The following is a 138225-nucleotide window of genomic DNA, read 5'->3' as shown; positions in this document are numbered from 1 at the left end:
TGGGGAAAGGATTTTGCACATGGGATGGAAAACAAAGATCCTTGGGAAAGGATTTTTCCAGACCTGGTAAGGGCCTGCTGGAAAAAGGAGTGATCAGGATGACTGTTAGCACAAGCAAGTTCCAGTCTGCTGCTTCAATCCATTTATTGGGCTGCTTGGATGCAAAGCCGAACTAATTTGCATTGATTTGTAATAACTTGCCCAAACTCACTCAGAAAATCCATATGGTGACCTAATATACCCCTATGGATGGAGAATGCCCCATTCTCTTCCTCCTCCCAGTTTCCAAGAGCCCTGTCCTGGGAAGAACAGAACTGTACTGCTTGAATTTCAGTGGGAGGCTTCTCAGACTGCAGCATCTGTGCAGATTTCAAAGGTTTCTGAATGAAAAGAATCAGGAGATAAATGAGAATGAACAAACTCATCAGCATAATCAAAATAATAATTTAGTCACATTACAACTCAGACAGAAACAACACCCCAAATGGGAAGCAGGATATAATTAGCCTCACTTTCAAGCAGTATTAATGAGCCTAACAATCTGGTTAATAGATCTGCTGAGTAATTGATGTATGCAAATTTAATGTTTCTATTGCCATTAATGGCAAGGAGAAGTTTGAGAGGAAATGACAGAATATGTTTGAATTAATGCTCTGCAAGGTGAAAGGCAGAGCACTGAGTGCTGTTTTAGCAGCCTGAATCCCAGGCACTGATTCATCAACTCCCACATCCCAGGGACAGCTGCAGGACCTGGCCTGACCTGGGGACTGGAGGGGGTTTGGGCCTCATTTCCACGGGGTGGTCTGAACTGTTATGAATAAAAAGTTACCTATTTTTTTTAGGTTGCAGAGTTAAAAACAAGTCAGACCACATGCTGTAAGTTAGTTTCACTGTTAAAGAGGAGTTCTTCAATTACCTGTTAATGACTGGTGATTAACCATTGTTCCCCTGATGCTGGCCGCTTGCCAGGGAGGGACAGGGACAGACCGAGGAGGATAGGAGTGACATCAGAGCCAGCATGCAGATGAGAAATGCATTGCGCCCCGAATTTTTACAGTTTTTACAAGAAAAACCCCTAAAATCACGAGCCAACAAGTGACCTAAGTGACGTCTAAGGATGGGAGCGTAGTCCCGTACCTGCTTGGATCCTTTTTGCTTCTCACCCTAACCTCAAAAGATGCTGATTAAAGAGACGCCCCGGGGTGTTAGACAAACAAGCCAGGAATCTGCGACTCTCCGGTGAGGACGGAATCCCCAGTTCTGTCTGCAGACCAGGACAAAGCTGCATCATCCTCCTCCTCCGTGCCACTCCTGGGAGCAACAGCGGCGTGGGCGCGACCTGTCGATTTCTCCCCACCTGAGCTGATTCTTCTTAATAAAGGCATTAAAAAGGAGAAAGATCTCCTGCCCATTTATTTCATGAACTACCTGGGAATGGTTCAAGATTCTGCTGAATCCTCAGCAGGGTCGGGATTTCACATCCAACACCCACTGCTGGTTTTTGGGAGAGATGGAATTAGATGTACAGAATCTGATGTTTACAAAGGGCGCTCTGAAAAAGCAATAAAAGCAATCCTGTGTTTTAAAGAGCAGGGTTGAATAGGGGGGAAATAAATTCATCAGACCACAAATGAATTTGTCACACAGATAAAATAAACTTCACTATCTGATCATCACATAAGATTCATCACAATGAAAAAAAAAAGCCAAACCCCAAGAATAATTAAGCCAATGTGCATATCAGAGTCTGAATTGAGCAAATTTGCTGCACTGAGCCTAGAATTTAAATGATCTTGTCTGTGGATGACTAAAGGTTACTGCTCTCACAGTTCAAATGGAAAAATGTGTTCATCAAAAACATATCTATTAGCCTCACAATAGTAAGCACTCTGTGAATACAAAGAAGTTTCTTAGGAATAGGTAATGCTGAAGGCTTACCCAGAAACGAGGGAGCTGCCAATTTTCAGAAACAATTACTCAATTTGCCAGCAAACATATTTTCCTTCCTAGCTCTGGAAGGAGAGGCCTGGTTGTACTCACACACTAATGCCCATGTTTGCAGCTCTATATACTTTGGTATTTTTAATTTTCTGGTAACTTGTCTTGATATAATTTTAGAGATTCTATTAAATATTTTATAGAGCAGCCCATTGTAAATCAATCTCTGACATAATGTACCATTATTTCCCATAGATCTTTTTCTGCAGCTCAAAAGCATTTCAATAAAGCTCTAAAAGCCCTGGCAATGACAACACCGTGTGTTGTGCATCACCATGGCAATGCTTCAGAAAATAGCTTTGATTTGGGGTCGGAAAGATCAAACATTAGATTAGATTGAAAGTACAGAGTTCATCTCGATACAACCTGAAACTATCATGGCCTAACTGTCTGTTCTCAGCTGCTGAGGTTGGAGGCAGGACTGAGGCAGGAGGAATCCTGCTGGGTGCTGAGGGGATCCAGACCTTCAACAGGACACAGAAAGTCTCGGAGCAGGGCTGAGGTCCAGTTTCCCAGAGCCAGGAATCCAAATTTTGAGCCAGTCTATGTCAAAAGGCAAGATTTCAAAAGAATTAATAAGAATTCAAAAGAAGAAATTGTTCTGGATCGTCTGTGGCTTTCTGTATCACTTAACCTTTCACTTAATCCTTCAATTATGCAGCTGGACTGCTCTAAGGTGTGAAATGCTGTTTTTGCCTTGTGGTACATCTGAAAGCTTTCCTGCTCAGTTGTCACCCCCAGAGCCCTCTCTGGATAACCCCTGGCTGTGACAAACAGCTGGATGTGGTTTGGGTTCCCTGAGTGCAGATTCCAGCCCCAGCTCTTCTGCAATTCATCCCTCCACACTCCCAAACCCCCCAGAGCTGCCCCAAGCTGGCAGCTCCATGGTTAATCTCTAGAAAAGCAAAACAGCAGGAAAGGAACTTTTTTACTAGAGAAGGTTGGTTGAGAGGTTTTTCTTGTTGTTTTGTTGTTTGGGTTGTTTGTTTGGTTGGGTTTTGTTTTTTTAACCACAGATACTTTTTCAAAGCACAAAAAACCATCCCTGTTTGTGGGGTCAAGGCGGGTGGAAGAAACCCACAGATTGTTTCTTCCTTCTTTCCTCCTCTCTTAGGGTAACTTCACAACTTAATTCGAAGAAACAGCCATTGTTTCAAGTCGAGTGAAATAACTTGCTGCCCTCTAAGACGGAATATTCTCTCTCCATGGGAAGGACCCCTCTTCAAAACCCCCTCTCACTCTGCCTGCAGAGCCAGGGCACTCAGCCTCGGGGTGCCCCAGCACTCAGAGGCTGCTGCTCTGTGCAGACAGAAAAGCAATCAAGGGCTCAGTGGCAGGAATTTCTCTTCAGTCACACAAAGGATTTTTAAGGACTCTTCCAGAACTGGTAACTTGCAGAGGTCAGTTCTGTCAGCCCAGGGTACAAAACCACAGGAGCACAGAAAATGGAAGAAGGGAACAAAGAACGGATGTGGAGGAGGCAGGGAGTTATCGCTGGGCAGTTCAATCCCAGCTCTGTGTGTGATACGGCTGCTTAAATTCAAAAATGGCAAAAATATGTGAAGGGAGAAAAATCTTGTGTTAGTTTGGAGGCCGGGGTAGCCACCCTGGAGAGCTCGTGCAAGGTTTCATCACTGCAAGATGAAAATCAAACACAAGAGACAAAGAAACAAATGACCTGTGAGTGATACAGGGGAGAATTCATCAGCAATACTTAACTGCAGGCTGAGGGTGACTCAGAGCCAGGATATAGGAAAGAGAGATGTCAAGGCATGGAAAAACAAAATAAAATTTAAAATATCCACTGGTTCTTCCAAAACCTTGTGTCATCCATGTACTCTTTTATAAATACAAAAGTAACTAAAATTGAAGGTGTTCCGTTGGACAGTAAAGCTGTGTTGAAGAGCACTTTCCAGGCTCCATTCTCATCCAGGGACATAAAATAAGACATGGAACTGCTCATGCAGTAATGTCAGCTTTGTAAAACCAAGAGATGACTTATTTACTGGTTAATACTCTGCCAGACGATGACTTCTTCAGGGGAAAGCCAGGATTTAATATGAGCTTTGCTGTCAGCAGAGCTGCAGGATGGGGCACTCAGCCTGTTCCCTCCCTGGGGATATTTCAGATGCACAGAGTATCCATGTGTGAGCCTCTTCTCTGCCTTACTCAGAACCCCAGAATCCCACAAAGTCCATCTAAAGCCACGGGAAATCAGATTTCCTTCAGCTTTGCTTCCACTGAGCAGGCCAAAGCAGGCAGAGCTTTTCAATTTTGGAAGTGTTCTGTTCAAATTCTTTGCTCATTTCTATGGGCAGCTCTCTGTTAAAGGATGAGGTTTTTGTCGTGAATTTAAATCACTTCAGCTAATTCAGATTACCTGATAATGGATGAATCACCTCTAGGTCATTAGAACTGCCCCTTCTGAAGCTGGCACTGAGCTCCGAGGGGAATTTAAAGGAATTGGATGTTTTTCTGCTTCACCTTCTGGGCCAAGAGAGTGACTGAGCTGAGCCAGGAGCTCAGGAGATAAAGCCAGTGTGGCAGTGGCAGCCAGGCTGCTGAGGCTCTGCCAGATCATCAATTAGTCCTTCATTAAGGTTCAGGATCTGCATGTTGGATTAATGCTGGGAAGCAGCTGGCCAGCAAGGAGCTGTCCCACACCCCCATGTGCAGCCAGCAGGAGACACAAGTCAGCACCACAACAGCCCACGGTGCTCGTTAAAAAGCACATTACAAAAGGATTTATTCTTCAGTAAAATAAAATTTCATGTGAAGGAGGAAGCAGCTGCATTCAAACTTTTCTGCAACAGAGGACAAGAGTTGTTTGGGCTTTTTATGGAGTCCCAAATGCAGCTTTGAAGTACTTGCTCAGCACCAGAATTCTTTTTATCTTATGTGCTTCAAGAAATGTTCAAAAAGCCACTAATTCTTCTGAGGTACAGTTAAACCTGAGCCTGAGAGCTCACAGTAGCCTTACACTGTGGTCTAAGAAAGAAAGTGAAGAAGAAATCGGAATTGTTTGCAAACCAGAGACAAATCTGTTAATCAGATGTTTTCCCTGTCCTCATACACCCCCAGAAACCCCAAAAAACCCCAAGTAGAACCAGTATTCATTACAGGTTATTCATCTGGGTTTGTTTTCTAGTTGCCAACCTCTGAGCATTCAAATGTGCAACCTTCACGTCCTTTCATATTGACAAAGAAATGGGAATGTCACAAACTCTGTAACCTTTACGAAATGCACAACTGCATGTTTAGAAGAAAATTGTATATTTAGAAGAGAAAAACAGTTGGTAATGTTCCGTGATCTTCAAAAACTGTCCAGAAAGTTGAATATTGGACATTCTTGACCTTTTTAAGACACAGATGCTCCAGCTACAGAAGAGAAATGTAAAGTTGGCCCCTGGTATTCTACAGCAGGAAATAAAAAGCTGGATGAGGTGAGGTTTTTAAGCTAACATTAGGAATTTTTTTTCCTAAAAATAATGGTTCCTCCATTCATTTGGAGCATTTGTGACAATGAAAATAAAAGCATGCAATATAGACCCTAATTTGTGAGCACCTATGACTGCTGCCTTAGAAATTCAATTCAGGTGTTGATACCAACCAGTTAAATATAATGTAGGTCCCCATGGAAATTATTCCAAATTTTATCTTCAGTCCACTCCATTTAAAGTTTGCAAGAAATTATTTTTGAGCATTTTTTGAAAGCTCCAGTGGCTTATCCAAGAACCCCTATTTTTAACCTAAATGGAAAACACTTTTCTAGCTGGCATTTTACATCATTTAAAAAAAAAAAATCTACTGCTGAGCGTGAATATACAGCTTAAAGTTTCAATTGGATTGGCATTGTCCACTGAAGTATTTCCTATGAACTAATTATCTCCTCATTCCTTCAACTAAAAATCTGAACAGTCCCAAGGTTTTTTAAGCATTTCTTGCTTACACCATGCTTTGCTACAAGCCAGGCTGTGTTTGGCAACGTGGGCAGAGGCAAATGTTGCCATGTGCTTCCAGGGTCACATTTTCTATCTGTTCCAGCCTGAAAGGGAAACTTGCTGAAAGGAGGGAAATTCCAGTTCCTGGGGCTGCTGCTGCTCAGTGCAGAGCAGCTCAGAGGAGCAGGCAGGAGTGGCACAGGGGGCAGGGCTGCCCCTCTGCATCTGGGGAGAACATCTGGTTCTGGAGAAACAGCTGGGGAGACACCTGGGGAGAAATCCTGCTCCAAGAAAAATGTGGGAGACACCTGGGGAGAAATCCTGCTCCAAGAGAAACCATGGGAGTCACTGGGGAGAACATTTGGTACAAGGAGAAATAGCTGTGGAGACACCTGGGGAGAAATCCTGCTCCAAGAGAAACCATGGGAGTCACTGGGGAGAACATTTGGTACAAGGAGAAATAGCTGTGGAGACACCTGGGGAGAAATCCTGCTCCAAGAGAAACCATGGGAGACACTGGGGAGAAATCCTGCTCCAAGAGAAAATGTGGGAGATACCTGAGGAGAAATCCTATTCCAAGAGAAACCATGGGAGACACTGGGGAGAAATCATGTTCCAAGAGAAAATGTGGGAGACATCTGGGGAGAACATCTGGTTCTGGAGAAACAGCTGGGGAGACACCTGGGGAGAAATCCTGCTCCAAGAGAAACTGTGGGAGATACCTGAGGAGAAATCCTGTTCCAAGAAAAATGTGGGAGACACCTGGGGAGAAATCCTGCTCCAAGAGAAAATGTGGGAGACTGGAGAAAAGAGCTGCACTGTGGCCCTCTCAATCTCCCCACTCTGTGATCCCAGAGCAGCACAAGCTCAAGACTATTTCTCCCCAATTTCACGTGTGTGCACTTGCTGGAGGTGACTCAGGAGCTGCTTTATGTAAGTTATTGATCCGGGGTCTATCAGCTGCTAAAAATTCCTGTCTGCCACTGGCGGGTGAGAAAATCTACTCAGCTATCACAGCTGGATGACACTGCCACTAAGAGCAGAGGACAGCTGACCTGGCTCTTAATTAACACGCCCAGTTTCTATTAATGTCATCATCTCCAGCCCTGGTGGTGATGTCACACTGGAGCAGCTCGCGACACTGCCCAGGCAGATCCAGTCCTGTTGCATTAATAGTGGACATTTTCTGTAGTCACCATCCCCTGGCAGCTGCTTCTCAAATCATTTCTGCCCCCACTCCCACCCTCTGCTGCTTCTCAAATCACCTCTGCCCCCATTCCCAGCCCGTTCTTTCCCTTCCCTGCTCCTGCAGTTACCAGGAAAGGCAGAGGTGCTGGTTTCCTCCTTTTTTCACTGCCTGTTTTCATGCCAGGTTATTATTCTGGGGTCTCTGTTTGTCACTTCAGTGCCATCTCCTCAACTTCAAAATGGACCAAAGAGTTCATCATTTCCTCCTAAATTCTTGAGTTTATTCTGAAAACTAAAAAGAAAGAATCTGAACTAAGCCCAAGCCCTTTCTGCTCACTGAGAATTAAATACTGATGTTAAATACTGGCTTACAAAAGACTGCCATGTTCATCAGGAGAGTAAAGTGAAGATAAAACAGAATTATAAATGCTCATGTAACTTCTGTCTGCACAGTATTTTCCTGTCACAAGTGTTTAGAAACACTTCACTTCTCACAAAACCAGAATTCAACAGCTCTGGGCCTCATTGCATCAGAGTGAACTGCTTCACACCAGCCTTTAGAATCAATTATTTTGGTGTAAAAATCCATAAAAGATGTGTACATTTTTCTTCCATTCTTTAAATAGCTTTTAATGTTATTTCCATGGAAACCACTTAGAAGCACATGCCTGATGTTTGTGGGTTCAAGCATCATCCAGGAGCTCCAAACCCCAAAGGCTGCATCAATAAGCTGAATTCCTAAGGTCCATTCCCTGCAATGGATACACACTGAAGTTTATTTGCTTCACAAGCCAGCAGAAAACAGAGCTGCTCAGCCCAGAGAAGTTTAAAGCAGACAATGTGTATTTTAGGCCTTTTTCTCCAGTACAATTACTTTTCCTGCAGTACTGTCAGAGGCAGCTGGAATAACAGTTTTAAATAACAGGCAAAAGTGGGTTTTGTAACACCAAAAATGAGGGATTCTTTCTTTTCAGGCCAGCAAAATTCGTTGCCACATTGGCAGCAGCAGAACTTCTCCCAGCTCTCCTAACTGCTTGCTTAGCTGTGGTGAATGTCACATCCATTAAAACCTGATTATTCCAAAAACAACTCAGAACAAAGCAGGCAGCACCAGAGAAAGCTGAGGGTTTCTTGTTATTAGCAAACTCTTCAGTTTCTCAAGGGTTTAATACATCTGACACCCAATTAGAAGCAAAATATTCTCCCAATTTATTATTTTTCTTAATTATCTTGAAAGCATTTCTAGAAGGCAAGTGACCAATTAGTCTGTGGGGTGAGACACCACAGAAACCACTTGGGGTTTCCACAGGACTGGGTCTGCTGTTCTGTCAGACTGGTAATTAAGGCACAGATCACTCTGATTTACATCCATTTTATAATTGCAACACTACTCATGTCACTGAGCTGCACCCAGCTAAACCAAGACTGTTTTCAGGTTGTTTCTTTAGGATCTTTTGGAATTGGGTTATTTTTAGGGCTTATCCAGGCTTCTGGCAAAAGAAGATCTGTTCACAGATGGCTTTTCTTCTTCTCAACCTTCCCTTCCACTTCTTCTGTTTCTTCTTTGCTTTGAATGCTTAATAACCTGTGTACAACATTCCAGGTTCTCAGAGCTTTCCATTTTTCAGCTCTCCTTTCTGATTCCCCTTTTAAATTCACATTACTCTATCTCCTTGCTCTTCTTTCCCATTTTACCAACTCTGGGATCACAACAGTGTAATTAAGAATTTGCCTCAGCAAGCTCAAGCGAGCAGTCTGTGACAAACCAATAAATTTGCTAAATCCATGAATAATAAGTGAATTCTCATGCACTATCCCACAGGATGACAAATAATGAAGAATATGTTACTCATTATTAATAAGAAATAATGAATAATGGGATATTGGGAACAAATTCCTGCCTGTGAGGGAGGTGAGGCCCTGGCACAGGTGCCCAGAGCAGCTGTGGCTGCCCCTGGATCCCTGGCAGTGCCCAAGGCCAGGCTGGGCAGGGCTGGGAGCACCTGGGACAGTGGGAGGTGTCCCTGCCATGGCAGGGGTGGCACTGGGTGGTCTTTAAGATCCCTCCAACCCAAACCATTCTATGATTCTCTGATGGGATTTCATGATATTCCCAGAGATCTGCTCATACTTGGCAGTGGCTCCGGGCTGAGCCCAAGCAGGTTGAGCTCCCAAAATGTTCTTGAAGCCTTCTCAGCAAGCAAGAGCCCCCTCTGGTCTGTGCACAGCCAGCTGAGGCACAGCAAGCCTGGCTGCCCACCAGAACTGGGGGTGAGGCTGCCTGGGGCCACTTCCCCCCTGGCAGAGCCCCAAGGCCTGTGCCCACCCCTGCTCCAGGAGCTGCACCCGGCTGCTGCAGGAGCCCGGTGCCAGCAGCTGGTCTCAAAGTGAGCAGTGAGTCATAAATGCACTTCAGAATTCAGCCCAGCTGAGAAAAGCCAGCAGTGCCATCCATTGACTGAAGGATGTAAGGCATGTGCCTGGCAGGGCAGAAATGCCAGCAGCAGCCTGGCAACACCCCTCCTCTCGTCCTCCCTGCTGGTGCAGGGAGTTTGGCACTGGTCTCCAGCAAGTTCCTGCAGTGCCTGTTCAGATGTGTTACAGGATATGTCGGCTGTCAGGTGTGTTACAGGATATGCCAGGTGTGTTACAGGATATGTCAGATGTGTTACAGGATATGTCGGCTGTCAGGTGTGTTACAGGATATGCCAGGTGTGTTACAGGATATGTCAGGTGTGTTACAGGATATGTCGGCTGTCAGGTGTGTTACAGGATATGCCAGGTGTGTTACAGGATATGTCAGGTGTGTTACAGGATATGTCGGCTGTCAGGTGTGTTACAGGATATGCCAGGTGTGTTACAGGATATGCCAGGTGTGTTACAGGATATGTCAGCTGTCAGGTGTGTTACAGGATATGCCAGGTGTGTGGTAAAGGATTTCACTGATACACACAGAACACCTCTGCTCACACCCAGCCTGAGGGATGGGCACCTGTGCCAGTGCCACAGAGCACACAGCGAGTCCCAGGGTGGGCACACTCCCAGAGGCACAGAACAGGCTCTCTCCTCCTCCTGAGGTCACACAATCAGCTCCACCATAAAGCAAGATCAGAACCAGGCACTCCTGGCACTACAACCCAGATTGGAACAGGGCACCACATGCCCAGAGCCCCAGAAAAAGTTCCTTATTTTGTAATATCTCAAAGCCAACAACCTCAGACACAATGACTCTATTTATAGTGGTGCTACTTCACCAATCCACACTTGAAAACATGGCATAAATCTTTTATAAATGATAGGTTAGATGCTTTAACAGAATGTTCCCCATTGTTAAATGTTAAGAAGATCAGCAGAATAAAAAAGTGCTTATAGCTGTGGCTGTAATTGACATTGTTCCCTAGCCACGGGCTCATTATAAACTACTCATATCTGTGAAGTGCCTGGATATTTGCAACATTATCACTATTTAAAGTTTGGCCACTCAAGTAGTTTCAATTTTTGGTGTGTCTCAAATTCTGGCTGAAAAGGAGAGCAGAAGAAGACACCAAAAGAAGGCACCTCTCCTGCTGGTGTCAGGACACTTAGAGAAACATGGAATGGTTTGGGTTGGAACTTGCCATGGACAAGGACACCTCGCACTGTCCCAGGCTGCTCCAAGCCCTGCCCAGCCTGGCCTTGGGCACTGCCAGGGATCCAGGGGCAGCCACAGCTGCTCTGGGCACCCTGTGCCAGGGCCTCACCTCCCTCACAGGCAGGAATTTTTTTCTAATATCCCATCTATCCCTCTGCCAGATGCAGGAACAGAGGTAAGGTGCAAGCATGGGCACCTCCCTTTGTGCAGAACTTGCTGTTTGCTCCTCTGCTGAGCCGGCAGGATTTGAGGACCCCTTGGTCCCTCTCTTGTAGCCATGATATTTTATGAAAAATCCTTTCCTAGGATTTTTCCCGTCCTGAGGAGCTGACAGCCTCAGGAAAGAAATGTAAACAATAACTGTGTGCTGCTGTGGAATGCACCAGGTGCATCTTCCATTGGTCCATGTGGATTGTTTTCAATTAGTGACCAATCACACTACCTGTGCCGAGGCTGTGAGCAGTCACAAGATTTTGTTATGCATTCTATTCTATTCTATTCTATTCTATTCTATTCTATTCTATTCTATTCTATTCTATTCTTGTTCTTTGTAGCCTTCTGATCTGTCTTCTCTCTCTGTTCCTTTAGTATAGTTTTAATGTAGTATTTTAATATAATATATAACATAATAAATCAGCCTTCTGAGGAAAATGGAGTCAAGCCTCGTGTGCCCACACTTGGAGCATCCACGGCAACACTCTCTCCTGCTCTAGGGCTGTTCACAGGTGGGTTTTTCCTCCTGCCAGTGCCAGCAGCACCTGCAGAGCAAAGCAAAGCTGTCTGTTCCAGACTGCAGGCGCTGTCCCTTCAGCACAGAGTGCGTCACTCCTCCCCAAGGCCGTGTCCCAGCACAGCAGCACAGCACCTGCAAGATGTGGTGACAATTTCCACTAACCTCGGACAAACAGGGGCTAATCACCGCGCCCAGCAATTCAGAGCAGCCTTTTCCGAGTACAGATTGAATATTGCATTGCACTGAACCGTTTGAGCAGAATCTCATTATGGCATTATGCAGTGAGAGGTGGAAAAGAGGGAATGTGGCCTTGGCTGATACTTGTTCCATCTAAGTGGACTGACAATTGGCTTCACAGCAAAATTGGTGAGGAGCAAAGGGCAGCAAAATCTGCCCTTGGGAACGCGAGTTATGAGCTGCTACAAGAGGATGTTATCAACTATTTACACAGCTTTCAGCCTGAAGGGGAAGAGGACAACTGGCTCTTGTACAGGGAAAACAATTTGAAATTGCTGAACATTTAGAAAAACAAATACAAACCACGTAGAACGTTTGGGTTGGAGGGGAGTTTCAAGATTATCCAGTCCCACCATGGGCAGGAACACCTCCTACTATCCCAGGCTGCCCCATCCAACCTGGCCTTGGACAATCTCTTCCCTAAAAGCCTGGAACATCTCTTGCTTATTTTTCTCAAGTTCTCATGAAGCTATCATCAGTAGTGAGAGGAATCAAAAATTAAATCTAAATAAGAAGCTTTTACATTTAAAGAAGAATCTCAGTGCAAATTTGAAAGTCCGTGGGAATGAGATGAGGTGTGACACACTTGAGGAGGCAAAGCAGTTTAAACACAGCTTCCAAATTTGGCCCCATCATTTTTCACTTCACAAAAAACCACTTTGCCCGTGCTAGTGGCAGCAGATGTTAGCCAGAACTCGGCACACAGCATCATTTGCAGCCTCTCTGTGTTTAGCAATCAGCACAAGACACTGCACTTTTGCTGGGCTACTCAAAGTTTGAAAGCTCTTTTCTAGAGGTGCAGGTCTGGAGCCGACACCTCACCTCGGAGTGGGCTGTACTGAATGACAAATAGAGTGGGCTGCACTGAATGGTAAATAAATAACCATCAAAAATCTTCTCCAAATGCCAAACCCCAGGTACAGCAGTGACTGTTTGCACTTCAGTGCAACATAAATATCAATCTAAGGGTAGAAGATGACAAATTCTTCACAGACGTGAGTTATGCAAACTTTGCTGGGCACCAAAAAAGATGAGTTTATGTTAAAGCCTGTGTTCCAGTGGGGAATGGCTCCGTGGCAAACACATCTCAAGGAGCCAGCAATGGGTGCAGCAGTTATTGCTCCTCACACGTCGCCCAGGTGGATGGATTCAGCAAGGTGAGAGCTGCAGTGCTTCTGTGAAGGGAGTTTTGTGTGGCCCGGGGCTCCCAGAGCCAGGGCACGGGAGCAGTTTGGGCATGGAGCTGAGCCACCCCGTCGGGGTGACACGGTGGGTGCCAAGGAAGAGTCTCCTGTCACTCCTGGGGTTCAGCAGCTCCGGGAGGAAATAACCTCCCTGCTCTGAGCTATCAATCCCACACCCCGCAGGATGCGATTCGCACTCACTCACATCCAAAAGGCTGCACATCACACCAGCCAAATGGAAAAACCTCTCATCAGAGGATCACTGGCGAGGATCTTGTGGAGAGGAGAATTAATGCTGCTGCCTTGTGTCAACCAAGGTGTTGGAAAATACACCAAGTTTAATTTTTTTTTTTTTTTTTAATAACTTTAGTCAGTTTTCACAGAATCACAGAATGAACTAGGTTGGAAAAGACTTTTGATACCATCAAATCCAAACTCTATTCTCCTTTGCCCCGGGAAGGGAATTAGAGTTTCTTTCCATGGGCATTGTCTCAGCAGACTGAGATAGCACACAAGACACTGGAAGGATAACATCCATCAGTGGCTATTAATGAACCATCAACTCCAAACAACAGCCCTGGGGTGCTCTGAGACACCTGGTCTGGGAAAAAGAAATAAGAATGAGACCAAATTAGCATCAGAAGAGATCTGTAACCAATAGGAAACCAAATGCTAAGAACTACATGACTTGCAACCAATGAACATTGAACCAGTGAATCTCTGTGGGTTTTGACTGCATAAAATTGGTGGAAAATCCAGTAAAATCCGTGTGTCACGGAATCATTTTCTCTGCGTACGCGGGCTGTGTGTAGATGAAATTATTTCTGTGATACATCCTGGCCAGAACAACATCCTGGCCAGAAATAAAGTAATGCCTTGAATCTTTAACACTACAAATATCATTGGAGGGTTTTTGCACTTCCCGCAGCTTCGGTGACAAAGGGACCAAGATGCTGAAAGAATTCTGCTTCCTCCCCAGGAAGGGAGCGAGCCTCACTGCTCAGCAGCACCAGTCTGCTCCCCCACAAATGAATCAGCAGCAAAACCCATCCACACGAGCAACGTGAATACCTTTATTTTCTACACTTCTATTTTCCTCTGTTTTTTTTTCTTTACATCTCTTTTTGCCCAGTTAGACTAAGGGGTTAAAGATCAAGACCAGCTCGGTACAGGAAATTCCCCCTTGTGCAGAGGATCCACATAAATTGCCGGATTAAGGAGGATTTGAGGTGAATCCACAGTTCCCCTTGCCTGGACAATCAGATTCCCACACATCTCCAGGACAGGCCCACACAGCCCCATTCTTCAAGGATTTCCAGGCAAAATAAACAAGTAATTCCTTCTTTGCTGTCCTGTTGAGAAATTTTTCTTCCTCTGAAGTCCTCTCAAGGATGAAAATGCCTGGGCTGGATTTCACTGGATTTCGCAATCCTAGTAGTGCAGTTTTCCCCCATTTGAGTAGAAGATACAGAGATTTAATGACTTTCTACTGGTTTTGCTTGAGAAGAAAGATGTCCCTGAAAGCTGATTGTATGTACTTGAGGATCCGTGACCCAGAACTTCACTAATAAATATGTTTATCAATTGCATATGGATATTCCTTTCCTGGTATCATTTTTATTCATATTCAGCTTATCAGCTAGCCCCATTATCTCACCTTCATGATTCAAACACTCTCGGAACATGATGTGAAAAAGCCAATGTACTAAAGAACAGGGCTACTTAAAACTAGTTCACATGCCATGCCCTTAATTTACTATAATATGAAAAAATTTACCTTAGCTTCTGTTCTAAATGAGGTTCATGATCAGTTCACAGCTCATCTCATTACATTTATATGCATGGCATTACTACATCTGTAACAATGCTAAATGACACAGCTTCCAGCACGAAGAAGAAATTGCCTCCCACTCTCACACAGGAACCACTTCCTACGTGTCCATTAGAAGGCATTAAATTTTGGTGCCAGCACATTCACAATCCCTGAATTATTTGTAGATTAAATAATTCTGACAACATGTAATGAATCTGCTCTCATGCAATTTAGAAAACTTAGCAGACTTCTAAGATTTCTTCATCATCAAAACATCCTTGTAGTTTTGCTAAGACACTCTCTTAAGCTGTTACTGAATTCCTGATCCCATTTATCCCTGCAAATGGATTTAACTCCTAAAGCAGCTCACTGCAGAGTCCCACAGGCAGCAGTGGTTATGTTTAGCTTGGACTCTCAGCAAAGCACAGACTGAACAACTCTGCATCCTGGATTTCTGCTCACAGAAACTGCACATTAGAGCACACTTCAGTTCTGTCACTGTTCCTACAGCACGGTCAAACCAAGAGAGATTTTGACTTCAGAAAGTCAAATTATGGGAGGGAAATTGTTATCTAAGAGGTTTATAATAGATACCTTGATAAAGAGTACCCCCAATGTTACTACATTATACACATTCTGATAAAAGCATGACAAACCTTTCTGACAAATTATAGAGAATGGTCATTATGGAAAAGTCCTTGCCTCACAGGAATTCAAATGCATCTCCTGGTGACATTATACCTACTGCCTCTTCAATAGCTCTCAGCTCAACTCCCAGCTTTCCTCTTACTGATGGTAAACAGTGACTGCAATAACACAAATAACACAAAACCAGAGCAGCACTCTCTGGCTGTAGGAAAATTGCAAATGGAAAATAAGAGTTTATCTGCATAGAGACAGGCTGAGAGATGGAACAGGGGTTCAGACAGAACAGGAATATGGTAGAGAAAGTGCGTCAGTAATTTAGGTTTGGTTTTAAATAACACATCCCTGAGCCAGCTGGAATTGGGGCTCACAGCTCCACACCCCACACTCGTGTTTCAGGACTGCAGAACACACTGTTGAGATCTGTGCATTTTTTAGCATTTTTCAGCATGCCTCTTTTCAGTTTATCTTATATTTAGTGTCGACACCAAAACATTTTGAGATGTTTGTAAATGTGTGTCTGTGCAGAAGCCTTTCCTTGAGCTGTTTCTGAAAGCTGTACCTTCTCCCCTTTGTTTTAGTCACAATGAGCAGGACAGAGCTAATGTCTTTTTCTTATAAACCATCTTCACATTAAGGTGTCTCCAGCCTGGCTGCTGGCTCCTTTTTCACTGAGCATTTATCACGGGGTGTTTATCATATTGTTCCTTCCTGCTTCCCAACAAAACCTCCCACTGAGCTCTGGAGGCAGCAGACAGCCAGGCTGTGCACGTACAGCTGCCAGCCCTAATGCTTTCATGCCTCATTAAGTCACCTCCTGCTCTCTTCTGCACTTGCCCAGGATTTTTGGATGTCCAGCAGCAGCCACACATCTGTCACAGGAGAGCAGCTCCGTGGTCTCTGTCCCACAGTGGCTCTGATGGATCTCCCAGACAAACGCAGAGTCCCTGAGCAGAGCCCAGAGCTGCCACTGACATCTCCTGTGCTGAGACCAGAATTAACTCCTGGGATTTTTTTATTATTCAGAAAGAAAATGGACAAAGTTGTAGTCAGAGCACTGCCATGCCAATATCACCTGTCTGCTTCGGTGGTGTTGGTGTGTAAAAGTCACAGAAAACACACAGCAAACTGCTTTGGAGCAGTAATAGACACTGAAATTGTGTTCTGAGAAACTATTCTTCTCCAAAGCACTCAGAGAGGGGCTGGATTTATGAAACAAGAGCTACTGGCAGTGTAAAGCCCTGGAACTGGCAGTGCTGTTGAGACAGAACAGATCATCTCAATAGAAGCAAAGCTCTCAGCCTCTCATCCCCGAGATCCTCCCTGGAACCCATCTGTTCTGTAGAGCCCTGCACTCGACAGCAGCACTGCACCACGCCGTGCTGTCCTGTGCAGCTCCACTCCAGGCTCCTGAAAGGAAAATTCTTCTTATTTATCGATACAGTTCTCCCATTGTCCTCAGGCCTGTGCGCTCACATGGAAACACAGCGTGCCTGAAGAGGAAAGGCTTTGCAGCTGGGGGAGAGCAGGATTTTATTGCTGGGGCTTGACCTGGGGATGCAGTTTCAGGGATATTCACCCTTCACCCTGCCGTGAGCAGCTTGGTGGCGCAGAAAAATGCTTTTTTTTCTGCATTTCAGAAAAATGCAGGGATGAAACCCTTGTGACCACAGTTATGAGGGCATCCTCTGCAAGGTGCTGGCAGCTCCCAGCTGTGTCGGGTGGGCATGCACTGGAGGAATGGGATGGCATCCAGAGGGACCTGGGCAAGCTTGAGGTGGGACTGTGCGAACCTGGTGAAGTTCATTCAGCAAGGCCATGTGCAAGGTGCTGCTCTTGTGACAGGACCCAGGGAAGAGCTGGAGCTGTGGAGGGAGGGTTAGGTTGGATATTGGGAAAGGTTCCTCCCCAGAGGTGCTGGGCACTGCCCAGGCTCCCCAGGGAATGGCTGCGCATTCAGACACCGGGATGCCAGGGTGGGATTGCTGAGGTGCCAATGTCCCCTCTCTACATTTGAAGCCATTCCCCCGTGCCCTGTCACTCCAGTTCCTGAGGAAGAATCCCTCTTGTTCGTTGGGGATTGTTGGGATGTCCAGTGCAGAGCTCGGAACTGGACTGGATCATCCCTGTGGGTCCAGCCCAACTCGGGATATTCTGTAGCTCTGTGACCACCTGGAGCGACATGACAAGGGAAATGACTTCAAAATGAAAGAGGGAAGGATTCGACTGAATATTAGGGTGAAATTCTCGGCAGTGAGGACGGGGAGCCCTGGCACAGCTCTGCCGAGAGGAGCCGTGGCTGCCACATCCCTGAGGCGTCCAGCGCCGGGCTGCACACCCGCGCCTCACGAACGCGAACGCTGCGGCTTTAAGGAGGCGGTCGGGGCGTGTGCCCGGCCCGTCATGCCGCTCGGGGGGCCGGGCCGCTGCCGTGTGCCGGCGGTGCCGCCATGTACCGCCTGTGCCGGCTGTCCCCGCGGCTGTCCCCGCTCCGCCTGCCCCGCTCCCCGTGCCCCGCCTGGGCCGCGCTGCCGCCGGGGCCGGGCCCGCGCCGCGCCAGCGCCAAGGTACGTGAGGGCTGAGGGGCCCAGCGTGAGGCGCCCCGTGCCCCGCTCTCACGGCGCTCCTCAGCTTTTTGGGGGTGCCTTTCAGGTTTTTTCACCTCCGTCCCACTCTTCCAGTCCCCATGGGGCAATAAATCGTGTTTGTCGCGGGTTTCTGGGCGAGCTGTGGGAGCTCTCTGCGGTTTAATGTCCACGGCGTAATTTGCAGCGTGGTTTCTGCTCCTCATTGCGGAGCATCACGGGGTGTTTTAGATGTGTTTTCATGCTTTAAATCGCCTGAATGGTGCGAATAAAATCGGCTTTTTAGCTGAAATATTGTCTCGGAGTGACATGGGAATAGGCAGCAGCTTTACTTGCTAAGCTGGATGTTATTCCCTACGTGACTGCCTTGGGTACTCCAAATAATATCAGTTGAAATATATTATTTTGTTTCAATACTACTCCTGGTGTGTGAGCCTGTGAATACAGGGGAATTGGAATGGGCTTGAAAGATCAGAACAAGCAATTTTTCAGTCCTTGTAATCCATCCTTAAGACCCAGAGCTCATAAGCCACAAAAGAAAAATCTAAAGTTTTAAAACTACAAGGATCAGGATAAGCCGAGCCACACAATTTCCTGTTTCTATATTTGACTTCCTGTCAAAATGAAATACAAAGTAACAGAAATAATTACAAAAGATAGAAACAGCAAACAAATGTGTGGTTAGGGTTTGGGCGGGTGGTGTGCTTACCTTGGGGGTTGTAAGACTGTCTTGTGTGCTAATTTACAATCTTAGCAAGTCCAATAATTAATCACGAATATTTTTCTTCGAACTTGTATGCCCTGAAACCACAGTGAGCCAGTGGTGGCAGGCACTTGGTGGCTCTACCTGTCCTGTGGTGGCTGTCACAGTGTCACAGCTGCTGCTGAGCTCAGCTGGAAGGAGAGGATCCTCTAATGTTTCCTGACAATTGCTGACTAATTAGACACAAATCCTGAGGTTTTTGTGGAAATGTTTTCTTCCTGTCAGTATTTCTTCTCTGGCGACCATGGGGAGTTTCCAAGGGCTGCCAGCACGGTTTCCCTCCTTTGATTTCTTTTCAGATGGCTTTGGGATATGGTTTTGTATGAACTTATGCACTTGAAATGTGCCGAAATGAAAATCTGTCAATGACTTCTGCTGTGACAAAGATTTTCAGTGCAGTTGGGCTGTTGACACCAGCCCTGGTGTGTCCCTGCAGTTGTTGTCTGCACTGTAGCAACAGTTGCTTGTTGCTGTCAACACTCAGTTCTTCCTTTGATCAGCTCAGCATTAAGGGTGATTTATAGGAACTTAAACTTTGCTTCTCTTCCATCAGGGAGCTGTTCTTAAGTGGTAACAGGTGGGCTTCCAGTGCCCCTGGCTGCTTACCCTGGAACAAAAAGGAGTCACTGGGTAAAGCTGAGCAGTGGGTGGAAGCAAATAGCTCTCACACCTCAGCCTCACGGCTCCAGCAGCTGTGTGGGTGTGCCTTGGCACATGCTGGGATCAAATAATCTGGTTTTAATTATGAAACCTGAATTGTGTAAGAATTTACACCAAGATCAGTGCATTCCTTTGGCAGGAATAGGTGGGAGAAGGGAGCTTCTCTGGGCTCTGCCACAGCATCTGATGTGGAAGAGCAGGAGTGAGTTTCTGTCTTCCCAAATCACTCTGTGTGCAAGACACTTCTTTCACCATTTCAGCTAACTGTAATATGATCTTGTGCTTAATACTAACAATACTTTTGTTTTCTTTTTAGGATGCAACTGAACCCCTCAAAAAGACAGCCACTGATCCCAGTGCTGAAAACAAGAAACTCAACAAATCCCAGCAGCTGAAACAAGTTTTTAAAGAATATGGTGCTGTAGGGGTTTCCTTCCATGTTGGAATTTCCTTAGTATCTCTGGGAATCTTCTACCTGGCTGTGTCAAGGTGAGGTTTGTACAGCTGTCTGTCACCTCTGGGTAGTGGTAAAATACATTTACCATTGTGCTTATCTCTGACAGGAGACAGGCACTTTGTGCCTACTGAACCTATAATTACCTCCTGAATTTTGAGTACAGATTGGTCCAAAAATGGACATTTTTGGTCCATCATGGACACATGGTCACTTTGCACGGGTTCATCAGCAGGGAAAACAGCAGGCACAGCACCACCATAACTGAGCAGGCAGAAAATGTGTTTGTTCTGCAGATATCTTTTGTTCTTGCTTGGTCTGGAGAGATAGAGCCATGCAAAAGTGCTCTGGGGCTTAGAGATAAAGGTATTTTTCTGGGTGTTCAACGCAGTTTGTGCAGTTGAACTGCAGAAAATAACAGCCACTAAAACAGGATTAGAGTGAAAATACAGGAGTCATGTGGGGAACTGTGTGTGTGGCTTTGTTGGAACACATGTTACACAAGGTATTCCAGCTGGGGAGACAAGGGAACGTGTTATTACCCCAAACATTCCCTGCTGCTTATTCCTGACTCCAGTGGGAATGTGTGAATGCCCCATTTCTCCTGTTTACTACATTGTGGCACAGGGTGACAACGTTTTTTTCCTCCAGGTGTGGTTGAATCCCTGATGTAATCTGCTATGTCTATATTAATAGAATTTGGTGGATAATGCCCATTTGAGCTCCTCAACACTTCCTTCACTTGCTAGATTTTAGATAATTTGTCATTTTCTAACACTAAGCCTAACAGCACATACCTCATTTGGTTTGTGCTTAGGTGATGAGTTTCCCCAAGACACAGAATAGCGTTTAATATAAATTTGTGAAGCTGAAACTCCAACACAAATTCACAGTAACTTTAAGAACCCCTTTGCAGAGAAACTTCATCTCTAAAAGAATCCCTTTGCAGAGAAAATTAATCTCTGAAGGCTGAGTAGAGCCGTGACAGGTGAAACTTTGCAACCAAAGTTTGCAGTCGGCAGTCGATGTTTCTAACCCTGACCTAAAGCGCTGTCTCCTCTCTGCGCAGCGGCGTGGACATGAGCGCGGTGCTGCTGAGGCTGGGCTTCAGCGAGGCCTCCCTGCAGTCGCGGATGGCAGCTGGCACGGGCACCTTCGTGCTGGCCTACGCCGTGCACAAGCTCTTCGCGCCCGTGCGCATCAGCATCACCGTGGTGGCCGTGCCCTTCCTGGTGCGCTACTGCCGCAAGGCCGGCCTCTTCAAACCCCCCGCCTCCAGCCCCTGAGCCTGCCTCCTCTGCTCGTCAGTGCAGCTCTGCAGGTGAAAGGGTTCTGTCAAACACTCGGCTGGGTTCAGGTCCATCTCATCTTGTGTTTCTTGTTCTTTTGGGTAAATGTCACTGTGAAAATGCTGTCCTTGTCTCCTTTCAGTTTTGCCGCTTGTTCGTAGGACGAACCTGTTCAAATGGGATCTGGTTTGCATTTCGAGTGGGAATATAAATGCTTGGCAATGACCACAGTTCTGGGTCTTTATAAGCCAGCTTTGAGCCTTTTTGTTTCCTTTTCAGATCAGAGTCATAGTTTTCATTTATTGCTGCATAGCTGAGAAACTGTGAGATTCTCCTTCTAGCCAAATAAACAATATCTCACTACATGGGTAGTTCTCTTGACAAGGGTATGTATTGGAATCTAAAGTGGCAGGTGGGTGTTTCTTTAGTTAGAAGAGGCTTTTGTTATAGCCCTTCTTGCAGTACAACACAGGCAATGAACTGCCTGCAGTAGGAGTACCCATATGATTAATTGTTGCAGTCACAATTGATTTAGTCACAATAGGTGAAGCACTGTTCTGGAACTATGTGTATTGCTTCCATAGTCCAAGATTGTATTGTTTGAAAATGTGCTGGCTGTGAGCCTGCCTTACTAAAGTCCCTTTGTTTTTAAATGTTTGTAAACTCAGAAGAAACCCTGAGCCTCTTGAAATCAGTGTAACCACAATTACCCATGTGAACATACTCAAACAGCATCAAGGCAGAGAGAAGCTGGGGGGTTTTAATAGTTTGGGAAAGACTCCGAAAACTAACCCCAGCTGCTTTCTGCTCCTGTGGTGAAACTCAAATCATCTGCAGCAGAAGTGCAAACATTCCAATTCCCAGCTTCCCAGGAAGAAGTCCTGTGCTTTGGGCTGAGACTGGTGAATGTAGCAATGAGGGGGCTTTGCCTTTCCTAATGGGGACACTGTGGTGTTAGAATGTAGTTGCAGGTGTGGATATCCACATTCCACCTTCCACTGAACCTGCAGGCTGATCCTAAACCAGATAAATTAGTGTCACACTGGGGTAAGCCTGGGTTTTGGGCTCAGCCTGTGCTGCTCTGAGCCTGAGCAAGAGCTGGGGCTGTGTGGGACCTGCTGCCTGCTCTTTTCTGAGTTCTCTTTGTGCTTGCACTTACCCCAGGGTGGCTCTGACAGATCTGTTCCTACAGAGCTCTGATTTAAGTAAAATAACAGGAAAATACCCTGGAATAGCTTTCTGGTTTTGCTAAAATTTAGTGAATAGAGAGGAAGAAAGGGTGGAGTTTTGATAAGAACTGGCTGAGGGAAGAAAGGAGGAGCAAATAACTTCTTGTTATGAGCAGCCTCTTGCCTCCCCTCAGCCAGAACATTAAACTGCACCTTAACTCCTTCCCCCCCAATAGACAGGCCCAGGTTTCATGTGGACCAAGGATAAGACTTCAAAATAACTCTGAGGCAGCTTTGTTTACTTCAATTAGAATAATTTCTGAGAAGGATGTTTTGTCTTAAATGTAATAAAGAAGGAATATTCAACATTTTTTTCAAAATCATATGTAAAATCATATTAAATAATTTAAAACCATAAAATCATTTAAAAGTCATTAGGAGGCACCAGCACTAAACTAGAGTTTTCTTGCTGTAAAGAAACAGCTTCCTATAAATTATGGCCAGAATTCTGATTATGTGGTTGTATAAACTACTGGCAGTTTGTTTAGATGAAGATTTTTGCAAAGTATATTTTAAATTAATTTGAGAATATATTTTGAATTCTGGAGTCCTTGCTTGTAGAAGGATCATTTTTTAAAACTGTTTGTAAAATAGCAAAGTCTTATTCTGAAAAGACAATAAAATTGCTTTCTCTTAGTTTGCTTTAAGTGTTTTCCTGGAAAAGAGTTGGCCTTGATTTTGGTGGCAAGGAGCCTGACCCTTGGTCCAGTTTAAGGAGTGTCTTATAAACATCTGGTGTTGTTGCTTGCTGAACATAATCTGAAAGCACTTCTGAGAGAAAGGGCTGGAAAATGCTTGAATAAATTCATTGGAAAAAGGACAGAGCAGGCCAAGCTCTCAATAAACCCAGCAGTTTAAGTAGCAACACATTTGGTACTTACCTTGCAATCCTAAATTGGGATTGTGGGATGGTGAATGACTGTGTGGTACCAGCACTTTGAGCTTCCTTTCTGACAGAGGTGGGAATTACACTTTAGGAATTCACCTCTGGGAGCAGTTCTGCTGAGCCAAGCAGCCACAAGGAACCTCACCACGCTGGGTGCAGTATAACAAGTCTTTATTTTACAAATTGAGTGCTCACATTTAAAACTAGAGACAAAACCAATCATTTGCCACATCATTTTTAGAACACTTGAAAAAGGCATTCACCTCGCTCAGTTTCAGGTTACACCACAGTAAGACACCCTGAGCAGCCCAGGGAGGGAGGAGCAGGCATCTCCAGGATATTGCACTGTTCCATAATTCAGAAAACTTCCTTGTGGTGGAACAACAAACCATTTTCAGCACAAGAGCTTCACACTTACACCAGCCAACCTGGCCCACATGGAACTGATTCAAGTACATTAAATATTCCACAAGCTCCAGCTAGAAGTCAAATAATTTTATGCTGCAATTCGAGTTTAAGACACCAGCCAACCCAAGGACTTGCATCCCAATTGCCACTAGATTCCCAGACCTGCTTTTCCATTGTAAGCATTACAGTAGTCACAGTACAAGCTCCTCTGTGCATCCCACGAGTCACCCTCCTGCAGCTATGTTTTGGATGGGGCAGCACCATCACTCTTCCTGCTGGTGGGAACCTTGGTCGAGTTTGCTGTGATCCAGGGATGGAGAAGGACATCCTTCAGGGGCAGGCGCTGGAAGGGGTTGTGCTTCAGGAGCTTGGAAATTAAATCCCTTGCACCTTCTGTTACAAATGGAGGAAACTTGTATTCCACCTAAGGGAAAAAGGACATTAAGAATCATGCAAATGTTCTTCAGCAATAACCAAAGGGCTGTACTCAACCTCCAAGTTACCCCCTGGAAGCTGTGCCAGCCTTGCAGGCTGTGCACCTTCTGCCTACTGAGATGAGATCAAATCCCTCCATTATAACCCTGAACAAGCTTCTCACTGCTTGTGAAAGTTTTGTATATTCTTGTGTTTGTTTTCATTATGCTTCAAACTTGCTGAAACCTTTCTAGAACTAAAGTCATGACCCAGCTAATCCAGATAAGCACAGGCACTTACCCTGGAAATAGCTCTGTAGGTTTCTTGATAGGTTTTTGTTTCAAAAGGTGGTTTCCCTACAAGGAACTCATAGCACAGAACTCCCAGGCTCCAAATATCCACCTTTTCATCGTGTGTCCTTCCCTCAATCATTTCAGGAGGCAGGTAGTCAAGTGTCCCACAGAGAGTTGTTCTCCTGAAGAAAAGTCCCAGTTAATCATTGATTAAGATAATTAGAGGATCTATTTCAAGAGCCAGATAAGATGCTGGCAATAACCTGTACCTCAGCACCACCAGAACAGCTGGGAAAGAAAAGCCAGCAGGGCATTTTCTACTTCTCCTGAAGGTCTCAGGAGCCAAGACATTGCAGGGACTTTCTTCACCCCACGTGCTAGAACAAACCTGTTCCTCCCTCCTCAGGCACAATTTCCCACCCTCTCAGAAATCACCAATTTCCAGAGTAATGTTTGAGTCCAAGTGCAGTTTGTCATCTCAGGGACCATAGTAACCCTACACCAACCTTTCTTGGAGGGTCAGCAAGGTCTGAACTAAAAACCAGGACAACAGCCCTCCTGTCACACCAGTTGCTGTCAGGCCCCTTGTTATAGCAGCATTTTCCCCAGAATTTCAAGAAGCTCCCACGTACCTCCCTTCCACAATGAGTGACAAAAACTGACACTACAGAAGGATTTCAGTGCACAAGAGACTGAAGTCTCACCTAGAAGATGGAGCATGCACAGACCACCCAAAGTCAGCAATTTTTAACTCTCCATTTGAGCCCAGCAGCAAGTTCTCTGGCTTGATGTCTCTGTGGATCACACGCTTGGAGTGACAGTACGAGAGGGCATCTGCGAGTTCTGTGATGTACTGGGTGCAAAAAGAACAACCTGTAAGCCACAATCTTTCAGATACTGTCACCTGAGTTTATCTGGCTGCAGCACAGCCTTTTTAAGCCATAATTATAGTTTTAAGTTAAAGCAATTATTTCTTAACCCTTGAAGCCTGGCAATAGGGGCTGTGCCTTGCAACATTAAGCAATTCTGAACACAAATTCCTGCACAGCCCTAAATCTTCCCAATGATTCCCTGCCCAGATGCCCACTGGCAGCTCAAGAATCTCAGTTTCCCCCAGCAGAGTACAGAACTTGATCTGAAGGGCTGGCTCTGTCCTGCAGATATCCCAGACACAGAGGACTGCAGAGGAATGGAAGCACCTACAGTAGCAGTTCTTTGCTCATCAAACTTGGTGAGCCTCTGAAGCTCCCTGTAGACCTCCCCACGAGGTGCATGCTCCAGGATCAGGTAGACTCTTGTCACATCATGGAAGTAGCCATATAATCTGAGGATGTTGGGGTGCCTGCAAAGAGATTTCAATGTTCTTCTGAACCAGGTGTTTCTCCAAAACCTTTTATTTCCCTGTCCTGCTCCCCCCACCTTTCAAGGCAAGCAGAGGAATTTCAGCTCGTCTGTGTTCCTTCAGCTCACAGAAAAGAAATCTTATGATGAAGAAACCTCATGATAAATCCAGGTAACTTCGTTTATTTGCATGCAAACAAAGCAGAGTAAATAGTCACTAAACTTTACCTAAGATGAGATTGTATTTCCACTTCTCTTCGTAGTTGATGTTCTACACCAGCCTCCTCAAGCTGTGTTTTAAAGAGCACTTTCAGTGCCAGAATAAATTTGCTCTGTTTTTCACGTGCCAGGTACACATTCCCAAATTTTCCTTTGCCCAGAGGACGACCAATTTCAAAATCATCAAGAGACCATTGCCTTCTGCAAGAGGAAAGTTAAAAGCTGGAGGTTTGTGTTGGCTTTGACTCAAATTTACAGTTTATAACATTCCTGTTCAAGAGATGTTTAGTGCTCTAAACTAGAGTTTAGTCTTTAAGAAAACATCAAGAGAATAAAGGCATTGAGATTTTTCAAAAGGAAGTTCTGAAATCTATTTTCTTTCCTCCTGAAGCTTTTGCAGACGCTACACCAACCACACTGCTACAAAATGAAGACTGGATTGGAGTATCTAAAGGAGCCCAGCTTGGTAAACATCACCAGGGCATGGCAAAACAATTTAAAGTTGCCATAAACAAATCCAACTTCATCCCAAGTTAGACTCCAGCCTCCTGCCCAGCTGAAGGAGGCTTTGTTTTCAGGAGTACATCTCGTGACTGGGGCAGCAGCTATCAGTGCTCTCCCATGGGAAGAGCTGCTCTGCATTTAGCCCAAAGTTTTCTTTAGATTACAGCAAGTCCTTGCTCCTGACAGTTACCAGGTCAAAGGCTGCTTTCCTGGTGTTGTTCTGCACTGTGTGGGGGTCACCAGGCTCACAGCCAAAGGAGCTCCAGCAGGGCTCAGATGTCTAGAATTCAGGCATAAAACTTACTTTTTAGTCTCTTCACTTTTCTTTTTGGTCTCTTCAGTTTTCTGTTTCGAGGTGCTTTCTGCTTCAGGGTTTTGTGCTGTGTACAGAGAAGGAAATCGATTTATGAACCAGGCCCATGGGAACACACACAGGAACAAATCTAACCCCTCTGCATCACCTGAAGCAGCTTTTAGAATCCATTCAGTGACATTTTAAGCAACATAGCATAGCTGACTGCTGGCAAAGAAACAGCACTGGCAAAATGCAATTTTAAAAGCTTTCTGAGCTTTCCCCCTCCCTAAAGAAAAGTATCCTTGTGCATGGATCTTGGAAAATCTGTGAGGTCTGAATCCCATTTACATTAACTCCCAGCTGGCTGCTGAGCACCTGGAAGTTTTTAACTTCATACTGGCTCGAATTAGAGATAAATTCACAAGGATACTGCAGTAACACACCACGTGCTGTTCTTCTGGTTGGGGACACAACCAAGAACTTCCCTCCAGGACCGTCCCTGGGTCAGCAGCAGCTTTGGGAGTATCCTGAGTGTGACAGTGACCACGCAAACCACCCTCACCGTTACCAGGTGCTGCAGCCTGGGGAGGCTTCTCACTGCTCTTGCTCGCAGCCTGAGGTCTCACAGCAGCCTGCTTGGGCCGGAGCTGCTGCGCTGCCTGGCTGCTGGGCACTTTTTGGGTGGACAGTGCAGGTTTTTGGGGCTGCACGGGCACTCGCTGGGCGAAGTTTGCAGGACACAGAACTCGGGCTGGAGCTCCGCTGGTCAGGGAGCGGCTCTGGGCCGAGTGCTGCGACACGGGGACACGCTTGGGGGCATCCCCGAGGGGGTTGGGGACCTGCAGAGAGAGGAGAAGGCGTTAATGGGGCAGCAGCACAGCGGAACCGTCACGGCCCCACTCAGGGTGGCAAAACCCCACAAAAGCACTTCAACAGAAACACTAAAAACCATGTATGTAGTTGATTAAAAAGAAATGTTGCTTATGCTGTTCCAAAAGCTTACCAGACCTATTTGGTTTTATATAAAATAGTGAGAAAGTGGCTGTATTTTGAAATAGAAAAAAATTCAATAAGCAGAGTGATCTTGAGCACTGCTGCACATATGTATCAATAGTAACGTTTGCACAGTGCTTGCTTTTAAAAATTACATCTAAAATAATTTGATTCTACACACTCACTTTCTCTTTAAGGGTTCTTAAATACTTGCAACATAAGGAGGGTTTATATTATCATTAAATATAAATATAATATTGCTTTATATTATTATATAATACATTTTATATTACATAATAATATGTATAATATATAGTATAAAATATTTATTATATATTATTATATTATCTTATATTATAAAATATGCTAATATTAACAATAATTCGAAAAATCAGCTCTGGGCTGTTTTCTCTAGTGAAAGCTACTTAAAGATAAATTACTAGCTTGAAACCTGTAGTTAATATGCGATAGGGAGAAACAAACCCAAAAAGTAAAAAATAAAAACTTCAACTCCGTAAACCGACCAGAATTGTAATGGCACACTCCCGGGCATCGCTAACAGTGATGCAGCAGAGACAACTGCTCAGGAAGAGGAGCACGAACCGCGCGTCTCACACCTTTACCTTGGCAGCGCGGCCTGGCAACGCGGCGTGGTTCTCCTTCATGTTCCTGTCCATAGCGCCAGAGCGGGAGCGGCCCGTGCGGCTCTGCCCGAGGGCGAGAGGGAGCCAGCGGGGCTCGGCGAGCGGAGCACAGGGGATGTGGGCTCCCTTATCAATGATCGCTCTTTATCGAAGCGGCCCCGTATCGATGGCCCCGCACCCCACACGCAGCCGGGCCCGCCGCCTCAGGGCCGCCGGAGCTGTTTGAATTCAAACCGCCGCGCCTTAAATACCCCTTTAAACCCCCGCCGCCCGCCATTGGCCGCCCTCCCGCGGCCCGCGCACGCTGATTGGCTCCTCCCGCGGGCGGCCCGCCCGCCCATTGGCTGCCGGGCGCGCTCCGCCGCGCCGCGAGGGGCGCACGCGCCGCGCCCGCCCCTCCGCCGGCGTTGTCGCCGCGCGGCGCGTTACGCACTTTGCGTAGCGCCGCGCCCCCCCCGCCGGCGCGCGCCGCCCGCGCACTTCCCGCCGGCCGAGCCGCCGCTTCCGCTACGCAAATCGCGTAACGCGCCGCGCTCCCACCTGTGGCCGCCGCCGCCTCCGCTCCGGTCCGCGCCCGGGAGCGCCGCCAGGTCAGTCCCGCCTCCGCCAGCCTCCCCCCGAGACACCCGCACCCGCCCCCGGGCCAGGCCGGCCAGCGGCGCTGCTGCCACCGCGCGCGGGGCCGAGCGCGAGCGGGGCCATTGTGTGCGTGCCCCCCCGGACGGGCCGAGCAGGGCCGGAGCCTCCCCGGTGCGTCCCGGCCGAGCGGCCCCGGGCAGCGCCGCGTGCCGCCAGCGCTTCAGGGCGAGCGCCAAGCGCCGAGGCACCGCCCGGCCCGGCCCGAGCGACGCGCGGACCCCTCGCAGCCCCCGGCAGCGCCCCGAGCCGCGCGGCCCCCAGGAGACGCCGGGACAGCGGGAGCGCGGCCGCTCGGCGAACGCGGCCCGCGGGGAGCGCGGCGTGAGGCGCGGCTGCCCCGGAGCCCGCGGGTCCCCGCGCAGCGAGGAAACTCCACTCGGCGCTTGGGGCTCGTGAAGAACTGCGATCCAAGGCAACTTTTCAGTGTCTCCGCGGTGCTGAAAACAAGAGCGAAGGGAGAGCCTGGTTGTGTGTGTCGGTGTTTACAAAGCGGTTCAGGATAGGTAAAAAGAAGATGTCGGGTCGCCGTGTGGCTGCAGCGTGTGACAGACGACAGCTGCCCCGGGGCATGGGCAGCATGGCAGCGCCGCTGCTCGACCCGCGCCCGCTCCGGCTGCCCTTTCTCGAGGCTGACGTGAGTAGCGCTCGGGGACGGGACGGTTCGCGCTGGGGACGGGGCCGCAGCGCCGGCCGCTCCGCTCCATGCCCAGCCCGCGCACGTCGCCGTGTTTGGGATCCGGGGTCTGGCGGAAGCGGCGCTCCGGAGCTTTGCGGCTGCGGCACAAAAGAACGGCCGGGCTCCCCCCGCGCCCGCCGGGGGCCGGGCCGGCGCCGCTCCCCCGCCCCTCCGCCGGGGCCCGCTGCCCCCGGAAGGGGAACGGGGATGGAGCCTGGGGATCCCCGGAAGGGGAGGAATGGGGAGAGCGGGCCCCGGGATCCCCGGAAGGGAGAACGGGAAGCGGGACCTCCGGAAGGGCTGGAACGGGGAGAGCGACCCCCGGGATCCCTGGAGAGGAGAATGGGGAGCGGGACCCCCGGAATGGAGAGGAATGGAGAGAGGGACCCCCGGAAGGGGGAACGGGGAGGAGGACCCCGGGATCCCTAGCGCCGGGGAGGGGGGATAGGGATCGGGACCCCCAGAGTGGGGCTGGGTATCGGGGTCCCGAAGCGGGGTCGGGGATCGGGACCCCCAGAGCAGGGATCGGTACTGCCAGATCGAGGATCGGGGTCCCCCAGAACGGGGTCGGGACCCCCAGATCAGGGGTTGGGACCCTCAGATCGGGGCCCCCAAATCGGTGATCGGGGACCCCCAGGTCGGGGTCGGGGTGCGGGGTCGGGCCCCCCGCCATCTCCCCTCACCGAGGGAGGGGCGGGGCTCCCCTCGCGTGACGCGGGGGGGCGGGGCGTGGCGCTCACGTGACGCCGCCCCGTTGTGTCGCCCCCCCTCCCCTAAGAGCCGCCTCCCATCGATGTGCGGGCGCTCGATGCAGCAGCCTTCGCGGAGGAGCGTCCTGCGGGCCCGGCCGCCCCCGCCGCTGCCGCCGCCGCCGCTCGATGCGCTCCGCGCTCCCGCCGCCATCTTAGGGGCAGAGCGCGGGCGGCAGAAGGAAGGCTCGGTACGTACCGGGGCCGCCCGCCCGCGGGGCTCCGCCACCGCCCCGAGCGGCGCCCCGCCGCGGCCGCGCCCGGCGGGAGGGCGGGGAGGGCGCGGGGCGGGCGGCGGGGCCGGCGCGGCGCTGTCGTGCGCGCCCCGTGCATCGCTCGGCGCAGCCCGGGCCGGCGGCGGCACCGGCGGCTCCGCGGGCACGCGCTGCCCCGGCGCCGCTCGGCGCGGCCCGGCCGGGCTGCTGGCCCGCCTTCTCATTGACACGGAAAACAGGCGCAACAGGTTTTTCCTCTGCTTTTCCTTCCCTGGCCGCCGCGCTTTTCCTGCCTCTTGCCTCCCCGTTTTCCTCCCTTTTTTCCCTCTCTTCTTCCTCTTTTTTCCTTCTCTTTTTTCCCGTTCTCCCTGTCTTCCTCCCCTTTTTCCTGTCATTTTCCTCCCCTTTCTCCTGCCTTTTCCTCTCCCTTCTCCCTCTTCCTTCCCTTTCCCCTGCCTTTTCCTTCCCTTTCCCCTGCCTCTTCCTTCCCTTTCCCCTGCCTCTTCCTTCCCTTTCCCCTGCCTCTTCCTTCCCTTTCCCCTGCCTCTTCCTTCCCTTTCCCCTGCCTCTTCCTTCCCTTTCCCCTGCCTCTTCCTTCCCTTTCCCCTGCCTCTTCCTTCCCTTTCCCCTGCCTCTTCCTTCCCTTTCCCCTGCCTCTTCCTTCCCTTTCCCCTGCCTCTTCCTTCCCTTTCCCCTGCCTCTTCCTTCCCTTTCCCCTGCCTCTTCCTTCCCTTTCCCCTGCCTCTTCCTTCCCTTTCCCCTGCCTCTTCCTTCCCTTTCCCCTGCCTCTTCCTTCCCTTTCCCCTGCCTCTTCCTTCCCTTTCCCCTGCCTTTTCCTTCCCTTTCCCCTGCCTTTTCCTTCCCTTTCCCCTGCCTCTTCCTTCCCTTTCTCTTGCCTTATTTTCACCCTTTCTTCTTCTTTCTCTCCCTTTTTCCTCCTCTTTCCCCCTCACTTTCCTCTCCCCACCTCTGCTTTCCACCAAAACCACAGCAGTATTTAGTGCCTGCCCTGAGGTTTGTTCCAAGGTTCTGGTGGTTTCATGCAACTCTTGTGTGTGATTTTTGTTCTTCATTCCAGGCCCCCCCAAGGCAGTCCCTGCTCACAATGTATAGGACAAAAGTCAGTTTGAAAGACCGGCAGCAACTTTACAAACTGATAATTAGCCAGCTGCTCTATGATGGATACATCAACATTGCCAATGGCTTGATAAATGAGATCAAACCACAGTCTGTCTGTGCACCCTCTGAACAACTGCTGCACCTAATTAAGTTAGGTAAGCTGGAATCAAAAGCTGACATAAAGGTCTAGTTCTAATTGCCCAGTGAATTAAGAGGTTGGTGTCACTGCAGAGACAGCTCTGATGCAGAGGTGGTGTCTGGCAATAGCACAGCACTTGGACCTCTGGCTGCAGCCTTTCCTCTCTGGGGTTTGGAAGGGCATTCCTGTTTCAGCACCAACAAACCAGATCCCTGAGTGCTGCCAGTGTTTGAACTCCCCTAAGGACACTCAGGGTGTGTTCTCAAAACATCCCAGTGAGCAGGATCACTGAGCCCCAGATCTGAGGGAAGATCCCACCCTCACAGTTGTGCTGGCTCCAGAAAGAAATCATTCCAATCTGGTTGTTCTGACAGCGTTGGAGAGGGAGCAGGTCCTTCATTGGCAATCTTTGCTGGCTTTGTAGATCAGTCCCAGGAAACAGCTGCACACTGTGGGGTCTCAGCAGGGCTGTCACCTGTTCTGTCCCTGTTCTGTCCCTCTGGGAGTGCCACAGTGTGGGGAGAGCAGGGAACCCTGAGCTGCTGTTGGAACGAGCTGGCCACCTCCTGGAAGGGCTCTGGCCATGGCACCACGTGGAACTCTGCTGGTTCTGCTGCCTGAGCTAGCTGAGTTCTGAGGGTATGAATCTGAGAAGCTTTGTGTCTGCTTGAAATGCAAATTCTAGACTTGAAATGAGCAGATGAAAGCGGCAGAGAGATCAGCACTGGCTGAAAACTCCTGTGTCTGCCCTGCTGCCACTGCCAGTGCTGAGCTCTGGTCTGCAGCTGCATCTTGGCAATGAAAGTCTGTGAAGTGGGCTTGGAGACCAGCAAGGTTTTTCCCTTGCAGTGCAGGGATAGTTCGGTTTCAGTGCAATAAAATAGGGAAAGAATCAGTGAATGCTTTGGATTTTATACTTTAAAACTCATGTAAGTGTTGGGGCTTGTTGCTCCTCTGTGAAAAGCTGAGGCCTGTGCATGGTCAGTGGCTGATTGTCAGTGAATTTATCAGCATTCCCAGTCCTCACTGGGGGAAATCCCAGGGCATTGATCAGCATTCCCAACCCTCACTGGGGGCATTCCCAGTCCTCACTGGGGGTATTCCTAGGGCATTGATCAGCATTCCCAATCCTCGGGGCATTCCCAGTCCTCACTGGGACATTCCCAGAGCACTAATCAGCATTCCCAATCTTCATTGAGGATATTCTCAGTGCATTTTTCAACATTCCCAGCCCTCACTGGGGTATTCCCAGAGCATTGATCAGCATTCCCAGTCCTCACTGGGGTACTCCCAGAGCATTGATCGGCATTCCCAGTCCTCACTGGGGCACTCCCAGAGCACTGATCAGCATTCCCAGTCCTCACTGGGGCACTCCCAGAGCACTGATCAGCATTCCCAACCCTCAGTGGGGCATTCCCAGAGCACTGATCAGCATTCCCAACCCTCACTGGGGCACTCCCATAGCTCCCGAGGCTCTGTGCCCGCTCCAGCACAGCCCAGCTCTCCCTCAGCCGAACCTGCTGTGCCAGCTCAGCTCTGCCCCCGGGGCTGCCCTTGCCCACCTTCCCCGGAGCCATGGTGGGCTCTGGGGAGGGGGCTGCCAGCGCTGAGTGTCCCCTGTGTGTCCCCAGGCATGGAGAACGACGACAGCGCCGTGCAGTACGCCATTGGCCGCTCGGACACCGTGGCGCCGGGCACCGGCATCGACCTGGAGTTCGACGCCGACGTGCAGACCATGTCCCCCGAGGCGTCCGAGTACGAGACCTGCTACGTGACGTCCCACAAGGGGCCCTGCCGCGTGGCCACCTACAGCAGGGACGGGCAGCTGATAGCCACGGGCTCGGCCGACGCCTCCATCAAAATCCTGGACACCGAGAGGATGCTGGCCAAGAGTGCCATGCCCATCGAGGTGAGGGACTGGGGGTTGTGTCTGTGCCATGCCCATCGAGGTGAGGGACTGGGGGTTGTGTCTGTGCCATGCCCATCGAGGTGAGGGACTGGGGGTTGTGTCTGTGCCATGCCCATCGAGGTGAGGGACTGGGGGTTGTGTCTGTGCCATGCCCATTGAGATGAGGGATTGGGCATTGTGTCTGTGCCATGCCCATTGAGATGAGGGATTGGGCGTTGTGTCTGTGCCATACCCATCGAGGTGAGGGATTGGGCATTGTGTCTGTGCCATGCCCATCGAGGTGAGGGATTGGGAGTTGTGTCTGTGCCATGCCCATCGAGGTGAGGGATTGGGAGTTGTGTCTGTGCCATGCCCATCGAGGTGAGGGATTGGGGGTTGTGTCTGTGCCATGCCCATCAAGATGAGGGATTGTAACCACTCAGAGAATCCTCTTCATGCCATACCCATTAAAATAATGAATTGTAATCAATTGGTATCCTGTCCATGCCGTGCCCATCAAGGTAAGGGATTGTAACCACTCTGGGAATTGTGTCCATGCCATACAATTAAAATAATCAATTGTAATCAGTTGGAATCCTGTCCATGCCATGCCCATTGGGACAATGCATTGTAATCACTTTTGGGATCCTGTCCATGCCATGCCCATTGGGATAACGGATTGTAACCCCTCTGGGAGTTCTCTCCTTGTCATATCTGTACCTTGTGGCTGCCTCAGTGGGTTGGACTAAATACCTGTCTCAACATATTCCCTACTCCAGCAGCTGCTCATAAAATCCCTTTGAAGGAAGGAGAACCAGGGCAAGGACACTGATGTCACCCCTGGCACCAGGAGTGGCTCCTGCTGGGTGCTGATGGTGGCTGCAGTGTCTGAGCACAGTTCATGTTAAACCCACCTGTGGCCTTGCAGCCCCTGTGGCCACCTGTGTTTTCACTGGGTATTTCAGAACTGTTTCACACATTGATTTGCTTTATCTTTCTCCAAGACAGTTATCAGGGGGCAATGAAAAGTGGGATTTTTTTGCACAGACGCCCACCAAATTCTCAGCAGAGAGCTGCAGTTTTAGTGCAGCTTCTCTCAGTTCGTCCCAGCAGTCAGTGTTTTGCTTTGGGCTGTTTATGAAGGTGATGTTTTCTTGCACCAGTTCTCTGCTACTGAAGTAGTTTGTCCTTGAGCCAAGTTGTTTTGACCTTCATGACACAGGGATCTTATTTGTTGACCTATAAAGGGCCTTCAAGGGAACAGATTGTGTGCCTGCTCGTGTCAGAGAGGAGCTGCTGTTCAGCCACTCTGGCAAGCCTAAAACCTACTTTTCTTGTCAAAAACCTGCTTTATTTTCCAAGAGCACAGCAACATGTTGAATGTTCTTTGTAGGTCATGATGAATGAGACGGCACAGCAGAACATGGAGAACCACCCAGTGATCCGGACTCTGTACGACCACGTGGACGAAGTGACGTGCTTGGCCTTCCACCCCACAGAACAGATCCTGGCTTCTGGCTCAAGGGACTACACACTGAAATTGTTTGATTATTCAAAACCTTCTGCCAAAAGAGCCTTCAAATACATCCAGGTGAGATAGTGCTCAGAGCAGGCAGAGCTCAGATGTCTGAGTGCTGAGGTGGTGTGAGCTGAGCTGTGCCTCAGGGGGTGCAGGAGCACACAGGTACAGCATGTGCAGACCTTTCAGAGATTGTGTCTTCGTTCTGTGCATCCTGGACACTTGTATTCAAGTCTAGAACCTGTCAGCTTTTTATTCATTAATCTGAATTAACTTGGAAGTCAGTTCTGTTATCTTTGAGCATTTGGGGTTAGGTGGTGGTGGGCTTGGGGGGTGTGATATCCTAAAATAAGGGGGCACTGCAGGCTGCTCTAGGACAAAAGCTACAACGCAGCCAGGGGCAGCCTGTAGTTTCAATCCCACAGGAGACATTTTCAACTTTGTGCTGATAACTCCAGTAGGTTTTTATCACTTTACCACCACCAGCACCAACCCTTCCAGTTGAGCTTTTCTCCTTCCTCACCCCGCCGCGTGTTTTTAATCCAACAGGAAGCAGAGATGTTACGCTCCATTTCCTTCCACCCTTCTGGGGATTTCATCCTGGTGGGGACCCAGCACCCAACCCTTCGTCTGTACGACATCAACACCTTCCAGTGCTTCGTGTCCTGCAACCCCCAGGACCAGCACACGGACGCCATCTGCTCCGTCAACTACAACGCCAGCGCCAACATGTACGTGACAGGCAGCAAGGATGGCTGCATCAAACTCTGGGATGGGGTCTCCAACCGCTGCATCACCACCTTTGAGAAGGCACACGATGGGGCTGAAGTCTGTTCTGCTATTTTTTCCAAAAATTCCAAGTATATTTTGTCCAGTGGGAAAGACTCTGTGGCTAAACTCTGGGAGATATCCACTGGCCGGACGCTGGTGAAATACACAGGTATGTGGCAGGTGACCTTCCAGACTCCTCCTTTTCCAGGTGCTGAGCTGTGGTGGGGCTGGAAATACTGTCAAAAATAAGAATTTCTGAAGGCAATGGAGAAGCTGCTGCTTTGAGGAAAAATTGCCCAATATTTTTGAAAATATTTCCATTAGAGCAATTGCGGAAGAGAAGCTGTGATTCTGTGTGTCCATGTTAAAATATTTTAGTCTGAGTAGATTTTGGAGAATTTTCTGACATCATTACTCACTCCATTGTTCTGGAGGGAAGTTATCACTGAATTGGGGAAAAGTAAGAAGAAACACTTCAGGGCAGTTGATTTAACCATTAACTCTGTGGCTCTGTAGCTGTGGAATACTCTGAAATGTACCTGCAGCTGGTTTGTTCCCTTTTTTGTGTATTTTTTCCCAAGGATGCAGTTGTGTGCAAGGTACTCATCCTTGGAGTGTGCTGACAGTGCCATGTTGGATCTCAGCAGGATTTAGGGAATAATGAAGGCTGTGGAAGCTTTGCATGTGACAGCAGCTGTGTGAGAGCCTCTGGGGTCAAGCACTGATGTGCTTAAGCAGTAGGAGCACAGAATATGCTGGCAGTGGTGTGTGGCAGCTTTTGGGGTTTTTGCAGTCCAGCTCTGCTGCTCGTGGCCAGCAGGGAGCAGCACCTTCCCGGGAAACCGTGCAGATCCCAGGGAGGATCTGTGCCCTGCCCTGGCTCTGTGGGAAACACGTTTTACCTGAGGGTATGGCCAGGGGAGCTCATGCAGCAGGAGCTGTGTGAGAAATACGCTGAAAAGTCCTCAAGGATTGTCACACTCTGTGGGTTCTCCTCTTGGGGTTCTTTCTCCTTGGTCACAGCTGAAAGCCTCATGCAAAAATACCAGGCAGAAATGCTCTTAGGTAAAGGATTGACCATGGCACAGCTGGAGCAGGTATTCCTTCTGTCCCCTAAGGAATTTTAGCTTACATACATGGACAGCAGGAGGAATTTCCCCATGGAAAGGTGCTCAGGCCTTGGCAGGGGCTGCCCAGGGAAGTTTGGAGGTGTCCAGGGAACACCCAGACATGGCACTCAGTGCTCTGGGCTGGTGACAGGGTGGGGAGGGGGCACAGGCTGGACTCAAACCTTTCTGGTCCTGTGATACAAAAGAATATTTGTTACTGCACCACCTGTTGCTTGTGGAAGTGGTTGAATGTCACTACAGGACACGAAACAACACAACACAGACTCTGCTACTCTTTCCAAGCTAAAAAGGGCAGTTTATTTTCTGACTCCAACATTTATAGATTTCTAAAAGTGACAGTGGATTGGAGGGTGAAAGTGCCATCTATCCAATGACACTGGACAAACAAACATCAGATTTCTTGTCCATAAAAAAATGCAAAACAGTAAGTTATTTGCAGAAAGTGTGTGAGAAAGTTTGTTACAAGAATGTAAATATCAGAAGGCTTAGAAAATCTTAAAAAATCAGGGTGACAGTTGAACAGCAAAGAAAATTGATAGAAAATTGATACTTGGAGGAAACGATTGATAGGTATGAAAACTTGTGGTTGTGCTGGCTGTGTTTAGGTGCTGGTCTGAGCGGCCGCCAGGTGCACAGGACCCAGGCTGTGTTCAACCACACGGAGGACTACGTGCTGCTGCCAGACGAGAGGACCATCAGCCTGTGCTGCTGGGACTCCAGGACTGCAGAGCGCAGGAACCTGCTGTCCCTGGGCCACAACAGCATCGTGCGCTGCATCGTGCACTCCCCCACCAACCCCGGCTTCATGACCTGCAGCGACGACTACAGGGCCAGGTTCTGGTACAGGAGATCCACCACAGACTGAGGAGACTCCCCAGGCAGGGATTTCCCAGCTCCTGCCCCCCCTGGGATGGTGCTGCCTCTGGGGAAGCCATGCTGGGTGCTTTGGATTCTGTCAGACCTGACAGGAAAATAACAAATATTGAGACTCTTCACCCCACACTAATTTTTTTTATTAGTGTGCGTGGTTTAATTTTTGTAAGTCATCTCTAATTGTACTGAAGGGAGGGGGTGGAGAATGAAATGATCCTGGCAGGAAGGGCTAAGCTTGTCCCCTGCCTGTGAATCACACAGAGATAAAGGGACTGTCCTGCTCACAAGGAGCCAGTTCTGCTCTGTGTTGTGTCTGTGCAATCCCACTGAACTCTGGCAGAGAATAGATCACACAGATCTGATATATCTGATAGATCACACAGCAGCAGAACTCTGTGTAGAAACTTTAACAAAGCCTTAAGCTGCCTTCAGCCACAATTCATTATTTGTAAAGCTCTGGTTTGTATCTTTCAGTCTGGGGTTTTGATGAATTCTTTGTGGTGTTTTTTGTTCATTGGCCAGGTAGGCCGTCAGTTCTGAGTTGTGCCATAAGAATTCAAACAGTATTTTAAATTGTTCAGATGAATTCAAGAAGTGGTCTTCTAGTTCTTGTGTTAAAGTCAGACTTCATCTCATCTTTTGAATTTATCTTAACAAGTGGGACCTCAAAACAATTCCTAATAGTTTTAAGGAATATCCACATTGCAATTGAAATGTGGCAGTGCTGCTGCAGGTGAAAATGAAAATAATTTTGCCTTAGAGACCTTTAATATCCTCTCAAAGAAAGAAACTTGTGCATCTGAATTTTTGTATGTGTACCTCAGAAATGTCACTGTTTCATTTGACTGAGAAATCTTCATCTATGTCTTACACAGCACTTCAATTACATTCTATTTTAATTGGTCACAAACCCGGTGCCCATCGTTGAGAAACTGTGCTTAAAATTTCTCTAAGTTGGAAAATTCACTACTTATTCTCCCAGAGATCTGCCTGAGCAGAGTCTTGGACTTGTTTTTTGAGGCCTCCTCGTGCAGAGCTCTCGGGCATCCCAGCTGGGAGGCTCCTTTGGTCAGAGCTCAGCACTTGCCTTTGGGAGGGTTTGTAAATGTGAGGTGGTTCTTGCTGCTGGATTAACTTCCATTACACTGAGGAATTGTCAAGGGCTGGTGAGGGTACAGGTTTTGTCTGTATTTAAATAAAGATTGCCTTTTAAAAAGCTCTTTGATACAGAAAGAAGGAATTGTATTTGTTTTCTGTATAAAAAAGGAGAAATTATCAGATATGGGAGGCTGGGGCTTGGGGACTTGGGAATGATGAATTTGTTGTGTTGCACCTGAATCAGGTACAACTACAGACTCAAAATGCAGAATGTGGGATATTTTTATTGAAATAATGAAATTTCATTCTCTCTTGAGAAGCTCCCTCAGTGCAGAGCATTTCTGAGGCTGAATCCTCTTTGCTGCTCCTGTGCCTGTGCATTGGGGACCCTCAGCAGCAGGGGTGCTCAGGATTGTGGTGCTGGGGAAACGAGGAGCAGCAGAGCTGGGGGCAGGGAAAAGGGAAGTCCTGGCACAGTCACTGGGGCGTGATGTGCCATGGGTGACAGCAGTGCCTTTTTATTTTTGGAGTGCCACCTTCTTTTAAATTCTGCTAAAGCACCTGTGTGTAATTCATCTTGTTGCTGGTGTTTGGGATCTGCTTTTAAGTGCCCTTTTTGTGGTTTCTGTGTTAAAGCACCGCTGTGGCTGTGGGCAGTGGGAGCTCTCACCTCAAGCTTCCATGGTTCTGGGGGCTTGAACTCACAGTGCATGAGCAAAAAGATACTTTTGAACACAAAACCATCCTGCCACTGGCACCCTGCTGCCTTGCCGTATCCTGGACATCCTGCTGAGGCCACAAAGTTGGTGGATTTCTGTTGGAGAAAGAAAGACTGGGAAAAACTGAACTCATCCTATTGAGGGAGAAAATGAACCTGGGGTGAAATTCAGTGTGCAGGGCCAGGCTGGACGGGCTTGGAACAGCCTGCTCTGCTGGAGGTGTCCCTGCCCATGGAATGAGATGGTCCCTAAGCCCCTTCCAACCCAATCCATTCCCTGACTCTGGGAACACCTTTCCTGTGGGAGTCTGGAGGTGCCTTGAATTCCTGACGGGCTCCTGTTCCTGCAGTGGGAGCTGAGACTGCCTGGGAAGCCGGGAGAAGCTGGCAGTGAAAGGCTGCCCTGCTGGGACTGGCAGGGCTGTCTTATCAAGGCTCTGCAGCTCCTGGTTGTGCCACAGCCCTGCTCTCACTGCTGCAAAAGAGGAAACAGGAGCACGGGCAGAGGGCTCAGACTTCCCACTGCTGAGCTGCGACAAGTTGGTGCAGGAAGACCAAGGAAAATCCCACTTGACGCGGCATTTTCTCACTTCCAGCGGCCAGAAGGGCTGATTTTGGGTTGTATTCTGCCCTCCTTTCATCTTCTGCTGTCTGAGATATTATCTTACCTTGTCTCCGAGTGCTGCTGGGGGCAGAGCTGTCAGATGGACTTGGCTGAGGGGAGTTCCCTGCCCGGCTGAGCTGTCCCCAGCCCTCCTGCGCCCCTGCACTGCTCCAAGGGCACCATGACAACGATGGCTGCAAGCCCCAGGAGCAGCACAGCTGCAAAGGTACGTCTGGATTTGGGATGGGAAGGGGTTGGTGTTTGAATCCACTGGGATTCCTGGTGATGCTGGAAGCAGCAGCGATGAGACCCCGCCGGTTGTGGCCCTTCGTGACCAGAGGGACACGAGGGGCTGGAGCGTGGCCAGGGAAGGGAATGGAGCTGGGAAGGGCTGGAGAATCCCTGAGGGAGCTGGGAAGGGAATGGAGAATTCCTGAAGGGAATAGAGAATTCCTGAGGGAGCTGGGAAGGGAATGGAGAATCCCTAAGGGGGCTGGGAAGGGAATGGAGAATCCCTGAAGGGAATGGAGAATTCCTGAGGGATCTGGGAAGGGAATGGAGAATTCCTGAGGAGCTGGGAAGGGGCTCAGCCTGGAGCACAGGAGCTCAGGGGCCCTTGTGGCTCTGCACAGCTCCACAGGAGGGGACAGGTCCCAGGGAACAGGGACAGGAGCAGAGGGAACGGCCCCAGGGGAGCTCAGGGGGCACCAGCAGGAATTTCCCCATGGAAAGGGGGGCAGGAATTGGAGCTGCCCAGGGAGGGTTGGAGTGCCCAAGGAACACCTGGAGGTGCCCAAGGAACACTCAGAGCTCTGGGGACAAGGTGAGGGTCAGGCACAGCCTGGACTCGTGCCCTCAGAGGTCTCTGCCAGCCTCAGGTCTGTGGCTCTGTGGAGTGTCTGGGTTCCTCATCTCGGGGGACATCTCTGATGTCCCCCTGTGCTTTTCATGGTGACAAAACCACTGACGGGGAGAAATGTCTTCTTGGTGAGGATCCTGGATAAAGCAGAATTGAAAACCAACAAGTACCTGGAAATAAGCACATTTGTGAAATTATAAAGATACAAAGTCAAGGTTCCACCTTACTGCAGTGACATTAGAGACACAGATCCTTTCTTTGCCAGCCCTGGTGCCCTCTTGCATGACATAATTTCTTTATGTTACATGTAAACCAGAAAACATTTTGAAACACTCTGTGTTCCTATTTTGAAAGACTGGACACAGGTTTGTTACACTTATTTCTGTTTCCATATTCCATCTAGATTAATTTTCTATAGATCAGAAGCTCTGAGCTGTAAGGGTTGGGGAATGCTGAAATCTCAATTCAAAGCCAATGCCTTGCTGTCCTGCTGTCTGCAAGTCTAATAAGTGTACTGGAATTAGGATTTTCATAGTGGATTATGATCTCAGTGTTTACTGTAAATAAACTGCCTCCTGGAAATTTAACACAAAATGTTATGGGGGGGAAAAGCTTAGTAGGAGCTCAATGAGTCATTTTTTTACACTCCAAATTTTCCATCAAGGCTTGTAAAGAGTCGGGGGCTGCGTTTCACATTGAGTCATCAGTGACTGAGGCAGGGCATTTCTCACTTCTAGATAATTTTCTATTTCTACATCTATTTCCAGTTCTCTTGAGTGGATTGTCAATAAATCAATGTAATGGTAGCAAACTGATTACCTGTTCTGCTGTGAGCATTTTAGACGTGGCCAGAGCCCACCCAGTCAACTTCAGCTGAGTAATAAAACACCAAAATTCTTTCTGAAACATCATTTATGAACTCTTTATAAATCCCCTACCACCCTGGCAGTACTATTCCAATACTGAAATTATTTTAATTTCTCTCTGCACTCCTGGAAGCACCAGCCCTGAGCAGCATTGCTGTGGCAGGAAATGCTCTGCAGTGATCCCTGTGCCCCAACTTTTGCACCTGCAGGGGAAAACCCCTGTGAGAGGAGTTCAGGGTGAGTTCAAACAGCAGGGCTGGTGTTTGTTTGAGCTCAGCCAGGGCTGGGGTTTGGTTGTTGTTTTTGTTGTTGTTGTTGCCAGGGGCAGCACAGGAAGCCTTGCAGCCCTTGCTGCAACCTCAAACCCCCTGAGCTCCAGGGGCTCCTGCAGTGGCACAGGAGGAGAAGGAGAATGAACCTCTCCTTTGGCTGAAGGAGAATGGAACAGTGTTTGGATGTGCTTGAAGTGGATCTGGAGTTTCTTTCTCCTGAAGTGCCCCGTTCACACCTCCCCACCTCGGTGCCAGAGGTTCTGTGCCCAGGTGGGAGCTCACCTGCAGGGCTGCCCCAGCCCTGGGTCTGCGAGGAGCTGGAGCTGCTGGAGAGGGGCCAGAGGAGGCCCCAGGGTGGGCAGGGGATGGGGCAGCTCTGCTGGCACTGCTGGCATTGCTCACTGGGCAGGAGAAGCTCTGGGGTGAGCTCAGTGTGGCCTGGAGGAGCCAAGAGCAAAGATGGAGAGAGGATTTCCAAGGGATGGAGGGACAGCACACAGGGAATGGCTTCACACTGACAGAGAGCAGGGTTAGGTTGGATATCAGGAAAAAATCCTTCCCTGGGAGGGTGGGCAGGCCCTGGCACAGGTGCCCAGAGCAGCTGTGGCTGTTCTGATCCCTGGCAGTGCCCAAGGCCAGGCTGGATGGAGCTGAGAACACCCTGGGGCAGTGGGAGGTGTCCCTGCCATGGCAGGAATTCCCTCTGGGTTTCATTCATGGGAACATTTAATTGTATTTGAAAGCAGTTCTGTGGCCACAAGCTGTGGGTTTGTAACTGATACTTCCCCATCATTTCAAATGCTGGAGCACCTGGAAAACTCCAGGGTAGCAAATGGATGGCTCCTGATCACAGCATGAAGTGTCTGTAGGGGTCAAACTGCTGCTCCTGATGTTTAAAAAATAAAAAAGAAAGAAGATAAAAACCACAAAGGCACTGAAATGGGCTGGCTTGTGCCAGCAGTTCTTTCTCCTCTGGACAGCAGCTGGTTTGCTCCCAGCCCAGAGGTGTAGATTTGGTTGATGAAGCTTTTCAATTCAGCATTTTCTATTCAAGATATTAAAGTCTTTTCTAGCTGCAGGATTGTGGCTTTAGGAGCCAGTGTCTAATTTGAAGCTACTGTGGAAAGAGGAAGGAAGAGGCTTTTACCAGAGAAAAGCCAGCGTGTACAAAGGCAAACCAGTAAAAATTTGCTAACCCCCAAGATATCCTGAGTCCAAAGTGGTAAAACCTGTGCACCAGCACGACCAGGACTCAGCTGTGGCCAAGCAAATAGCAACCATTAATAATTTTAATTAACATTATACCTTAACAATATTTAAGTCCAAGAAACAAAACCCTTCAGCTGCAGATCATGTTTAACTTTTCTCATTGGTTTTCTGCCCCTGCAGGGTGAGGTGGTTTTGCAGGGAATTTATAACCACAAAGGGGATCTGTTCAGTTTTCTAAAGACAGACTAAAAGTGTATCAAAACTCACACCACTTTGAAGTAAAAAAAAAAAAAAATAAACAAACAAACAACACAAACATAACAAAGCAGGAGTAAAAAATGCAGCAAGAATGCTTCCAAATCCAGCCCTTTTCCTGGTGCAGCCCTGCTGCCCTGGGTTGTGTGCTCAGAGCAGGGCAGGACTCCCTGCAGGGGAGTCTGTGTGTCCTGCACATCACCAGCTGCAGCCAGGGGCTCCCTGGAGAGAATTCTGCCACGTAACGAGCTCCCCCCGCTGCCAGAGCTGCTTTCCTGGGGCTCCCAGCGAGCAGGAGGGGACAGAGGCTGAGCTTTCCCTCTGCAGCTCCCAGCCAGAGCCTCCAGAGCTGCCTGAGCTGCTCACAGGGCTGGGGACACCCTCCTCCTCCTCCTCCTCAGGTGATGGACTAGCAGGGAAACGCAGCAAAATGAAGGTCAGTGGAAGCTCTGGGTTCTTTTTGTTCTGCTGCATTTGATTTGGTGACTTTCTGATTTTATTTGTAGTGGACAGAGGGTAAAATCTGCATCTGGCAGGGTCTCTTTGCAATGTGTGTGTTCAGCTGATTTGCACATTAATGGAGCACGTGGGCTTAATTTTTAAAATATAATCCAAATTAACTGTTTCCTAAGAGCATCAGCGTGGCAGAGGAGGGTGAGGTTTCGTTCTGTGTACGTTGAGTAATGACAAGTTTATTAGAAATGATCATGAGTGACTCAGACTGGTCACTTCCACATTCTTCTGGAAAAAACGAGGTTAAGAGTTGAGCAGTGTTATTACCTCAAAAGAGATGATGTTTTTGCATTGACCCCTAGAAAATGGGTAATGGAAATGTCTCAAGAATTGAGGTCACTGTGTGATGAGGAAAATGAAATTTCAGCCTGGGAAAGCCTTTGCACTCGAGGCTGAGGACTGGCCACATCTGCGAGGAGACCTGGGGCTCACAGGAGCAAAGCAGTGCTCAATTTTTGGGAAATACTCTTTTCTCCTGGTGTGGGGGGATGAGTGATGGACCAAATCCATTTTGCAGCCGTTTGTTGCAGTTTTCCCTGGCTGGGCTTTGTGCTGGGCTGTGACAAGGAGTGGCTCAGCTGGGCAGGGCTGTGCTGTCACCATGTGTCCCTGCTAATGACAGCCAAGAGTCCAGCTGCTGCCCGGAGCTGGGACCCACGGCGGGGATCAGCCCAGCTGGACACCCCGCTCTGCCCCAGAAGTGTGACAGTGTGACAATGCCAGTGACAGCCACCCACAACCATCCACTGCTCCGTTTGTTGATGTTCATCTGCTCGGGAACAGGAGCCCTGTGGGGCAGTGCAGAGGGTGGGGTGAGCACAACATTTGGGGGGTGAGGACAAGATTTTGGGGCTGAGCACAAAATTTTGGGGGGTGAGCACAAAATTTGGGGGGTGAGGACAAGATTTGGGGAGGTGAGGATAAGTTTGGGGGGGGTAAGGATAAGTTTTTTAGGGATGAGGACAAGATTTGGGGGGATGAGCACAAGATTTTAGAGGGATGAGGACAAGATTTGGGGGGATGAGCACAAGATTTTAGAGGAATGAGGACAAGATTTGGGGGGGTGAGGACAAAGTTTTGGGGGAGGAGCACAAAATTTGGGGGGTGAGGATAAGATTTTGTGGGGTGAGGATAAGATTTTGTGGGGTGAGCACAAGATTTGGAAGGTGACCACAAGATTTTGGGGGGTGAGCACAAAATTTGGGGGTGAGCACAAAATTTGAGGGGTGAGGACAAGATTTGGGGGGTGAGCACAAGATTTGGGGTGGTGAGGATAAGTTTTGGGGGGTGAGGATAAGATTTTGGGTGGTGAGGACAAGATTTGGGGGGTGAGGACAAGATTTGGGTGGTGAACACAAAATTTGGGAGGTGAGCACAAGATTTTGGAGGGGTGAGCACAAGATTTTGGGGGGTGAGCACAAGATTTTGGGGGTGATCCATGCAGCCAGAGAGCCCCAGGAAGCTGCGGCTGTGGGAGTTGTGCTGCTGCTGGTTCTGGGGGGATCAGAGCCCCCCCAGCCTGACCTCGGCCCCTCCACTGCTGCCACACCAGGGACAGCACCCTGGCACCTCCAGCAGCAGCAGTTCCTGAAAACTTCCAGTTTTTCACTGAAAAATGTTTTGGCTGATTCACAGGAGGGTGAGGACCCTGCTCTGAGGAGCACACTTGTACCCAGCAGAACTTCTCTCTCTGTAAAGCCACATTTAGAAATAAATACAGTCAGCTGCCATTAAGATACTAAAAGGTTTAAAAAAGTCAAAAAACCCTAAAGTGATTGGGTGCATATGGGAAAAAGAAAGGTCTGAGGACCCAAAGGCCAGGAATGCTCCCACAGGGAGTGCAGGGAGCAGCAGGAAGTTTTATTTTCCCTGGAACTCAGGCATGAGAGCACTCCTGTAAAAATGCTCTGAGTGGGGTGAAATCCTGGCTGCACTTGTCTCTTGTGGTGATTTTAACACACATAGGATTTGATTGACTTTATTTGTGGAGCAAAGAGAGTTTGGGGGAAATTAACAGAACTCCAGCTTGTAATTCCCACCCCTGCAGCAGTGCCTGTGTGAAGCTGCACGATTTTTAACCTTGATTTTTTAAAGTGTATTTTTTTTTCTGTAATTGATCAAATTTAGAATTCAAAACCTGCTGATCAGCACCTGCTTCCACCCCCACAAAATCAATTAAAGCCATAAAAGCAAGTCCTGATGTTCATTCCTCCTTGAGGCCCACACAAAACTTCTGTATGAGCTGAACATTTATTTTCCAAAATACAAACAAAAGAAATGCAGAAGGACCTTCTGCAGGTCACAGGAAATGCTGCACATGCAGGTGGAGAATGATCTGAGCTTTTAAGGTAAATTCTCCTCTTTTCCTGTGGATGTTGATGTGAACTCTCTGCAATGAACTGACCAAAATTTAAGTGACTCAACGTGGTCTGGGGTTTAAAAGGGAATTCTCAGGGAAGGCTGTTCCCAGCTAGGGGATGATGGAGAATGTTTATTTCTGCAGCTTTGCTGGGAGGTGAAGAGATTAACTGGAAGCTGCTCTGTAAACATGTCAGAGGTGTCTCTGATGCATGAGCAGAACTGTTTAGCAAACACAGCCCTCTATCTCTTCCTCCTCAAATATTTTAGTCCCACTTTCCTGCAGTAAAAGAGCTCACTCATGTATTGATGTGCAACATGAGAAATATTTCTCTTGATCCACAAAAACTCCCAGGATTAAACTGTCTCCTTATTTACATGATCCCAATAGGGGTTTTTAGGAAGCAAATTGAAGATAATGAATGAAAAATATCTTTTTTATCTGAAATGCTGTGAAATAGTGCAGTAGCTGTTCACATGAAATAATACAGGGTAGCAAACTGAGATTTCCAAATACAAACTGAGTGGGATGGGGGCAGAGAGAAATTATTTTGTGAGGCTCGTGAGCAAACTGAAATTATCACGTGCTCACTGTGTTCACTTGGATTTTTCCAGCAATGTTTGTATACATTTAATAATGATATTTCTTTCTGTTGCATGAAGATCAGGCTTGGGATAGGAGAGGCACCAGGAGACTTTGGTAACAGTGGGATGTTTCATCCTTAGCATAAATATCTATTGTGCACACAGAGCACAGATGTCACTCTGAGGGTACAACATTTTACATTATAGAACTGGGCACTGATCAGCTTTACTGCCCTTAATTACAACCTCTCCATTAATAAACATGAGGTGGCAGCTTTCATCCCCACGGCTCCCAGGGGCTGCCAAGGCTTTGTGGCTGGAAAAGGATCTGCCAACAACAAAGGTGGGAGAAGTGCACTTTGGGGGGGAATTGCTCTCCCCACGTCTGAGCCTCGCTCCAGCAAAGGAGATGCTCTTGCAGCCAGACGAGAACTTTGGGAGTGAAGCTGTTCACAAACCCTGCATTGTCAAACCCCTCCAGTTCCCTGCTTTGCCCTGGGGGGGCTCCGGGGGTCCCAGTGTCCCAGCAGGGGCTGCAGGGGACACTTTTCCCCTCTTTTCGGGTCTGTCCTTTGTCAGCAGCATGTTTAAACCCACCCAGAGAGAGCAGAGCCCCAGCACTGCCTCTCAAGGTGCTCTTGGTGGGGATTTTAGGATGTTCCTTGTCTTAGGAGAGGTTTCACAAGGCTGCTGATGGGGATGAGGCAGCAAGCAAAGAAGGAAAAGCACTTGGACCTCACCCGTGTTGCTTTAGTGCTTTTTACACGTTGGTTGTTTGAGGACACAACACACAGAGCACCAGAGAACCCTGCACAGCCAGAGCTCTGCTGGATAACTGCGGAAAAGCATCTCCCGGTGCCCCCAGCACAGCCCCTCCTCTCTGAGCATCCCGAGGCTCAGGATCCCGGGAATGCAGCGCTTGGTTAGAGTCAGGGCAGGGCAGGGATGCCTGGGAGCACAGGAGAGGAGGGGGGGCCACAGTGATGCCCCACACAGCTCCGGGGAGCTGGGGGGCAGGCAGGGCTGGGCTCTGGCACACAGATCACCCACCCATGGCCAGAGAGGGAGCGCTGAGCTCCTGCAGCTCTGCGGTGGTGCTGGAACACTCTGCACCTCCCTGAAACGCTCTGCACCCTCCTGAAACACTCTGCACCTCCCTGAAACACTCTGCACCCTCCTGAGACACTCTGCATCCTCCTGAAACACTCTGCACCTCCCTGAAACGCTCTGCACCCTCCTGAAATACTCTGCACCTCCCTGAAACGCTCTGCACCCTCCTGAAATACTCTGCATTCTCCTGAAACACTCTGCACCCTCCTGAAATGCTCTGCACCTCCCTGAAACACTCTGCATTCTCCTGAAACACTCTGTACCCTCCTGAAACACTCTGCATCTTGCTGAAATACTGAAATACCAACAGGGGATGGCAAAGATGTGCTCTCCAACTCCACAGTATTGAGGGTTTGTCCTGAAACCTGGAGTTTAATTAAGCCCTGCCTTAGCTGGAAAACCTTTAGGGTTTATTTTTTGGGGTTTTTTTTCTTTTTAATCTCTTTTTTTTTAAGAGCTCCACTGACCCTGCTTGTGTGAGGTCTGACAATCTCTCAGCTCAGTCGTGTTCTGCAGACTGGAGTTTAGGGCTTGTCTCCATCACTTCTCTGGTCCAAGTCTTCATTTTTCCATCCCAGCTCTCTGGATGGGAGATGATCCATGAACAGATCTGTTTTCCAGCTAGGTCAGGTTCCCCAGAGTGCCCTATGATTTCATTGATTCATTAATTAATCTCCTGCTTGGCTTGATTTGGGATGATTCTAGAGGTTCCTGGGTTTGTGTTGGTCACAGGTGTGAGCCCACATGCCCCAGTGTGAGCTCCAGAAATGCAAAATCTGAGCTCTGCCTCAGCCTGGCCTGGGGCTGGGGCTGCTGCCCTGGGATATTTGCACTTCTTTATTGGCCAAAGCAAGGGAACGTGTGCTGAGCCTTGAGCAGGGACCCCTCTGATGGCAAGGTTCGTGTCTCTGCTTATAAAATTAGGCTCAGCAGCATCTTGAGTGTGCTGTTTCCACAGGAAAAGGGAAACGTCAATATTTAGTTGCCTTTTAAAACCACAGTGTGAACCAAAGGCTCCTCTCAGCTGCGTGGGTGCAGTAGGAAGGGCAGCCTTGCTGTGCGTGCCAGGCTCAGATCCTGAGCCCAGCCTTCCTGCCCCTCACCATCTCCTGGTGTGCCTGGACAAGGCTCTTCACGTTGGAAAAGGGGCAGAGTTCTCCTCTGCCCACCCTCCTCGGGGCTGAAGAAGAGGATTTGTCCTTCAGAAGTGCAGCAGCCAGCCCAAGGAGCCAGCAGTGTTGATGAGTAACAGGAAAAGTTGGCTGTTCTCCTTTTTTTGTCAGCGTAGGGGGGATTCCTGGGGGCCTGACTCCAACATTTGGCTTTGTCCCAATCCAAAGAGGACTCCCATGTTCGAGGCAAAAGCCAGGCTGGACCATGAGGCCAAGGGGGCTGCTGTCCAGCGCTGGCAGCTGCCCTGGTGCCACAAAAAGCCATTGTTCACGAAATGCCTGCAGCCAACAGCGGGCCCTGGTCGCCAGCTGAGCTGACAAATTTGAGTTCTTGAGCTGCAGCTTCAGGCCAGCTGCTGCCTCGCAGCAAATGCTCTGCACAAAAATACAAGGCATCACGTTTCCTATTTGGGTGCTATCTCTCTGGACATTACTTGCACTTTCTGATAAGAAATTCTTGCTGAGGCACAGCCAGTGTCCCACGGACTGGGGAGCAGGCAGTCCATTTTAAAGCTGAAAGAAAAATCTATCTTGTACTGGAAAAAACCTAAAAAATTACATCCAAAACTTTATCTATCCTTTGTAAAAATGCCTCGGGTGTCTAAAGCTACCTGCTGGCTCTGGCTGCTCCATCCCTGGAAGTGTCCAAGGCCAGGCTGGACAGGGCTTGGAGCAACCTGGGGCAGTGGAAGGTGTCCCTGCCCATGGGAGGAGTGGGATGGGATGAGATTTAAGGTCCTTCCCCACCCAAAGCATTCCATAATTCTGTGATCTTGTAATGTGTAAGTATGAGATGAAGAATTCACAGAATTACAATGGGAAAACACCTGGTTTTCATAGGGGATCACAGAATAGATCCCTGTTTTTCATAGGGGATCACAGAATAGATCCCTATTTTTCACATTTCAGAATCATTAGGGTTGAAAAAGACCCCTGGAGATCACCAAGTCCAACCCCCAGCCAAGGCAGGGTCACCTGGACCAGGTGCAGGAATGCATCCAGGTGGGTTTGGGGTGTCTCCCCAGAGGGAGATCCACACCCTCCTGGGCAGCTGTTCCAGGGCTCTCATGGAAAGAGGTTCTTCCTCATTTTGGGGTGGAACTTCTCGTGTTTTAGCTTACAAGTCCAATATATGTAAGTCTAATATAATAAATCTAAATAATGAAGATTAGCAGTGCTCTTCAAAAGCCTCAAGCAGGAAAAGGTAATGATGAAATATATCACAATAATCTTATTATTATCTATTTCTTTATTGCACTGACCACAGCAGACACAAAGCATGAGAATAAATCACATGGACTCAATTTCCTTCATGGTGGAACAAGCCCCTTCTTTATTCACATAACTGGTTTTTGTACAGTTTTACAGACCTTGTGGGTCAGTAGCTTTCTTGCCAATCACTTTATGGGTCAGTAACAAGTTGTTATCCTGCATTGATTGGTCACTCAGACCCTGGTGTGTAGTGCAGGGAAAGTTGTTTGTGAGAGATAGTTTTCATTTTTCTACCTCACGGTGTAAAACCAGTTTACACAGGTGCAGGTTGTTTTCCACCCAGGAGTAATTGTTATGTTAACAACTGCTCACACCAGGATTGCTTCACATGGGAATTGCAAAGGACCAGCTTGCCTGAGAAGAAATGACAGGCCAGGCAGAGCAGGCTGATTTTATGGAGCCTTTCCTGATGATTTTCCTGCCTTATTGAAACCACAAAGTGCCACATTTAACTCTGGCACCAGTGCTCCAGAGAGGCTGCTCAGTGTGAAACGGGGTGGGGGAATCAAACCGAGATCCGGGTGGGAAGGGATCGCAGCAGGGTGAGATCCAGGTGGGAAGCAGATCCCAGGAGGGTGGGAAGGGGATCCCAGCGGAGTTAGATCCAGGTGGAACACAGATGCCAGAAGGGTGAGATCCAGGTGGAAAGCAGATCCCAGAAGGGTGAGATCCAGGTGGGAAGCAGATTCCATCAGGGTAGGAACCAGGTGGAAGGGATCCCAGCAATGTGAGATCCAGGTGGGAACATGATCCCAGCAGGGTGGGAACCAGGTGAGAAGGGGATTCTAGCAGGGTGAGATCCAGATGGGAAGCAGATCCCAGCCGGGTGGGAACACCAAGCTGGAATTGAGGAGCCAGGCGTGGGTGCGACACTGTGGCACTGTGACACTGTGACAAGGTGGGTGTTCTCCCTGTCCCCAGCACAGCCTGGCCAAGGCTCTCTACGACAACAAGGCGGAGTGCTCGGACGAGCTGGCGTTCCGCAGAGGCGACATCGTGACGGTGCTGGAGCAGCACGTGGCGGGCAGCGAGGGCTGGTGGCGGTGCTCCCTGCACGGCCACCACGGGCTGGCCCCCGCCAACCGCCTGCAGCTCCTGCCCCCCTCTGCAGCCCACGGCCCCGCCGAGCCGCCAGCCACGCTCAGCATCTACCAGGTGCCCTCCGTGCCCAAGGCCTCGGCAGCCTCGGCCACCTACGAGAGGATGGAGGGCTGGGTGCAGCCCCACGCCGTGTACCAGGTGCCGGCCCTGGCGGCGCAGCTGCTCAGCGAGAGGACCAAGCGCTCCACGCAGCAGGTGAGCTCTGGAAAACCAGGTGGTGTTGTTAAAAGGATGGCTGGGAGGGGGGAAGCGAGGAAGAGTGAGGTTTTCGGTGGAGTTTGCAGCAGAAGAATGATGGTGTTTAGGAAACTCGCATCAATTTATGGATTAATGTGGGAAATGCTGCTCTGGGCGACAGATGAGAGTCTCTTCTCTCTGTAGAGTAGAGACTCTCCATTCTGTGCTCCCTCACCTTTCTGACAGTTTAAGACAGCTGTAAAACAGGGCAGGAAGTAAAGAATATACCATTTGTTTGGGAGAATCTATAAATGATTCACAAAGTTAAAATAACAAGACACAGAACTTTCTCCAGCAGCCCTCTGGGCACATGTGGAGTCTCGGCATCCATCTGCACAGGAACACGATTCATCATTTTTAGAAAATCACCCTTTGGTGTGGGATTGCTGGGTTTGGCCTGGTTGTTGCTGTCTCCAGCAGCTCAGCAAGCTCAGCGTGCTGCTGCCTCTCTCTTGTGCTGTCACAGGGCTTGCACAAGCTGCAGCCCCTGCCAGACGCAGAAAAACACAAAGTTTTGTTGTGTGCCCTCCACCAGTTTCTCTCCCAGCCCATTTTTGCTGAGACACTGACCAAGGTGTACAGGAGAGGAGCTGCCACCAGTTGCCCCAGTCACAGAGGAGAACAAACTGGTTTTCCAGGGTTTCATTACAGCTCCCTGGCCTGGCTCTTCTTTCTCCCAGCTCCTCAAACATACATGGAACATGCAATTTGATTACATCTCACTGCTTTTTAACATCAAAACTTTGTAATTTCTTCAGGAAAAAATGAGTGGGGAATGTTTCATAATGAAAGGGAAATGGAGCAGGTGGGGACAGAGTTCAAGAGCGAGGTTTTGTTCAGTTCTGTGAGCTCTGCAGCTCTGGCTGGCTCTTTATTCTATGTATGGAAATCACACTTGAAATTCTAATTGAAAAAGAAAAGGAAGAAAATTCAGCTATATAGTGTTTTAGGCTGATTTAATGTCGTTTGATTTATGGGGCTCATTCAGCTGTGTGGAAGGCCAGCCATGGAAACCATGCTGCTTCCTGCTGGGTGGCAGGTGGGTGCTGGAAAACAGCAAACTCAGGGCATCCCTGCTGACCAAAACCTCATTTTCAGCTCTGCAGCTGCACTGCACAACCATAACTCAAACTGAGTACAGCTACAAGAGACTCTTCTGCACTTGCTGTCACTGATTTCTCCACATTCCTGACCCTAAAGGAGCCATTTGCAAACTGAACCAGAGATTGGCATCAATTTTCCATGTTGTGCCAGCAAATCAGGTGGAAAATGTCATCTATTGATGATGTGGATGAATGGCCTGGCAGAGCAGCTCCTTGGCTCTCCCTGCCTCATTTCATTAATTTATCCACCTAAGCTGTGCCTAGTCTAAGAATGAAAAAGAGTGAAGGAGGAAAAAGCAATGTCCCAGCCTCTGATGATTATCCAGAGGCTGGGAGTGGGGCTGCCTGTGGCACAGTGTCCCAGCTGTCCCCACAGCAGCTGCACCCTGGTGGTCACAAGCTGTCCCCAAGGCAGGGGAGCTCAGGGAGCACAGAACAATCCTGGCCATCCCTCAGAGATCCCGTGGCACAGCTGGCAAAGCTCCTGCCATACTCAGCTGTCCTCTGAGCAGCTGGGAAAAGCCACTGTGAGTTTTTGAGGAGCTGGTTGAGAGCAGGGAAACAAGAATAAATCCCTCAGAGCCTCGGTGTTTTCACCCCACAGAGAAACCTCCTTGCTTCTGCCTCACACCCAGGGCACCTCCTGGTTCTGCTGCCACTGACAGGACTTCCAAAAGTACCAAGATGTGATATCCAGTGAGTTTCCTTTCTGCTGGGTTCTCAGATTTGCCCATCTGGAAGCAGACCTGGCCTAAGGATGGCTTTTATCTTTTACCCTTCCCCTCAGAGAAGTTGTGCCTCTGTTTGTAAGGAAGATGCTCATATTCAGGCACAGGTTGGCCAGGATTCCCCATCCCTGAGCAGTTCCAGGCCACACTGGAGGGGGTTTGGAGCAGCCTGGGATGGTGGAAGGTGTCCCTGCCCTCTGCAGGGGATGGAAGAGATGGTCCTGTAGATCCCTCCCAACCCAGAGCATTTTGTGACTCTGTGATTCTCTGTCACAGCACCAAGGGGATTTGTGTTCACTCCTCATTCCGTTTCCAGGTGAGAGCTGAGCCAGGCACAGTGAAGCTGCACTCTTCTTCCTCCACCATATTTCTCCTACATTTATCTGCTGTAGGACTTGCATGATGGGAATCACTCCCTCCAGTTTAAAACCAGTTTAAAATTTCCTGTAGTATCTCACCCCAGCAGTATTTCTGGAGGTCAGTGGCTTGCAAGGGCCCATTTATAAATTAGCTGAGGGCAGGCAGGCTGGATGAACAAAATTCCATCTTTTGGTGGTTGATTTTAAAAAAAGAAAAGTCCTAACCCAGCATTCATATTTTGTGACATGATTTGTCCCACAGATCTGGTCATGGCTGCTCAAATTATGATTTAATCAAAGAGGAGAATCTGACTGCAAAGATATAATTCCCTGTTTATGGAGCTGGACAGGACATCAAGGTTTAATCCTTCCAAATGAGTCATTAGTTCATAACTACAGAATAATGCTCAGCCTGCCTTTTGTGCTGCTCTGACATTAAATTGGCTTGACCCAATGACTGTGGGCTTGGGGAAGTCAAAATTTCCCCACTTCCTTTTTTAAGTGGTTCTGCTTTTGGGCAGTTTAAAGGTTTAAGTGATAACTGCAGCTGGATTTTCTCCAAATCTTTTCTGCCCTGTGGTTAGTAAGGCAGATTGTCTTTGTGCCAGTTCAGATCTTATCTAAAATGTACCAGAAATGCTGGTAAAGGAGAATTATTTGACAATAAGCATGCTGTTGCTCCTAAGTCAGTTCCTGTCTCTCACCTTCAGTGAAGAGCTGAAGGTTTTTATTGCTTAACAGTGATTACTCCAACAGTGCCTTTTTCAGCTAAATGACTTTTCAAAGCTTCCTGCTGATGCACTTTTATTATTTTTATTATTTTTTCTCCCCTCCAAGCACCTGTTTACCCTCCCCAGAGCCTGCAGGGCCTCAGCCCCAAACATCAGGGGTGAGGTGTACGACGTCCCCTCCTCGCAGCACCGCTCCCTGCTCCCACAGGTGAGTCCTGCCCCTCCCTCCCTGGAGCACCTCAGAGCAGATCTGCAGCCAATTCCACTGTCACCCTGCTTGCTTTTTGCAAAATTGGGAAGAAATCATTTATTTTTAGCTCAAAACCTCAGTTCTCCAGAGTTTCTTAGGAATTCAGAGCAATGTGTTTTAAATCTGGTGCATTTCTAATAAATACTTCCATTTTTTCTATCAGTAACTCTGATAAAAAAACACTGATAGATATCAGTGACACTGATACAGAAAATTCAAAAAGATATCTCTGGTGTCACCCTCTCTACCTTTGAATCCATGGGGAAATGCCTTGCTGACAGAAAAAACGTGTTTATTAGAAATACACCAGATTTAAAACACATTGCTCTGAATTCCTAAGAAAGTCTAGAGAACTGAGATTTGGAGCTAAAAATAGATATTATTTTCTTCCCAATTTGACAAAAAGCAATCGGGTGACAGTAGAACTGACCTGTCACCCTCTCTGCCTCAGAATCCGTGAGGAAATGTGGGGGTGTCATTTGGTGGGGGGTATTTAGAGAAGAGTCACAAGCGCATGCCCAGCCAGAAATGAAATGTCACCTCCCCACCCTCCTCGTGGGAATAACACACCCTGGCTTTGGTCACATCACCGTGATGTGTCCTGTTACACAATCCTGTCCCCGGTGCTGTCCCACCCCCCTGGGCTCAGTGAATGCCACATTTCCTCCACCTCTGAGGAGGGGACAGCCCCCAGCCTGTCCTGTCCCCTCCCACACCAAGGTGTGAGTGGCACTGGAGCACATCCAGGGGTCTCCTCCAGGGCAGGCTGGAGCCCAGTCCATCATTATCCACAGATTTCCTGGGTGACGCTGCTCACACCCAGACCTACTCGTGCGTGGCCCAAAGCCTTTGACCCAGTGGGCTCTAAAAAGGATCAAAATAAACCAATTTTCTTCCCTTTGAGCAGAGTGGTGCCACTCCCCCCAGCGCACGGAAGGGCTCCATGCTGGGCAGATCCACTGAGAGCTTCCAGGCAGAGCAGAAGCAGCTTTACAACATCCCCTCCAAGCCAGAAAAAGCCGGAGCTGGCAGCCAGGACTCAGCAGCAGGCAATGTGAGTAAGGCTTGGTGGGCACGGAAGAATCTGTCACTCCTGGCATGCCTGGCGTGGAGCAGGGACAGGTTTCCCATCTCCTCCCCACTGTTTCTTACACAACAAATGGTCCTGAATGTCCCTTTTCCAGCTTGGACTCCAGCTGTACACACAGATATCTGTATCAAACAAAATTTAAAGTCCTTGAAGATGTCTGGGCAGAGTCAGTGGTGTCTGTTGGTGAGTTATTGCTTGAAAGGGTGTACATGTGAAAAATCAAGTGTCTACAGATTTCACTGGCTGGGGACTCTGCTGTAGGATCTAATCACCTGTGCTCTAAATATTTTACCTTTGATACATGCAGCTTGTGCATGTTAGAAAATGAAAAATACAGGCAGCCCTTCTGTGGTGCTGTTCCATTGACATCAGTGAGTTGCACACATTTGTGTGCTCTGCAAATTCAGTTCTGCTTCTCATTCTTGTCCAAAAAGATGGTTTATGAGCCCTCTGTGCTCTGTTGCAGTTATATGATGTCCCTCCCAAGAGAGAGCTCGATGACTCAGAAAATAAATCTCAGAAGAAGTGCTGGGGCCATTACAACACCTTGCCAAACCCTCGCAAGTCCGAATGGATTTACGACATCCCAGTATCCCCCGAAAATTCCGCGTTCAAAGCCAGCCCTCCCGGGCAGCCTGTGGAGAAGCAGGTGCTGTATGACATTCCCCCAGCCAGGTACAAGGCTGCAGCCACGGCCGCCGAAGCCAGGGCTGGGACTCCACAGCTGTACGACATTCCACCGGCCCAGCGGAAATTAACGCTTCCAGCAATCCCCCTTTACGACGTTCCGCCCTCGCGGGACGCGCTCCTCCTGCCACAGAACAGCAGCTCTGAGCTGCCCCCGAGGCTCCTGGCTGCCAAGGCTGACAGTCAGAGCTCTGAGGAGAATGTTTATGATATTCCCAAAGGTTTGCCCAGTGCTGGGCACTCCAAGAAAGAGATGGAAGACAACAGTGAAGGCTCTGGAGACCAAGCACGCGGTGCTTCTCCACAGCTCTCCATGGATGCCAAGTCAGAAAATGACACTTTGTGTGTCTCTAGCACTCTCTCCTCATCCTCCACCTCTTCTGCTGAGTCGTTTCCTACGCTGTCACCATCACCAGAGCCTGTCCAAGAAATCAAGCTGGAGCTGGAAGCAGCCATCGAGACCCTGACTCGGCTGCAGCACGGCGTGTCCAGCTCCATCGCCAGCTTAATGATCTTTGTGAGCAGCAAGTGGAGACTGCAGGAGCACCTGGAGAAAAGCCTGGAGGAGATCCACAGAGCAGTGGACCACATAAAGGTGTCACTGGGAGAGTTCCTGGCCTTTGCTCAAGCCCTGAAGGGAAACGCCTCCAACCTCACGGATAACAACCTGCAGGCCCGAATTAAAAAGCAGCTGGAAATCCTCATGAATTCCTACAAAATATTGACAGAAACGAGGGAAGCTCTCAACAGCTGCAGCTGGTCCCTGGAGGCTTTGGTGCTCAGGAAGCCCCAGAACAACCCTGATGACCTGGATCGCTTCGTTATGGTGGCCAGGACAATTCCAGACGACATCAAGAGGTTTGTGTCCATCATCATCGCCAACGGGAAGCTGCTCTTCAGGAAGAACGAGAAGGAGCAAGAAAAGAAGCAACCAGAAGTGAGCCTGGAATGCAAAATGGCAAAGCAAATCCCAGTGCCAAGAAGAGTAGAAATTGAGTCACTCCAGAGAAATGCTCCTCAGAAATGCAGCCAAAGCCAGGTCCCTGTGGAGAAACCAGAGGAAAATTGCAGCGAGGATTGTGATTATGTCCAGCTACAGGTCAGTGACACCGGGGTTTATTCTCTGAACTCCTCACCCTTTGCAGGTGCTGGGCTGTTAATATCAGCACTATTTCACCTCTGCAGTGCCACATTCAGTTTGCTCTATGTCCCACTTCCCAGGCTTTACGTAGATCCAGGATTTTGTGACAGTGCTGGATGGCGCGTGTACAGTGAGCAGTAATTTTAATCAACAGAGAAAATCAAACATTTTTATCGTTCCTGCCAGCTTAAATTCATTTGGGAAGTAGGTTTCATTGGAAGTTAGCAATGCCTTACTTCTCTTTTCTCTCACAGTTCTCTTCCTGCCACTACATTGTGTTTTGCACGTCAAGAGATGTTCCTTCCTAACTTGGTGTGTCATGGAAATCCTGTTTGCATAGAAATTAAACACATTTATTTGTTGGAGTCATTCTGGATGATTGTAAGAATCTCCTTAGAATCACTAAAGTATCTACTAAGAATATCTCCCTTAATTTTCCAAAGAAATGCTGATTGTCCTTAATATTTAGGGAATGTTACATTGAAACATTTTGTTGATGTTGGTTTCAGTCTCAGATTTTGCAGGACCAGGTACTACATTTTTAGGAGGAAAAAACCCTACAGCTCCTTCTAATAAATCTCCCATTTCTATTTGCAACATGAAGGCTGCAGAACAAGTAGTTGTTTCCCCATGAAATAAGCGAAAACCACATTTTTATTTAAATACTTTATGTAGTTGTTTCAACTTTGCTTTCATTTCAATTTGTAACAGGCTCAGAAAGTCATTTCAGGTAAAGAAGTAGCAAAGAAGAGTACAGAGTCAAACCCAAAGGTATTTCTGACTTTGAAAATATTATTTATGAGGGCTTTTAGTCCCTGACTTCTGTGCTTGCTAAAACTCATGGTAATTTGCATTCAGACACACATCTCTATACACAGAGACCTGTTGCTTCTCAGAGATCATTTTCCCAGAATTACTGCTGAAAACCTGTGAAGAACACTTACTTACCTCAATCAAACAACTCCAGTTTGAAGTCATACCATTTATTTTATTGCCTTTCAGCATCATTTGAGATAAGGCTGTGAGAATCAGTATTTCAAAGTATCTTGTCATGTACTAGCACAAAATTGCCTCTTGTTTTGTGCATTTTAATCATTCATAACCCTGATTAAGTCCATTAAAGATCAATGTTTTGTATTAGTTGAAAGCTTCAAGGCCAGGCTGCGTAAAGGACTGATGTTCAGCTGCAGCACTTTGTGCGCTATCCAATATTAAAATTGTATTTAGGGGGGGAAAAAGCAATCAGGAGAATTCCCAACACTTTATGAAAAGAGAAATTACTGTAAAGGCTGCGGGGTGTGGCCACTTGGACACCACAAAAATTCAGGGCAGAGCAACCACAGAAACAACCAGCGTGTGACACCAGGCTGAACCTATTTCTATTTCAACCCTTTCTCCAGGTTTTGCCGTGTGCAAAAAAGACTGAGAACGCCAGCAGGAAAACCCCCCTCCCCGAGCACTGCAGGCTGTGCTTCGCTGCCCTGCACAAGGCCATCGGCGTGTTCACCGCCAGCCTCAGCAGCCAGCAGCCCCCCGAAATCTTCATCTCCCACAGCAAGCTCATCATCATGGTGGGCCAGCGGCTGGTGGATTCCCTGTGCCAGGAGAGCCAGGAGAGGGAGGCCCGCAGCGACATCCTGCAGGGCAGCAGCCGCTTCTGCAGCCTGCTCAAGAAGCTGGCGCTGGCCACCAAGGGCGCAGCCCTGACGTTCCCCAACGCCCAGGCCAGCCGCGAGCTGCGGGAGCACGCCGAGGAGCTGGCCAAGTACGCGCAGCAGCTCCGAGCCACGCTGGACTGAGCACTGCTGCTCCGGGGCACCGCTCGCACACACGGCTCCCTCCAGGGACTCACTGCCCACGGGAATTCCCACCAGGAGTTCCCTGGTAGCAGGTGAAGATCTCCTCACTAGAATTCCCTCCAGGAACTCACTGCTGGCAGGTGAAGAGCCCCACGCTCAGAACTCCCACCAGGAATTCACTGGTAGCAGGTGAAGATCCTCCCATTCAGAATTCTCTCCAGGAATTCCCTGGGTGCCAGTGTAGATGAAGATTCCCCCACTCAGAATTCCTTCCAGGAATTTCCTGGTAGCAGGTAAAGATCCCCTCACTCAGAATTCCCTCCCGGAACTCACTGCCGGCAGGTGAAGAGCTCCACACTCAGAACTCTCTCCAGGAATTCCCTGGGTGTCAGTGCACTGGAAGATTCCCCCACTCAGAATTCCCTGGTAGCAGGTGAAGATCCTCCCATTCAGAATTCTCTCCAGGAATTCCCTGGGTACCAGTGTAGGTGAAGATTCCCCCACTCAGAATTCCCTCCAGGGACTCACTGCCGGCAGGTGAAGGGCCCCACGCTCGGGATTCCCACCAGGAACTCACTGGTAGCAGGTGAAGATCTCCTCACTCAGAACTCCCTCCAGGAACTCACTGGAGGCAGGTGAAGGGCCCCACACGCAGAACTCCCACCAGGAATTCCCTGGGTGCCAGTGCAAGTGAAGATTCCCCCACTCAGAATTCCCACCAGGAGTTCCCTGGTAGCAGGTGAAGAGCCCCATGCTCAGAATTCCCTCCAGGAATTCACTGGTAGCAGGTGAAGATCTCCTCACTAGAATTCCCTCCAGGGACTCACTGCCGGCAGGTGAGGAGCCCCACACTCAGAATTCTCTCCAGGAATTCTCTGGGTGTCAGTGGAGAGGAAGATTCCCCCACTCAGAATTCCTTCCAGAAATTCCTTGGTAGCAGGTGAAGAGCCCCACACTCAGAATTCTCTCCAGGAATTCCCTGGGTACCAGTGCAGGTGAAGATTCCCCCACTCAGAATTCCCTCCAGGAACTCACTGCCGGCAGGTGAAGAGCCCCCCACGCAGAACTCCCACCAGGAATTCCCTGGGTGCCAGTGCAAGTGAAGATTCCCCCACTCAGAATTCCCACCAGGAGTTCCCTGGTAGCAGGTGAAGAGCCCCATGCTCAGAATTCCCACCAGGAATTCACTGGTAGCAGGTGAAGATCTCCTCACTAGAATTCCCTCCAGGAACTCACTGCCGGCAGGTGAAGAGCCCCACACTCTGAATTCTCTCCAGGAATTCCCTGGGTGCCAGTGGAGAAGAAGATTCCCCCACTCAGAATTCCCTCCAGGGACTCACTGCCGGCAGGTGAAGAGCCCTACACTCTGAATTCTCTCCAGGAATTCCCTGGGTGTACTGTTGGCGGGTGAAGATCCCACTCACAATTCCCATCAGGAATTCACTGGTGCTAGTTCAGGTGAAGATTCCCCCCACAAAAAATTCCCACCAGGAATTCCCTGGTAGCAGGTGAAGACCCTCCCATTCAGAATTCCCACCAGGAATTTCCTGGTGCTGGTTCAGGTGAAGATTCCCCCACTCAGAATTCCCTCCAGGAATTCCCTGGCTGCACTGGTAGCCGGGGAAGATCCCCACAGCAGCTGATGCAGAAGAATTAAATCTGCACTTTCCTCTCCACCCTTCACACCCTGCCTGGAAATGTCATTGTCACAGCGGCTGGGTGGGAATGTTTGCTGTGTATCGGAGCAAAATTTGTTGATTATTGGACTGATTTCTTATTTTTTATTCTCTATGTATGTCTGATAAATGTATTTTCCTTTTTAATTGTTTTTTTTCTATTCCTGTAAAGTCTGTCTTTAAATGTAGCTGCACAATGTTCTGTAACTTATGATATTCCAATATCAATTGTTTCCTGAGTTTACTCAAAATTTGTAACGACAGGGTTGGTTTGGTTTTGTTATTGTTTTTTTAAAACAGCTGCAAAGCTAATTTTTGGTTTGAACAAATGCAACACAGCACAAAATCTGGTGGGTAGGAAACGCACCAGGCTGGTACTTGAGCACAGAAAAAAACTTTGGGAGAAGTCCTGACTCCTGATAAATCCCCAGGGAGCACAACATCCTCTGTCACAGCCCAGAGCTCTCAGAGCACTTTTCCAGCTGGGGAAAAAAAACATTTATTTCAGTCCCTAAAGGTGCAGAGCTTTGGGCAGCTGCACAGGTGATGTTATTCCTTGATGGAATTCCATTTATTCCAGTCCCTAAAGAGGCACAGGTGATGTTATTCCCTGTTGGAATCCCTGGGCTCCAGCCCGGCCCTCAGAGCTTCGGCCTGCGCAGCTTTTTGACTTTATCCCCCAATTTTCTGGACATAAAAACTCCTGGGTGTGACAAAGACACTACGCTACTAATTGCAGTTCTGCTAATTAATTTATTTTAGGGCTGCGAGGCCCGGCTTTGCTGGGTGTCCCTCACAAGGGACAACCGCGGCGGGAGCAGCCCCGGGGCCGCCGCCCCCTCAGCGTCGTTCTCCTTGTCCCCCCCGTGTTTTCGGGGTGATTTATCGTTCTCCTTGTCCCCCGGTGTTTTCGGGTGATTTATCCCGACATGGGTCACTGTCACTGCGATATCACACTCGGGGCAGCGCCCGCATCCCGCCGGGAATTCCTGTGGAGCAAACTCGCTCCTGCGCCGGCCGTGACAGGGCTGAGGGCGGGACGCGCCTCCGCAGCGCCCCCGCCAGCCCGCACCGCCTCGTTCGGCCGGAAATCCTCCCAAAATGGGTGTCCTGAGGGATTTCCTCGTAAAAAACAGGGATAAACCTGAGGGAAAGGGGCGGGAATGGCGCTGGGAACACCCCCCCACTCCTGACTTGGTACGTTCCTCGCGCCCCCGATCCCGGCGCGATGGGCTCGCCCGCCCCGCCCCGCCCGAGCGCCATGGCCACGCCCTCAGCCGCAGGTTGCTAAGCAACAGCGATGGCTGCTAGGCGATCGTTGCTAGGCAACAGCGTCATTGGCGTGAGCCGGAAGCGGCTCGGCGTACCCGGAAGTGCGCGGGGAAGGAGAACCCGGAAGCGCCATGGGATGCGATGGCGGCACCATCCCCAAGCGGCACGAGCTGGTCAAGGGGCCCCGCAAAGTCGAGAAGGTCCGGGGGCAGGATCCGGCATGGCCGGGGGGCTGCGGGCACGGGGAGCCCGGGGCCGGGGGCCCGGTGTTAGCGTGGCGCTGGCGGCGGCTCGGGGCGGGGCGGGGCCTGCCCTGGGGTCACGGCGGCACCGGGAGCGCTGGGAACGGGGCTGGGAGGGGATGGGGAATCCCTGAGGGGAATGGAGAATCCCTGAGGGGATGAAGAATCCCTGAGGGGCTGGGAAGGGGATGGAGAATCCCTGAGGGGATGGGAAGGGGATGGAGAATCCCTGAGGGGATGGAGAATCCCTGAGGGGCTGGGAAGGGAATGGAGAATTCCTGAGGGGATCTGGGAAGGGAATGGAGAATTCCTGAGGGGCTGGGAAGGGGCTCAGCCTGGAGCACAGGAGCTCAGGGGCCCTTGTGGCTCTGCACAGCTCCACAGGAGGGGACAGGTCCCAGGGAGCAGGGACAGGAGCAGAGGGAACGGCCCCAGGGGAGCTCAGGGGGCACCAGCAGGAATTTCCCCATGGAAAGGGGGGCAGGAATTGGAGCTGCAGAATGCATCAGGAATTGTACCCAGATCTCTGGCTGGAGTTGCTTTGTGAATTATCCCAGTGCACAAGGCAGGTTTGGTTAAAGCCTGAGTGCTTCAGGTGTGAGCTGGCTTTAGGCGTAAATGATTTACAGATTTTTTAACTAATGAGGGTTTTTTTCCCCTGCAGGTGGACAAAGTGGCTGAGCTGGTGGCCAGGTGGTTCTACTGTGCCCTGAGCCAGGAGAAGCTGCGCCCACCCATCGTGGCCTGTGAGCTGGGCAGGTATATTTATTATATATTTCTATTTAAATATATATCTATTTATATATATTTATTATATATATATTCATATATAAATATTTATATTTTTATATATTTATATTTTATATATTTATATATATTTATATTTTTATATATTTATATTTATTATATATTTATATTTATTTTTTAGCTCCTGGAGTGCTGCCAGGAACTAAAAAATAAATATAAATATAAATTATTAATACAAAATTTAAAAATACACAATTATTTATTATGTATCTATGCAATATATTAAATTAGTTCTGTATAAAAATATGAAATCAATTTAAATTGTACATATAAAATTATAAATACAAAATTTAAAAATACAAAATTATTTAACATATTCAAATAATTCAGTATAAAAAAATTAAATAAATTAAAGTTATAGATATAAAATTATAGATACATACTTAAAATTATAGTTTAAAATTAAAATTATTTATAAATTTATAAATTTAAAATTATAGATATAAAATATATCTATAATATTAATTAAGATTAAATTTTAATTAATATTATAGATACGTATTAATTAAAATATATTAAGATCAAATTTAATGTAGCATATTGCATATCAATAATACAATGTATTATATTATAACATTATATTAGTATATTAAAATTGATTAAATAGAGAAATATATACTCAGTTAAACCCATAAGCATAAAATAATATATATAATATAATAATACAATATATAAATAATTATTTATACAAATAAATAATATAAATACAGAATATATTTAAATGAATTTAATATATTAACTGTATCATATATTGTAATACATTCATATATTAAATTTATTGATTATAAGCTATAAAATCAATTAAAATTATAAATATAGAATTATAAATACAAAACACTATGGCAAGCCAATATCCCCACTGGGTTTTTCTGTTACAGGCTGTACAACAAAGATGCCATCATTGAGTATTTGCTGGACAAATCCCCTGATAAAACCCCCATGGAATCTGCATCCCACATCAAGAGCATTAAGGTAAACACGCTGTGTTTGACGTGAGAAGTTCCAATGAAACGTGAAATTCCTGAGTCAGGCTGTAAAATCTCCAGTGCTTGTGCTCCCGCTATGGATTGAAGTGTTTAAACAGCAAAACACAGTGGCAGAAACATGAAGGGTTGTTATCATGGGGGAAAAGCTTAAGGTGTCACAGAATTCATGGAATCACTGGGCTGGGAGAAACTTCCAGATCACAGAGTCCAGCCCAGCCCCAACAGCTCAGCCAGACCCAGTGCCACATCCAGGCTTTGTTAAACACACCCAGGGGTGGGGACTGCACCACCTCCCCGGGCAGAACATTCCAGAACTTTCTATAAAAACCTTTTCCTGATATCCAGCCTGAATTCCCCTTGGCTCAGCTCGGGGCTGTGTGCTCTGGCTGTGTCAGTGCCCAGAGACAGAGCCCAGCCCAGCTGAGCACAGGCACCTTCCAGGAGCTGTGCACAGTGAGGAGGGCACCCCTGAGTCTCCTTCTCTCCAGGGGAGCACCCCCAGCTCCCTCAGGGGCTCCTCTCAGGGTTTGTGTTCCCTCTGGACACTTTCCAGCCCCTCCATGTCCTTCCTAAACTGGGGGAGCCAGAGCTGCACTGGAGCTGTGCCCTCAGCAGTGCCCTCCCTGCCCCGGGGCCTCTCCTGATGCAGGTTTGTGTTTTTCCTTTGCAGAACGTGACAGAGCTGCAGCTGGTGGACAACCCAGCCTGGTGTGGGGACAAGGAGAGCATCAAGGGGGACAAGTATGATGACGTGCAGGCTGCACGCTTCATCTGCCCCGTGGTGGGGCTGGAGATGAACGGCAGGCACAGGTCAGGGCTGGGGCTGCACTGCACACAGCAGGGAAACTGCCTGCGAGGTGGAAATCATGGCTAACCAGGGCTTGGGGGGAGTATCTGTCTGGCTGTCAGCTTTTAAGCTGGAACTTTCAGAGTTCAAGAGGCTTCTGGGTGTCCTTTTGTGGTATATTGAAGAGGAAAGATAAAAGTTAGCCTTTTCCTGTATAAATTGAGATGTGTGATGAAGGAGTAGGGGGAAATGTTGGCAGGAAAAAATGCCTAAAGGTTGTTTGGGGGGTGAAGCACAGGAGATGGGATGTGACCTCCCTTGGAGTCACATGAAGCAGTTGGAATCATGGATTGATTTGGGTTGGGAGGGACCTTAAAGCCCCTCCAGTGCCACCCCTGCCATGGGCAAGGACACAGTCCCAGGGGGCTCCAAGCTTCATCCCCCCTGGCCGTGGGCACTGCCAGGGATCCAGGGGCAGCCCCAGCTGCTCTGGGCAAGGGTATTCCTCCCCAATATCCCACCCATGCCTGCCCTCTGGCAGTTTGGAGCCATTCCCTGTGTGCTGTCCCTCCATCCCTGTCCAAACTCTCTCTCCATCTTTCCTGCAGCTCCTGCAAGGCCACTCTGAGCTCCCCCCAAAGCTGCTCCTGCCCAGTGAACAATCCCAGCTCTGCCAGCCTTCCCTCACCTTCTGTCTCTCCCTGTGTTGGGACAGACTGGAGATGGATTCTCTGTCCCAGCCCTCAGTAAATCTGTATTTTACTGCTCTGGGGCAGGGGATTTCCTCACAGCCTGGTTTGGGCAGAGCAGCAACTTCTTTGTCACCTGAGGGATGAGAAGAGGAGGAGTTCACAGCTTAATGGCTGCAAAGAATTTCTTCCTCCAGAGAGGGATTAGCCAGGAGATACTCAAGATAAAAAAACAAAATACCTGTTGTGGTTTAATGTAGCCAATACTTTTCATTCATTTTTTGCATTGTGCAAATTAATAATAAATTAATTAGCCACTTAACTATGCTGATAGTTTGATTAGGTGCAAGAACTTGTAAAGCACATGGGCTGTGACCTGCCAGCACTGCACAGAGCTCTCCTAGATTTGTTAAAATTATTGTGTGTTTTTTTTCTTGGAAGGTTTTGCTTCCTGAGAAACTGTGGCTGTGTGTTCTCTGAGCGTGCTCTCAAGGAAATTAAAGCAGAAGTTTGTCACAAGGTGAGTTTTGCCAGCTGTGGAAGCAGCTGGGCTGTGTGTGTGTGTTTATCCAGTTCCATTCACTGCTCTAAAAAGGGAGGTTTTAATCTCAGCATGCAAATTGAAACTGAACTTGTGAAAGTTCTGTTCCGTGATGGCCTCAAGTATTTCTTAATGGCTTTTTAATTTAAAAAAATATTCTAAATAATTATAAAAATGAGTATTTTTGTTCTCAGAGTGTGATTTGGCAGTAACTGCTTTTTTCCCAATATTTGGTACTAATTTCAGTTTTTTGAAGGGTGTTGGTTTGGTTTTGGGGTTTTGTTTGACTGGTAATTTTTTCTTCCTGAATGCACATGGCTTGTTTTATCAGTACCTGTCTATGGTTAAACTGGTTGTAAGTTCAGGTTATGTTTTGTATTTTTGAAGGACATTGGGTATTGCTTTTTTCTTTATTTTTGGGTGGGGCCAACTTTGTAGAATTCTCAGCAGTTCTATAAATTATTGTAGAAAATTCTGACAATTTCTCATAGCTGATCTCATTGTACAGGGTTTTTTGTAGCTAGGGACAATGATAAAATGAGCAAATACCCTTTTTTCCTATCACTGCTTTCATTATCAGTAAGATTTGTGGTGAGAGTTGCCCCACTTGGGCAGTTATTTAATTTCTCTGAACACCCTGATATTGGACAAAACATGGAGTATATTTACATTAAACAAGACCTGGGAAGAAAACACTTTTGTCTTGGTAAATTGTTGAATATTGTAAGGTTTAATCTCATGTTGCTGCTTTCAGTGCTCATTTTGTTCTGTCCTAATGGCTTTGTTTCCTCTTGGCAGACAATCATTTATTTTTAATGAGGTTTTTTTTGTTTGCATCTAAATTTTTGTTGATGGATGAGTGTAACCAGAGCATAAAATGCAGGAATGAGATGGTTTCGCCAGTCTGATAATTTTACAAAAACAAAATGAATCTCACCTATTTTTCCCTGGCTTTTTTTTTCAGTAATGAGTATTTAGCATGCAGCTGGAAATTCGTCATAATATTCAGAAAGATTCTTTTAGAAATAATGAAATGGATATAATATTTAATCTCTCATCCCCTCATGGCTGGGATTTGATGCACAAAGACAATGGTGACCAGCTGAGAGAACACATTAAGTAAGGTCAGATCAAATTTGGCAGATTTTGGGTGTGTTCTGATGCCCTTCTCCTTCAGAACCAAGAAGGGGAGTAAAACCCTTCTGAACAGGAGCAGAGGGAAGAGGTTGCTGTGCTTTGTGGTATTTATATTTCTTTATGTCCAAAGCACTAATTAGCAGCATTTAAATGATGCTTTAATTTGGAAGCTCTCTGAGAAGTTCCTATGGATGTAAAATATCCTAGGAGTGTGTGGGGACAGGACAGAGGTTATGGGATTGGTGCTGGAAATCCTTCTGGGGTCACTTTGAAAGTTAAGGACAAGATTACATTTAAAATGTACTTTCTTGGATCACTTCAAAGTTTATTTTGGACCTGTTTTCAGAGTCAGTAAACACAGACTTGAACCAGTGCCCTAAGTGTGCAGCTCTGTGCCATATCAAGCACTCAACCCCAGGTTTCATTTAGATATGGAGCTTCCTGAAGCAGATTTTATGCCTGTGGCTGGCAGGTCCAGAGCTGGGTGTGCAGCACTGGCTCCAGGGCCACTTTGGCACTTTCTGCTCTTAGGGCACCAAATTAGCAAATATTTGCTGAGGTGTGAAAGTTGTGATTGATCAACTCTTTAACATAACAACACAGAATTCATGAAGGCTTTTCATGTGTGTTTCAAGGTGATATGGTAATCACAGTATTGAGTTGAATACTGTTTATTACTTGAGAATGGTTTAATGATGATTTTCCTAAAATTTTGTTTCAAATCCAAAATCCTTTAAGCAAAGAAAGTCATGCTGCAAAGATATCCTAGGCTGACATGGCTCAAGTCATACCAAAATTGTATTTGCAGAGGCCTTTTTGTGCAGGTTTTTTTCCTGATTCAATTTCTACAAAAGGAGCCCATGATATACAGTGCCTGCCTATTGAACTTTTCATTTTAATTCAATTTGGAAATGATGTACAACAACTGTTCTGCGTGGTGGTGCCAGGGCTGGAAGCTGGAGACTGGATTTGCTGCAGTGATGGCAATAAGGAATCTTCCATTCCCCTTTTAAAAGACATCATGGAGTGGATAAATGCTGGCAGTGCCCCACAGTGGACTGGAGAGAAATTAATTATGAATATTGCTGTGATTAGTACTTGCCAGACACCCATTAGCTTCAGTAATGGTTTGGAGAGAGACTCTCAACAAGCTCAGCATGAACACGTGCCTGGCTTTTATTTTCCTTTTCTTTTTTAGCTTTTATTTCCCTCCATAAAAAAAAAGGATCTCCAGCAATATTTAGCCACAGGATAAATCCTGGATTATCCATGAAACCAAGCACAGGCCTTGGGGTTGAGTTTGTAAATAAATAGGGAGCAGATGGCCTTTCTTCAGGTTAAAGTTCATTTGCAAGAAATGATGTTTCCAATAAACATTTGTGGGAAAATGAGGAGGAAAGTTCCAGCAACCTGGGAATAAGTTTGGAACAAGGAACTTTCATGTCCTGGTTTTGGGTCATTTGATTTTTTTGGGAATAGGCTCAATCTGTAGCAAATTTTCTTGTAAAAACTCAGGGATGTTTAGGGTACATATTGAAGATTGCATGGAAATTGCTCATTTTAAAATTAATTTCCTTTTATTTATTTAATTTCTATTTATAATCTGCAGTTTTTAATCGAGTTGTCCAGGTGTTACTGCACTTGCTGCAGGCTCTTTGCTTCTCTCAGTCAGGGATGGAAAAATGTCTGAAAAATGGCTTTTTGCTCAGATTACAGGAAAACTGAGCCTCAAATCTTCCCTGTCTCCTTGCCCTAAACTCCTGCAGAGACTCAGAACAGAGACCTGGAGATAAATAATGTGTTCCAGGATCCTTCTGTTATTAGGAGCAAAGCCTGGGAAGGGCAGCAGTGATGTTGCCATGCTACAAAATGAAATTAGGGATGTGGCTGGCCCTGGGAAACAAAAACAACCCCTCACCCCCCAGTGGCATGGGCTGTGTCATAAACTGGTTGTCACTTATGTACAAGCTCTGAAATTTTAGCATCAACTCAATTATTCAAAACATTTTATGAGACATTCACTGGCCATGACTTTAATTTGTTATTTCTGCATATTTTATCTTCGTTCAGTCACTGCTCCCATTTTATTATTTTCATGCTTTGGCTGTGGACATGAGGAATATTGACTTTCCAGCTAAATAAGTCACTTGATGGATGATGAACTTCTCCCCTTGAATTCAGACATTTTTTGGGAATGAACCCATTACCACCGGAATAAATAAAAATTCAGGGCTTGCAGGACCGCGCTTTCCCCTCGCGCGCAGAGCGAAGCCGTGCCTGTAAACACCCCCATGTCCTGCTGTTCCTGCTGCCCAGCTGCAGGGCAGGGGCTGAGCTCACACGTCCAGCTGCATGTTGAAGTGGCTGTGCTCCTGCAGGCGCCAGTGCTGCTCGATGGGCACGCGAGCCTGGCGCAGCGCCTTGAGCCGCAGCCGGCGCTCCAGGCACTGCAGCCCCAGCGGGTCCCTGGCAGCCTCGAACTTGTTGGCAAACAGATGGGGGGACTCGATGATCCACTGCAGATCCCCCAGGCCGTAAATGCAGATGTCTCTGACGTAATGACCTGCAGAGATAAATTGGAGAGGCGTGGCAGCAGCGGGAAGATGAACAAAAGCGTTTTTAAAAATAAGTTTTTCACTTTGGATTGCTGCATAGAAATCAAGCTGGAGGATAATGGCACAATATTATAAAGACATTTAAAATATTTATATTTTACATAAATAGGTGTTTGTTATAGCTGCTTCCCTGCCATGTTGCTCTGCTTAATAAAATCTTGTAGTTGGGCATCAGATGTTCTGAGCTCCTGCTGGGATTCCCTGCTCAATCACACCCAGGCTCAGCCTGCACACTTGGGGATTTTAATTATTTCTGCAGGCTTGCCATGTGGCCAGCACTATTCTTTCCTATTGTTGTTCAAACTGAAGGGATTTAAGCCAATGCTGATGTAAGTTCCTGACAAACATCCTTGTCAGGTAAAGCCCCTCCATTGAGAACTGATCAGACAAATTAGTGCATTGGTAATTAGGGGCTGAAAGAAGGGTTGTCAGTGTGTGGATACTGTGCTCATCTCAAAATATATCAAATATGTAACTAATAAATTAATATAACACATATCTCAAAATCTCTTCAATTGGATATAGTGCAGTAATTTATAGGGTGCCTTGTTTTATTTAATACTTCCAAAATTATATATGACCACTGAGGCACATTTAATAGCTGGTTTAAATAATATGCAATCACCAATTAATGCTCACTAGTGAATAAAATTTAAGTTCATGATCAAAATTCACGTTACCTTTGCAGCCTTTGTGTGAGAGCCCTTCTTGATCTTTCCATTTAATGGCTCTCAGGTCTCCTTGCCAGCCTGCATTGGGTGTAGCCCCTGGAGCATCTTTAAAAACAAAAGGCTCTGATAAGATTCTTTTCTACTTATTACAGGGAAAATTTTCACTGTTGGACACTTAATAACTGCAGTCACATTATTTGCAGCTATTTATGTCATAAGAACAGATATCATTCTCAGTATTATCACTTTTTAAAATTTCTTCAGAGCAAAAGCTTTCATGCAACAAAAAACTTCTTTTTAACCAGAATTTTTCCAACTCCTGGTCTACACTGAAGCAGTAATTTCCTGCAATCAAGCTTTGTTTCTCAGCCACCAGATGTGACTTTTTAAAGGGCAGCAGCAAAAGAAATGACTTTTATTTCTGCAGTTCAGAGCTGTTCATCTCCGAGCTCACGGCCTCTCCCTGCCCTGCTGGGGTTAGCTGTGGCAGAAATGCCAAACTCTTACCAGGTAAACGATTGAGGGTGACCCAGTAGTGCTCATCAGGGCTGTAGGTGTCCCTGGACCACTCCAGCAGAGCTTTAGCCCGGGCGTCGCTCAGGGTGAACTCCACAAAGGCCTTGCTGAGGATGTAATAGGCACTGCCAAAATAGATGGTCAGGTTGTGGGGGGGCTGAGCTTTCCTGACCTTGGCTGGGTACACGTAGGGCACTCCAGAGTGCACGTACTCCCTGTAGCTGACCTCTGTCCTGTGCTTCACGTGCAGGGGCTGCACGATCCCAGGGGTGATGTTCTTACCATTCCATTTACTTTTGATGTATTCGATGATTTCTTTATTTGTTTTCAAGGGGTAATCCTGACCACAAAGATTAATAACATAATTCCACTGAACTTTGGAGTTCACGAGGTCTCTCATGCAATTAATATCAGCTTGTAATCTTGAAAACCCTGCATAAACAACGTGTTCTCTTTTGGAGGAAATAAAAACATTTTCAAAGCAGTTAACGATGTTCTGTACAGCAGTTTTATAATCTCTGGGTGACTTCTCATCAATGTGGATGCAGTAAATATTCTGAGGCATATAAATAGCTCTTAGCAGCCTCACAAACATTTCCAGCTCCTTGTGAATTGTAATAATGTACGCCAAGGAGAAATTTCCTTCTTCCTCTGACAGTGGTGTGGTGATAAAATGCAAAGTCTTCAGGACTGTGGAGCAGCTGCAGGAAGTCTGAATGCAGCTGAGGGCTTTGGGCTGGTAGGACTTCTGACAAAAGTTTCCAATTTTAAAGGCCGCAGGTTTCCCCACAAAAAGAGCAGAGCAAAGTTCATCTGGGTAAAAACCACACTCTGCTCTTTTGACACGGAATTTTTGCTCATCTGACTCGTCATAAAGTGGAACCTTGAGGTAAATGAAGGTGTAGATGAACATACAGACAGCAACACACACTAAAAATCTTGATTTCTTTGCATGAAGTGGGTTCATCTTTTACTTCCAGATCCTGTCTTCTTCTCATAGTCCAGTTAAACATTCAGATCATCTGAAAGGAAAAGTGAGATAGAGGGAAAGAAACTTTCTGTTTATTTTTTAAATAAATGCCCTGTTAGTGCTGCACTTATAAATGTTGGGATTACTACCAGGAGGAACTGTGTGTGCCCACACTGAGTGCATCAGCCCTGGGAATGCAGAGCCACGAGGCAGCAATTTTGTCTTTCCAGCACAAAATGATCTCGGAATGATACAAAAGGACCCAAAATGGCTTTGAATTCTTCACTGCTTGAGCAGGGGGTCTCAGCCCCTCAGGTGGGAGATGCCTGTGCTCAGAGGTGAGCCCAGGGAAGAAGTGAGCTCTGAGTGCTCAGGAGCAGCTGCTGCTGAGATTTCCTCAAGGCCTGGGAAACTTGAAGTTCTGCCAGAGGATCAGAATTCAGTAAATTAAATCAACAGAAAATTTATTAAATAAACAGAAGGAAGAGGCTAAAACGTAATCCACGAAATACACTGGGTTTTATCCTTATAAAGTCAGCTAATGTTTCTGACTCTGAGATTATTTTTTTTCCTCTGGCATCTTTGTATTTGAGCTTTGGAAAACTGAACAAGGGGACAAAACCCATTTCTTATTTTTGCTATTTGTGCATACCCTGAGATAAGCACACAACTGCCAGTACTGGCATTCTGAGATAACCAATTTACAGCAGTATTAGCACAGGAGTTTTTCCATTGTGGTCTTTTCCTTACCTTTGCCTTGTGGAACAGTCAGAAGAATGAGAGTGCAGCAGTGTGAATCCCACAGCAATTACATGAAGTCTTTATCCTTGAAGCACTTGGGATCAAAATTCTAGAGAAAAATACCAATGAGAAGGTGCATCAACTGCCATTAAGCTTAATAGTTAATTTTAAAAATATTTTAATTTTATTTTAAAGGTAATTCATTTTCTCTTCTTTCATTCAATTATATTTTTAAACAGAATTTGCATTTCACTTTGAAATATTTTACATTTTGCAGCTGTCAAAATCATGAAGTATTTAGCTTTACATAGAAACAGATAAAAACAGATTTTTATAAAGCTAGTTTCATTAGAAGAATGCTGCTGTGGTTAGAAGGCTCGAGGTTTTCATGAGAAAGAAGTGGAAAATACTTCTTTTTAATAAAAAAAAATCAGTATCTCCCTTAAAAGCTTGAAAATAAAGAGAGCATTGTAGTTAAAGCAGCAACGAGACATAAAATTCAAAAAGCATTAAGAAAACAAATTGAACCGAGGGGAAGGGATCCTCCATATTCCCACATTTTTGAGATCTCATTAGTCTGTTGGGAAGGAATGTATTTATCTTCTGGTCCTTACTGGTATGCACTGGATTTCGTGCTGGAATGGTGCCTCCTTCCCACTGAGCATTCCAGAAAGCAGAGCTGGCTCTTAGGTGCAGGGCTCCTCCATCTTCCTGGGATGTTCTTCAGGCAGCTCAAAGAAAAACAGGAGGGAATCAGCTCCCAGGAGAACCTTCTCGCCCTGCAGCTCCTCAGGGATCCATTTAGTGGGTAAACAACCTTGGTGGGAGCCTTCCATCCATCTGAGCAAAAAGCTGCAGCAAATCAAGTCCTGTCAGCCTTTGGGTGCTGTGCAAAGAGCAGGAGAGCAGGGCTGCCACTGCAAGGTGAAAAAGCAGGATTTCTGCATTAAAAATGAAATTAAATCCCTCCTGTGCCAGAGCCCAGAGGGGTTTCTGTGAGGACCATGATGCACATACCCAGGGGCTGGAATTGGGGGAACACTGATTTCTGTGGAGCCCTAATTAACCTAATTACACATTACTACTTAAACTTGTAAAGAAGAAGGACTAGCTTCTGCTCTAAAACTTCTATTTTCCTTTATATATATATATATATATATATTACTATATTCTAAAACTTTAAATTTAAAGTTTTCTACTATGTGAGATTACACACTTCTATTCAAACTACACACTTAGAATCTCAGTTCTATTGTTTAATTTTGGAAGCTTTCTTTATGGCTTCAGGTTAAATGTAGTGTTCTCTTGGGGTTAGTGTCTGATAGTACAGAAAGTTTAAAATTCTTAGCAACTAGGGTTCTATCAGAGCTGGACTTGGACAAACTCTTTATTCTGAGGGAATTATTGGCAGGAGGAACATTGAGATTCCTCTGAGTTAGTGAGCATCACGAGATCTCTGCCGTGTCACAGGGAAGATTCATTCTGAATATAAGAATTACACTAAAAACAGCAGGCAGCTGTAAAACATATTTAGAATTTTATACCTGATTAAATATAAAACATCTTAGCACCAAGATTGGGGGTTTAGTCCCTGAACAGATCATTTACCTGGGGGTTGAACTCAGTGATCCTTGTGGGTCCCTTCCAACCTGGAATATTCTCTGAGCCTGTCCAGAATGAGGGTGCTTGGCAGGTTTTTTTCTTTAAATACATTTTGGACAGGTTGCAAAGTGTAATTCTAGGGAGCCAAGCTGTAAGCTGCATGTTTCATACACCCGAATTTTTATTACCCTTCAAGTAATAGCTTCTGGGGCTGTTTCAGGCTGTTAAGTGCTTACCATGGATTTTTTCCTACTGGACTGCGTGACATCTAGAAATTGTATTTTTATGGCAGCATAAAAGTGCACAAACACCCCATAATCAGGTAAGAGGCAGCAATTCCTCTCCAGTGTTAACATGTTTATGGGGAACTGCAAGAACGGAATTTGACATCTTTCAGCCTCATGAGGACATTATGGAATGAAAGCTTTTTGGTACCAGATTTAGAGCTGGAATTGCAGCTGTCAGTGCCACTGGATATGAAATCTGTTGTTTAACAGGATCCTGTCAGCTGTTTCTGCTGGAAAGATCATTATCCCAAATTTCCAGCTGCCCTTGAGGAGCAAAAGATCCCATTGGGAATGTCCATAATGATCCTGCTGGGACTGTCTTGCCCTTGAGTTTTATTATGTAAGAGTGCCATGACAAGTATTTTCTGTTAGCACAATGTCTCTGAAACTCAGCATTTCGTACGTTATGCACAGGTTTTCTAAATCTGGAGGATGAAGTTGTATGAATTTTTAAAACTCCTGTGAGTAGTGTGTGGCATTCTGGGAAAGAAAAAAGAAAAAAAAAAGCAGGGATTTTCAGGCACCTCTGTGGATGCTTTTAAGGACATTGCTTAACAGAAAATTGTTGTAAGCCTAAGATGCTCCATCTCAATTAACAAAGTAAACTCCAGAGGAAAGGGGAATGATGATGATGCCTGGAAAAAGCCTGTGAAAGTCAGCTCAGCTCATGGGGACCCCATTAGCACACACTGTGTTGTGCAGTAACAACTCCTTTTGCTTTTTTCTGCTTCTCCTGCCATTGCATTTAGGACTGCACCTCGAAACATTCTGTTTTCTCTGTGCTCTTTGCTTTTGCCTAATATTAAAGTTTAGATCTAGTTTGCTTCTTATGACCTCATAATTTAGTGAGACAAATGACTTGGGAATGCTTCATCTTCTAATGAAATGCTGGAAAAGCATTAAATACTTATTTCAACTTTTTTATAGCTGATTTTTTCTGTTTGAAAGGTATTTATGCAGGCATTAATGTAGACATTTTATAAACAAGAGAAGACAAATTCAATCCTTTAAAAAATGTTAAAATCAGTCCTTTTAAATGCTTTTTCCATTGCTTTGTATTTTGTTTAAAAGGGGGTCAGGACATGGAGTCTGCTTCTGGACTTTGACATGCATTGAGTAAAAACATTTCGCCATCAAACCCAGTTATTTAAATCATTATTTAAAAACACTGCGTAATTTGCATATACAGCAAATTTATGAAGTTTTAACGTTCATCTTTGCTCATAGTAATTTAAAACAAAAACAATGAAAGCTATTTAAAACAAAAACAATGAAAGCTATCTAAACCCTTAAATTCTAGAGCTGTAAAAAAATAAGTTGTGATTTTTATAAGATAATTAGTACTAATGACCTCCATCCTTCTGTACATCCATCACAACATAAAGAAGGAGGAAAAAAATTAACGTGACTGCAATTTGCGTGTTTTCTCAGCAAAATGACCAGTTGGCATAAGGAAAAAGGAGGAACCTGCGTGCTGTGATGTGAGCGAGGCAGCCTTACCTGGTACAGGCTCAGCCAGGGGACGGCAGCTGTGATTTTTATAAGATAATTAATACTAATGACCTCCATCCTTCTGTACATCCATCAGAACGTAAAGAAGGGGGGAAAATTTAACCTGAGTGCAGATTTGCGTGTTTCCTCAGCAAAATGACCAGCTGGCATAAGGAAAAAGCAAGAACCTGCGTGCTGCGATGCAGCCTTACCTTGTACAGGCTCAGCCGGGGGACGGCAGCTGATTTTTTAACAAAATTAGTATTAATGACCTCCATCCTTCTGTGCACCGTCACAACATAAAGAAGGAGGGAAAAAAATTAACATGACTGCAATTTGCCTGTTTTCTTAGCAAAATGACCAGCTGGCATAAGGCAAAAGCAAGAACCTGCACGCTGCGATGTGAGCGCTGCAGCCTTACCTGGTGCAGACCCAGCCAGGGCACGGCAGCTGTGATTTTATAAGACAATTAGTACCAATTAATGACCTCCATCCTTCTGCATCCGTCACAACATAAAGAAGGAGGAAAAAAAATTAACGCGACTGCAATTTGCGTGTTTTGTCAGTAAAATGACCAAAAGAGCAAGCAGCTGCGTGCTGCGATGTGAGCGCTGCAGCCTTACCTGGTGCAGACCCAGCCAGGGCACGGCAGCTGATTTTTATAATACAATTACTACTAATGACCTCCATCCAAAGAAGGGGGAAAAAAATTAACCTGAGTGCAGATTTGCGTGTTTCCTCAGCAAAATGACCAGTTGACATAAAGAAAAAGGAGGAAGCTGCGTGCTGCGGTGTGAGCGCTGCCGCCTTACCTGGTGCAGGGCCGGCCGGGGCTCGGCGGCGCGGGGAGGGCGAGCGGAGCCGAGCGCGGGGCTCATTGTCCTTCAGCGGGGCCGGAGGCGCTGCCGCCGCCGTTAACCATTAACGGGAGCCCCGCATCCCGCCCGCATTGCTGTCCCGGGAATGCCGCTCCTGCCTTCCCTGCCGAGGTTTCGGCAGCCGGGGGTGTCAGGGGGTATTGGCGAGGAGCGGGAGCAGCAGCGCTGTGTCCCCTCACGCCTCGGCTGAGCCCCCGAGCTGCGCTGGAGCACTGGGAGCACTGGGACCTGCCCCCTCCTCTTCCTCCTCCTCCTCCTCCACCCCCTGCCCTTAACTGTTCGCCTGCCGAAACTTTCCAGTTCCGGCAGGGAATTGCTGCTGCCGGGCATTTCCCGTGGCTGAAAAGAGAATAAATGAGAGATCAGTTTGAGGCGCAGAGCTCACTTGGGAGAAGCAGCGTAGCGGAAGTTAGGAAGAATGAAGGCGTAAGTTAGCAAAATAATTAAATGTGAGTGCCTGTTATAAATGTAACCAGCTCTGCACAACGGGGATCAAGCCCTGAGTAGGCCGAGGAGATAAGAAAAAAAAGGGTTTGAATGGAACTGCTGGCATTTCTGCAAAACAGGGTCTGGCCCTGGTGGGTACGGAGATAAAGAAGAGGTTTGAGTGTGGCTGCTCTGTCTGAATGCTTCTGTAAGAAAAGGACCAGCCCTGCTGGGCCAGGAAAACAAGAGCTGATACAAAAGGCTAGAAAAACATACTGGCAATGGATAGGAAACAGAAGGACATAATAATAACAATAAATCACAGCTGTAAACAGAGTGGAAGTCTTGTAGCAGTAAGCGAGGTGTGTGTGATGAATGCGTGTGGTGGAGCCGTGTGCCGTGTTTGGAGCCCTGAGATAAAGAAACCACAATTCTGTTAGACCCCAGCCCTTCAAACTCCAGCTTTTAGATAAGCAAACAAACAAGGGCAGACGCCAGAATTTAAAATTGTAAAAGTGTGTGTGAAATGAACCCCCGGCAGAAATGGACAAGTTAACCCTATGTTCTCTGGTGCCAGAAAAGTGCTTTAGTTTACAGTACCTGCTGTGGAGCAGATTGAACCATCCTTCACACACACAGTGTTTGCTGTTACAGCCTGTTAAAGGTTCTTTAATAAGTGGAAAGTTCAGCTAAAATGTGCTGGGATTAGGAGGAAACATCCTGATAAAAATACCATGTTGGTCAGAAATAAACAGAGAAAATCTCAAAGTAAGTTAAGGCAGCTGCAGGTGTGACAGGTACAAAATTATGGCTGATTTTAAGAGAAACTCTCTCAGTTGAGGCTTTTTCTTGAACTGGTTTGGAAGTAGATGCTGCAGCTCCTGAGTGGAAGTACACATTCTGTGAATCACTAGGTGGGGAATTTCCACTGCTCCCAAGTTGTCCTTTACTCCCTGACCCATTGCATGTCTGGGTTGGCTGACAGTGTGAAAAAACATGTTCAGCAAATCTTGCACTCCTGAACTTTTAATGGCTAAACCTCTGGAAAATTCTCTCTTAAAATGAGTTTTACTTAACTGTGGCAAGCAAGGATAATCTTGAATACATGAGCTTGTGTGGCTGGGAGATGAGCAGTGAGATGGGTGTTTAATCCTCCTCCTGAATGTCCCTGTGTGAAGAGGGACACTCAGGTTGTGGCCATCCATGTCTCATATCCTGTTGGCAATTGTGCATTTCCTGGCAATGGTCACGTTCAGGAGAACTGCAGGAATTCACTGTTAAAATGTGAGAAAGAGCCTTCAGACTGTAACACTGGTGTACATATTTAGATATGAAAACATATTTGCCTGTTGTTTATTTGTATTACATTAAGACTGGAATCTTAATGTAATACAAGTAAACTGGACAGAACTACATTTTAGATGCCATAAAAAGAAATAAATGTGTCCTTGTAGTTTACAGCAGGAAATAATGTACAACTCTTGTCTTAGGCAGCTGAAACTGTAAACTCTAGAATTCAGGAAGTCAAATTAAGAGTTCATTACTACTTTAAAAATCCTGTATTTTATACTTTAAGAAAGATAAAAACGATGTCATTTAGGAATGTCCTCTACTCAAGGTGCTAAGAACTACAGCAGGTACCTTCATCTATATTTAAAGGCCCAAGAAACAAGGTACAGCAGAGGAGACCCTGTGATATCATAAAACAAACATCTGCCCCAAGACCTTAATTAATCTGAAGGAAGAAACGTCTGAATTTGCAGAACTGAAACTTCTTTCTGCTTTTTATCTCATTAAGATGTTTGGAAGGGTATAGTCTCTGACATAATCCCATGTTGTCATGGCAAAATTTTTTTTTTTTCGGGGAATGGAAAGAACACTGTCTTAATTTCCTTGGTTCTTGTAAATACTTCTCAGTTTTGAACAATTCTGCCTGTGTTTTCCAGATGGGAACCTGGATTTGCTTGCTCTTCTAAAATGCAACATTTAATGAAATTAGAGTCTGCTGACAAAATAAGTTTGAAAAATGCTGTATTAGGAACTACCCTAGAAAAGAAATTGTGGGGCTTCTGGAAATGCATCTGTGGGGCTGCTTTAGAACCAAGCCAGCTCCTGCCTCAGAATGGAGACTGAAATTCTTGATTTTGGAGCCTTCTCACTCCCAAGTGTGAGGTCACACCAGGCTGGGATCTCTGATTGAGTAGAAATGGAAAAATATGGGTTACTGCCCCATTTCTTGGGTGTGACTTACACTCTTCCTGCCTGCTGTGCCTCTCTCCAAGCCCTGTTTCTCCTCTCAGTCTCAGGTTCTTTTCTGAAGCTGTGCTCAGCACTTGAGCAAAGTCCTGCCCATATGTCCTTTCATTTATTTAATTTCCACTGCAAATACAGGAGTAACCTTTCTAAACCTTTGTTTAAAAAAAGAAGAGTAATGGCAGAGGCAGGATTATAAATTAATCTTGCAGATTAATAGAAAGCTTCTGCATTTAACAAGATAACAAAAAAAAACCCAAAACCAACCAAATAAAAAACAAAACAAACAACCCGAAAACAACAACAAAAACCACCCAAAACCAAAACAAATAAAGAAAAAAAAAAAGCAAATTGAGATCTTAGACAAGAAAACATCATGGTCAATGGGCTGGTACATCAAATGATTGCAAATGTGCACAGGAAAACATCTGTGCCTTCAACCATGAAACAAATGTGGAGGTACACAGAGCACATTACAGCCATTATCCAGATTAATTTCTGAAAGTAGTTGGAAACTTGGGAGTGTTTGATAAATCAGATAAGGGTATGGTCTCTGTGATACAATCCAGTGAGGCAGCAAGGCAAGGGTAATGAATTATTCTGCTTTTATGACTCCTTTTTATTCCCACAGTTAAATTAAAACAAACAAACAAACCAAAAACCCCCTTCATGTTTTCCTGTGTTCCAGTTGAAGGGAAAAATTTGCTGTCTGTTCCACATGTGGAGGAATAACACCTTTGCTCCCATCACTTGTTGTTTCTTATCTCACTGAGGTGAAAGACAAATTCAAGAGCAGAATGGCATCCAGGTCTTAATCAGCTGCACTCATGACTAAAAATCAGAAATACTTTTGGGTTTTAGCCGTGGGGTTCAGTAAATTGAGTCGATTCTAATTAGGAATACTTTCAAGTACATTTGTGCCAGTAAAACAAGGGAACCATGAACAGAAAATACACAAATAAAAGAATTCCTTCAGAGTGTTGCTTGTAGGAGACAGAAAAAGAAATATGCAATTTTGTCCTTCCTTTTTTTTTCATGAAGTGTGGCGTTCCCTTTCAAGAGGAAGATGTGATTGTCCTTAATGGGAATAAAGAGGATGTGGAAATTCTGAAGAAAAGGATGGAGGAAAGAAGACTTAAAAGTAAATTAGAAAAGGTAAGATTTTTATACATTATTTATTATAAAATTAGAAGAATTCTTGTCTGCAAGGAATCTGCTCTTAGATTTGCTGACCTTTATAAAGATGGAGGAATTTCCTCCATGAGCTGTGCTGTATTTAAACACTACCTTGAAAAGCAGTGGAGTTTTTTGGGGGTATTTGGCCAATAAAATCTTGAAGTTGTACATCCTCCTGACCTTGTGCACTCAAAATGGGTAAAATCGACTCTTGCAGCAATATTTCAGGGTTTTCTTGTAATGAATTAATTCTACTAATGAGCTACATCATCCCTCTGTTTCTTGTGGCAGTTCCTGATGACGGCATCAGTTTTTTTGATCTTATAAAATAAAATGTCTTTTATTGGCCTCTGTCAGAAACAGGATGTTGGGATCTGTGCATTCCTGGGCTGTAAGAGTGTGGAAATTCATCCTGTTTTGTGCTTCTCCCAGTCCTCAGCAATCCCTGCTCCCCTAATTCCCACCATGCTCTTCAGGCTTTTTGCATTTCTATGTGTGCCCAGGTAAAATGCAGTGGGAATGAAATCCTTGCAGCTCTGCCCTGTGAGCTGGGAGCTGTTCTGTGCTGCTGAGCTGTCAAATGACACTTCTGCATTTGGGATTTTGTCAGCACTGCTGTTTTGCCCTCAGTTCCCTGGAGAATGCCAAGGCAAGCAAACCTTTAGTGCTGACTCAGTTCAGGGTGCTCAGGCTTAGCCGCATCTCAGGAGCATAAATCACAAGTCATAAATCATAAATCTGATGCTTTCAGCCTCTGAGACTTGAGATGGAGGTTTCATCCCTTGATTTTGCCATGCAAATATTTCCCTGGTTTGTTTTCCAGCTAATGCTTGTTTACTTGCTGGGAAGCATATGATTCCTTCTCATCACAGGGGCTTTATTCATCTGTGCCAGTGCAGCACCACTGGGCCTGGGCAATACATCAAAAGGATGCTTTTCCATAAAAATCCTGCTGCTCTGTTTCCTGTTTCTCATAGTCTCTGCATCTCATGTCTGATGGCTTCTGGCATGAGAGTGATAATCTCATGGTGTCTATTCAGAAGGTTTTTTTCTTTTTTTTCCCCTCAGTACTTGGTAGTTAAAAGCTGGGGGGAAAAAGTAAATTTATAATTTGTTGCTAGACTGTTGCAGATCTCAGCAGATGAGTGAGTGGTTGCATTGGTTTTCTTTAGAAAAGGGCCCTAACAAAGCACCTGTAGCTTTGGAGCAAATAATTTTGGATAATCTGGAAGGTGCTGGTGCCCACAATTTCTGCACAGCAAAGTGCCTGAGTGTGCAGGGCAGTTAGGTGACAGTGGCTTTAGGTGACAGCACTAAAGGACACCGGGGCTCTGTGCCCTGGGGGAAGATGCAAATGGGATTTGTTTGGTTAGTGGAGAGTTACAGGATAGGATTTGCAAATCTCTCAGCCTCAGGTGGTGACCTTGGTGCCCCAGCTGGTCCCTGCAGCTGGAACCAGCTCTGCTGTCCCTGCACTTCTGAGCCTGGGAGCCCAGTCCCAGGGGCAGCACAATTCCCATTTCTGTTATCCAGATTCCTTTTCCCTTTCCTTTTCCCTTTCCTTTTCCCTTTCCTTTTCCCTTTCCTTTTCCCTTTCCTTTTCCCTTTCCTTTTCCCTTTCCTTTTCCCTTTCCTTTTCCCTTTCCTTTTCCCTTTCCTTTTCCCTTTCCTTTTCCCTTTCCTTTTCCCTTTCCTTTTCCCTTTCCTTTTCCCTTTCCTTTTCCCTTTCCTTTTCCCTTTCCTTTTCCCTTTCCTTTTCCCTTTCCTTTTCCCTTTCCTTTTCCCTTTCCTTTTCCCTTTCCTTTTCCCTTTCCTTTTCCCTTTCCTTTTCCCTTTCCTTTTCCCTTTCCTTTTCCCTTTCCTTTTCCCTTTCCTTTTCCCTTTCCTTTTTCCTTTCCTTTCCTTTCCTTTCCTTTCCTTTCCTTTCCTTTCCTTTCCTTTCCTTTCCTTTCCTTTCCTTTCCTTTCCTTTCCTTTCCTTTCCTTTCCTTTCCTTTCCTTTCCTTTCCTTTCCTTTCCTTTCCTTTCCTTTCCTTTCCTTTCCTTTCCTTTCCCTTTCCCTTTCCCTTTCCCTTTCCCTTTCCCTTTCCCTTTCCCCTTCCCTTCCCCTTCCCTCCTTCCCAAACCCCTTTTATTTATCCCCATGACACAAAACATCAGGAAGATGCAGCTGGGACAGGATAAAAATGGTTCAAGCTCAGCTGTCGCTGTGCCCATACTGAAATCTCTCCAGTCTGTATTCTGCTGAGTGAATTTATGCATCCGTGGAGTTACAAACATCTGGGAAATGACTTTGCTTTGGAAATCCACCTGCAGCAAAAGGTGGGAATCCCCTGCACTGGGGTTTTCCAGGTGCCTGAAGGACAGAAGGACAGAATTCGGGCTGTGCCAGGTTGGATGGGCTGAGCTTTGATGGTTTAACTCCAGCAGAGGCAGCTTTGCAGGCAGAGCCCTGATCCTCTGCCACCCCCTCCTGGGTCAGCCTTGCAGCAGCATTTGCTGTGGCATTTTTAACTCTGTTCCACAGCAGGGGTTCTCCTGAGCTTTAGAGCGGAGTTAAATGTATTTATTTTCTGGAGTTTGTGCAGATGTCTTAGAACATGTCCACAATTCAGAATGTATCCAGGGAGAATAATGCTAATGACTGTTCTAATGCATCTTGCTTTTTATGTAATCAAAGCCAGTAATGGGATTCTTCTTGTTTTTTCTGTTTCTTAATCTGTACAAACATAAATTAATTTGGAAAATCTGCTGCACAGATGCTTTTTTAAAAGTTATATTAACTATTTGCATCTTTTCTTCCCAAGCAATCCTGCTGCAGAGGGTCCAGTTATTGGCAGGTGCCCAGGAGGGATTTTTAAGGGACTAAACAAAATTAAGTGGATACAAGATTCCACATTCTTCTAACATTTTAATCGAAATACATCTTTATTTATTACAATTAATTGAGTGTTATTAATGTTGTGCAATTTACTGTCCTGCTGGGTGGATTCAGATGATCAGTTAATAACACACCCCCTTTCAAAGTGTGCAAACCAAAATATTAAATCCAGACAAATCCAATTCTGTCCTGCATAGTTGTCTTTAATAAAATGCTGGGTTCTTAAGATTATTCTTTTTTCCATGTAGAAATAATCCAAAAAATGTGTAAAAAATTAAGAGTTCTAATGGGTAAGAAATAAAAATGTTCTGAATTCAATTGTGTGTCTATCAAATATGAGCTGGGAGTTTTATCTCCTTTCAGTCTGTTACAGATTTCTGCTTGTGTTGTTTCAGAAATCAAAGAAAGGCAAGACTGCAGCAGCAGCAGCTGCTCAGCAAGAGCCCTCTGCAGGTAATATTCTCCAAATTCTGTGTCACCTTCTGAGTCTTGAAACTGTCAGGATTTCATTTTTCTGGGTGGTTTTTTATTATTATTTTTTAGATTCTCCAGGTCCTTCGAAAGCTAAGAGTGGAAAGGATTGTGTCAGTTCCAGCTCTGGGGAGAACAGGCAGATAATCTTCACCAAAAGTTCAGGTTGGTGGTTAATCCTGATGTGAAAAGGGGACCAGATTTGCTTTTTTATGTCATTCTAATATTGCTTTAAATTGGGTTAATGAGATTAGAGATTCTTATTTGCACACTCATGGGTTTGCTGTGTGTTTTCCTGGCTGTGATATAGTGGAGGAGAATTTGCAGTTTCTTGATCAAAAACTATGTTATGGCACTTTATTTGGATGAATTTTGTTAAAAACCCTGATTATTTAACTTTCAATCCTCTGTTTTACCTGCTGATTTGCTGTGTGTCCTTGGGAACACTGGAATAGAACTTTAGGATGAACTGATGAACCTACAGCAGCCCTTAAACCCAAAGAATGGTGCCTTCTCTTTAATATTTAATCAGCTATTTAATGTCCCAGACTGATATTTTCAAACAGAATGGGTACATTTTTAAGGTCAGTCTGAAGTTTCTGTGGGAAGAATTAAACCCTGTACCTTAAAAAATCAGAATAATTTGAAGAATCTGAGAATGATGATCTGTAGATAAACTGGGAGAAGCTGAAATTCCATCAGCAGTGCCTGACCTGCCCTCTACTGTCTGCTTTTATACAGGAGAAACTTTTAAAAATATTTCATCCCAGATGGTGAGAATTGCTCCTGGATGTTGAGCAACCTCATAATTCTATTTATATTAATGATTTTTTTATTTTCTGAGGGTGAAAAAAAAGTACCTTTTGAAACTGTTTCTGTAGGGGTTGCACACACGATTCTGTGAGGATTTTGGATAGCACTCACAAAACTGAAAATTTGGAGTTGCACACACAATTCTGTGAGGATTTGGGTTTGCACACACAATTCTGTGAGGATTTGGGTTTGCACACACAATTCTGTGAGGATTTGGGGTGGCACACCCAATTCTGTGAGGATTTGGGATAACACACACAATTCTGTGAGGATTTGGGGTGGCACACCCAATTCTGTGAGGATTTGGGTTTGCACACCCAATTCTATGAGGATTTGGGTTTGCACACACAATTCTATGAGGATTTGGGTTTGCACACACAATTCTATGAGGATTTGGGGTGGCACACCCAATTCTTGGGAACCCCTGTGCCTGAGCTTGACTCAGGATGTTGAATTTCTGCATTCATTTCTCTGCATCAGAGACTTGGCTTTTTCAAACACCATCCTGAAACTTAGGAGATGAAATAGTAAAAAAAAAAAGGGATTTTTATGTAGCAGTAGATAAAATACCCTGATAAAAATGGTATCAGGAACAGAGGATGGGCATTTCCCCACTCCAGACATCAGATGATGCAGAGCATTGTTGTTGGTCATAACTTTGCACAGGATGAAGGGAGCAGAGGGATTCCCTGGGGAAAGGTGTGGCACAAGTTCAGTTTTTGGCATTTGAGAGCTGATTTCCAAACAATACTGCAGCCTGCTGGGGGCTTTCATGCTGCTAAGGAGAGCTCAGCCATTTTTCACTTGGAGGAATAAATGTTGTCAGTACTGAATTGCAGTGCAAGAGATTTGCAGAATTCCTCTCTCAGGATTTCTAAATGTATTTTGAGTGTGAATTCTAAAAGTTATGGGAGATATTTATGAGGGAGCTGAAAAATGCATATATTTTAATGTTCAAACACCGTTTTTAATCTTTATTTAAATACCTATATCCACTGTAAGCTGTCATGCCTCATTCTGTTCCTTTTTCCCCTCAGAGAATGGAAACCCATCAGTCCCAGGAAAAGTCAACAAAGCTTCCACCACCACCAAGAGATCCATTGCAGACAGCGAGGACAAGTCTGAGGCTTACAAATCTATTTTTACAACTCACAGCTCAGCAAAACGCTCCAAGGAGGAGTGTTCCAACTGGGTTACTCACACAGCTTACTATTTCTGAAGCAATGAGGAGCAGCCGTGGCTCCTCTCCTCCCCCTGCTCTCTGTGTCCTGCTCTGCTCCTGGCTGCAGTTCCTGTTCTTAGCTGGGGAGCCTCTGTCAGCTGCAGGTTCTGGTGAATCAGAAGCAGATCAGCAGAATCCATGTTGTAGCACAGATTTCATTCTGAAATGGTGGAGTTTTTGCACAAAAATTCTCCTTTTCTCCTCGCAGTTGGATGTTACCCTCAGTCACAGTGTCCTCAGGAGAAGTTCCTGTTCTCCTCCTCTTGTGCCACAAAATAATTGTGTAATTACAGCTTTCAGTGTATTACTACAGAATTCAAACCCTCTGTAACTTTCTGACAGCAAAAATAGAAATAATGCCTTTTTATGTCAAGCTAACTGGGCCCTCAGCAGAACTCTGTATTTCTAAAAGATTCTGCAGGTATTTTCAAATAATTTACCTTTGACAGAGTAGATGAGAGCACAGTCAAGAAAATGTTTGTGCAACATCCTTGTCCATATTGTTGTAGCAGAATATTCCCTTGTTAATGTCTGAATCCCTTAATACCCACATGGAATGACCAGAGGGAAGACCTGAAGTTTTTCACTTTCCTCTCTCCCTCTTTTAAAATTGAAATCTGCTTTTCTAATCTTGGCACAAACCAACCACAATGGAAATGCAGAAAGTAGGAGGCTTTAAAAACCACTGCGTGATGTTACCTTGTTACCTCTGTGTGTGAAAATGATTAATTATCCTTGTAATATAATTTTAAAAGTGTCCCCATTTATAATTGGCAGTAGTTACCTGGAGATTCAAATGCTGTGTTGATATTTGCATAGGTGATCTCCATGATTCAAACAGCTTGAATGAAACTGCTGGGCTTTTATTATTATTTTGATAGGTATAATTAAAAATTGGTTTGCTGTAGGATTTATATGGTGGTAAGAATTTTTTGTTTTCCCAGAGATGTGAGCACATCAAACAGTTTGAGGTTTGCTGCAGCTTCCAGGAAGCACTCAGGCACATTTGGTATGCATGGCTGGGGATCAGCTTTGTTCTCCTTCTTCTGTATTCTTTTCATTTTGGTCCTTTATTATTTGTTGCTTACAGATAATGACATTTCTGCACTAAAGGTGTCCCATAGTAGAGCTCTTATTTGCAGTTTAATTCTGTTTGACAATACATGTTAAATGTTTTATAGGACTGCACTTTCCTTCTACTTCCAGCAGTTATAAATCCTAAAGGGAATTAATTTAATGCTTTTGATTTAGCTAATACTTTGTTAAAAATACACAGAGAAGCACAATATTCAGTGTACTTCTCTTTGTTAGTGATAAATCAGAGAGAGCCCAAGCTGTGGTCCCAGGTTTTCCTGCCCACTGGGCCATCATAGTGACTCCTTTTTTCTTCTGCTCTTCTCATCTATTAAAACAAATTCCTGCCTGATTCTTCCTGTACCCCTGGGTTCACCAGCTCATGCTCTCCTCCCTGCCAGGGTGGTGCCCAATATTCCACCATCCCCACCTTGAAACATTTGTGGTTTGTGGAAGTGTTTGCAGTGAGGGCCATCCTTCCCTTTGCAGAGCTCCAGCTGGGAAGGAAGGTGAGATACTGTTGGCATGTGGAATATGAAATGTGGTTGGAACATGAAATATTTCTTCCTGTTCTTGCCACAGTGGTGGCAGAGAGGAGCCCAAAGTGCCACTTGTGCTGTTGGCAGCCCGGGAGGGGCAGCGGGCACTGCAGCGTTGACTTGGCACTTTTTAATGGATTCAAGGGAATAGTTTGCTGCAGGATGTTTGCTTTGTTGTGGTTTGCTTTTTGTTGGAGAGGGCAATTTAATTTTCTTTTAATGTAGGTGAATTTGAATGCTGGTGAAAGTTGAAAACTGCAGAAGCCTTGGAATCTGAAATCTGTGTTTTTGGAGATGCCACGTGAGTCTCTGGCAGCACTGCATCCAGGGGTGTTCTGGGGAATTCATGGGACAGTTTGGTTTCCGTGCTGTCCAAGCCTTGGCCTCTCTTCTGAAAAGCTCAAAAAAGAATCCAGTTAGTGCCAGTTGTATCATTGGGGGCTGTTTTTTAGTGTGGAATTTGGGGATTGGATCTGAATGTAGCAAATTCCTTCCCACAGTGGTGGTGAAACTGCCCAGGTGTGCACAAGGGAAGGTTCTGTGTCCTGAATCCCCATCCTGGAGCTGCCCTGCTGGCACGGGACAGCCTCAGTCCTTTCCTCTGCCTCTCAATCCCAAAACCTGAGGGAGTTCCCACACCCAGCCCATCCTCCCTGCTCAGAGCTGCAGCTCCAGCTGCCACACCATGAGATCATCACATGCCACTCAAATTGGCCAAAAAAGCTGAAAATTCCCTTCAAAACATGATGCCTGTTAGATTAAAATGTTTCTTACTAATGTCCTATTCTTAGCTGAAGTGAACAAACAGAGTTGTCTGAGTGTCCTGCCTTGCTGTGAGCCCAGACCCCAGTGCACTTGGGATTTTCCTTCAGATTCAGACCCTGCCAAATAGTTTCTTGGTTGCATTTAAAAATAAAAAGGCTGTTTAGACATTACAATCCACAGAGGGTCTGAAATCAGCGTGTCCTAAGCTGAATACAAATCACAGACAAAAAGGGTTTTGTTGGGAGGGTCACAAATGGAACTGATTACTGCTAGACAGTGTGGGTTTCCTTCTGGAGGATGGAGCTGATAGAATTCCTTCCTGACAGCTAGAAATTATAATTGAGTTGGGTTTTTTTCTGGGCTTCAAACTTAACCAAGCTTCAAAATGAGTAAGAGGGATGGAATCCAAATCCATCTGCAGCTCTGCCTGTAAACCAGGGTTTCAATCTAAATCCCATCCAAGGGCCCAGATCCTGGGGAGGTGCTGCTGCCAACGTCAGAGCTGTGGCTTTGTCAGGCTCTGAACTTCGTGTGGATTCAAGGATCTCTTCCAGGTCAGTGACAGAATTCAATTTACAGACTGACCACAGATCTCATTTGGGAGAGAACCGGTTTCATTATGGCTTTGAGTAAAATGAAATTCTCTTTTGCAAATGTTTCCCTGCCAGCTCTTTGTGACACATCCAGCAGAACCCAACCTTTGTGTGGGATCTCTGAGAGGTTTTCTCAAAAGTCAGGGGCTCACTGTGGAGAAACCCTTTTCCCTTGCAGAAGTGTTCAGCTCTGACTGCTCTGCTGCTTTTTCTACCCAGTTTTTCCTTTTTTTTTCTCTCATTTTCCTCTCTTTCTGCTGCCTTCAGAAATTTCCTCAGTGATAGAGGAGAGCAGGGATTGAGGAGGGTGATGATGCTCTGGTTTTTCAGCCCCTTTTGCTCTCTTGGAGCTGATCTGCATTTGTCCTGCAGCCAACACTGGGTAAATTTTCTCCTTCTTCCAGGTCATGTCCTAAATGACACAGCAGCTGGAGTCAGGATACACCTGGAGAGTCACTCCTCCACCAGTAGAAATTTGGAATTTCCCCATGGGAAGGGTGCTCAGGCCTTGGAGCTGCCCAGGGAGGGTTGCAGTGCCCATCCTGGAGGTGCCCAAGGGGTTCCTGGAGGTGGCACTCAGAGCTCTGGGCTGGGGACAGGGTGGGGACCAGGCACAGCCTGGACTGGATGATCCTGGAGTTCTTTTCCAGCCATAATAATTCCATGAAAGGCTGACCTGACTCTAAATTCTATGCTGTTAGCCTAAAATAGAAACAATTTGACAGTGTAAGTTTTCCTAGCAGTCATGAATATCACATTTTTGTGCTATGAGTTTCCTCTTCTGATTTTTGTTTTGCCTCTTTTTTTTTTTTTAATTAAGAGCAATTTCTTTTAATTAAAGCTAATTCCAAGGAATGCCTTGGTCTCAGTGATAAGTGAGGTTTGCCCTGCCTTGGAAGGGCTGCTGTGCTGGCCGGGATGGGTGCAGCTTTCTCAACTTGCCTACAAAGCTAAAGAAATGCAAAGCAGCTTATTGCTCAATTCTGCTGACTTTAGCAACTGGGGAGGACAAATTAAAAAAAGAAAAAGAAGAATATCTAGTCTCAACCTGGGCATTTAATGGGTCCCAAAATGTGCTGAACTCTTTAGTCTAAATGGGCTCTTTAGTGTGGTGTCAAATAAGTTAAAAAGCGAGGGAGCTTTACAAAGCTGCCTTCATTGTTTAAACTTGTTTCACTCATGTTAAGGCTAATGTACATTTATTCAGACTGACAAAGTGCTGAATTTACACAACAGGGATAGTAATAATTAGGTCAGATACTTTTCAAATGGCAGCAGGGGGGTGGGAATACTTGACTCTTTCATGCTTATGAATGGCAATGATTACTAGCGCTGGCCAGGCCAGCCACAAGACCTGCGGATGCTCCTCTCCTCGCCCTGCACGGCCGGTGCCAGCTGCCAGCTGCTCCCCGCCTGCCCCACTGCAGGCAGCCCTGGCATTCCCAATGGCAGCACATGGAATTTTAGCGAGCCCAGAGCCGAGCCTTCAATCCGAGCTCCTCTTCACCTGCGACCAATAAATTACATGAACAAAATTGAACATTAGGCCATTAAAACGGCATTTTCTGCTGGATTGGATGGAGCTGAGCTCTGATCTTTCACTTTAAATTACACATTTATGGAGTTGCCCTTAACCATCCCCTGTGTCCACACCTGGCACCTTCCTCAGGTATTTGGTGCTGCTCACTCCCGGCCAGAGCCTGGATTAGTCAGCCCGTGGAGCTCATCCAGCACAGCAGGGTTTGTTTCTCCAAGAGCTTTTTTTCCTTGTCTTTGCTGATATTTGAACATGGCTGTTGTTGAATTCGGTGCCGCCCAACCTGCTCGCATTTGAATTGTCGGGATCTCTTAAGCTGCAGCCATTCCCTCCCCCCCTGGGATTTCAGCTACTCATTTGGTTTGCATGTTCCCATTCCTTCAGGAACCATTCAACCTTCCCCGCGCTCCGGTCCCAAGGGATGCAAAGGGGAGGCTCCATGGGCACCGCCAGCCGGGGCTCCAGTGGGCAAAATCCGCAAAAAAAGCTGGAATTTCACTGAATAGGCCAAGCTTCGGCGCCCCACACACCTTTTCTCCCAGCTGCCTGCGAGCGAGCACCTGTAAATGAGTGAGGCGCTCCTGGGGATGCACCGGGGGATGCAGCCCGGGGAATGCGGGATCCGCAGCCCAGGGAGTGCGGGATCCACATCCCGGGCAATGCGGGATCCACAGCCCTGGAAATACGGAATGATCCGCAGCGGGGAGCGGGCGCCTGGAGCATCCCGGAATGCTGGGGAACACACCGATCCCGAAGGGAAGGGCCGGGCCGGAGCCGCCGCGGCACGGGGCTGGGCTGAGCCTCTTGAAGAGTTTTTGGGTTTATTTTGTTTCATTTGAGGAGTTTGGAGCCGAATTCAGCCCGCGGGCCGGGGCCGGGCTGCGCTGCCCGCCCGCGGCCACCAGGGGGCGGCAGCGGCTCGGGCACGGCAGCGCGGGGACAGAGGGACGGACAGAGGGACGGACAGGGGGACAGAGAGGGGACAGGGGGACAGAGCGGGACAGAGAGAGGGGACAGAGGGACGGACAGGGGGACGGACAGGGGATAGAGGGGACAGAGAGGGGACAGGGGGACATAGAGGGACAGAGAGAGGGGACAGAGGGACAGGGGACAGAGAGAGGGACAGAGGGGACAGGGGGGATTGAGGGGAGAGACAGAGAGAGGAGACAGGGACAGAGGGGATAGAGAGGGACAGAGAGGAGACTGTGGGGACAGAGGGAGAATAACGAGGGACAGGAGGGGACAGAAAGGGGATAGAGGGTGGATAGAGGGGACAGAGAGGGACAGAGGGGGGACAGGAGAGGATAGAAGGGACAGAAGGGGACAGAGAGGGAAAGAGAGAGAGGGTAGAGGGGACAAAGACGGTATAGAGGGGACAGGAGGAGATAGAGAGGGATAGAGCGGGGCCAGAGGGGGAATAGAGGGGACAGAGGAGAGACAGTGGGGACAGAGGGGATAGAGAGGGACAGAGAGGGGAGAGGAGGGGACGAGGTGGCACAGAAGGGGACGGGAGACAGAGAGGGACAGAGCGGGACAGGAGGGGACGGGGATGACAGGAGGGGGACAGAGAGGGGACAGAGCGGGACAGGAGGGGACAGGGATGACAGGAGGGGGACAGAGAGGGACAGAGCGGGACAGGAGGGGACAGGGATGACAGGAGGGGGACAGAGAGGGGACAGAGCGGTCCCTCCGCACGCCCCGAGCCCTGCCAGAGCAGCCTTTGCTGTGCCATCCCCGCCCCGGGCACCCCGAGCGTGGCACGGCTCCCCTGTGCCACCCCGGCTGTGCCAGTGGCGCTGGTGACAGCTGCTCTGTCCCTGGCACTGGGAAATCCGGGATTTCGGGATAAATCCATCCCCTCCGCCGTCCTCTGCTGCTCTCGGCTGGTCGCACCTGCGAGGTCTGGGTACATTTAATATCGAGGAGCTCGTTAATGTGATAAAGAGCGAGAGGCAGAGCCCGACTTTTCAGGGCACGGCTCCCGAGTGACAGCAGCAGGATTTATTTCGCTGCTTCGTGCGCTGATTTTTCAAAGCGACTCGGTCAGAAAATAAAGTTTGTGACACAGAAAATTCCAGTCTTTCAGAGCTTGTTTCCATCCCAGATCAGAATGAAAAGCACAAACTGCTCCCCCAAGAAATGTTCTGTAAGATGATGATTTGGGAGAGTTGTTCCAGCCATGTTCAAATATTTTCTTAATAAAAACAAGTTACTCAGAGAATTAACATTGCATATATTTTAATTTGAAATGAAATCAAACATTTCGCTCTGTCACCTCCTAAAAACAGTGTAAATAGCTGCATGCTTAGGATTTAAATCCTATTTTCTGGCATCTGTATTAATTTGAAACATTTTCTCCTTGCAGTGTTTAGTGTTTCACATTTGATTTGGAGAGATCCTGGAGTCAAGTTGGAATTTCAGAAACAAAAGAGGGAAAGAAAAACTTGTCTTCTATTTCAGGGTCTTGCAGTACTGGAAATGCAAAGGCTGCAGAGTGAATATTTAATGAGTGCATGAGAACCCAAAAAAGCGTAAAGCAAATGCCATGCAGCAGTCGCCTTGCCTCGTTCAACTAGAGCAGCATTAAGGCATTAAAAATAGATTTACAGATTTCATAACGCGATTGCAACATTCACACAGGTTGGGATTTTTAATTTAACTTTGAACTGGATCATGCAGATTGCAGGGAGACCAGAATGGACTTTATTCTAATGGGAGAATTTGCCTTATGCAGGATTAACATATCAAAGGCAGGGCAGGATTTTGGGAGAAGATGGCACAAGGATCTGATCTGGCTGCTGTGGGCTCGGCACCCAGGGAAGCTTTTGGCACTGGGGGAGAGTTTCAGACCATGAATTTGTGTGGCACTTGCTCTGCTCTTGCCACGTTCCTTGTGTTGCCCCCTGGGCTTGGTACAGGCTGCAGAATTGGTGTTTCAGTTCTTCCCTCGGTGTTTGAGGTGTGGGCAAACAGAGGTGGCACCATCCTGATTTCAAACAATGACTGAAGCACTGAGGTTGGCACTGCTGGGTGAGTTAATGCCATCCCCTGCTGCTCCTCCCTCACAGGTGCCAGCACAGGGGGCTTGGTGATGTTGGCTTCAACATCAGCTGAAGAATTCTTGCTAGGAAAGGAGCTCAGGGCAGGCAGGGACTGCAGAGTTTGTGTCCCTAGCAGGGCTGGGGAGCTGCAGCTTTTGGAGGTGGGACAGGTGATGAGCAGGAAGGACAGGGCAGTCCTGACTCCAGGATGGGGCAGGGCATCCTTGCTCTGTTTTCCCTTGCTCTGGATGCTCCCCTTGGGAACACACTGGGACAGCTGCTGCCCTTCAAACACCCCAGCAATGGAATCCTGTGCTGTTCCACTCCAGCAGGACCAAACCAGCCCTGCCACCCACACCCAGAGGGGCAGGACACCCCTCTGAGCCCCCTGCACCCACCAAGAGCTCATTTTGTGTCTGTCAGGCTGTGCTGTGCACCCCAACACGAGGACATCAGGTGGCACCACGCCACCTGCCACCTCCCAGGGGGGGATATCCATCAGCCAGGGGCAGTCTGGTGTGAAAATGTGAAAATCCACCTCTTTGAGCAGAGGCTCTCCTCAACAGCTGGATTCCCAGTGCCACATGAGTGAGCTTTTCCTGGCAGGGTGGAAGGAAACACTCTGCTTCCACTCATTCCTCAGCTGTGGAGAATTCTGAGTGCTCGGCAGGGCTGGGGTCTTGTGTTTGTGGGGTTTCCAGATGAAGGAAGGAAATGATGAACCTGACTCCATGTTCTCAGAAGGCTAATTTATTATTTTATGATCTATATTATATTAAATAAACTATACTAAACTATACTAAAGAATACAGCAAGGATACTCACAGAAGGCTAAAAAGATCATAATGAAAACTTGTGACTCTCTTCAGAACCCAAACCCAGCTTGGCACTGATTGGCCAAAGAGTGAAAACAATTCACACCAGAATCCAATGAAACAATCACCTGTGGGTAAACAATCTCCAAACACATTCCCAAGCAGCAAAACACAGGAGAAGCAAATTAGATAATATTGTTTTCCTTTTTCTCTGAGGCTTCTCAGCTTCCCAGGAGAGAAATCCTGGGCAAAGGGATTTTTCCAGAAAATATGACTGCCACACTGGTGGCATGTCACCACACAGGGATTCTCCCTGTTTCCCAGTCAGAAAATGGCTCATATGAAAACAACCCAGCGATGGCATGAACAAAAGGAATGATCAAAACTCTCTAATTTTGTCTGAGAGCTCTGGAGCCTTCTGGGAAGCATCACAAAACCTCCAGCACAGAACAGCCACGGACAGCACAGGCACGGAGCAGGGTTGAGCAAGAGCCTTGACCAGAGCAACCATTACTGATTTCAAAACATCCCAGGGCTGCGTGGCCACAACAATCCAGGGCAAAACTGGAGCAGTCCGAGCGGAGCAGAGCAGGGCAGGCTTGCTGCTCACACGCTGCTGGAGATGCCTTCACGCAGATATGCAGCAGCTGCAGGGCTTCGTGCAGGGACTTGCCCTTGTGTTGAGCTGGAGTGTGGGCACGGGCTCCCAGAGGGGAAGGAATGCTGGCTGCAAGGAGCAGGGAGCTTCTGCATCTGCAGTGAGAATTCCTGCTGGATTGGAGCTCCTGAGGGAGAGCTGCCCAGCTCTGGTGCAGCACCTTGGGCTGGGGATTGGCTGTAGCTGGGCTATTTCTTTCTATCTTCAGAGATGGAAAATGAGGTGGTTTGTGAGCTCCTGGTGCTGCTGGGTGAGAGCTGTCCTGAGGATGAGGATGCTCTGTTTTGCCAGAGCACAAATTAAGCTCTTGCTTTAACACTTGGCCTTTTTCGAAATCTCCACTTTCCAGCCAGCCACAGCAGCTTCATGGGCCTTTTCCAAACAGCCTGTGCATGATAGCAGAGAAAAATAAACTCATATTCACTGTGTGCTGATCCCTCACATGCACTGGGAAGAGGCTGAGGAGTCACCAAAGTGAGCGTGCTGAGAGCTGGCCTCTGTTAGCAGCTGGTCAGAAACAGCAAACCCAGCAAATCCCTGCGCTTGGAGGGCACAGACACTGCCCAGAGTGGCCATTTTTTACACCAAAATGTTGCATTTTGATGGTGCAGCAAAACTGCCAAGAAGGAGATTACGCCACAAAAGACACCCAAAGTGTCACAGTTTTTTAATGTGATCTTTTCACATGATCTCTTTGCCTTGATCTTCTAAAGCAGAAATCAGCTGCCTGAGGAACCTGGGCTGCCTCAGAGGTTGAGATCCATCCAGAGTGCTGGGTAAAATTCATGGCAGCATTTGCAACTGTATTTGCTGATTTTATCTGTTCTCCTTTTCAGGTTATCCTGTATTTAATGAGGGGGGAGTTTTTTTTCTGAGATAAAATTTCGGATTTATCTGAAGCAAAGAAGCAAGTGCTTGTGAAATGGGTTCATTCCTCCCCATCAGAGCTGGGTTCAAGACTTAGAGATTATTGAAAGTGTTTTCACTCATTCAGCTTGGAGCATTCCCATAGGATTTTTAACCTCTGAGCATGTTTCCTTTCATCAGCAGGGATTGCAGAAGTCTGCAATGACTTTTTCTCCTTTGGTGCAAAAGTGAAATCTGAATTTATAGCGTGATTGCATTGATATTTCAGAACTGTGCTGCAAAAATCGAAGTTGCTGTGATCTTACCTGCCTGGAGATTACAGGCAAATGACACTTGCTAAACACCCCATACCTTAGATGATATATTGAGCTCCAGAGTATTTTTATTAAGCTGCTCTGAAATTATTCCCAAAGGATGCAAACCTCGGCTTAGCTAAAACTGCTACCCACAGTCTTTAAAGAACATTCTGAAACCTTTTTGCTAAACAATCTGCTCAGCTGTTACCAGGTTTTACCCAATATTCAAATTACACTTCTTCCTTTTCAACCCTTGCCAAGCTGAGGTTATTAAGAAAGAGATACAAATTAAAAGGATTAAAAATGCAACTCTAATTAAACACATATGAGCAGTTAAAAGTCAGCTCTGCCTTGGTTATCTGTGCACACAGAAATATCACACACAACTTGAAGCAGCCAAAGTCTCCATTGGGAGCTTGCTGAAGGCACCACCAGTGGAACAACACACTGTGCCTCCTCTGCAGCTTCTTCTGGGTAGGTCTTGAAGTATTTTTTAGAATGAGGGGAGCCATTGCTCTCCCCACTTGCGAAGAAGAAGAAGCTGAGGGTGAGAGGAAGGAGAGGAGAGGAGAATTCTCCCCTTGCATCTCCACGAATTTGAACTATGTGACCTCATCTCTTGTATTTGTTGGAGGAAATGATGAATCTGACTCCATGTCCTCAGAAGGATAATTTATTATTTTGTGATCTATAAAATATTAAAGAATACAGAAAGGATACAGACAGAGGCTAAAAGGCACTAAAGAAAACTCGTGACTCCTTCCAGGGTCCCGACACAGCCTGGCACTGACTGGTCATTAAATTAAAACAATTCACATGAAACCAATGAAACAATCACCTGTGGGTAAACAATCTCCAAATGCATTCCAAAGCAGCAAAACACAGGAGAAGCAAATCAGATAATTATTGATTTCCTTTTTCTCTGAGGTTTCTCAGCCTCCCACCAGAAGAATCCTGGGCAAGGGGATTTTTCAGGAAATGTGACAGTGACACTCATCCATGCAGCAGAGCTCTGTTTGTCCCCAAAAGCTGTAGGGGTGGCACGGGGTGGGGGTGGCTGGCCTTTCCCAGCAGACCTGGGGTTTCTTTTCAGAAGAATGTGCAACAAAAACACATCAAGCCACGCTGAATCTCTATGACGAAAGTGAGTTGGTATCTCTTAAATAAGTATCCAAACAAGCCCTTGAAGACACATAATCACCAAACAGCCTCTGTGATCACAGCTCGGTGTTTTAAAGGATTAGGGGGGGATTAGGACGTTTGTAAATTCCTCACCAACCTTTTGTACAGGCAGGATGGAATATTTTTTAAAGAATTCACAGACTGTCTGTTAAAAGCCTTTATTCCCCTGATTTGTGCTGGGTGTGGACTGCTTTGGGATTTTTTAAAAGGTAGCATAACATCATCAATCTAGGCTGCATATAAATCCTGCTTTGTATGATTCCTAATAGGTTCCTGCTCCTCATGAAGAATGGGAAAACCTCCTTGCACTGGAGAATAACAGGTCCTTTCATTCTGCCACTGGTGCTGCTGGTTTAACACCCCACCCAAGGAAGGATATCACCTGGGGGAAAAAAGTGAGCAGGGTTTGATCCCCAAAAAGTCTTCCAGAAAAGCCTCTGGTGCTCTGGTTCTTGTGGGCCCATCATGATTGGCTTGAACATTCACAGGAAATAATCAGGGCTCACCAGACAGGATAACAGGACTTTCCTGCTTTTTTGGGGAATGGGAGAAGCTGGACAGGGAGGGAGAGGAACACCCTGCATCCAGGTGAGGTGAGCTGGCATCATTTGGATGCAGTGAGGAATAGACAGGGATGTTCAGAGCATCCCTTGGGCCAAGGGAATAGGAAATACTACATTTTAAAAAATCTGATTGCTTGAATGGTTCATTTTTCCATATTCCTTTTGGCTGCTGAGGGTGGAATTCCTGTGCTGCCCAGCTCTGCCAGCTCCCACCAAGGTGCAGCAATCCTTGCCTGTCTGCAGGTATCCTAAGGACAAGGCAACCTAAACAGCTAAAAACGGAGTTTTTAGATAATTTTTGTTTTCAAAAAAAGTCTGAATGTTTAAAGCTCTGCAACTGACATTTCCTCTGTAATTTTATCACTTCTTCTTTAGCCAAAAGCTAATCTTGACCATGAAATCTGCTTTTTGTGTATGATCTCCTGCTTGTCTGGAGACAGAGCTGTGATCCTGGAGGTCTTCAGGGACTGGAGAACATTTCTGGACACCTCCTTAGGTGAGCAAAATCTGCCTTTGACAGTTCTGCACCTTCCCATCTGCATTTTCTGATTATTTTTTTTACAGTTTTTACTAAGGTACAGCTATAAGGAATTGGAAAGAAATATAGATAGATAGATAGATAGATAGATAGATAGATAGATAGATAGATAGATAGATAGATAGATAATCCCTGGAAGTGTCCAAGGCCAGCTTGGAGCAGCCTGGTGTGGTGGAAGGTGTCCCTGCCCATGGCAGGGATGAAATGAGATCAGCTTTAAGGTCCCTTCCAACCAAACCTTCTGTGGTTCCATGATTTAGAGGGGTGAGGGAGGCTCCCCTCAGTCCCCTCCATGTCAGCCTTCTGACCCTTTGCTGTTGTCTGAGCTGGGGACTTGGGTGAAAATTGGGTTTTTGGTAAAAATCCAAGCACCAGCATCCTCCCTGCCAAGAAAAGAGAGGAATCCCATCCCATGTCTGTTTGACAGGTCCTGTGCTCCCTTCTGGCTCTCCTTTGTGTGTATTTAGAGCAGGGCTCATTTGCCAGGTCCTGAGTGGGGAATCAGGGCACAGGGATGTGATTTTTGTCACTGCCTGTCCCTCAGAGGTGGCCCCGGGGCCAGGCTGAAGAGGTCCAGGAGCTCTGCATGTCTCTAACCCCCTGCAGAAACAAAACCACAGCCAAGGCAGTAATTCCCAGCAGTTTAATGAACCTGTGAGCCGCTGAAATGCTCACCTGCCGGGGAGAGCAGAGCCAGCCCCGCTGTGAAATGGGAGAAATGTCCCGGTCTGAAAGCAGAGTAGGTGTAAACCTTCCCCTTAGAAGTGGGGAGGGATCAGTACACACAGGCCCGGCAGCAGCAGCCCATCATTGCTAATTGCAGCTTCACCTTTTAGCTAGATATTAAAAAATGAGCTAATCCTTGAATATTTAATGTCCTGTTTCTTCATGAGCACGGGGATTAATTGGGAAATGGGAGTAACTGGGAGAGAGGGGCAGGAAGCTGGGGTGCCTGCCCTCTCTCCCTGCTGGCCAGGGCAGTGGAGGAACACCTTAAAAATTAGGGTTTTTCTCTGTTTGGTCTGCTTCTCTCCTCCTTTAGTAATTCCTGGGTGACTGATAGCGACCTTCCAGGTCGGGAGTCTCCAGTTAACAGCCGGGAAATGCCCTTCCCATTGGTCATTACTGCCTAATTAGCAACTTGCAATACTTTACAAGGATGACAATGACACCAGGTGTCCTTTGCAGGGCTGGGGGCTGCAGAGCACTTGGCAGCATTTTCCTGGGACACTGGGCAGGGAAATGCAGAGCTGAGGACGTGGCCAGCCCAGGAGAGGTGCCTCCAGTCCCAGGAGGAAATTTGTATTTTCCCAAATACAGAGCCTAGGAATGGCCTCAATCTCTACCTGCCAGGGAGAGTGGTGGGAGAGCAAAGTGAATTTTAATGTCCGGGGTGCTGACCTGGAAAAGCAAAGCAGAAACTGCCAAGGAGGCTTTGGAGGCTCAGCTCCCTGCTGGGCACCTGGTCCCCATGGGAGTCCCCTGGAGCCACATCAATTCTCTGATCCAGCAGAACATGCACACAGCAGAGGCAATGCATGGAGTGACCCAGGGTCCTGCTGCTGAGATTGCTCACAAAAAAAAAAGGAAAATAAGTCCCCCACTCCCTTTTTGGGCCTGCTGGTGCTCCAGAAAAGGGCAGCCTGAGGCCACGTGCAGTGCCAGTGAGTGCAGGCACTGCTGCCCCATCCAGCACCCCGGGAGAGCAGGGGCACGTGGGTCCATCCCTGCTGAGATGTGACACGCTGTGACACGCTGTGACACGCTGTGCACACCCCCACCACCACCCCAGCCAGCTGGCCCCTCAAAAACCATCACAACACTGAACCAGGCTGCTTCAACGTGGGCATGGAATTGCTCATCTGGCCCCTGGATGCCTCCAGACAGGATTTGGCACCTCCTGGCAGCTCAGGGAGTTACTGTGGGGCAGCCAAATCCATGTCACTAATTAAAGTGAGCTTCTTCTGCAGGCCCTGGGTGCTTGGTGGGGCACAGGGCTGTCCCAGGGCCTGTGGAATGAATGAATGCAGAGTGCCCAGCTGCTCCTGGGGAGGCTGTCCTGGAGGGCCTGAGAGCTCCTTTCCTGTCAGCATCCTTGCAGGGAAGGATCACGAGGTGTGGAAATGCTCTCCTGGGTTAAATCACCAAATGAAAGGTGTCGAGCCAAACAGGAGTACACCTGAAATAGTATTTACTGCTATAAATGGTGCAGAAAATGAATGTGGGTGGAATTTTGCTGAGCCATTTGAAATGCACTTTGCAGGCTGCAGTTGTTCACTGGAGATCCCTGGGCTGCAGCCAACGTCTCTGTTTGCTTTGGAGAAGCAGAGTCCTTTTATTTGTGCTAATAGTCCACCTGTGATAAGAGAGGAAAATAATAGATAAAACCAGCCTGTCACTGCAGCATTGCTGAGGGTGGAAGAACATGGCAAAGAAACTGGAGGTTCTCTGTTGAGAATGAATTTTTAGAGGGTCACAGGTGATGATCAGTGAGGAGCACAGCTCCTGCTCCACTCATCACCAGGTACCCAAACCCTGGATAAATCCCTGGCTAGTCCTGGGCCGTGTTTGCTTTTTCTCAGACCAGTTTCCCAGCTAATGCTTTTCCGAGACAGGTCTGAAATTAAAATTTCCATATTTATGTGCCCATTAACATAGATACATGAAAAAACTTAACGAGCTTATGTAACAAATTGCTGTGTGACATTGTAAACGAGCGGGGAGAGGATCTGTACTTAGGGAGATAAGGATGGCATTTGCAATGGCACCAGCTGGGGAAAATTACAAGGAGCAGCAATTGCATGGTGCAGGGAGAGACTGTCCTGAGACTGCAGCCTCCAGGGGCTGTCCCAGCCAGGCTGAGCTTGGGGAGCCTGCCCAGAGCCTCCTGCTCAGCTCCCAGGGTTTTCCATGTCCCAGGGATGGGATGAGGCCGTGCTGGGGGTCAGCATCCCCTCGGTGCTGTCACAGCCCCCCCGTGCTGGGCAAGGTGCCCTGGGCAGGTCTGCAGGGAGCAGGGCTGTCCCCTGGAGCTGGCTGGATGTGTCAGGGGTTGGGAGGCCTCCAGCCACTGCTCTGTGCCTGCTCCAGAGGGAATTGGTGTCCCAGGCATGCCGAGGGCTCCTGGGTCACCTCTGGGCAGCTTGGGGCAGGGGCAGGGTGAGCTGGAGGTTTGTAGCTTGTAGATATGCTTCAGATGTGCCTGCTTCCTGCTTCCCCACTCCAAACAGGGAAACACCTCAGCCCAAAACAGGAGGACAGGGTGCTGCCTGCGTGTGTGGTAGTGCAGGGCTGCTGAAGACAAGCAGAGCGTGGCAGATTTTCAGTCTGGGGCTGCTGGAGATGGAAATTCTCCTCCCCTGCTTGGGTGCAAAAGGATCCTCAGCACAGACCATGGGCACAGCACGGTCTCCTGAGATCCTGAGGGAGGTTTTTAGGGAGGGAGGGCTCAGGATTTAAAAAGGAGAGTGCTCAAACTCTTCCCCTCTCAGTTAGTGCAGTTTTATACAGATAGTCAACAGCGTGGGGCTCTTCCACTCATCATCCCAGGAAGCCACCACTGGGCACAAGCTGTGGCAGCAGAAGTGAGCTCATCCCTCCCTCCATGCACTGGGAAGCCTCCCTGTGACCATCCACACCCCTCTGTCGTTAACCAGGGCCAGCTTGGGGCTCCAGAAGGCTCAGAGGGGTTTGGCACAGGGGGCAGAGGCTGGTGCCCTGGGCATGGACAAGAGCCTGGGCACTGCTGGGGCTCTGGAGGAGCCTCACACATGGCCCGATTTCCCTGGCCACCGTGGTGGATTTGTTGGTGTCTGGGACAGAGCAGAGGATCCCTGTTCCCACCAGGGACCAGTTTGGGAACAGGGAATAACCTCAGCTCCCTGTCCCCAGCAGGGAGCACCGCGGGGATTTGGGAGCAGGGAACACTGCAGGGATTCGGGAGCAGGGAGAACTGCAGGAATTTGGGAGCAGGAGCACTGCAGGGATTTGGGAGCACGGCAGGGATTTGGGAGCAGGAGCACCACGGGGATTTGGGAGCATGGAGCACTGCAGGGATTCGGGAGCATGGAGCACTGCAGGGATTCGGGAGCAGGGAACACCACGGGGATTTGGGAGCAGGAGCACTGCAGTGATTTGGGAGCAGGGAACACTGCAGGGATTTGGGAACAGGAGCACAGCAAGGATTCGGGAGCAGGGAACACTGCAGGGATTTGGGAGCAGGGAACACTGCAGGGATTTGGGAACAGGAGCACAGCAAGGATTCGGGAGCAGGGAACACCGCAGGGATTTGGGAGCATGAAGCACTGCAGGGATTTGGGAGCAGGGAGCACCGCGGTGATTTGGGAGCAGGAGCATCGCAGGGATTCGGGAGCACCGCAGGGTTTTGGGAGCATAGAGCACCGCAGGGATTCGGGAGCATGGAGCACTGCAGGGATGTGGGATCACTTCAGGGATTTGGGAGCATGGAGCACCGCAGGGATTCGGGATTCGGGAGCACCGCGGGGATCCGGGAGCAGGAGCAGCCCTGGCCCACGCTCGGTGCTGTGTGAGCAGCCCCAGGCGCAGCAGGTTCCCGGCGCGGGGAAAGCAGCGCGGATGCTCTGGCGGAGCAGCGCTGCCCCCGCTGCCACCAGAGCGCTGCAGCGGGGTGCTCTGTCTGCAGGAGCAGCGCTCCTCCCTCTGCGGGCACCGCTCCCTCGGGCTGCAGGGAAAGCATCCATCCCGGGGGGCTCGGGTCCCTGGGCAGCCCCCTGTGACCCTCGGGGCTCCTGGGCTGCTCTGGGCTCCCCCAGCATTTGCATGGGCGCAGCCTGACCTGCTTCCAGCCGTGTCTGCCGCTGGATTTGCATCTGTAGAGCTGAGCTGGTTTTGTTTCGCTGCTGTGATTGTTTTCAATTCTAATGCACGAGGAAGTGGTGACCTCGTTCCTCGCCCGGCATCGGGGCTGGCTCCCAAAGGCACCATCCATCCTGCACCCGGGCACTGTAAAAACCACCTTCCCTGCCCCCCGAATTCCCTCTCATTCCAAAGCAGAGCCCCCCGTGCCCCCCCAGCTCTTCTCACATCCCCCAAGGCTTCCTTCCCTCAGCTGCTGTCCGAGGCTCCCAGCGTTGTCAATCCCAGCTCACCCAACAACCCAAATCCGGATCAGGGGGGCACCCAGGGCTGCCGTCCTGCTGAGCCAGCCAGAGCACGGGGCTGGGGTCAGCTCTGGAACTGGTGTTGGGGACAGGATGACAGACCAGGTCAGGCTGCAATGGTGTGGGCAAAAGGCATCTTACACAGCAGAAAACTGCTGCAAGTTAATGCCAGCTGCATTTTCAATACAATTGCATTGGTAGAGTGAATTTAAACTTAGTGCTTTCCAGCGTTGGATTTTTGTAGGAGGAGGAGGAAGAGATTTAAAGCTGCTTTCCTGTGTTGCCTGGTGGTGGCTGGACTGGGGCTCCTAAATCCCAGGGAACCCAGAAATGGAGATGCCTGAAATGCTGCCTGAATCCCCATTTGAACTGAAGCACCCTGAGTCACCTTGCCTCTGTTTTGTGGGTTTTTAATGGAAGAAAAATCACCTGGACATCCCAAACCTGTGTCCCTCTGCAACCCCACCTGCATGAAATCACCTGAAAGAGGCTTCAAACCAGGGTGAATTCTTTCACCTCAGAGTATCTCCTCTGTGCCTCTGCAGCACTAGTGCCACAGGATTTTTCACAGATAATTTTACATGGAAAAAATAAATCTGTTTAAAAAACCACTTGGCCCCTGCATGTGTTCGCTAGAGTAACCAAAACCAAGTCCTTGAGAGAGCTTTCCCCCCATTCGTGATGCAGTTCAGATTTTGTCCAGCTGAGTTTGATGGAGAGCTCCAGGAAAAAATGGCTATTTAGAGGGATTAGGAGTTTTCAAGAAACTGGACCATGGAAGTAAGAGAGTAACTGAATATTTACTTAAATTGCCTACACGGAAAATCCTCAGCTTCAACTCACATGACCCAGTGTCCTGACATTGAGGTCAGTTTACTTATTTCATCACGCCTGAGGAGTGAAAGGTAACTAGAAATAAGGGAACTGACCACTGCTTTGGGATTCCTTCCCTCCTGCCCAGGGACTGTCTGCATCTCTGCTTTATACTGTGCCCAAAATCACCTTGGAAGGCGTTTAGATGATTTTCCTCTCATGGCTGTGTGTGTATCTGTGGGTGTACATGGAGAATGAGTGTTTTTAAAAAGACATTTTACACACTTGATTGCTACCCTGACTGCAGGGTTTTGAGGGCTGCAGGACCCCTCAAAACCAGGGGTGGAAAAGACCCTTTGTAGCTGGTGCCCATCTCTGTCCACAGAGGAACCTTCCCCAGCCATCAGCATTGTGCCCTAGCAGTTGTTTGCATGGAACATCATCACCAGCCTTTATTTTTTACAATATTTTGTAAAATTTTTGTAGAATTGTGTCTATTGAGCCAAGAGCCTGTTTATGTTTTTACTTACAGGAAATAGCCTAAGTAAATATATGAATCCTGATTTCACTTTTAGCATTGTGGTGTTTTGGCTGTTTGGGGGTTTTGATCTTTTATTTTGATCCTCTTCCCTGCAAGGTGGACCTGGATTTGGTTACACACAGCCCAGCAATGACAGCCTTTGCAGCAATACTGGCTAACAGCTCCTGATGGACATAAAAAGGAGGGAATTTTAAAAAGTCAGAGCATCTCTCCAGAATGGAAGGATCATTCCACTGCAGGCAGAATGTCAGAGCCCTGAGGAGGCACCTCGGGGTCACTGGGCAGAGATGGGATCAGGGAGCACAGCTCCCACTCCTCTCCTGCTTCCACAAGAACTGAATCCAGCTCTGGCCTCTGCTGGGATCCTTATCCTTGTTCTATGAATGAGCAGACCAGGGTAAATGCAGCTGCTGTCACATTTGTGGCCATCCCCTGCCTCAAGGACAGGGGCAGGCAGGGAATCTGGGAGTTCCTGTGCCCTGTCCCGTGCTGTGGCTGCAGGCAGGCTCCTGTGAACTCTCTCTCTCCCAGGTATCCATCTCCTGCCTCAAACCATCCAGCCTGAGAGAGCTTCTCATGCACCAAAGCCAGAGAAACTCCTCTGCAGGAGCCCCAGGCAGCTGCACTTCGCTGCTGAACCTCTGCCACATGCCATGGAGCATCTCACCCAGGGCCCAAAAGTGCCTGCTGCCACAGCCTGTCACTTCTGCCCAGGAATTGCCAAACACCCTCTGTGCTGCAGGCTCACGGCACACCATGGCCGGGGGACTCTGCTCCTCCAGCTCCAGAGGGAAGGAGCAGGAAGAGAACACAGCTGGGATGGTGTTTATTAAGCAAATTAATGGGCTGGGGGAAAATAAGAAAGGGCACTTCTTGCTTCCTGCAGAGGTGAGGAGTGGCAGCTGAGGCAGGGGTTCAGTCCTGCCAGTGCAGCCCCTCTCTGCTCCCCATCACCTTCACTTTTGGGGGGCCCAGCACCGTCACAGCCCCGATGGGTGCAGACTGCACCTCCCACCCTGGGGTGGAATCACAGAACGGCGTGGGCTGGGAGGGACCTTAAAGACGATCCAGTTCCACCCCCTGCCGTGGGCAGGGACACCTCCCGCTGGCCCCGGCGGCTCCAAGCCCGGTCCAGCCTTGGGCACCCCTGCCAGCGGGGCAGGTGCCCGGAGCCCCCGGCGCTGCCAGCCCCGGGCTGCGGGAGCCCCGGGGGAGCTGCCCGGGGCTCTGCGGCTCCCGAGCGGCCGCTGCCCCGCCGGGGGGGCACAAGGCGGCCGGGAAAGGCTCCCGTCAGGCAGGGATTCCAGGGGTGCTCCCGGTGCCGGCGGCCGCGGGGAAACGCGCACGGATACGCACCGCCCCCCGCATCCCCGGGGGCGCCCTGAGGGGAGGAGAAACGGCGGAACAGCGGGGAAAAAAACCCTTAAAACGCGCCGGCCGTGCCGCGGCGGTGCGAGCCGGGCTGGGCTGTGTCTCGCTGCCTTCCCGGGGCGGGTTTGGGGAGGGGATGCGGGGGGATGCTCCGCGCCCCTCCGCGGGGGCGCTGCCCACGGCCGTGCTGCGGAGCATCGCCTGGCACGTACGTACCGCGGCACCGGGACCCCCGGAGCCCCCCGGCAGCCGGCCCGGCCCCGCCGCTCTGCCCCCCGGCTGCGGGCGGGGGTCCTGCCCTCGGGGATGGGGGGACAGGGGGGACAGCCCGCTCTCCACCCCTCCCCGCTGGGGAGGTTCCGCGGAGTCCCCCGGGGCCGCGGGGCAGCAGCTGCCTTTGTGGAGCTCGGCAGGAGCCCAGGCGACAATCCGGACAGGTTGCTGCAGCCTCATTAACAATACAGATATGTGTGCGTTTAAATAATTTTTAGAGGAAGAAGGATGTAACTAATTAGCATCCCCACGCTCTCTTTTAATTGCTGCCAAATAGGAAAACTAGTGCGTGTGACAGAGGCGCAGCAGTGGGCTCTGGCTCCCCTCCCGAAGCGTGTTCACGCCTGGGGGTGCTTCGTGCTCCCCACGGGAAACTGCAGCCTCCTCAAAAAGGGAACTAATCCCCCTCGAAGCAAGGCGCCTCTTCTGCTTGGAATCAGGGGATATCCCGGCAGTAAGAGCACAAATTTAATTTTTTTTTTTTTAATAAGTATAAAAGCCGCCACCTGTCAGGAGCCACCTCCTTGCCCGGCTGCTGATGGGACCCTGCTCTGCCCCGTGTCCGGGGAGGTTCGGTGTCCCTGCAGCAGCCCTGGCTGCCTGCGCACCCCCCCGTGCCCCGCAGTGTGCTGGGAGCGGAGCGTGTGTCTGAGCTCCCGCGGCCCGCCCGCTCTGAGCGGAGCGCTGCGGAGCGCCACGCTGCCGAGAGGGAGCGGCTCCAGGAGCGGCTCCAGGAGCGCTATCCCCTCCCGAGCCCTCGGAGAACATCGGGGCAGCTGAGCCGCCCGTGCGCCCGGCCGCACCACGGCATCCCTCGGCAGCGGCACCCGGCAGGGCCCGCATCCATCACCTGCCGGGCACCCGATGGAGGGCACGGGCGGTGCTTCCCTTCCCTTCCCTTCCCTTCCCTTCCCTTCCCTTCCCTTCCCTTCCCTTCCCTTCCCTTCCCTTCCCTTCCCTTCCCTTCCCTTCCCTTCCCTTCCCTTCCCTTCCCTTCCCTCGTGCTCCCCTGGCAGCGGCTGCGAGCACAGAGCGAGGAGCAAGTGGATCTACGGGAAAGTTTCTCTCAAACTTGGTGGTGTTCAGCCTCCTCTCTGCTCTCTTGGCTTGCTGTTTAGGAAGCCAAGTGTTTATTTCGGTCGCCTTGTTTAGGTGATTTTTTTATACATCCCGCATTCTCTTCCACACTTCTATTTATGAATATTATTCCTAGATACACAATAAATAACGCGAATTTATCTTCGTGATTTTGGCCACCAAAACGAAGGTGTTTAGGCTCTGACAATCCCAAAGGATTATAAAATCGCGTTCGTTTCTCAGTGTGACATTTCTGAGCAGAAACAAAATCTGGCTTCTGAGGTCATAATAAAAATAACCAACGTTGTTACAATTCTCCTTGGGAAGGAAGAAGAGCTGATCCCAAACCCGGGAGGCTCGACGGTTCCCTTCCTCGTTTCTTTCTAAATCCATCTTGTCCCTTTAATACAAATGAACTTCAAGCTCCCCCTGTATTTTATTATTTAGATTCCTAGTCTTAATGACGCCAGGAGCAGCGCAAGCACACTCGCTAATAATCGTCGCGAACTGCATTTCAAAGAAACATCCCTGGAAGAAAAACACCGTCGTTAAAAAAAATAAAAATAAATAGAGACTCCACCAAAAATGATAATGTGGAGTCGCTGATGATGATGGGCTTAATGCAACTGCTGCAAATCAGCACCTGCGTGGTAGATAAGGCAGATAACACCTCCAACAGTTACTTCCAGCACCCCCGTCCTCCTCGCGTTTATTTTTAGATCATTCATTTAGTCTGATGGAGGGGTTCATAGTGTTTAGATTTTTTTTTAAGTTTTAATTAGAGTTCTTGTTATTTTTCTCCCCTGATCTTTAGAGCGGGGGGGAAAGCGAGTGAAGTGTGAGCTGGTTCAATCTGGAGACGTGGGTCTATCTCGGGCCTTTAATAGCAGCTCCCAGGCTCGTCCCCGGGCGCTGATCGCCCAGATCTCCGCAGCCAGCACTGTCCAGGGTCAGCTTTTGTCTGTGCCACAATAAACAAACACCCGCTCCTCTCATGTAAATGAGCAGCGATCCGGATGCACCTTAAAACACTGGGAGAAGTCGCTGCTTTTGAAAACGATGTTCATTTTGTCTGACACACATAACTGCATAGATCAAATGCCTGAAGAAAGGTAGCAATTTGGCAGGGAAGTATTTTCTAAGCTTAGATGAAAGTGTGCTCACGGCGTCCGAAAATGCCTGTCTCACCTCCCACCTGCTTCCCCAGCCCCGAGTATGAGCGAAAAGATTAGACAGGAGGGATTTTCGTTAAACAAAAAGTTTTAAAAAATTAAAATAAAAAGAAACCGATGCGAGGAACCAGTGGCACAATTCTCAGAGCCCCGGATCGGGGACGCTGAATCAGGGCTGCTTTACCTACCGGGGCTTCGACACCACTGCAATAATCTTGTCGGATCATTAAGTAAATTATACCTTAAACATTGGTAGCTTACAAGTTGTAATCAGTAATTCAAACTCTTGACAATTATGCAAATGAAACCCCGGCTGCGCTCGGACTTTCTCGCTTTCGCTACGACGATTTTCCCGAGTTTATTTCTCCCAAAAAAAAAAAAAAAAAAAAAGCAAAAAAAACCTGTCGGGCGCGGGGGGCGGCGCACTGTGGGGTTTAGCAGAGTTCTTCCACGCGTGGAGGAGCGGGGAACGCGCGGCACGGCTCCCAAAGACTTTGCGGGACGGGGGGAGCTGCGGGCTCCCGGCTGCAGCGGGGGTGCCCACGCGTGCCCCCATCCCCGCGGGGCGGCACCCACGGCCCCCGCACCCCGAGGGGGCGGCGGAGGGGGGCCCCGGCTCCGCGCTGCCCGCCCGCCCTCCGCGGCCGCGGAAGGAGTGGCTTGGGGCTGCGCGCTCCCTCCTGAGTGGCTGGCGGCCGCGGCGCCCGAGCCATCCCTGGGGAGGAGTTAGGATAATCCTATTGCCATTAAGGGCGTCTGGGCAGGGAAAAAAAGCCCGAGTGACCACAGGAGCGGAGGGTTAGTCCGTCAGCTGCCTTCATGCCTGCCAACTGAGCTCCGTCCGGGGGGCCGCTGCTCTTCCCCAGCGCCGGCGAGGATTTACCGCCCGTGGCGGGGCCGAGCCGTTCCGTTCGCCGCACCGCGCACCTGGTCCGGACGCTGGACGCCATGTTGTGGAAACTAGCAGATAATGTCAAGTACGAAGAGGACTGCGAGGTGAGGGGCTGCGGGGAGGGGTCGCCGCTGGGGGACGGGGGTGCTGCGCGGGGCAGCGCGGGGCTCCGCCGCCCCCGGGCCCCGCTCGCTGCCAGCCCCGCCGGGGGAGCAGCGGTCCCTGCCCCGAGAGCCCGCTTGGCTTTTTGGTTTTTTCCTTTTTTTTTATTTTTTTTTTTAATTTTTTTTTTCCTTTGGAGTTGCGAATTTTTATTTTCGTATTTTTTAGTATTTTTTGTATTTTTTCTTTACCGAGTCTTCTGAGCTCTTGAATTAAATGGGCTCCAGCTGGGAGAAGGGAGCTCGCATCCCGCACGGAGCAGCGCCGTGCGGGCGCGGGGGGAGCGCGGGGTGTCGGAGCGCACCGCACCGCAGCGGGATGCGGAGGGGCCGGCAGGTAGCAGCTGCTGAGCCGGGCAGGGCGAACCCTTCCTTCCCACGTTTTTCCTCCCCGGGAGCAGCTCCCAGCCGCCGCGAGGTGCTCCCGGGTTTTGATCTCTCCGAACTCCCGTCTGTGCCCCCCGTGCCCCCCCGGCTCCGCCGGTCCGCCTGCTCGGCTCCTACAGATTAGTGCAGTCCCCGCTTCACGCTCCATTGGGACCCCATTCACCTCTTATTAACTAGCCCTGTTATTTTAATGACCGTGAAGCCAGAAGCTGCTAAATCCCTGGATCAGCTCGATGTAGACATTTCAGCTTTGAGCGCCGGGGTTGGAAATCGGGGCAGAAGCAGCGATGGCACGGCCGGAGGCAGCACCGCGCTCCCTCCCCGTCGGGCAGAGCCGGCAGCCCCGGCCCGGGCGCCCCTCGGGGCTGGGAAGGATGGCAGCACCGGGGGTCCCCGCCGCCTCCTCCCCAGCCCAGGCAGCGCGGCGGAAACGCGGCTGCGCCTCTGATTTGAAATTTTTCTGATTTTAATGCTTCTTCTGCTGACTTGCACAAGCGGGAGAAGTGTTGGTTTGGTGAGGAGAGCAGCGAGAACTGGTCCGTAACCAGCTCTCTCCCTGGGAGCGGGGCTGATTTCTTCGCGAAGTGCCTTAAAAACACCAAACTCCCTGGGCAGGAGCGGCGCGGCTCTCGCTCCCCTCTCTCCATCCCAAGGCTCTCCTCCTTCTCCGACCCTCCGCGGCCACCGTGTCCCCCGACCCCTCTGACGGCCCCCCCGCTGTTCCCCACCCCTGTGTGCTTTCCAGGACCGGCACGATGGCAGCAGCAACGGGAACCCGCGGCTGCCGCACCTCTCCGCCGTCAGCCAGCACCTGTACAGCCCGGCCCCGCCGCTCTCGCACTCGGGCGCCTCCGACTTCCAGCCGCCCTACTTCCCCCCTCCGTACCAGCCGCTGCCTTACTCCCAGTCCAGCGACCCCTACTCGCACCTCGGGGACCCCTTCTCCATCAACCCTCTGCACCAGCCGCCGCCGCCGCCGCCCAGCCAGCAGCAGAGCGCCTGGCCGAACCGGCAGAGCCAGGAGCCGGCGGGGCTGGCCCCGCACGGCCGCCCCGGGCTGGTGCCGCACCTCTCGGCGCTGGAGAGCGGCTCTGCCGGCAGCCGCCGGGAGACTTTCCGGCGCTCCGAGCTGCTGCTGCCCCACGGGCACGGGCTGGACGCCTCGGCGCTGGCCGATAACCTGGGCCTGCACGACATGGCCCACCAGATGGAGGAGGTGCAGGTAAGGGACCCCCGGACCCCCCCCCATTCGCACATCCCATCCCCGTCCATGCTGAGAATTCCTCATTTTCTCCCCTTCGCCCCTCAGGGTGCGGGTGTGCGGGGAGGGGGTGGGTTTCCCAAAAGCCGCCGGCTTTTTCTCCCCCTCTCGGCTCTTCCAGGTGCGAAACTTTCTCCCCCTTTCTCTTTGCAGAATGTGGAGGATCAACACTTACTAATGCATGACCAGACAGTCATTAGAAAAGGTCAGTAAGGTGGCACGGCAGTTTTACTTTCCCTTGTCAATAGTTAAAAGTTTCGTGACGCACCGGTGAAGTGACGCCCTATTATTTTTATAAAGAGCGATCCTTTGGGATCGGGAGGGCGGAGGAGTTTTTATTCCACTCTTTGTCGCTGGATTTTGCTAATGCGGTCCGAGGGAAGGTGGCGGCGGGGACAAACTGCCCTGGGGTGTGAGACTCCTCCGGGGACACGACTGTCCCCCTCCTGTGCTCTTGTGTTATGGCTTTAATCGGAAGCAGGACCTTGAACCGATTTTAATCTTTCCTGAAGTACGTGTGTGTAAAGTGACACGGGGCTTTTCTTTTGTTTGTTTGGTTTTGGTGGTTTTTTCTTTTTTTTTTTTCTTTTTGTTTTGGTTTTTTGTTTTGTTTTTGTTGCTGATAGCACTCGAAGATAGTTTTCTTTCCTTTTTCCCCCCCCATTTTTTTAACCTGTTTTGAGAAAAGACTGAGTTCGCTGGCAGAAGACTGTTTGGCTTTATCTTAATCGAAATTGGTTTGTAGCTGAGGTTTTGAGGAAGGAGGAAGACGTATTGACTCAATTTACAGTAATTTAGGTTTTTTTCCTTGCTTTTGTTTTTAAACAAATTTGTGCTTAAAAAAAATCAGAAAGTTTCCTCTGAAGACTTCAAACAAATACCTAACTGAGGAAAAGCAGAAGTGTGTGTCAGAGCGCTGATTGCTGCCTTTAGCTCATGGGAGAATAATTTTGCTGTCAGATGCACCACTGACAAATCTTCCCCCTCCGGGAGTGGGGCCGACCTCGGCTGTTTAACCCTTTCAGCAGCAGCACTGGGTGAACTGGGCGGATTCGCGAGGGGATGGAAAAGCCGGATCTGTGGTTTGCTCCTTCCACAGCCTTTGTTGTCCCTCCTCACCTAAAGGCTGCAGCTCTTAACGAGGAGCAGCTCCTTACTTTCGGTTCTCCCCTGGGCTGCTCTCTGCTTGTGCTGCTGTCTGGTTGGAATTTGTTGGGATTAAATTCCAAAGGCGGTTTTTTAAATCTGCGTGTGCGAGGTGGAAGATGAAGCCCAGCAGGAGCCGGGAGGTTTCTCCCTGCCCTGGCTTGGGAAGAGTTTTGGCAGTACTGGAGGATGCTAATTCGGATCTGTCGTAGTACAGAGATTTTGTGAGCACGGCTTTGCTGCCCCGCAGCCTGCCGCTCCCGAGCAGTGGGGTTTGAGTGCCTTGAGAAGCATTCTTGGTTGTGTTTGGCAGCTCCTTGCCATCCAGTGGTAAAATCCAACTGGCCAGGAATAGTTTTGGAGCCTGTGGGTCCGTGTGCTGCAGAGGGGTGCTGGGGATGGGGACCAGTGGCGTGAGCATTTAACACAAAATTTAACAAACAAAATCCTCTCTCCCGGCTTGTTTTTATAGAAAGAAAACTCGCTTGCCACTTCCTATTTATTTTCCCCTTTCATAAAATCCCTGCTTTCCCTCCTCCACCCTCAGGTCCCATCTCCCTAACGAAAAACAGCGCTCTGAGCCTGCCCTGCCAGAAGGATGGGTTAATTGGGGTGGTGATCAACCCCAACGAGGTGTTCTGCTCCGTCCCGGGGAGGCTGTCCCTGCTCAGCTCCACGTCCAAGTACAAAGTGACAGTGGCGGAGGTGCAGAGGCGGCTCTCGCCCCCGGAGTGCCTCAATGCCTCCCTGCTAGGAGGAGTCCTGCGAAGGTAGGACGGACCCTCCCTGCCCTGCCAGCCTCCCCTCATGTTTGTTTCCCTCGTTTTGCTGTGTGTGGAAGGAAGGATGGAGCCTCCCTGCCCTGCCAGCCTCCCCCCATGCCCGTGTCTGTATTTTTGTGTTTTGCTGTGTGTGGAAGGTAGGATGGACCCTCTCTGCCCTTCCAGCCTCCCCCTGTGCCCGTGTTTGTATTTTCCTCGTTTTGCTGTGTGTGGAAGGTAGGATGGAGCCTCCCTGCCCTGCCAGCCTCCCCCCATGCCCCTCTTTTTGTCTTTTCCTCGTTTTGCTGTGTGTGAGCAGCCACACCAGCACAGCCACAGAGCCTCTCAGCCAGCTCCTGAGTTTTGAGCAGCCCAACGACACTGAATCCTAAAAGGCTTTGGAAATAAAACTTCTTTGCACTTCTGCTGCCTCTGGAGAAGTGCTATTAACAGCTCTGACAGCAATTCTCATTCCCTGTTTAGAGCTGAAGTTTTTTGTCTCAAAACCAGCACGTGGAGCTGTCTCCGATTCCCAAGACCCTCTGGAATGATTTTTTTATTTAATCTAATGGTCTGGATTAATCATTGCAAGGACATTTTCCACATCCTTTTTTGCATATAATTAATTCGGCTTGTGATCATTCTACAACTGTTGGTTTCAGTGATGCAGTTTGAAATATTTTGATTTTGACCTGCTGTGTTTCATCCTGGCTGGATTGAAGTAGAGCATTTAAAAAGTAGGTCACTTGAAAAGAGCCTGTTTTTTATCTTCTCCCCACCCCTGTAGAACCCTATTGAATGTCAGTAACTGGAATTTCTCATCTTAAAAAGAAGTGCTCCCTGAAGATAAATAAGGCCATTTTTTTCTCTTTAATTATAGAGCCAAATCTAAAAATGGTGGCAGATCATTAAGGGAAAAACTGGATAAAATTGGCTTGAATCTTCCTGCTGGCAGAAGGAAAGCTGCAAATGTGACACTATTGACATCTTTGGTGGAAGGTCAGTCCCGAGTGTTTCTTAAAAATAAACTTTCTCCCCTTGTGCACAGCTTTTATCCTCTAGGCAAAGCATGGAAAGGTTAGAAAGTCCCTGAAAGTAATATGGGTTTTTTGTTTGTTTTGGAGTGAGCCTGGTGGGGATGTTGCAGCACCTAAGGAAGGGCTGTGCTGCCTTTGAGGGGTTCTCCTCTGCCTTGTGAGCCCTGCTCCTCTTTCTGGCAGGGATGCAGAATTCCTGCCTGCCAGGATGTGCCCAAGGCACCTTTGTCCACTCTGCCTCCTGAGGCTTGTTTTGGGTTTCAAAGGCAAGGCAGAAGGGGTGAAACTCCTGGCATTCGTGGCTTTGGTTTCTTGTTGGGAAACTTGGGGACTCTGTGCAGTCCTGCCCTACCTCAGCGGTGTCCTCAGAAGCTTTGCTAATAAACAAGCTTATAAAGTGAGATTTATAGCTTCTGACTTCCTGCTAGGAAACTGGAGCCCCTTTAATGTGGGCCATGCTCTGCGGACCCTCTGCCAGCGCAGCTGACCTGAAGGGTGTGTATTCATGGACGTGTGTGGTTTACATTTGCTGTTCCTCTTTCAAGCAGCTCCTGGTAGTGGCACAATTTAACAGGAATACAAGCAGCAGCTGAAATGGAAAGAGTGAAAAATGATCTAACAATACCTTCCTGCTGTTTCTAATGCAGCAACTTGCATTTAAATCTTTGCTTGGAAGTTTTGGAGAGCTGATGTGTGTACAGAACACATCACTGCACTGATCACACCAATCTCTTTTATTTTAAGCCTGATCAAATTGTTTTAAGGAAAAAAAAAAAGTGACTTGGTTATACATCTTGCAGTTTGGTTTTCTGTCTGAAAATTCTTATGAAAAAAATATTTCAAAAGCATACTAGACTGAAAACTTTTATTATAATGTGGGATTTAGTTGGCAGATATTTTTAAATATCAGTGGACAATTTGATCTTGACTGATTGTGTTCTTTGCTGTGCAGTTGTTCTGGATAGAGACAGGATTTTTTCTTTCTAGTATAAAAGCAAGAGAATTCTTTTTTGTAGCAGTCACCCTGTAAATTTCTTTTTCCTTGATACAAACTTACAAAGAAACACTGATCCATCAATTAAAAAGTGGTAGTAAGTGACAGAATGCTGTCGCTTTCCAAAACAGGAATACACTTCAAAACCCCACAGCATTTTTTCATTAATGTCCCCGATTTCCTTACAATAAATGATATTTTACAATTTAACAAGCCCTCCCTTTCACCACCCAGGTGAAGCTGTGCATCTTGCTCGTGACTTTGGCTATGTGTGTGAGACAGAATTTCCTTCCAAAGCCGTGGCTGAGTATTTAACCAGGCCACACATGGGCCGCAACGAGATGGCAAACAGGAAGAACATGCTGCTTGCTGCAAAGTAAGTTTTCAGCTTGGATTTTATTTCTTCTCCCCTTTTTGAACGTGTTTTTGTCTGACTGTGACTGTCTGCGACTGGGGGATAGTTTGGTGGATTTTTGTGTGTAATTTTAATTAGGAAGATGAAGCAATTCTTTTTATTTGGTTTTGGTTTGAATTCAGCTATGGCAGCAGTTTTATTTCAGTCTGAACCAATAATACGGGTAACAATCCTGTAGGTAACTAAAGCAGCTTGGACCAGTTCTGTTCAACTGCAGTAAAAACTTCAGGAAAAGTCCTACACCAGGAGAGCCCTAAGGAAAAGGTGTCCCTAGGTGTGACAGGGCCAGGGATGTGGAGCAGGTGTGGCCTGGGATGTGACCAGGAGTGGAGCAGGGGAAGCTCAGCCCTGTGTGCTCACAGCTGCCCTTGGCAGCAGCAGCTCCCAGCTTCCCGTGGGACTCGGGAGCTGCTGGAGAGTCCCTTTTTCCCTGTTACAGCTGGAGAATTTTATAGTTCACTGGAAGCATCCTTTGGTAGGTGTGGAAAGTCCCTGTGCTTCAACAAATCCCTGTTACAGACCTGGGTGAATGGGAAGGAGGGGAGCTTTGTTCTGGCTGTTCTGCAGACCCTTGTGCCTGTGGACAAACCCATCCTGAGCAGGTCCCTGGGCTGAGTTAAGCTTATCTCAAACTGGTGTTTGCAGCGCTCAACTTTCCCCTTTCCCCTGCTGAGTTCCTCTCCCAGGCTCCGGTTTAGCAGAGCTTCAGTTCATGGTTTGCTCTGCTCTGAGATGTTTTCTGGTTTGGGGTCGGTGGAATTCCCTGCTTTTGGCAGAATCCTTACTTTACAACAGGAGCTGAGAAAAACCTGCCTAAACTGCTGAGAAAGTTGCCCTGGCTTTGTGCTCACAACAGGAGTGTAAAACACACTCCTGGTGTTGAATCCATCCAGCCTTCTTTTAAGAGATCTTATTTTACAATAATAGATCTCTTAAAAATTTATGCATTTAGAAATCTAGTCTCCCTTGCCTGTAGTTTGAACGTTGTGCTAATTTTTCCTGATTACTCGGCCTGCTCCTGAGTATTTTCCTTATTGGCATTGTTACTGGCACTAATAAAAATCCCCTGGAAGATGTTTGTGATTGAGAAATTCTGATAAAGTGATGATTCTGTTAAGATTGCTCAGCTCCTGTGAAATCCCTTCAAGGGGACAGATTTACAAGCAGCAAACAACATATGCTGGAGCATTATTAAGCACTCGTGTTTTGCCAGGCATATGTGTTAGTGTTTGCAGGATCAGGGCCTCGGCCTCCCTACATATACATGGAATATACACAACTAAATTAAATCTCCTCTTCAGCTGCTCCAGCCTTCCTGCACCACTCAGCTGCAGCTGGGAAAGTTCTCAGAGAAACCAGCACTGAATTCCCACTCCAAATCTGGAGCAAATGATGCGGAGCCAGGCAGGCACCAGAGGTGCAGAGTTGATTTTGCAGAGTGTTTTTGTGATGGGGATGCAACAGAAGGTTCATCAGGATGTGGTGCTAATAAACAGAAACCTAGAAATCTAACCCAGTTTGAATGTGATGCTGATTTTTTGCTTTCATTTTAGACATTTAATTTCTCATGGTTCCTGCCACAAATGCCAAATATTTGATGCAGATCTCTTTGTTGATTTTAGTTTACTTGTTGATTTCAGTTTATTTGTTGATTTTGATTTATTTGCATGGTGTAAAGCGTGAGCCCTTTGTGTGTTGCAGGCAGATCTGTAAGGAATTCACAGACCTCCTCACTCAGGACAGAACCCCCCTTGGAAACACGAGGCCCAGCCCCATCTTGGACCCTGGCATCCAGGGCTGTTTGACTCATTTTAGCCTGATCACACATGGCTTTGGGAGCGCTGCCATCTGTGCTGCCATGACATCCGTGCAGAACTACCTAAATGAAGCGTTAAAAATAGCAGACAAATCCTACATGAACGCTGGCGACCAGAGCCCCGCAGAGACCAACAAAACCATTGACAAAATGGACAAGCACAGGAAGTGAAAGGAAAACCAGACTTTGCCCTTCCTCCTACACAGACTCTGATCTTCTTGCCAGGGGGAACATAGAGATTTGGGTGGTTTTATTTTTTCTCTTTTTTTTTTTTTTTTTTTTTTTTTTTTTTTTTTTAAAGAAACGAGGGGAAAAAGGGGAGGAAAAATAAAAATCATTCAGGATCTTCACTCCTGCTGGATCCGTGAGACAAGTCTTGCTAAAAGCTGCAGTATCCCTGTTGTGTGGAAGCAATTACCTGAAGATAAGTACCCGGGACAAGTGTATTGAATCCTTTGCTGTTACAGTGGTGCTATAAAGGGGGGGTTGATGGAATTATCCACAGAGATTTATTTAGATTCCTTTTCCACATCTCAGTATCTCGTGGGTGACCAGCTTCATGTGTAGTTTTTAAGAGATTTTTAGATGGAAGCCTGTTTTGCTCTCTGATACAATTTCAGGGGTTCATTCTCTCAAAATGCAACAGTAACAATAAAACAGTATTAAGCAGTGGTATAGAGATTTATGTACATTAAATTTTTTTTATGAACACCTGAAAATAGTAAGATTATCCTGTGGGGTTGTTTTTTTAAATCTGTTTAGTTTCTTTTTTTTTGTTTGTTTGTTCTCTTCTACTTTGTTTTATTTTTCCTTTATTTTCAGATTAACATAGAGTACTAAAATCCTACTAGACTTAAGATGGCATTTGACATGCTAATTTTTTACAGAAATATTCAGGCTTTTAAAAACTACAGCAATGTTGGCTGCAGTTTATATTACCTTGGTATTTTTTTAACAAGGACTAGTTCAAAATGAAAATACTTTTAGAAAATTTACATTCTGTGTCTAAGGATATTGCAGCTTTATTCACATATTTATATTGTCTTGTTTTTAAATTTGGGGGGGAAACTTGAAAGAATAGGCACATAACTTTTTTTTTTACTTTTTTTTTTTTTTGCCTACTAAGGCCAAAAAATACTTCCAGGGAGGCTTTATGTGTATTAAGGGAAGCAGTGTGTTGAATGTAAATATTTATTTATGTGTAATTTAATCGGATTTGTAAATAATGGTGAACTTTTTAATACTTTTTTTTATAAATGGGTTTCAAATTTTAATTTTGGTAAGTATTTCAAAGGTAATGGGTAAGCTAAACATATCTTTAGGTTTATGCACAGGTATGTTATACAGGGTATTTAAGACTTTTTTTTTTTTTTTAAATCTCGATTCTTGCCACTGAAGATTAGATTTAATCTGAGGTGTTTGTTCACAAAGCAATAATTTTGTGCATCATTCACCTGGTAACTGAGTAGACATGCAAAAAAAACCCCGAGTGTGTGAGTTAGTGTGTATGTGAATAACGGAGGTTCTGAGCTATCTTCACATATTTGTAAATGTTCCCACTATAATTCTGATGTATATGATAACCATATAATAAAAGTATTCTGGCTAGAAGCATGGAATGTTTTGTTAACTGAGAGCAGCTCTGTTTTCTTTCTCTGCTGGGGGAATGTGGGGCGAGTAGCACTAGAGGACATTATGTATTGAGTCATAATTGCAGCACTTTGTTCGGATTAACAGAACAGAAAGATGAAGCTGTTTGCCAGTAAAACTAATGGTTTCAATTAAACACGTTATGTATCTCCAAGAATCTTTTCTTTTTTTTTTTTCCCCCTTTCCTAAGATGTCATGGTCTTGCCTTCTGCCTGCTTAACTAGGCAGCTCAAACAGAAACTCTGCGAGGCTGCCTCTCAATAAAAACCAATCCCACCAGCTTTGTCTCCTGCTCAGTCTGCCTCTATTGCAATAATCTGTCTCCAAATATTCACAAAAACCCGGGGTATAGAATTTGAGAGGTCTCCCATCTGGTTTTAGCTGAATTGTACTGATTTGAGGAAGTTTACGTTTTGCAGGAAGTCCTCAAAGTGCTTTGTGCCACAGGAGTGAGGCAGGAGCTGGAATTTTTGGTATCTCAGATGCAAAGTAGTGCAACAAACCTTCCTGAAGCAAAATGTAGCTTGTTCTTCCAGTGCTTTCTGAAAAAAGAACCTAAAACTGGGCTTTAGTGTGTGCTCTTGGCCCTGCAAGAGCTGATCAGCCCTAGAGGAAGGTGGCACCGGGCTGTCAAGTGAGAATTCAGTTCACATCATGGCACTGTTTCTTCCAGAGATGTGTAAAAGAGGCAAAATGTACCATTTCTGAACCCCTTGCTTATAAACCGTGTTGATATTCTCATTTTCCCTTTAAAGGATAAAGGAAAACCACTGGAGGTGTGCAGGGAGAAGAAAGGAAAGGGAAGCACAAAGAAATGAATGCCTGTCAGTGGTGAGCTGGGTTTGAGTTGCAATCCAGTCCCCTTCTCTCCTAAAGAGGTGTGAAATTCCAGCCTTTGCATTTGTTAGACTCATTGTAGCATTTCAGAAATGAGCATTTTGGACCATCTGTAGGCACAGGCACAGCCAGGACACATGATGACTAACAGAACTTCTGAAAAACACAAACAAGCTGCCCTTCTGAAGGGTATTTTTATGGATTTTATGTATTTATATACAGAAATCTGCTGGGTACGGTGAGAGCTTATTTAGAAAATGCAATGCTCCAGTTCTCTTCCTTTTTTCCTCTTTTTGCTGCTGGGCTGCTTACCCAGCATATAGAGGAAGATATTTGAGCTACCAGACAATGGAATCTTGCTTTCTTTTTTTCTTTTTTTTTTTATTAATGCACAAAACCAGGCAGTGAAATAATTGCCCCTTGGGATAGGAAATAAGGATGTTTCCATTTATTCCTGCATGCATTCAAGCAAAGCCAGTCAATTGTCTCATGAACTGACTCGGGTTCTATTCATATGTGGAGTTTCCATTACCTTAGAGCTTTTCTTTACTCTATATTTCAACTGGGATATTCTTTTGAAGCTCAACCACCTTCTAAGTTGTGCCAGCACCATGAAACAACAGCCCTGTCTTCTGTTCCATCCCCTGAAAAAGAGTTTAACTTGTCTCACCCACAGTTATTAATCTTAAGGAATATGTACACTCAAGAAGGCATGTGCTTCTTCCTGATCCTCAAAATTTCATGGTTTTACACTGATTATTCCTGAGCTGGCTAAAAGATAAAGAAGTTCTAATGTGAGACTCTTCAGAAGCTCCATTTTTCATTTCATTTGAAAATGGACCATTCACATCACTCTGTCCAATCTTTTCCCTTGCCCATCTCCCATCAGAAGAAGAGGTTTGGTCATAATGTGAAGGAAAAAGGCTTTAAACTATCAGGTTTAAAAGTAAAAATTATTAAAGCCCTGCCTTCCTACAAAAATTTGATACGTAACCATAAAATAGCCGAATTCATGTTACTCAGTAAAAAATTGCCTTGTGGAAAAAGAAACTATTTCAGCCACCTCTGGCCTGGGTGGCAGCAGCAGTTGGGCATCAGGATGGTGGATCCATGGCAGGCTCCTTCCCCCTGCGGCAACCAGGGCATGGCCTTGGCCACCCCATCACCTGAGAGAGCCCTGATTGCCACACAGCATTAATTGCAACCCTGAGGATTAGTCAAGAGTCCACCTCAGCAAACTGAGACTTCATGGCATTGCTGTTTCAGTTTAAAAAGAAACTTTTTTCCTGGTGTTTGCAGCTTCAGAGAGAAATAATGATGTGAAACTAGTAAAATATTAAATAAAAATGGAATTTTTGTCTTAATTTAGTAACTGATTTCAGTTGACTTTATTCTTGACTCAGTTTTAATTTGCCCTCCACTTATTTTGCTGTTATTTATTGTTTCTCCCTGACTCTTGGCTGCAGCCCTGCTGCCTGTTCCTGCTGAATTTTGCAATATGAGTAAACCCAGAAATGCAGCTTGAAATGGGTCTGCCTTGCTGTGGTAGCTGGCTGTGCTTTGTTGCAGCCCTTTTTTCTGTTTTTTTTTGGTTTTTTTTTTTTTTGTTTTGTTTTTTTTTTTTTTTTTTTTCCTGCATGGAGTGTTTATGAACATCCTTGTAGATATTTTGGCCTAATTATGGTCTGGAGCCTCCCTCTTGACAGGGGTTTGGGCTGCCTTTGGCAACTTGTTCTGCAATAGCAGCTGCATCATTTTATTCTATTTCATTTTAATTTTAATTTTTTTAGAAAAAAATGGGGTACTGTTCACACTTTGTTCCCAAACTGTTACTTCACAAACAGAACACAAGGTTAGGGACAAAGATGCTTCCCTGTCACTAAAATAAATCTCTGAATGATGTGTTTATTGATAATGCAGGTTTTGTGTGGGGAACCTGGAGCCAGTTTTGTCAAAGCCTACGGGGTCCATTTGGGATGGTGACCCAAGGAGCTGAGCCACAGGAAATGCCCTGGGGAATTTGTTCCCACAGCCAGACATGTTTTTGTGAAATCTGGGTGCTATCCAAGCAGTTGTGGCTGTCAGGACATTTCTCTGGTGCCATTCTTGTGCCTCATGTCCCATCAGCCATGGGTGACCCTCTCTGCCAAAATTCCTCAGGGGCTCCCCTGGAACCACTTTTAGGAGATTTTTAGATTCTGTTCTGTATCATTTGCTGCCTTCTCCCTCTTCCATTTTCACTTTCAGAGGGTTATAGAAATAAGTTTACTGCCAGTTTCAGATGCCACTTTGCAGTCACTGGATGCTCCTGTGTGTCTCCCAGGGATGTTCCAGCTGGTTTCCATGTACCATTGTTGTGTAAGGGCTGCCCACAAATATTCCCTTTTTCCTCTCTTTTAGCTAAACAGCCCTTTTTAACTGGTTCTTGTGAAGGCCTTTCTCACAGGCTACTACTGTGCCATGACACATTCCCTAAATATTCATACAGAATATTTTAATTTAAAATTAACAGCATGGAATAATACAGACACTTGCTCTGTGCCACAAAACTCAAATACTTGTGAGTGCAGCAGAAAGTCCAGAGATTGAGAATGAACTAAATAACAGGAAAGAGGTTTTAAGTGAGCATAGAGTTTATATTTCCAGGTCAATCAGCATAAAACCAAGGGGGAAGTGGCAGCTGAAACCAAAGGTTGGAAAGATAATGTTCTCCAGCTGATTGCTGCAATAAAACAATTATTTGTAATTAACTGAAATTGGTTTTTAGTGACAGAAAATGGTTGAAAATTCTGCTAACTCCCTTGCTAAAGAGAGAAGGGAAAATATTTGATTTCAGCTCTCTGGCAGGAGGGATCATGTCTGGAAGCAGAAACGACTTCTGCCAGGTCTTCATCCTGTCCTTCCCTCTTTGCATCACATCAACTCCACAGAGAAAGGAAAAAAACCCAAAGTCCATGAAGAGCTGCAGGTCTGTGGAGAGCTGAGAGTACAAAGCTGGCAGCAGCTGGGATGGAGGCACACATATTTTGGAGAAACAGTAATTAACTTCCAGCACAGCACTAGGACAGCTACCTGGGACCAGTAATTTTCTCCAACTCTTGCAGCAAAATTTGTCTCAGTTCATTTGTCAAGCTTTGACTCTTTAAATCCGTAACTCTAATTAATTAAGAATCTCTAATTACCCAAAAATAGTGCTCTATATTTAGGGTTAAGGTGTGGTGAAATCCAGAGAAAACATGAGGGAAGCTGGAGGATGCTCAGAGCAGGAGATGCCAGGGAAATGTGCATTTTCAGAGGTGCAGGGGAAGCCAAATGGTCAAAGTGTCAGTGTCCTCTAGGGCAGGTCCTAAACTGCCAGAAATCACTGTCCAGAGCTTGGACATGGATCCTTGTGCTCCCAAAAAGCAGTGACCACCAAACTTGTCAGCAGAGATGCTGATATTGGAGACCCACAGCTGAGTAACACTTGGCATTTAAACAAACAACAAAAAAGTGTTAGTTTCTAAACCAGAAGCACATGGGATGAGGCTCTGGTTCTTTACAATCTCAACAAGAAACACAGGTGGGGACAGCGCTGAAAATATCATTGCAGGAGGAAAAAACCCGTTCACACCTGAAGGTCCTATTAGTTATTAAGTTCAAAATGTATCGCTTTTAACTGGTCTGTAAGCAGCCGATGTGACTCAGACAAAGCTGTAATGTGGACAGAGGCATCACTTGGAGCTAAAATTTGGCCTTTCTGCAGAGGATCCTGTTTTCCAGGGTTCACACAAGTTCCTAGGAGCCCAGGATTCAGCGTTTGGGGATCGTTCTGTGGGACCAGCTGGGTTTGGGTCCGCTTGGCTTCAGCAGAGCAGCAGGTATAAACCTGAAACTCTTCTGGAGGATTTGTCAGCACCATCCTCCAGCAAAGGTAAGCTCTGCTGGCAGAGTGGAGCCAGGGCACATCTGCATGTGTATGAGGTCGTTGTGAGGACGTTAAGGGAGGAAAACCTATGCATGTTTCTGTGAGAGTGCAGGGCTGTCCCTTCAGAGCCTCAAGCACCGCTTGCTCGCCCCAATAACGGGGAATCTTTGTGCTGGTGGCAAACAAACGCCTGTACTTAGTGGCTTTGTCTGCTGGGAGATAAAGCTTGATAAGATGCTGCTGAGGCTGTTGTGAGGCGTTCCTGTTAATTTTACCGCAGAGACAGAAAAGCGCTCCGCAAATGTCCCCAGAAATGCGCTCCACAAAAACCGCTGGGCTGGGGGGAGGATTCTCAGTGATTTCTGTTGCCGTTTGAGGTAAAATTTGTTTCTGGTGGTTTTCTTCACGACTTAGGTGATTGTGGAGTTCAAAAACAACATGAACATAAAATTAATCCTTTATTTCGTATTTGCCGGCAAGGTAGGGCAGTGATTGGCATCGGAGACGTAAGAATGAGAATGAGTATTTGGGTGAGAGCTTAAAAGGTGAGAGAAAGGTGTTAAATCGATTACGGCTTTTCTTTTGTGTTCATTTTCCTCAGATAAGTCACCATGAAAGAAAATAAAAGAAAAAAAATAAAAAACACAACAAAAAACGTTTGTCGGTCAGGATGAGGGAAATATTCTTTTCTTGAAAACCTCGAGGCTTCCACCTTGGCAGAGCTGTGTGAGGAGTGAGGGGATGCTCCGAGCGCGGGGTCCCGGCTGTCCCCGGTGCCCGTGGGTGCTGTCCCCCACAGATCCCGGCTGTCCCCCACAAAGCCCGGTGCCCGTGGGTGCTGTCCCCCACAGAGCCCGGCTGTCCCCCACAGATCCCGGCTGTCCCCGGTGCTCGTGGGTGCTGTCCCCCCCACAGATCCCGGCTGTCCCCCACAGATCCCGGCTGTCCCCGGTGCCCGTGGGGGCTGTCCCGGCTCCGGGCACCGCTCGGGCCCCGGCAGCTCCCGGCTCGCCGCGCAGCAGGCCCCGGCCTGCCGGGGCTGGGCCATGGCGGCGGATCACAGCCGGGCCGGGGGGTGCAGCCCCAGGCCAGCTTCTTACATAAACCCCGCCGTTTGCATAAGACGAAAACTCAGGAAACTTTTTTTTTCTTTTTTTCTTTTTTTTTTTTTAAGATTAAAAGAAAAAAACAAAAAACAAACAAACAAAAAAAAAAAACCAGAGGCGAAAGAGCTTTTAAAAAGGCTATCAGAAACTTGTAGTTTCCAGAATGGCAGTGCCAGTAATTGGCCAGAAAGGATTCCAAGGGTGACTGACTTGGAAATCTGTCATAATGTACCTGGGGAAAACAATTACCCGGAGGTAGGGCCACAAACAGAAAGGAAATGTTGTGCTGGTGATGAGGAGCCGATCCCTTTTGAAGGAGATGTTTCTCCAGACCTGGTGGAGGGAGGAGAAATGCCTCCTTCCACAGCAGGGCTGGGAGCGAGAGCCACCCTTATGGAGTCACCAACCCAGGGCATTTTTAATTCTGGGTGACTCAGATATTGCTGCAGAGGTCAATACCTGGCCTGGCATCTCCAAAAATGCACCTGAAGCTTAAACTTGGCCAGTGCTGGATCGGTGCTGGTGCCTCCTGTGCTGGGCTCACGGCTTCCCACAGAGGCTGAGCCTGCACAAGTTCTTCAGTGGAAAAAAATATGTGGAAGTGAGGCAAAAAAATTCTGGGGAAACGTAAATCTTGGATGTTTTCTCTGTGGTGATGCATTAGGAAGTGCTGGCTGGTGTTTGTGAAATATCCCAGCGTGTAGCTGTGGCCATGGAGCTCATGGCCTATACCTGCTGCACTGAAAGAAATTAATAAAATTGCCATTTAAAAATACATATAAAATTGCAGTCTAAAAATATATATATATATATAAAATTGCAGTTAAAAATATATAAAATTGCAGTTTAATATCTATATAATTACCATTAAAATATATATATAAAATTACCATTTAAAAATATAAAATTGCCATTTAAAAATATATATATAATTGCCATTTTAAAAGAATTAATAAAATTGCCATCCCTGCTGGCTGGATGTAGAGGTGGGCTTGGAAATGGAGTCATCTGCACCCCTGGAAGTGAAACCTGGGCCCTGTGAAGCTGCAGCAGGGCAGGTGCCCAGCTCTGTCTCTGGAACGGGGTGTCCAGGCTGGGCAGAGCTGGCTGGAAGTCACTGCCAGCTGCTGCTGAAGGAACTGCTTCTCATTTTAATGGCTGGTTGAGCTGAGCCAACCAAACTGCTCCCAGCACAGCCCTGTGCTGTAGGTGATGAAGGGACTGGAATGAGAGAAGCCCTGGGTTTCCTGGGAAGCTTTGTGTTAGCAGTGTTTGGTTCCCAATCCCTAGCTCCCTCAATCCTTCCTAAAGTTTTGGTGTTCAGCTTTTCCCCAGGCTGTGGCAGAGATGTCCATGGCTGTGTCCTTTTCCATCTGTGTGTGCAGGAAAAGGCAGTGGGGGCTGCCTGCTCTGGATTTGGGAGGTGAAATTCATTTCTGGTCACAGTGAGCTGCTTCTGGAGTATTTATGGTCAGATCAGGGCCCTCATTTTTGCTGCAGTTAGTCACAGTGAAATACCTAAACACTTTGCACCAGTAAAAAGGCAACTATCTCATTGTCATGGGACTGTGAGGGGTGTGAAATCTGCCCTTGCAGCATGGCCTTACAAAGTGGTTGTATGAGGAATTTGACTTGTCTAGTGAAAAATTTTGCATTTTAAAATTTTTGTTATGTTTCTTTCTCCTCATCTCTCCCCTTTTACATCTCTTATGAATTTACTGGTTGGGGAGGGGGAAATCTCCTGCCTTGTACCAGGGTGTGAACTTAAAAACAGCATAAAAGGAAATAAACCTGTTGAAATAGAGGACTGCATGGAGGAGCAGCTCCATGCCTGTGCTAATAGGCTTCATGTAACTGCAGCATTTTTTTATCTCTGGATGTTTTTGTGCTTCTTCCCTCCAACTCCTCCTTTGGGTTTATATCCCTGCCCTTCCAAAGGTGTCCCTGCACAGATCCACTGTGAGGTTACACTGCATTTATGAGGATGACACAAGAAAAGCTGACTCTTCCTGTGGTTCCTGTATGCCCTTCCCTGAACTCTGACCATGGCCTGGATCTGTGAGTGTTTAGGGATGTCATCACACCTGCCAAGGTGCTCCTTCCATCCCTCTGTCCCTTTCTAGGCCACTCTCAATCACCTTTGAATGTTTTGGGGTTTTTTCTTATTGGTAGTGCCAAGGGACAGGATGGGAAGCAATGGGCAGAAAGTGATGCACAGGGAATTCCACCAAAAAATGGGGTAGGTGTGGGGTAGTGTGAAGGTGAGCTGAGCACTGGAACAGGCTGCCCTGAGAGGCTGTGGAGCCTCATTCCCTGGGGATATTCAAAATCCTTCTGGGCACAGTCCTGAGGAAGGTGCTCAAGGGGACCCTGCTTGAGCAGAGGCTGGGCTGGGTGACCTGCAGTGATCCCTCCTGACCTGACCCACTCTGGGAGCTTCTGTGAAAGGTGGAAATGGTGATTACAGGATGCACTGCAGCTGGGATGTTGTGGAACAGCCTCCCTCGGGACTTTAATGAGCTTCATTACAATAATGAGTCCAGCAAACCTGTCTGTGTTGCTGCTGCTGGGTGTGAGAGCTGATTCCTGGAGCTGGTGACTTGATGTCTGGCTGTGGAAGTCTCTTTAGTTGGTGTTTGTGCCCTGTATTTATTTCTGAGGTTTGAAACAGCATCATATGCAGGCAACTTTGGGACTGTGTCCCAAGTACTTTGTAGGCAACAGAAGTTGTTGTTCCCAGCTTACCCGAATGAGCAGTTTGAAGGGAAGAAGGTTTTTGTGTCTGAGGAAGAAACATGAAATTTACAAAGCCTGAACTGGGCAAATAAGGAAAGAACTAAACTTCTCCTCTCTAATTTTTTGGGTTTTTCATCACTGTGAGAGTGTTCCCTCTGGGATGTATTAGCTGACCTTTACAATACAAGGGAAAGGTGTGAAAAAACACCACCTCAAAAATATGTACCTAAAACCCCTGGGGCCCAGACTCTTTCTTCCACCAGGGTTAAAACCCAGAGGCACCAGGCAGGGAGGGAATGGCATCCCTGGGGAGGGAAGAGGCTGGGGGAATGCACAGCTGCTCTTGGGGCTGAGCTGGCCACAGCAGGGCCAGCCGAGGGGAGCCTTCCACAGCCCCTTCCACACAAGGAGCACTGTGAGCATTTCTGGTGAGTCACTGCTGGGCTGAAGCCCTGCCCAGCCGTGCTGCTGCCTTGAACCATTTTATAATGTTACTTCTCCTGGCAGGGCTAAGTTGTTGTGACAGTGATGTTGCTGGCTGCTGCTGTTAACCCAGCCCTCCTGGAGATGCAGGAGTCAGGCTGGATGTGGGGTGAGATGCACAGTCAGATTCACCATCCCTGCTCTGTTCTTTGTTGTTCTGAGTCCTGTCAGAGCACCACAGACGCTGTGTGTGAGGGCTACAAACTGGGGAGGGATGGGAGCTCCTTTTCCATCACATCCCAGTGCTGGACCACATCACCTCATTATCCAAGAGGGTCGCTTGTCTGGCTGCACCTCTGATTTTTCCATGCAGTCATGCATTTCTGCTGCGTGCTTCATCTTCCTGCCTCATCAATGCAGCCCTTATGCAGCCCTCAGCATCTCTGTGGGTGAATCACAGCCCAGCTCACCCTTGGGGGTGTGCTGGGGGAAAGACTGCCTTGGTGCTTTGTGCTGAGGGCCAGAAGGAACATCACACAAGAAGTGCCTTGCTCTTGCTGTCCCAGGGATGCCTGGACCAGCCTGGGATGGGTTTCATTCCCAGCCTGTGCTGGGAGAAAGTGGCTGTGTGTGCCTCCTGGAAGCACCCGTGGAGTTTCCCATGTGCCACGACAGGGAGCTCATTAAGGCCAGCCCCTGGCACAGATTGCTCCTCACGGGATTATTTCCAGACATTCCCCACCAAAACAGCCTCTCCTTTTGTGTGAGCTCCTCTTCAGCCCAGGCCCTTGGAGCAGGGAGTGTCTTTTGGTGGCTTTTGACCATAGTTTTCCTTCCAGTTTGAGAGATTCCCTCACTGGAGAGGTCCAGGTTTCCTCTGCTGTATTTCCTGCTGGGTGGGGTGTCCATGCACAGCCAGGTCTGTCAGCAGTGCTGTGGACCTTACCATGAAAAAAGGTGTGAGAGCACAAAGTGCTGCCCAGGACAGCTGGGAAAGGGTGAGGAACAGCCCTGCCATCCCTGTGGAGGTGCTCAAAGCACTGCAGGGATCTCCTGCAGCCATTCCAGGACTTGGAGCAGGGGAGAAGTGTGAGGGGATGGTGTGTGTTTTAATTTTGTCTTCGTTTCTCACCACCCAAACTTATTTATATTGACAATGCACTAAATTAGTTTTCCACAAATCAAGTCTGTTTTGCTCATGGCAGCAGCTGTTCAGGGATCTCAGTGGTTTTTGTGTGGAGCCATGAGTTTAATTTTGTTTTCTCTCCTGTTGAGGAAGAGTGGGGCTGTGGGTGGCTCTAGGCTGATATCAACCCAGCACACTTGTGCAGCTCTGTGTTCACCCAGTGCTTAAGCTGTATCCTTTTTTTATCATAAACTTTTCCTTCTCTGCTGCTTAGCCTGGTGTCCACAGGTCTCTAACTGAGCAGGAACCCTCCAGATAAATCCCTTAGTCAGTGTGTGGGGAGTACCACAGCTGAAATGGGCCAGGCTTCAGGGTCTGGATTCCCTAAGCTGTGAGGGTTACAAAGGCTCTGTGTAATCTACAGTCCAACTACATTTTCCTCAAAATTGGGAGCAACGCACTTAGAATTTTCAGCCATAGCTAAAACTCTGTGGCAAAAAATTTTAACTAGGGCTGTGTGTGTGCTTATGATGGCTCCAGATGCAGCTGCAGGAAACTCTATGTGCAAGGAATGCACAAGGAAAGCTGCACTCCCAGCTCTGCATGCACAGTTCCAAACACTTGGATTCATTCTTAAGATGTGCATAAAACTCCTTCCCCTTCACTTGGTTTCACTGTAACTGACAAAGCTGCCTGACTCAAGCATTTCAGAAATCGAATGCTTAAGATTTCACTGTGAATTTTTTGGCTTCAAAGTGATTTTGTTGTGTCCCCAGTGCCCGGTTAAATCCTTAGTTATAATGATTGCACACTGAAGGGTGCTGTTACATAGAAATGCTGTCCCATAATGGCTTCGTTGCTGTGGAAAATCCGATGTTATTTGGTCATTCCCTACGAGTTCCCTAAGCCATCAAGACATTTGCCTCAAGGCTACAAACACAAAGCTACAGGCAAAACCCTCTGGACATAATGAGTGGGCATTTATGCAGAACTAAAAACTGGAACAGCTGAGCAGTAGATCTATGAATAGCAAGCATGCCTCTAAGCACAAAAGACATCATTCTGCAATAAAGGGGTTTATAATGGTTCTGACATCTTGTATGTCAAGATCATGCTACGTTGTTGTAACTTTTTTTTCCCCTGTTTGTTTGTTTGAGCCGTGTTCCTTAAGGAAGGTGTGAGTAATTAAAGGGTGTGAAGGAAACCCTGTAGCTGGGTAAGAACGAAAATTGGGCAACGGGCACTTTTGGCAAGATCCATCATTTTGATCATGTTTGCTAGGGAACAAGCTTATTGCTCCCGTGCTCTATTCCCAGTTCCACCCTTCAGGATTTCTTAGGGGGTTCCTCTTGTATCAGCAGCTCTAATAGGCTCAAATCTAATGTTAGCTGAGAAGTGTCTTCTGATGGAAACACAAAGATTGGACTAACCATAAACTACAGGGTCAGGGAGTCAGGCAATACAAAGAAGGGCAATAAAATTCAGAGTGATTTGGATCAACGGGGAGCTGGAGGAGCTTCCTGCTGAGAAATGGACCCCAGCGAGGTCTCAGGCCTTTGCAAATCATCCATAGGCACTTCCAAAGAGATGGCAGGAGCGAGATGGGAAGGGATGTGTGGCTCTTACACCAGGAGCATAATGAAAACTCAGAGTAGAAATTGGAGCTGGAGTTAGAATATAGAAACAGCCTAAAGGAAAAACAGGAGGGGAAAGGGGATGTAAGAATACACAAGATGGTAAATCATTATCTGTTTGCATCCACATGTATCTGATCAGTTCTTGAGATGCTGTTGATTTCCAAGTTGGTGTGGAGTTTTAGTGGGTTTTTTTTTCTTTTTCTTTTTTTCTGTATTTTCCTTGTGCCAACATGCTATGGGACTGGGAAGGGATGTGCCAGCCCTTTGTGACTGGGAAAACAAATTCAAACATGTTTTGGGATCCTTGCAAGGTAGTTTTGGTCTCTCAAAACCATCCATTGTAGAGATGAGCAAAGGCAGTACTGTGAAGTTCCTACAGGAAAATATGGTGCAGGGATTGGGTGCTGCCTCTGAGAAGTGATGGCAGTCTCCACTGTAAAGCAGCACAAACACCTGAGCTGGCTGTGACTGTGGCACAATAACCCAGCCCCTCACTTTGGGAAGTAAATTTCCCTTCCACCAGCACAGCAAGTGCAGAGATCAGTGCTAGAGAGCCCAGAAAGTTGGCAGAAAACTGGAGCAGCCTACAATCCAGCTGTGCACTCATTTCCTTATGTCCAAAAACTTTGCACAGCCACAAGCAAATTGTTTCTCCCCTTGGCATGTACCTTTCTTATCACTGAAAACCAGGTACTGTGTCTATTTTGCATCTCACCCTGAAGAGAGTCTAAACTGCAAGATGTCAGATATGAAAGGGTGATACTTGAGTTGCTTAGGAAGGCAAAGGGATTAATTTAATTATCCCTCCATCTTCTTCCTTGCAGCTGATGGCTTTTCCTGCCAGGAGAGAGACTCCTGAGGCCCTGCTGGGAGAATGACAGCTCTGGCCTGCTGGTAAGTGATGGCTCTGTACTTTTGAGGAGTTAATTGATAGAGCAGCATGGAAGAACTGGGATTGAGCTGTTCCCTTCACAAAATGCCAAGCTAAACCCAAGGATTGCTACTTGGTCAGAGTGACGTTGGCTGTGGTTTTCTGAAGGCCAGGCTGTGTTGGAAATCTGTCCCTGCTGTGTCTTGCAGGGAATGGTCCTGCAACACCAAACTGGGCAGTCTGGTCCTGCAGTCAGATTTTGTTCTGTTGTGTTTGTACCAATTGTATTTTAGGCAATGATTCTAATTTTTTCTCTGGAAAGCATCTTTTACTGTTGCATGTTTTAGTAGCATCTCTGTGTGTGAGTGGCAGAGAAGAGATGATTTGGTAAAGAGGGGCTTTGACTGAAACCTGCTTCAGTTATTTGGATGCTTGACTGGAGAGGTGTATTTTTGGCTGTTAAACAAAATATCCATTTATAAAATGAAAATAGGGCATTAAAATACCTGTGGTTTTGTATGCCAGCAAGTGAAGGGTAAAAAAGATGCATAGTGTCAGCAAAACTAGAAAGATTGAGGCTCGTGCCTGCCTGGAGGTGGGGGTGGTTCTTCACCAAGGGTCTCCTGGCACAGAGAAGGGACAGAGAGGTTGGTTCTCATCTCCTGCTGTGGGTGTGGGTTGTCCATCACTAGAGGCCCCTCAGGACCTGCAAGAAATGCAGGAGAGGAGTAAATCCCCCAGGTTTGTGCACTGAGAGTCCATAACCTGGTCTCTGATCCCACATCTTCTCGACTTTGAGACCTGACTCTGCTTTTTCACCCCTTGATGTCCCAGTGCCCCTGGAAGCTGCAGCCTGCATTGCCCAGGAGGACGTGAGAGTTACTCCTTGGCATGTAATGAAACCCTTCCAAGCAGTCCAGGAATTCTGCTCACAGAACATCTCCCTTATCAACTCTTCCTGTACAAACTGCATAATCCCCACCAGCCTGAGCAGCACTGCAAGCTTATTTGCTTTGTGATTTGTGGTTGGATCATTGCATTTCAGCCTTTACCAATGAAAGGAAATTACTAACAAGACACTGGTATTTACATTAATTGTGGCTTTGGGGAGATAGTCCAAAGAAAATTATGTTAAAGCCAGTTATTATGTGTCTCCCTAACAATTAGAATGAAACCCAAAGTTTATAAAACAAAAGTTGATTTCAAACAGATTTTAGCTGCTACTTGATATTTTCCCTAGAAAGGGCTCAGGGAAAAAAGGGAGCTTTAATTTTTTCTTCCTTCTTTCTTTCATCCATCTTTTAAAAACAGTGGAATGAATGTGGATGGAAAGGTAGCATGTGTACAACTGCAAGAGAAACTCCTGATTTGCAATGAGCAGGACCTCAGCTTCCCAGGAGGTCTCACAGAGTGGGTCAGTTGTCACACATGCCACACACTAAATGTCGGGTTTCCTTGGTTGAAGTTGTTGATTTTCATTGGTTTTGTTTCACCTCAAAGCAGTTTTGTGCAGCTCTGTAGCTTGAGCAGAGGTTTTGCTCTAAAACCTTCAAGGTACTCCCAGCTCCTTTCATGTGAATCCCATGAGATAATCTGTGAGTGTGCTAAGACTTCTTGCTCCTACTGCAATTTGAACTATTTCTGGACACTAATTCAATGCTTTTTATGATGTTAGATGTATGATGAAAAGTAATTTAAGATTTCTCAGGATGAGTCACTTGCCAGCATAGCAGATCCAAGAAACAAACACAGATGTGAGATTTAAATTCTCCTTTGGCATAAAACACTGCCTCATGCTATAAACCACAAACTATGCCCAGTGGAGACTGGAACACTATTCTTTTTTTAGCCTCAACTAGTCAGGTAACTTCTGCAGAGGTGAGCAGGAATCATGCACCTTGTTCTCTCACTAAATATCAGTGCTGCTTGTACGTCCTCACCAGTGGTGGGATTTGTCTCCTCCAGCTCTGGATACCTGACCTGAGCCTCTTGGGGAGGCTCTGTAGTGAGGAAATGCAGGCATTTCTGAAGCATGAATCATCTGCCTTGCTGTCAATGTCTATTTTAGGGACATGCCTGAAGTGAGGTGAAATGAAATCCTTCCCCAAAAATTCTTCTGTAAGAAGGGGGATTTTGGATGCTCTGGGGAGGTAGCCTGGGCTTCCTTTCCTCAGATGACCCCGTGAGCAGACATTCCCTGACGTCAGTGCACAAGTCCTGAGCAGATCCAGGCACAGGAATGTGTGTCCTGGCACGGGGCAGGCACCCGGGCGTGCTCCTGCTGACCTGGCTCTGGGCTTCTTCTGCTCCCCCTTCCCCTCTCAGAGGCAAAATGGACTGCTCTGATATGTGGCTGGCCACCAAGAGGCTGCAGACTAAAAGTGTAACTGGGTTTAATTATTAAGGTATAATTGAGGTCTTTGTGTTTATGGGATAATTGTTTCTTTTTTAATATAACTCAAACTTCGCAATACGAGAAACAGGCCTGAACCTGTGGATGGAGTGCTGGAAACTGTCTAAGAAGATTAAGGTCTCTTAATTGATTTCACATAAACAGGTGTGACTGAATTCATCAGAAGAAGGTTAAGACTAAATGTATTCTGCTAATTATGTGAAAATTGCCAGAGTGTGCTGGGTTGAGCAATTGCCTTCCCTTTGCAAGTGGGATCATTCCTCAACTGTACATCAAATGGGAAAAATGACATTTCCTAAGCAACAGCCAACCTGTCACATGCTGGGCTTTATTTTGAAATTTCTTTGCTTGTAGACATGCTGGCAGAGGTGGATTTGGCAAGAGGACATGGGAATGTCCCTGTGTGCTGTACCTGACTGGCAGTGTGGGAGGACAGGTGTCAGAGCAGGGCTGTGTCATTCTCTAAACTTCAGGAATCTGCACCATTGGGAATTCCTGCTCTGGAGAACTGAAGGAGTAACTCTGTTTAAACCACTTGCTCCTTGCTCTCAATGTTTCTGTGACCTCTGAAGTCAATTTTTTCTTGTTTAGTTCACTTTAGGCATTGGAGGAGCAGAGCTTGGACATTTCAGCCGTGCATGGAACACCTTTTGTCTCGGGTTTCAAAACAGCCTCTGGAGTATAAAACTCCTCACCCAGCTGACAAACAAACTGATTTATTCTGTTTGCTCTGCACTCTTTGCCATCTGTCCTCCTAATCTTACATCTTGAGGGAACAAGATGGAATTGACAGTGTTGAATGCAGCTGTGGAAAGGACAAAACTCCTGCTTTTGAGACATCCACCTCCGACTGTGCAGGTGTGACAATAAATTGTGTGAGGAGCAGAAAGTGTCCCAGCACAGCATCACCAGGGCCCTGCAATTACTCACTGGGGCTCCCAACAAAACCATTTGCTGATGAAATTGTTTCTTTGAGTCTCCAAACTGAAGGGTGACTTGTATTTAAGGTGTGATTTCAGCAGCGCATTTGCATAGAGATGCTCTAAAATTAGTTCAGTTGCCTAAAAGGCTGTTTTGTAATAGCAAAGATATTGTTTGTAGCATTTAAAATTAATATAGAAAATAATATGCCCCATGTATTTTTGTCTTTTCCTATTTTAATTTTGAGACCCAAATGCAGACTTACATCAGTGAGCAGTGAGTGATGATTTAGTAGCACTTTGTGTTTTACACAAGTTAAAGTGAGCAACTAGCAGGTTGTTCAGGAGCAAAATCTTAATTTAAATCCTTATTTTAAAAAACCTCACTTAATTGCACCTCCACAGAATTCTGGAAAACCATCTTCTACGTGCAGATACACAGTTTTATGTATATTATTTAAGATATTCACCATCCATTCAGATTTTCAGCTCATTTTTTTGGAGATGAGGCTTTCTGAAGTACAAATCTTATTACTCTTAGGGGATAGCAGCAGGAAAACCTGTCTGTGTCTGCATTTTGGAAAAGGGATGTAGTGGTTCTACCTGCACCTGCTGAACACGAGCTAAAGTTATGCTGTTTCCAAAAGGAAAAAAAAAAGCATTATAAATGAACGAATCTTAGCAGAAGATATCAGACATAATCCTCCACTCTTTGTGGTAGAGCATTAGGAGGAAAATAATTTCCAGATTTAGGCACCATAATTTGGGAAAAATATGGACCACGTGAAGAGTATCTAAAAAAAAAAAGGGAAAAAATCTGTAAAAAAATATTGAACTTGGGTTGCTTTTCTTGCAAACAAGACCAGGGTGGCTTTACAAACCTTCAGAAAGAAGGAAGAGAATTTATCCTCTGTGTCTATTCACCCATAAAAATAAATTTATTAACTACAAAGCTAGACATCAGAAAACCATTCTTACTGTGAGGGGATATTTGTAATAGATTGTGAGTTTCAGCTGAGGAAAAGATGAGACAAACATCAGGTTGGAGTGGGGAGGGGAATAGCTGGAAGATTGTTTGAGATCCCTTCCAGCCCTGTTGTTCTAATTTTATGATTTATTTTTTTAATAACTGCTGTAAGCACTCTTGTACAATGAGTTAGAAAAAGTCATTTTATAAAGTTGTAACTTCAGTTACTGAAAAATCATTCCTTATTCCAAGTAAACATGTCATCTTCATTTTCCTGTCCTGGACTGTAATTTTTTTCTAGAAAAATGCCTTCCTTTAAATGGAACATGATGAAGAAGCTCTTTGGCAGTTTCCTGCCAGCTTTTCCAGAAATATATCTATAGGTGAAAGAAAAAACTCTCATCAGAACATATTGTCTGCAGGAGAGGAAAAAAATTAAGTCTCGAGTTATGTTGATGTGGAAAAGGATCAGTGTCTGACGCTGGCTCACTCTCATTCAAGTTTAGATTTATTTTGCAAATAGAAGCCCTGCTTCTTGCCATCTGCTTCAAACATCTCCTTCAGGCTGACTTTTG

At 47.4% G+C, this 138225-nt stretch overlaps 7 protein-coding genes and 2 long non-coding RNA genes across 15 annotated transcripts; 6 read left to right on the top strand and 3 right to left on the bottom strand.

The window, feature by feature from the left end:
* Positions 1 to 34: 34 nt before the first annotated feature.
* On the bottom strand, positions 35 to 6999 carry LOC135282081 (uncharacterized). The gene is made up of 4 exons (XR_010348410.1): positions 6662 to 6999; positions 2365 to 2541; positions 1429 to 1552; positions 35 to 380 (listed from the first exon to the last, which is right to left on the bottom strand). It is a non-coding gene; the product is annotated as an uncharacterized LOC135282081 (long non-coding RNA).
* A 10780-nt stretch (positions 7000 to 17779) lies between these two features.
* On the top strand, positions 17780 to 22986 carry FAM210B (family with sequence similarity 210 member B). Its single transcript, XM_064391654.1, has 3 exons — positions 17780 to 17937; positions 19695 to 19867; positions 20902 to 22986. The coding sequence occupies exons 1-3, from the start codon at positions 17821 to 17823 to the stop codon at positions 21116 to 21118; spliced, it is 507 nt and encodes a 168-aa protein (XP_064247724.1). The 5' UTR covers positions 17780 to 17820; the 3' UTR covers positions 21119 to 22986.
* Positions 22987 to 23390: 404 nt separating this feature from the next.
* Positions 23391 to 28500, bottom strand: AURKA (aurora kinase A). 2 transcript variants are annotated; one of them, XM_064391651.1, is made up of 8 exons: positions 28327 to 28500; positions 27279 to 27549; positions 26720 to 26795; positions 25921 to 26112; positions 25555 to 25693; positions 25056 to 25204; positions 24359 to 24533; positions 23391 to 24068 (listed from the first exon to the last, which is right to left on the bottom strand). In XM_064391651.1, exons 1-8 carry the CDS (start codon positions 28378 to 28380, stop codon positions 23883 to 23885), a joined length of 1242 nt encoding a protein of 413 aa, XP_064247721.1. In that variant the 5' UTR covers positions 28381 to 28500; the 3' UTR covers positions 23391 to 23882. The 2 variants fall into 2 exon arrangements, with proteins under 2 accessions (XP_064247721.1, XP_064247720.1); XM_064391650.1 differs by having other exon boundaries at positions 27273 to 27549; positions 28327 to 28497.
* Positions 28501 to 28870: 370 nt separating this feature from the next.
* Positions 28871 to 39301, top strand: CSTF1 (cleavage stimulation factor subunit 1). Of its 2 annotated transcripts, XM_064391647.1 has the most exons (7): positions 28871 to 29620; positions 30441 to 30602; positions 31705 to 31900; positions 33516 to 33793; positions 35166 to 35363; positions 35841 to 36231; positions 37798 to 39301. In XM_064391647.1, the coding sequence occupies exons 1-7, from the start codon at positions 29501 to 29503 to the stop codon at positions 38055 to 38057; spliced, it is 1605 nt and encodes a 534-aa protein (XP_064247717.1). In that variant the 5' UTR covers positions 28871 to 29500; the 3' UTR covers positions 38058 to 39301. The 2 variants fall into 2 exon arrangements, with proteins under 2 accessions (XP_064247717.1, XP_064247718.1); XM_064391648.1 differs by lacking the exon at positions 30441 to 30602.
* A 1071-nt stretch (positions 39302 to 40372) lies between these two features.
* Positions 40373 to 62449, top strand: CASS4 (Cas scaffold protein family member 4). Of its 4 annotated transcripts, XR_010348445.1 has the most exons (8): positions 43891 to 44382; positions 51878 to 52252; positions 55322 to 55423; positions 56373 to 56519; positions 57022 to 58341; positions 59095 to 59154; positions 59784 to 60719; positions 60818 to 62449. XR_010348445.1 is itself a non-coding variant. In XM_064391646.1 (7 exons), the coding sequence occupies exons 1-7, from the start codon at positions 40667 to 40669 to the stop codon at positions 60180 to 60182; spliced, it is 2448 nt and encodes an 815-aa protein (XP_064247716.1). In that variant the 5' UTR covers positions 40373 to 40666; the 3' UTR covers positions 60183 to 62449. The 4 variants fall into 4 exon arrangements, 3 of the variants coding, with proteins under 3 accessions (XP_064247716.1, XP_064247714.1, XP_064247715.1); XM_064391646.1 differs by lacking the exon at positions 43891 to 44382 and adding an exon at positions 40373 to 40711 and having other exon boundaries at positions 59784 to 62449; XM_064391644.1 differs by having other exon boundaries at positions 59784 to 62449.
* Positions 62450 to 63204: 755 nt separating this feature from the next.
* Positions 63205 to 88245, top strand: RTF2 (replication termination factor 2). 2 transcript variants are annotated; one of them, XM_064391652.1, is made up of 9 exons: positions 63205 to 63330; positions 64037 to 64131; positions 65058 to 65151; positions 65836 to 65975; positions 67083 to 67161; positions 81811 to 81924; positions 85221 to 85278; positions 85369 to 85461; positions 87147 to 88245. In XM_064391652.1, the coding sequence occupies exons 1-9, from the start codon at positions 63262 to 63264 to the stop codon at positions 87326 to 87328; spliced, it is 924 nt and encodes a 307-aa protein (XP_064247722.1). In that variant the 5' UTR covers positions 63205 to 63261; the 3' UTR covers positions 87329 to 88245. The 2 variants fall into 2 exon arrangements, with proteins under 2 accessions (XP_064247722.1, XP_064247723.1); XM_064391653.1 differs by lacking the exon at positions 63205 to 63330 and adding an exon at positions 63787 to 63941.
* LOC135282132 (beta-1,3-galactosyl-O-glycosyl-glycoprotein beta-1,6-N-acetylglucosaminyltransferase 7-like) lies at positions 68123 to 78368 on the bottom strand. The gene is made up of 6 exons (XM_064391649.1): positions 78025 to 78368; positions 74447 to 74749; positions 73842 to 73941; positions 72113 to 73143; positions 71615 to 71710; positions 68123 to 70882 (listed from the first exon to the last, which is right to left on the bottom strand). The coding sequence occupies exons 4-6, from the start codon at positions 73086 to 73088 to the stop codon at positions 70656 to 70658; spliced, it is 1299 nt and encodes a 432-aa protein (XP_064247719.1). The 5' UTR covers positions 73089 to 73143; positions 73842 to 73941; positions 74447 to 74749; positions 78025 to 78368; the 3' UTR covers positions 68123 to 70655.
* A 22702-nt stretch (positions 88246 to 110947) lies between the features above and the next one.
* On the top strand, positions 110948 to 120691 carry TFAP2C (transcription factor AP-2 gamma). Its single transcript, XM_064391622.1, has 7 exons — positions 110948 to 111183; positions 112373 to 112849; positions 113042 to 113093; positions 114582 to 114804; positions 115676 to 115794; positions 117061 to 117202; positions 118943 to 120691. Exons 1-7 carry the CDS (start codon positions 111136 to 111138, stop codon positions 119226 to 119228), a joined length of 1347 nt encoding a protein of 448 aa, XP_064247692.1. The 5' UTR covers positions 110948 to 111135; the 3' UTR covers positions 119229 to 120691.
* A 4455-nt stretch (positions 120692 to 125146) lies between these two features.
* On the top strand, positions 125147 to 137919 carry LOC135282099 (uncharacterized). The gene is made up of 3 exons (XR_010348429.1): positions 125147 to 125457; positions 133304 to 133373; positions 136355 to 137919. It is a non-coding gene; the product is annotated as an uncharacterized LOC135282099 (long non-coding RNA).
* The last annotated feature ends 306 nt before the right edge of the window (positions 137920 to 138225 follow it).

This window comes from Passer domesticus, chromosome 16, assembly GCF_036417665.1.
Source record: "Passer domesticus isolate bPasDom1 chromosome 16, bPasDom1.hap1, whole genome shotgun sequence".
NCBI classification, from domain to species: domain Eukaryota; kingdom Metazoa; phylum Chordata; class Aves; order Passeriformes; family Passeridae; genus Passer; species Passer domesticus.
This window is presented reverse-complemented; position numbering and strand designations above follow the sequence as displayed.

Bases quoted from the DNA above. Each gene is read 5' to 3' on its own strand.
- FAM210B (XM_064391654.1), top strand. From the start codon at position 17,821: ATGTACCGCCTGTGCCGGCTGTCCCCGCGGCTGTCCCCGCTCCGCCTG. The intron at 17,938-19,694 runs GTACGTGAGGGC...TTTTCTTTTTAG, and splicing joins CGCGCCGCGCCAGCGCCAAG to GATGCAACTGAACCCCTCAA. The intron at 19,868-20,901 runs GTGAGGTTTGTA...CTCTCTGCGCAG, and splicing joins TTCTACCTGGCTGTGTCAAG to CGGCGTGGACATGAGCGCGG.
- AURKA (XM_064391650.1), bottom strand. From the start codon at position 28,380: ATGGACAGGAACATGAAGGAGAACCACGCCGCGTTGCCAGGCCGCGCT. The intron at 26,796-27,272 runs GTGAGGGTGGTT...CTCTGTACACAG, and splicing joins GGCTGCAGCACCTGGTAACG to CACAAAACCCTGAAGCAGAA. The intron at 26,113-26,719 runs GTAAGTTTTATG...TTCCTCTTGCAG, and splicing joins AAAAGTGAAGAGACTAAAAA to AAGGCAATGGTCTCTTGATG.
- CSTF1 (XM_064391647.1), top strand. From the start codon at position 29,501: ATGTCGGGTCGCCGTGTGGCTGCAGCGTGTGACAGACGACAGCTGCCC. The intron at 33,794-35,165 runs GTGAGGGACTGG...TGTTCTTTGTAG, and splicing joins AGAGTGCCATGCCCATCGAG to GTCATGATGAATGAGACGGC. The intron at 36,232-37,797 runs GTATGTGGCAGG...GGCTGTGTTTAG, and splicing joins GACGCTGGTGAAATACACAG to GTGCTGGTCTGAGCGGCCGC.
- CASS4 (XM_064391644.1), top strand. From the start codon at position 44,041: ATGCTTCCAAATCCAGCCCTTTTCCTGGTGCAGCCCTGCTGCCCTGGG. The intron at 52,253-55,321 runs GTGAGCTCTGGA...CTCCCCTCCAAG, and splicing joins CCAAGCGCTCCACGCAGCAG to CACCTGTTTACCCTCCCCAG. The intron at 59,155-59,783 runs GTATTTCTGACT...CCCTTTCTCCAG, and splicing joins GTACAGAGTCAAACCCAAAG to GTTTTGCCGTGTGCAAAAAA.
- RTF2 (XM_064391652.1), top strand. From the start codon at position 63,262: ATGGGATGCGATGGCGGCACCATCCCCAAGCGGCACGAGCTGGTCAAG. The intron at 63,331-64,036 runs GTCCGGGGGCAG...TTTCCCCTGCAG, and splicing joins GGCCCCGCAAAGTCGAGAAG to GTGGACAAAGTGGCTGAGCT. The intron at 65,976-67,082 runs GTCAGGGCTGGG...TTTTCTTGGAAG, and splicing joins GAGATGAACGGCAGGCACAG to GTTTTGCTTCCTGAGAAACT.
- LOC135282132 (XM_064391649.1), bottom strand. From the start codon at position 73,088: ATGAACCCACTTCATGCAAAGAAATCAAGATTTTTAGTGTGTGTTGCT. The intron at 71,711-72,112 runs GTAAGAGTTTGG...TTGTTTTTAAAG, and splicing joins CACCCTCAATCGTTTACCTG to ATGCTCCAGGGGCTACACCC. The intron at 70,883-71,614 runs GTAACGTGAATT...TTATCTCTGCAG, and splicing joins CTCACACAAAGGCTGCAAAG to GTCATTACGTCAGAGACATC.
- TFAP2C (XM_064391622.1), top strand. From the start codon at position 111,136: ATGTTGTGGAAACTAGCAGATAATGTCAAGTACGAAGAGGACTGCGAG. The intron at 115,795-117,060 runs GTCAGTCCCGAG...TTCACCACCCAG, and splicing joins ATTGACATCTTTGGTGGAAG to GTGAAGCTGTGCATCTTGCT. The intron at 117,203-118,942 runs GTAAGTTTTCAG...TGTGTGTTGCAG, and splicing joins AACATGCTGCTTGCTGCAAA to GCAGATCTGTAAGGAATTCA.